At 39.3% G+C, this 144,179-nt stretch overlaps 3 protein-coding genes across 6 annotated transcripts; all 3 read left to right on the top strand.

The window, feature by feature from the left end:
• The first annotated feature begins 30,295 nt into the window (after window positions 1-30,295).
• Window positions 30,296-70,123, top strand: ANXA4 (annexin A4). Its single transcript, XM_060169477.1, has 12 exons — window positions 30,296-30,568; window positions 30,655-30,742; window positions 35,334-35,428; window positions 44,209-44,322; window positions 45,150-45,240; window positions 46,834-46,913; window positions 48,020-48,076; window positions 54,548-54,641; window positions 57,850-57,945; window positions 58,881-58,939; window positions 59,961-60,083; window positions 69,025-70,123. Exons 1-12 carry the CDS (start codon window positions 30,566-30,568, stop codon window positions 69,082-69,084), a joined length of 960 nt encoding a protein of 319 aa, XP_060025460.1. The 5' UTR covers window positions 30,296-30,565; the 3' UTR covers window positions 69,085-70,123.
• A 3,282-nt stretch (window positions 70,124-73,405) lies between these two features.
• Window positions 73,406-121,486, top strand: GMCL1 (germ cell-less 1, spermatogenesis associated). 3 transcript variants are annotated; one of them, XM_060168617.1, is made up of 14 exons: window positions 73,406-73,891; window positions 79,413-79,536; window positions 81,342-81,438; window positions 82,532-82,629; window positions 84,980-85,092; window positions 86,056-86,121; window positions 88,173-88,257; window positions 90,012-90,102; window positions 92,989-93,126; window positions 101,201-101,270; window positions 106,095-106,170; window positions 111,377-111,522; window positions 113,584-113,647; window positions 120,133-121,486. In XM_060168617.1, exons 1-14 carry the CDS (start codon window positions 73,632-73,634, stop codon window positions 120,259-120,261), a joined length of 1,557 nt encoding a protein of 518 aa, XP_060024600.1. In that variant the 5' UTR covers window positions 73,406-73,631; the 3' UTR covers window positions 120,262-121,486. The 3 variants fall into 3 exon arrangements, with proteins under 3 accessions (XP_060024600.1, XP_060024599.1, XP_060024601.1); XM_060168616.1 differs by having other exon boundaries at window positions 113,560-113,647; XM_060168618.1 differs by lacking the exon at window positions 113,584-113,647 and having other exon boundaries at window positions 120,133-120,276.
• A 4,623-nt stretch (window positions 121,487-126,109) lies between these two features.
• On the top strand, window positions 126,110-134,379 carry SNRNP27 (small nuclear ribonucleoprotein U4/U6.U5 subunit 27). 2 transcript variants are annotated; one of them, XM_060168755.1, is made up of 6 exons: window positions 126,110-126,234; window positions 127,237-127,357; window positions 128,537-128,649; window positions 129,459-129,538; window positions 132,936-133,000; window positions 133,971-134,379. In XM_060168755.1, exons 1-6 carry the CDS (start codon window positions 126,201-126,203, stop codon window positions 134,023-134,025), a joined length of 468 nt encoding a protein of 155 aa, XP_060024738.1. In that variant the 5' UTR covers window positions 126,110-126,200; the 3' UTR covers window positions 134,026-134,379. The 2 variants fall into 2 exon arrangements, with proteins under 2 accessions (XP_060024738.1, XP_060024737.1); XM_060168754.1 differs by lacking the exon at window positions 132,936-133,000.
• Window positions 134,380-144,179: the final 9,800 nt, after the last annotated feature.

Here is a 144,179-nt window from a genome sequence, read left to right as displayed (position 1 = left end):
CATTGTGCTAAGAATTGCCCTAAAATTTGGCAATGTTTCTCAGAATTTTAAAATCCATTTACTTTTGTTCCATCAATTTGAATACTAGGAATTTATCTTAAAGATATACTTGGACATGTGTGTGGAGACATGTGTACAAGGATATATACATTGCAGCATTGTCTGTAGCACCAAAGGTTTGGAGACGATTAAATATCAGTAAGGGACTGGTTAAGTTATGGAACATCCATGCAATACAATACAATGCAGCTGTTAAAAAGTGGTGCAGGGGCTTCCCTGGTGGCGCGGTGGTTGAGAGTCCGCCTGCCAATGCAGGGGACACGGGTTTGTGCCCCGGTCCGGGAAGATCCTACATGCCGCGGAGCGGCTGGGCCCCGTGAGCCATGACCGCTGAGCCTGCGCGTCCGGAGCCTGTGCTCCGCAACGGGAGAGGCCACAACAGTGAGAGGCCCGCGTACCGCAAAAAAAAAAAAAAAAAAAAAAAAAAAAGTGGTGCAGGTTGATAGGAACAGATATAGAATGATATTGAAGAGAGATATATATATATATTTAAAGCAAAATACAGTTTTACAAGATATGCTAACATTTCTGTATATAAGAATCGTGGAGGCTATTTATATTCTTAGGTACTTGTTAATGCATAAATACTTCTGAAAGGTTACACAGGAAAATTATGACTGCCACTGTAGTTGGAGGGAGGTGAAGTTCTTACAGACTTATCCACATATACTTTTTGGTACTATTTGAGTTGTTTTTTTTTATCATGTTCATGTATTGTCAGCTTTTTAAAACAGAGAGTTACAGATAGCACTTGTCCATTTAACACTGCTTGTGAAGAGGGAGAATGAAACAGAAATGAAGAATGTACAATTATCAAGTTTTCCAACCTTAAAATTAATATATGGTCATATACTTTCTTATTTGTGTACAAAGAGCTAGCATGGAATGTGCTTTGGTTTCCAATGAGATGAAGTAGAATCGCGCATACGTTTCATTTGGCTCTACTTTAACTGGTTGCAAAAATATTGTAAGGTGCCTTGACTTGCATGGTGGGGAAAGTTCTGCATTTAAATGGTCCGATGGTTCCATGTGTTTTTAGCTGCAGAAGCAGAGAGAGGAGGTAGATGGGATAAGGCACAGCTTGTAGACTAGATAGACCTGCTGGGGCAGGGCGCTCTGTCAGAGAAAGTCCTCACAGTGATATCAGGTCATGGGCACTCAGAGACCTGGCTTTAGCTTCAGAGCCTGGACCTCCTTCTGCGGCTCAGTCTGTGAGGTCTCTGCCTCTCTGTAGGCCGAAACCTAGTGTCCCCTATGAACCTGACCCTGTGCCAAACACCTGGCATGTTATTTTAAAAAAAATTTTCACCTATGTTAGGTTGGTCCTGCTAATGTCGTCTCCATTATACTGATGCAGAAACTGAGGCACAAAGGGATTAAGGAATTTGCTCAACATCACACACTAGCAAGCGGTAGAGCCAAGACTTGAACTTGGCAGTCTGATTCTATCTCCTGTGCTTACTACTCTGTTATACTATATAATGGGTTAAAAGTGGGGAATCAGCGTGAGAAGGCAGGGCTGGTAGATTAAGCTGACTACGGGGTTGGACTTTTTCAGAGGTAAAGAGGTAGAGGCTATGTCCAAACCACTGGTCCAAGATGGATTTGATGTCGCCTGGGTCATTCTAAGTGGGCAGGGAGTCCCAGCTGTTAGGTGGGGAGTGGAGCAGACATCAAACGAGGATGATGTGCTGTGTCATGATGCTGGTGGGGCATCCCTATGGGAGCAAGACTTGGGGCAGCATCTAGGGGCAAGAGAGGCAGCTCAGCACCTCAGAGAAGGGTCTTCAGGTGGTAGGCAGGATGTCAGTGGCCCCCGCCAAATGGAAAAAAGTTCATTCATTTATTATACAGTGTGACATATGCTAGCTATTCAAGGATAAAATACCCAGACCCCATCCTTAGGGAGACAAACAAGCAAATCAACAATTAAAAAATTATAGGATTGCATGCAATTTTTTTTTTTTTACAGAAGCCAAATACATTTATTAAACCTGCTCTCAGCCAGGCATTTAGATACAAAGATGTCTATAACTACAGGGGCTTCACAACCTCCAGAACCACTTAACCAGGCAATGCTGGGTAAAGGTGACTTCGATTAGCTTTAAGCAAATAAGTCCATTTTGAGCTGGTCACTTGGCCTCTGGTCAGCAGTCATCCAGTTTGAGAAGTACAGAAGATGCTGCTGCCTCCCAGAGTGTCCTGTCCCAACAAGTGGGCCCTGAGGCTGGGGCACAGGGCAGTCTGCAGAGGTTCACTCCATTACCTCACTGCATTTATCATTGCATGATAAATGATTTGATACACTATGCACAGACTGCCGTAGAGCTGAGGGGGTATACCTAACTCCATCCTGGGTGGTCAGAGGAGGCTTCCTGGAGGAGGAACCATCCTGGAGGTGGGCTAGGAGAAGAAGGGCTTATGCACAGGCATGGGGATGAGAAAGCAAGACCAGGCACAGTGGAGGAGTGGCATGTCAGCCAGAGCAGGACTAGTCCCAGTGGCCAGAGCGGGAGGGAAATTAAGGCCATTCTGTAGGCCCATGGGAGACAGGACCAATTATTGGGGGATAGGTCTTAGAGAGTCCAGGCATCCCATAGTACAAACTGCTGGCCTAGGTTATAAATCCCTGTTTCCTTTTGCATCTGCTCCAATGCTTAGCACAGTTATGTGATAAATGTTTTTAAATAAAAAGGAAGCTCTGGGTACCAGGAAGGAAGAGATTCAGCCTTGGAAAAACAAGGCTCCCTGCTTCCCTGCCCTACACTAGGCCAACTCTTTAAGGTTTGGCTTAGATATCGTCTTTACCCCGATTGGCTTAATCTGGGTGAGGGGTCTCCCCTGGGTGCTCCTGTCTCCCTGTGATTCCCCTACCACAGGAATGTTCACACTTTTGTGCCTGATTACAGGCCTGTGCCCTCCCCTCAGCTTTGAGCTCCTCTGAGGGCAGGGCCGTGTGCCCCCCGTCCTCTGGCCCAGTGCACAGTAGGTGCTCACCAAAGGGATGCTGAATGAATGTGCTCTTTTTCATGGCCTGGAAAATTCAGTCCAACCTCCAAGCCCCACAGAATGACCCATTTTTGAAAATGACTGTTCCAGCCTTTATCTCTACTCTCTTCATGTCCTTAAACCAGCCCAACTCCACACTTAATGCATTTGACCCTTGAACAACTCGGGGGTTGTTCACTTCCTGCACAGTTGAAAATCCACGTATCACTTTACAGTCCATCCGCTTATCCTTGGTTCCTCAGTATCCTTGGTTCTGCACCCGCGGATTCAACCATCTGTGGATGGCAAACTGGCGCAGTATAATTTAGTGAAAAAAGCTCAGGCATAAGTGGCTCTGGGGAAGTTCAAACCTGTATTGTTCAAGGGTCAACTATACTCTTTTCCAAATAAGTCTTACCATTCATAATCAGAGCTGAGGCTTCATTTTTACTGTCTTTGCCTACAGACCTCTTTGCTGTTTAAATGCTGTCTGTCTTTCTAAGCTTTTATCAAACGAGAGCTTTTTGACTCTCTTGGGTGGTGGTGGGACGACTTAGTCTGTAGTCTCTCGCTACCCTGAAGGTTTTATAGTAGTTGCCGAGCGCTACTTTGTCACTGGATTGGTTAGCAAGATCTTCTCCGTCTCTGTTTCTCTCACAATGCCTAGTACCTGATTGGGGCACAATAACTATTTAAGTAAAGACGATGAGTGGCTGCCCACACAGCAAGTGGCAGTTTTGGAATGGGGGGGTCTCATGCAGGGACTACCTAAATGAGAATCAGGGCCTGGAACTGGGTGTGAGGAGAATAAGCAGGGGTGCTTATTGGAACTTGATTACATAGGGTCTTTGAGCCCCACCCAAGATTTACTGACTCAAGCTCTAGAGTCTAGCATCCCCCAAATCCATTTTTCTGAACACTCTCTGAGTGATTCTGGGGCACACTAAAGTTTGAGGACTTTTCCCAGGTACCGTGCTAGGTGCTTTACCCTCTGTACTAATTAGAATCTTTTTCAAGCCATAGCTCCAGACGCTAAGTCCTGACATCATCCAAGGCCCCAAGGAAGGAGGAAGTTGGTAGGCTGACTCTATCTGTTTTAGCCTGGGGGACACTCTGTCTCCAAGCCCCTTGGCAGGCTTGCCTTTATTTCTCATTGGCCAGAGTGTGTCACATGGCCACTCATAGACCATTGTGGCGGTTGGAATGGGCTTGCCTTGGACCAGTCATTATTTCTTCCTGGGGAGTCCCACCTTCCTGGTTTACCAAACCCAGTCTGTCAACTCATGAAGGTTCTCTTAATGAGGAAGGAGGGTATGATGGGGATTGACATTATTGCTAATCCTGGCAGAAGTCCTGCACAATAGACACAACTATCTCAGATTTATGCCAGAATAAACTGGCTCTCACAGTGGGGGTGAACCTTGGAGCAGGGACTGGAGCTCCGCCCTTGTTCTGGATTCCCAGCCTCCTACCTCCAGCGCCGCATGTCCTCCTTTATAGCCTAGGCCAGCACTCACATGTAGGAAGAGACTTGAATTTGGAGTTTCACAGATCTTATAAATTAACAGCTCAGGCCTGCCAGAAGTAAAGCATGTTTGCAGTGGGTGGTTTTGAGAACTCTACTGTTTAAATAATCTTTGGCAAACATATTTCCTGAGTCATATTTAGGCCTAGCTATGCTTGTATATATTAAACGGTGTTAATGTTATGATACCCCCCTTCCATTAATAAAATTTTGCCTGTTTTTCCCCCCATTACCTTATTCTTGATGTAAGATCATGAGTTGGGAATCTACAGTTATAAAATGCCCATGGGATGGTTTGGGGACCATTTTAGGCATCAGTAGTTGGAATCTAGAATCATTACTCTAAAGCAGTGGTTCTCAAATTTGAGGATGCATCAGAATCACCTGGTGGGCTTCTTAAAAACTAAATTGCTGGACCCCAGCCCCAGAGTTTTGGATTCTGTAGGTCTGAGGTTGGGCCTGAGAATTTACACTTTTAACAAATTCTCAGTTGATGGTGACGTTCTTGGTCTGGGAACCACACTTTCACAGCCACTAGGTTGTATGAACTTCTTTTAGGTTGAAATACTGGTCTGGATTTATTGAAAAGATAAACATAGTGGGATTTTAATCATGCACATGGCGCCTTCTACCTTTTTCAGGTTCTTTTGTGCTCCCTATTAAAGCTGCCTGTGACCTCCCCACCAGAGCCATGCTTTGGGTGGACTGGATTCCCAGGGTTTTCTGTACTTCAGTGAATCTGGGGAAGGCTTATTCCTCAGAAGTGAGAAGATGAAGTGGCATCCACACGCCCTCCCTCCAGGCCAAGCATGGTTGTCTGGGCACTAAAGGTGGCCTTAAATATTGGTCTTAAACTCCTACTTTTACCTTAAGAACGAATGAATTTCTGATATGTGCTCAAACATATTGATAGGAGAACCTTGAGAACATTATGCCAGGTGAAATAATCCAGACACAAAAGAGCAAATATGATTCCACATATAGGGGATGCCTAGAAAAGCCAAATTCAAATTCATAGAGACAGGAAGTAGAATGATGGTTAGCCGAGGCTGGGGTGAGGGGGGAATATCGAGTTATTATTTAATGGGTACAGGGTTTCTGTTTGGGATGTGGTGATGGTTGCATGATATTGGGAATGTAATTAATGCCACTGAATTGTACATTTAAAAATTGCTAAAATGGTAAGTTTTGTTATGCATATTTTACCACAATTAAAAAGAAAATCATCCTTCATCTCTGTTCTCCCAGTGGTGTCCTGGAGCGTTCTTGTATCAGTCCATCAGAGATGGTTGTTAAATGTGCAGGGGTTTTGCAAGCTGATTGCTAAATATAGCCACTATTTAAAATTCAGTTAGGGCTTCCCTGGTGGCGCAGTGGTTAAGAATCCGCCTGCCAATGCAGGGGACACAGGTTCAAGTCCTGGTCCGGGAAGATCCCACATGCCATGGAGCAACTAAGCCCGTGGGCCACAACTACTGAGCCTGTGCTCCAGAGCCCGCAATCCACAACTACTGAGCCCGCGTGCCACAGCTACTGAAGCCTGCGCTCCTAGAGCCCTTGCTCTGCAAGAAGAGAAGCCACCGCAATGAGAAGCCCACGCACCGCAAGGAAGAGTAGCCCCCGCTCGCCGCAACTAGAGAAAGCCCGCGTGCAGCAACGAAGACGCAACACAGACAAAAATAAGTAAATAAAATAAATCAGTTTAAAAAAATTCAGTTAAATGAACTTAGGCGTAAATACATTACCTTAAAATAGACATATTTATAAATAAGTTTTATGTATTTATTTTTAAATAAGTTTTATTTAAAACAACCCATCACTTTCCAATTATTTTACTACATTTTACTATTATATATAGTTTCTTATATCTGTGTGGTGGAAATACTATATAATGGTGTACTACTGCCTACTTATTCCCAGCTCCAAGTTCAGTGACACCACATAAGTAAGTTGAAATTGGTCATGTTGGAAATATTTACACCAAAGAAATGGAGACAAACCAGGGTTTTCTTTCCCTGGAGAGCTCCTGTTAGATTATTAGCACACCCCTGGTCTCCTCATGTCTCACTGGTGGAGCAGGGTTGGAGTAAGCTTGTAGGGATAAAGCACCAGCTACTTGGGATCTTCCAGCCAGACTTTCTTGAATTGAATTCTAGCTGTTTCCAAATAGCCATGTCATTGGGTGTTTTCCCCATGCCTGAAAAAGAAGACGTGATGGCTAAGTTTAGTGGGTAGGAAACTGGATGAGTCATATAGTAAGTGAGTGACTTTAACCTCCTGGGCAAGAGTTTTCTCAACTGGAAGGGGTGGGAGAAAAACTAGTAGAAATAAAATAAAGCACTTATTCTAGCAATGGGGAAGAGATACTTCTTTTAAAAGTTTTCATTATGGACTTTTCCCCACATATACCCAAAGTGGGAGAACACTAAAATGAGGCCCCATATACCTGTTCCTCACCCAGCTCAACAATTATCAACATTTCACCAAAAAAGAGACTTTTCTAACCATTGAAGTAATAATAAGAGGGAAGAGTACGAAGGAAAAGACGGGAAGAGTACAAAAAGTACAAAAGTACAAAGGTATGATTTACAATTTTTCTCGTGAATTTTGACTGTACTAAAAGGAGAATATGAAATTGGAAAGATACATAATAAATTCTTGATATAAAATATTAAATTTTATAATATATTCGTAATTTCTAGAAATGTGTTAGTGAAGCACCAAGATCCCAAAAATGGGCAAAAAATGCAAACAAATAATTCACAAAGAAGGATACAAGTGGAAAAAGAGAAGAGAGTGTTCCTGCTACACGTTCAAAAAAGCAAGTTAAACCAACGGTAACGTTCAGTACTACACCTCCTAAACATTAAATTATAAATAAAGCAAGCAAACAAGCTTATGGCTGGCTGGGATTTGGATAGCCTTTTAACTTTGGAGGACAACTGGAAATGTAATTATCAGATATCACAAGGAATAGGTCAAAAGAAGAATAAAATCTACAATGCTAACTCTAAAGATTGTAGTCACAGCATAAAAAAACCTGAACAACCAATAGGAGAGGGACATTGAATAAATTATATCAATACAGTGGAAGAATATAAATTTAGTAAAATAATAAATATGATGATTGTGTAGAATTAGGAAAATTAAGAGGAGAGAGTAGAACATAAAATGATATACATACTGTGATTACAACTGTGCTAAAAGATTGGAACAAACAGTAAGTGAAAGTTGATGGTAAGTTTACATTTTTTTAAATGACCTTTTCAGTGCTTAAAGTTGACTTAATAATTTACAAAATAAAATCAAAGGGGGAAATAGATGTGATTACTTAAGACCTTATAGTCTCTAAAATTCTATGAAAGTTGATCTTTTCCATTTGTAGGAAAGATCCATAATTATTAGCACTGCACTGGAAAATTCTACCTCTGCCCACATTCTCACTGGGTTTGGGAAACAAGTTTATCAGACCATGCAGGCAACTTAAATAATAACAACTGGAGGGAAAGAGAGGTGACAAATAAAATTAATGCTAACTATCCTGGATCCATACGTCATTGTTACAATAACAAAATCCTGAGGTTGCTAAAACAGAAATAAAACAAATAATAAATTGTCTGCTATGTACATTTTATAATAAATAAAGGTTATTTTTTAAAAGCTACCCCGTATTTTCTGTTTTATCTTTTCTGTGATCTCTTAAGGTGGTTTTTTAATTTATTTTTTTTATTATTATTATTTTTGGCTTCGTTGGGTCTTAGTTGCAGCATGTGCTGGGGTGATTGTTGATGCATGCGGGATGTTTCATTGCAGCTCCGGGGCTTCTCTCTAGTTGTGGTGTGGGGGTTTTCTCTTCTCAAATTGTGGCACGTAGGCTACAGAGTGCATGGGCTCTGTAGTTTGCAGCTCGCGGGCTCTTTAGGTGAGGCGCTGTGAGCTCAGTAGTTGTGGCGCATGGGCTTAGTTGCCCCGCGGCATGTGGGATCTTAGTTCCCCGACCAGGGATCAAACCCGTGTCCCCTGCATTGTAAGGTGGATTCTTTACCACTGGACCACCAGGGAAGTCCCTCTTAAGGTGTTAATATTAGATTTTTTATGATCTCTGCAGATAGTCTCCATGTCTTTTAGAAGAACTCCTGCTGGAGGATTGATTGATTGATTTTTTTTTTTTTTTTTTTTTTTGCTGTACGCGGGCCTCTCACCGCTGTGGCCTGTCCCGCTGCGGAGCACAGGCTCCGGACGCGCAGGCTCAGCAGCCATGGCTCACGGGCCCATCCACTCCGCGGCATGTGGGATCCTCCCGGACCGGGACACGAACCCGTGTCCCCTGCATTGGCAGGCGGACTCCCAACCACTGCGCCACCAGGGAAGCCCTGGAGGATTTATTTTTATGGGGGAAAAAATAGTTGAATCCAAACAGTAGTGAAAAGAATATTATTTAGATGTGATTTGGTAAGCCCTCTTAAATACACATGAGTGTTTTAAAAATAAAATCTCTTGCCACGGGACTTCCCAGGTGGAGCAGTGGTTAAGAATCTGCCTGCCAATGCAGGGGACACGGGTTCGAGCCCTGGTCCAGGAAGATCCTACATGCCACAGAGCAACTAAGCCCATGCGCCACAACTACTGAGCCCGTGAGCCTCAACTAATGAAGCCCGCGCGCCTAGAGCCCTTGCTCTGCAACAAGAGAAGCCACTGCAATGAGAAGCCCACGCACCGCAACGACGAGTAGCCCCCGCTCGCCACAACTAGAGAAAGCCGGCGCGCAGCAACGAAGACCAAACGCAGCCAAAAAAAAAAAAGTCACTGTTTTTCAAAAGTAAATTTCTTATAAAATTAAACCAAAAAAAAAAAAAATCTCTTGCCACTCGGGAGGGAGGAAAAGGGTGATCATAGAAAATTAATCTCGGCCTTGATGTGCTGAATACAGAATATTTAAGCCAAGCTCTTTAGTCTCAAAGGATTTCTTGATGTTACTATGCTAATCATTTTCTCCTCCTATTTAGAATGTGTTCTTCTGCCAATGGTTCCCTGAATGTTTCTTATGAATAATTAAGTGAATTATTTTCAGGGATAAGCTTTGCCTTTAAATATTCTGAGGCTTTTGTTCTTTTGTCATAGACCCATTATGTGTTTTTCTTTCTTTTTTTAACAAATGGGGAAATTAACGCACCAAGAAGATAAATAATTTTCTTGGTGAGATCTAAAAGAGATAATCTGAGATAATCATTCACGTAAAGTGTTTAGAACAGTGTCTGACACATTATAAGTGCTCAAAAATACCTCTCACAATTATTACACAAGGTATGTAATAGAAATATAAAGTGAGCCACAAATGTAAGTTTGAATTATCTAGAGTCACATTTTAAAAACTAAAAAGATACAGGTGAAATTAATAATATCAATGATCTTACCCAATAGATTCAAAGTATTATCATTTCAATGTATAATCAGTGTAAGAAATGATTAATGAGGTATTTTACAGTATTCTTTTCGTACCAAGTCTTAACAAACCGGCGTGTATTTTACACTGACAGAGCATCTGAATTCTGTTGCTGAAGTTTCATCAGAAATACTTGATCTGCATTTAGATTTAATAAAATTTAGTTTTCATGTAGATTCACATACTCACATTATTTCAACCATACATAAAAGTTTTCCAAAAAACTTAAGTACCAAAAAATAATTTTCCTTTAATATTTGCATCCACATTGAAAAACCTGGTTCATCTTTTTTAGAATTGATTTGACTTTAAAATGAAAAGCACATCACTTTTATTTATTTTATTTATTTTTTATTTAAAAAATATTTATTTATTTACTTACTTATTTTGGCCGCACTGGGTTTTAGTTGTGGCATGCAGGATCTTTTCAGTTACGGCATGTGGGATCTAATTCCCCTACCAGGGATGGAACCCAGGCCCCCTGCATTGGGAGTGCAGAGTCTTCCCCACTGGACCATTAGGGAAGTCCCAGCGTATCACTTTTAAAACTGCACCTGTCCCAGTTAATTCACTAACTCTTATGCCAATTGAATCTCTTTTTCCTTACTGTGCCAGTCATAATGCTTCTGCCTCTCCACTCAATTCCACATCAGTAAGCTGCCTTCATTTAAAATTTTTAAATGTGTCCATAGCTATTTTTTCACACTAGAAAATGTTATAATTAAAATAAGTATTTAAATGTGATTACAAATTACAGTTTACATAGATATCACTGTAATTCATGCTGTCTGCAAGACATATTCAAATAAACACATTAAAAATGTTGCATCAATCCATAGATAGTATCAGCCAAAGTGAATCAATCCGTTGACACCAAGTGGATTGGCGGTGTGATTAGATGTAAAACTAGAATAGATGCAACGTGCCTGACATGCGCACTGCACAGTGCAATGGTTAAAGTGAAATGTGACCCCCACCAAAACATTGCAGCTGTGTGTTATGGAGAAATATCTTATACTGCCTCAATTTAAAACTTTAAACTTAATTAAAATTAAACAAAATTTAAAGTTATTTTCTCTGCCACACTAGCTGCATTTCAGTTACTGATAACCACTTGTGGCTTGTGGCTATGGCATTGCACGGCACAGGTATAGACTGTCTGTCAAGGATAGGGTGGATGGGACACTTTGGTCCCATCCTGTGCACCTTTTTGTGTTGGCATCAGCTTTTTTTTTTTTTAATTTATTTATTCATTTTATTTATTTATTTATTTATTTATTGGCTGCATTGTGTCTTTGCTTGCACCCAGGTTTTCTCTAGTTGCTGAGAGCGGGGGCTACTCTTTGTTGCAGTGCTCAGGCTTCTCATTGCGGTGGCTTCTCTTGTTGCGGAGCACAGGCTCTAGGCGCGCGGGCTTCAATAGTTGTGGCACACAGGTTTCATTAGTTGGGGCTCGCAGGGTCTAGAGCTCAGGCTCAGTAGTTGTGGCGCACGGGCTTAGTTGCTCCGTGGCATGTAGCATCTTCCCGGACCAGGGCTTGAACCTGTGTCCCCTGCATTGGCAGGGGGATTCTTAACCACTGCGCCACCAGGGAAGCCCGGCATCAGCTTTAAGCAGGAGAGAAGGTTGTTTGTACAGTGCCTGATCGAATTCCCACCTCTAGCTGGTTTTCTCTTTGTTTCTTTTCTGCCTCTCCGAGGTAGCATCTTTTCCTACCCCCAATGCCCGGTTCTCTGATATATAAATGATGCATTTCCACCAGGGTTTTTTTCACTGGTCACCTTTCCCTGCCTCTACTCTGCCTCTTGTCTGGTTTGGGGATGAGTAGGGTGAGTTAAGGGTCCACCTCACAGCTTCTCAACTCAGGTGGCTGGGCTGGGCTGGGCTGGGGTTTTCTGGAGGGATCCCCACATCAGACAGCTGATGGAGGTGTGTAACCCGTCTCCCCACTATCTCCCTCTCTCTCTCTCTCTCTCTCTCTCTCTCTCTGTCTCTCTCTGTCTCTCTCACACACACACACACACACACACACACACACACACACACACACTCACTCGATCTGCCTCAAGTTAGTTTCAGTTCCTCTCAGCTTCTGACATTGTCTCATGTCAGTCCTAGAGCTTTGGGTTTTGTCACGGAGTTTCTTCCATTGCCTCCCCGTGCCTTCATGAGTTTTTTTTTTTAATTTAATTTAATTTTTTTAATACAGCAGGTTCTTATTAGTTACCTCTTTTATACATATTAGTGTATATGTGTCAATCCCAATCTCCCAATTCATCCCACCACCGCCCCCGCTTCGTGAGGTTTTTAATGAAAAAACTGGGAGAGGCGGCATCAGAAATAGCAAGTTCCCTGTGTGAATCAGACATGCACTGTGGGAGAATTTTAACAGTTCTGTTTTTGTATTCTTTTTTCAGAGTCAGCTTGAACTCTGGAAAGATTTGGAAATAGAACCCTGCGCTGGCCCACTGAGGGAGTGTCTGATCCAGGGGGGATCCAGGGGGAAATAGAACCCTGCGCTGGCCCACTGAGGGAGTGTCTGATCCAGGGGGGAGTGGCACGGCCCACAGAGCTAGATCTTGCATGCTTCAGGGCGTGGAGGTGCCAGGAGAGTATGTGACATTTAAGAGAGCAGTGTTCATTCTCTGCTCGCTTCCAGATCTCCAAGGTTGAAGCAGTGTAAACCTGTGAAGGAAAACCTAGTTGCTTTTCCCGTTTGTTTAGGAAGAGCGTTTTCTTCCCTCGTGGCGAACAGAAGCGGTGGTATTGGTAAGGAAAGGCCTGGGCTGCATAATAACTGTTTTCCTACCTACAGGCAAACAAACCCTAGCAGGACAGGAGGACGCCTGGCCGCGTCAGACTTTCTCACCGCCTCTTTACCGATCACTCCCCTCCAGTACTATAGTTTCTCATTCGGCCCCGTCTGTCTCCTCCCTTCCCGCATCACAAGGATTTTGTAAAGAGCGATGGAGTGGATTTTAGTTTCTCTGGGAAAGATTATAAGAGAAAGGCCAGATGTTAGATTCAGGGTTCTTTTTTCTGATGAGGCGCTCCCCTTGTTTACCCCTAAGACTTACGATGGCTGAGACAAGACAGGAGATCAAGAGTACTGGTCAACCTTGAAATTTGGGTCTCAGAATATGCGGCCTGTTGTTTGTGATTCATAAGGAGGGGTCCAGGTAACCCAGGTGCAGATGGACATACAGAAGCTCTGGTGATAGGAGAGACAAGAACTGGAGATCAGCACCAGTAGCTTTGTGATCATCCTAGGTGAACAGCTAGTGGGGTTCCTGTCTTAGAGTCTTAACTTGCCTGGAATAGTTTACTTATGGTATTTCTGAAGGGGAACATGGAATTAAGTGACCTTTCACATTACCTTGAGGGCCTCTAATTCTAAAATAACTCGGAAAATGGATCGGGAAAACAGTGTAACCTGGGGCAAAGCTTAACTATGCCGAACAGATTTTTCTCTTTGAATAGTTGTTATCCCTGAGGAGCCATGGTTTTACCCGTGATGCTGTGCAAAAGCTGTATGGATTTTTGGATTCCACTGAGTTGGACTTTGCCTTTGAGTGGGTATTGCTAAATGAAAGAGAACAGCAGCAGGCTTCCCCTGAGAGGCCACTGTCAGCCTACAAAGCTGTATAGGTGTGTGTTATCTTAATCATATACTTTTGGCTGTAGACATGTTTATTATCTTATTGAAGTGTAATTTACATACAAAAAAATGCACAGATCTTAAGTGCTTAGTTCAAGGAGGATTTTTTTTATTTTTTAAAAAATTATTTTTTAAAAATTGTGGTAAAATGCATGTAAGATAAAGAAGATGTGGTACATATATACAATGGACTATTACAAAGCCATAAAAAGAAACGAAATTGGGTCATTTGTAGAGACGTGAATGGATCTAGAGACTGTCATACAGAGTGAAGTAAGACAGAAAGAGAAAAACAAATATCGTATATTAATGCATATATGTGGAACCTAGAAAAGTGGTACAGATGAACCGGTTTGCAGGACAGAAATAGAGACACAGACGCAGAGAATAAACGTATGGACACCAAGCGGGGAAAGCGGGGTGGGGCGGCGGTGGGATGAATTGGGAGATGGGGATTGACCTATATACACTAATACGTATAAAATAGATAACTAATAAGAACCTGCTGTATAAAAAAATAAAATAAAATTCAATTTTTTTGGAAAAAAATTATTTTAAAAAAATTGTGGTAAAATACGTAAGGTAAAATTTACCATCCTAACGATTTTTAGGGGTTCAGTTTAGTGGCGTTCAACGCATTTACATTGTTTTGCGACTATCACCACCACTCTTTTCATCTTGCGGAACTGCAACTCTGTACCTGCTAAACTGTAACTCCTTTTCCTCCCTTTCTCTCACCCCCTGGCACTACCATTCTACCTCCTGTTTTATGAGTTTGACTAAGTACCTAATATAAGTGGAATCATACAGTATTGATCTTTATGTGTCTGGCTTATTTCACTTAGTGTAATATCCTCAAGGTCCATCCATGTTGTGGCACATGTCAAATTTCCTTTCTTTTTAAGGCTGAATAGTATTCCATTGTGTGTATGTACCACATTGTGTTTATCCATTCATCTGTCAGTTGACACATGGGTTGCTTCCATCTTTTGGCTATTTCGAATAGTGCTGCTGTGAACATGGATATACAAATATCTCTTTCAGTCTCTGCTTTCAATGTTTTTGAAAGATACATACATACATATATATATATATATATATCTCCAGATTGTATATACCTAGAATACATATACCCATAAGTGGAATTGCTGGATCACATAGTAATTACTCTATTTTTAACTTTTCAAGGAACCACTATGCTGTTTTCCAAAGTGCTCTGTACTATTTTACACTCCTGCCAGCAGTACACAAGGGATCCGGTTTCTCCACATCTTCACTGACACTTGTTATTTTCTGTTTTGTTTTGTTTTTGTTTTTGTTTCTGTTTTTTGGCCGCACCATGTGGGATCTTAGTTCCCTGACAGGGATCGAACCTGTGCCCCCTGCAGTGGAAGCTCAGAGTCTTAACCATTGGACTGCCAGGGAAGTCCCATTTTGTTTTGTTTTAGTAGTAGCCATCCTACTGGGTGTGAGGTGAGTTCAATGAGTTTTGACAAATGTATACAGCTGGGTACCACTGACCCAGTCAAGATAAGGAACATTTCAGTCACCCCCTAAAGTTCCTTTCCTCATGCTCCTGGGCAGGTATATCCCCTCCGCCTCACCACCACCCGCCAACCCCTGACCCTAGGCAACCATTTTTTGCTTTCTGGCATTATACATTAGCTTTGTTTTTTCTAGAATTTCATATAAACACTTTATTTGGCTTCATTCACTCAGAACAATATTTTAGATTCATCCATGTTATCCCTATGTCAGTAGTTTACTGAATAGTATTCCATTGCATGAATATTCTGCAATTTGTTGAATATTGAGCTGTCTCCAGTTTGAGCTGTCTCCAGTTTGGAGCAGTTGTGAATAGGGCTTATGTGAACACTCTTGCCCAAGTGTTTTTGTGGATATGGGTTTTCACTTATCTTGGGTAAATAAGAGATGGAATCCTGAGTCAAAGGGTAGATTCATCTTTAACCTTATTTTAAACTGCCGAATAGTTCCCTCAAGTTCACAGTGTTTGAAAGTTTCAGTTGCTCTATATCTTCTCTAACATTTAATGATGTCCGGTTTTTGTTTTCCGTTTTTTTTTTTTTGCGGTACGCAGGCCTCCCACGGCTGTGGCCTCTCCTGTTGCGGAGCACAGGCTCCGGGCGCGCAGGCTCAGCGGCCATGGCTCACGGGCCCAGCCGCTCCGCGGCATGTGGGATCTTCCCGGACCGGGGCATGAACCCGTGTCCCCTGCACCGGCAGGCGGACTCCCAACCACCGCGCCACCAGGGAAGCCGCCCCCCCTTTTTTTTCACCATTTTAGGAGATGTGAAATGGTACCTCATTGTGGTTTTAATTTGTATTTTCTGCATAACCAATAACAAGCATGTTTTCATATACTTACTGATCATTCATATATCTTTTGTGAAGTGTCTGTTCAAGCCTTTTGCCCATTTAAAAAATTGCCTTGTTCATCCTTGTGTTATGATTTTTAGTTCTTTATATGCTCTTGATTCAAGTCCTTTGTCAGATGTATGTGCAGTGAATATTTTCCCCCAATCTATGGCTCTTCTGTTCATTTTCTTAATAGTGTCTTTTATTGAGCAAACCTTTTTTAGTTTGATTAATCTTGTCAATATTGGCTTTTATGGCTAGTACTTTTTTGTGTCCTATCTAAGAAATCTCTGCCTACTTCAGGGTGGAGAATATATTCTCCTATGTGGGTGAGAAATAAACCCCAGTTGGACTGTGGCGTTGGCTGCACCACCCTCAGATTTGGACCTTCCCATGGGTGTTTCCCATCATAAGGACGGCACGGATTCTCCTGTACTAGTGTGAACCTGTCCCACCCATGCTGCCAGCACCTGCCAGACCTTGGGTCAGTAAATGAATCCAACACGTGATTACCACGCATGTGACCCAGAGGCAAACGCACCACTTACCTGTAGACAGGGCTATCTCATGTCTACATGAAGGGGTGGGCTGGGCGCTCTCTGTAGCCTTCTCTACCCTTAAAATCCAGCACTGGTGGAAATGAGCTCTTTCTGGGGCAGGCATTTCCGCTCCATTTCTACTCCCTCTTTCTTTGTGTACTTACATCATGGCCTTGGATTGCTCTCTCACCTGTGGTTTGCTAGACGTTTTGATCTGAAATGGGGGAAAAATCAACTCTGGGAGATCAAAAGAATAGTTGTGATTTAATTCTGGAGGGGCACTGCCCCTAATAGCGTAAGTAAACTGGCATCTGGGGCTTGAGAAAACATGTCAGAGCTGCGCCAAACCCATGTTAGACTTTGAATGAAAGCCCGTGCTGTTTTCGGTTCGTAGCATAAGCCGGAAGAGCTATTTCTAGCATCCCTTCTTTCTCTCCCTACTCGTGTACACTGGAGAGTCTAAATATTGCTGACATTAGGATAAACATAACCAAATGGGTCCATTATTTTAAACCTTTGACACTGGACTCAAACTATCCCAAGGGTGTGATGCATCAGTCAGTCTGAAGCAGGCTGCACTTGGGGTACTTTCATATTGTGGTTGGAACCCCTGCACTGAGTACAGGATTCTGGGCCCTGTTATGGGGGGGAGAAGCACAGAATGCGCCTGGATGGACTCCTTATGTCCCTCTCAGCTGGAAATGGCACGACTCTGGCCACGTGTCAGCTCCAAGAGACACTGTCACAGAGCCATGTTGCCTTGTTCTCCCACTGGAAAGGCTGGACGGCTGAACTAGGGCAGGGGCGTATGGGGTTAGAAATATGGTCTCTTCAAATAGCCAACAGTCTTGTAATCAACACTGTTGACTGGGAGCTGTCTGCCAGTCAAAGTGTGGTCTAGTTTCCAATGGATAAGTCTGGGAGAGGAATGTTTTTGTTGTTGTTTTGTTTTGCATCCAGCTTGTTAAAGACATGAAGAAGAAGAAAGTATTTAGCTCAGCAAAAGAAGTGACAATTTAAAGTTTTGATCCCATTATTACTCTAAAAGCTTCTAGCATTACGCCTGCCCTAATGCATAATGGTACACGTGTGTACACATGCCTGCATTTAACGTGGTATAGTATAAAGGTCTCTAGGGTCACGGCTGTGACTGAAAACACAGCTCCTACCACCCGCTACATGAGTGACTTTGGGCATCATGCTTAACTTTTCTAAAATTTAAGTTATCATGCCCAGTTCACTGTACAATGAGAAGGCGAAAAGATAGAGTATTGATAAAGGACCCAGGCGCACAGTATAACTAAATGGTCAATAAATATTTATTTAAAAATAAAGTCCCTCCAGCTCCAGCACACATGACAAGGAATACAAGGCCAGCATTCCTGATGCTGAGCAGTGGCAGAGGCTGTCGCACGGCGGAGTGAGGCCCAGGACCAGAAGGAGGAGATTAAAGGCTAGGAGATGAGCCTTCAGAAAGGTTGTAGAGTCCTTGCAATGGGAAGGATGTTCAGCAGAGTTCTTGCCAACCACCTGCAGGATTTTTTTTTACTCATAGGCTACTCTTGAACAGACAAGGCACAGGGGATAATTTTCTTTATGAAGGGAATAGACGGGGTGATGAAGGTGTGCCTTTTAGCACCTAGCATGGTACCTAGCCTGGGGCAGGCATTCAGATCATATTTGTTGAATGAATGAGCGTGAAACATCAGTGAAACTATCCTATCAGTTCCACGATTGAGAGCAATAATTGGTGTTACCAGTGCATCAGCTTCTTGTTTCTACGGTCACTAGCCTGAGAGGACAAGGGGAAGTTTGTCCGCAGTTAAAAGGCAGAATAATTTAAAAACACCACCACCAACAAAAAAAACAGCCAACCAGAATTCCAAAGATCTCCAGTCCACAGGTAGCATTTGGAGTCACTCAGATAATGAAAGAAAATTACTTAGGAAAATTTGAAGCCTTATATTATGGAAGCTGAATACAGTACCCAGAGAAACACTTATAAAAGTTATTAGAATATGCGTTGATTTGTGCCCTGCTTGAAGCTTGTGCCTGGGGAGGGGTCACTGAGGTATTATGTGAAGTAGAAAGGACATGTAGCAAAGCAAGCATTGAACTAAGAGTGCAGGGCCCAGCCAGCTCTCCAGCAATCATTAAAGCCACCTCATTGCTCTTTTTATTTTTCTAATCTTATCTCTTGATACAATATAGAACTCACCGTAGCCCGCTTTCATTATTATATCACCCAGTTGGTTTGTAAAGTGGAGATAATATCATGATTCCAAAGGTTACTGGGTAGATTAAGATCACGTAGAGGAGTGTTTAATAAATGTTCCTTCCCTCCTTCTCCCTGCCTTTTGGACAAAGGAATCAGAGTAGAAAACTTTAATAGACTTTGGCATGATGTAGGAATGGTAGAGAAGGAGTGGGGATGTTTTAAATTATATGTAAAACCTGTGTTTTTTAATTATTTGTGGATTGAAATTATTATTACTGTTTCCAACAGTGCTATGAATAAGTGGCTAAAATTTGGACAAAAGACTGTTAATAAGTTACTTGCCAGATGATGGGTTGGAATAGATTCTTCCCCGTAATTGCTTAACAAATAGGTTTCCAACTTTCCATTCATTTAGCTTGCACACTTTGCCTTGGATTAAATGTTTGAAAATGAAAACGCCATCCCGGCAACAAAATTTCCTTTGTTTTTATTATTTATTTATTTATTTGGTTGCGCCGGGTCTCAGTTGTGGCAGGCAGGCTCCTTAGTTGCAGCACGTGTGCTCCTTAGTTGTGCCATGAGAACTCTTAGTTGCGGCATGCATGTGAGATCTAGTTCCCTGACCAGGGATCAAACCCAGGCCCCCTGCATTGGGAGCGCAGAGTCTTCTTACCCACTGTGCCACCAGGGAAGTCCATCCTTTACCTTTAGAAGAATCTGAGTTCCAAGGAAAAAGAGTTGCTTTCATGTTCCCATTTCATAGACAGTTTTAAAAACCTTTAGTGCCTGGGTGGGGCCCACTCGCACTCCACAGATCCACAGACTAAATGTTTAAATTTGTCATCCTGTGGGATGTAAAATGAAACCATGTACCAAAGAAAAATGGTGAATGACTCACTCACATGTGATCTTCCAGGGAGGAGAAGGATTCAGTAAGAATGTGTCACAAGGACATCAGATCCCTTCACAATGAAGGTGGAGGTTGCCTGTCCTGGCATGTGAGTCAATGTTATGAATCTGAATGGAGGCTGCCAAGTTATGTCGGGGTCTCGAGGAGAGCATGTGGTACTGGGGTGAATTCATCATGGTGCCGCATCCAGCAGTACCAGAGAAATTGTATTTGTTAGCACGTCAGGAAGGGGTTCACCTCTCAGGGACGGGTTCATATTTATAGGCTTATCACACATAATGCATTCACATGCTTGCACACGCTAATTTATTTATGTTGAGAAATATAACTGTTACTTAGACAAAAATCCTCAGACTCCAGTGCTTTGTAGACAGGTCCACATGGGAAGCCAAACTCTAGTCCAGAGGTTGCTTGGCACCCGAGGAATCAAAACAAAGAGTTTTAAATGGATAAAATTCATCTTCATAGTGGGGAAATGTCTGGCGCCTGAACCATTGATCGTGGGGCCAAGCCACCCTTTCTTGAGGCCAGGGTTTTGATAAATATTGCAAAGTACTCTTCTCTGATGGTTTTGGGTTGAGCTTGCATTGTTGATGGACACAATTTTTCTTTAAATATGTCTTAATACCCTTCAGCAAGCTAGCTTCATCTCGGAAGCCACTCTTTCTCCTTGAGATGAGTTTGCATATCTTTGTTTTGATGATTATTTACTGATTTTACTAGTGAGTCTAATTTGCCTGCTTTCCAAATTCTGGGTGAGTGGGGAGGAATGCACCACACTGCTGCCTATATGGCCTGCTGAAATATTACCAGGAGTCAGGGCCTTGTTCACATACCTGCAGTCTGCCATAAGGACAGGAGAAACTTTATGCTTGAGTCAGTACCTGGCTTGCCAAGTTCGGGCAGTGATACAATAGGGCAGAATGCGGGGTAGTGTAATTATTATCCTTCTGGACATACTAGAGGAAAACGGTAGGGATGTGTTCTCGACATACCTAATTTTTCTTTATGCATTCATCATAAATTATTTCTGAAAGTGTATGTAATCTTACTTGAAATAGGTTGAACTTATTTATAACTTATTATTCCCTTATGTAACTGCCATTGGGATAAGTCTCTTACATTTAGTTCCCAGCTTTCTTTCAGTTGCTCTAAAACTATGTCCTAAAATCTTCAGGAATCCTGTCCTGAGCCCTAGGTGAGGAGTTCCCACATTATAAAGAAGATGCAGTTTCCCACCCACTGCATAACCCATAGTTTTTTTTTTTTTAAAGGCATCGCAAACATATGGTCCCTTCAGCCTTCATCTTTCCATCTTGAAGTGTCCTGATGCTTTTAAGGTCATTTGAGCGACACCCAAGACTGAGTGTGTCTGCATTTCACAGATGTAAAGACTGAGGCAAGTTGCTAATTATTTGCCCCCTTGTGAGCCACAAAGGAGCTTGTACAACCCCAATACAAAGTCTGAGTCGTTGTGAACTCGATCACACTGGTCAGTTTATGTGACTGTAGGCTGGCCTTCCGAGAGAAAGAGCAAATGGATCAAGGAGGCTGAGGCAGAAGAAGATTCCTATAAAGAATCCTTGGCTCTGCAGGCCTGCGGACGTGTGGGTGGCCTTTTAGGGATGGAGTTTCAGGTAGAAGGGCCTTTCATCCTCTGCAGGCTGATTATTCTGCGCAATTAAGAAGAGGCCTACAGCAATTCTCTATTGGGAGAGGGGGGTGTTCGATTCCTTCCCCCATTCTTGCCAAGAGTTATTGAGGTACCAGATACTGTGCTAGTAAGCATGTGTGTGGGTTCACTTTACACGTATTACCTGACATCTAATGAAAGAATCAAAGGGTGCCTTTTACTGCATTCATTTCTAAAATCTATTTAGAAACTCAGTTGGTACTAGTAAATAATAAATATACAACAGCTGTCTTTATATAAATGGACTTATGCTGTGTGCTGTCCAAGTTTTAAAATAAATTGTCTGGCTAAAAGCACCCTGTGTTCAAGTGTGATACAGTTTTTTCCTTTAGTAAAACATTTCTAGCTCATTGAATAATGACTCTCAGTATTTCCAGAAAGCTTTGCTCAAGCCACCACTGAAATTTGAATTTTATATAATGTTAATGTGTCATCAAATATTATTCTTTTGATTCTTGATCAACTGTTGAAAATGTAAAAAACCATTCTTAGCTTGTAGACTGTAGAAAAATAGAATTTGGCCCCTGAGCTGAAGTTTGCCAATCCCTCTTCTATACCATTATCCTGTTATATCTTCATCTTACTGGTATCTGAAATTGTCTTACGTATTCATTTGTTTGTTTGTTGTCTGTCTTTCCTGGTACATTGTAAGCTCCATGAAGGCAGATTCTTTGTCTTATTCACTGTATTATCTCTATCAACTAGAACAGTGTCTGGGATATAGAGGTGTGTTATGAATATTTAGTGATTGAAGGAATAAATCCATATAGTTTAGGAGCCACTAAATCCAATAAAGTCTTCCTTCCAAATATCTTATGTGTATATCCTATTCCAGGGGCCACATCCTACCCAGATCTTTGCCTCTGTTTTAGTGCAGATCTTTGTTCCTGTACTAATACCTCGAGCCTTCCTGACCCCTTGTCTCTGACTCTAGTCTACCCTCTAGTATAGTAACTTGCTGAAGTATATTTTGTCTTACATCATTTCTCTGCAAAACCCAAACCTTTTCACTGTTTTCCCATTCCTACAGTATAAGTCAGACTCCTCAGGTGCACGTACAGGGCCCTTGGTAATCAGTTCCCCACCTGCTTTTCCACCCGTATCTCTGAGCCTTCCCTGTAAGGAGCCCTCTGCTCCAGCAGCCTCGTCACCTTCTTGTCCCTGAAGCCACTGCTCATTCCCACCTCTGCACCTTTGCTCCGGCTGTGCCCCAGAGCCAGTGGGCATTCCCCGTAGGAAGGGATTGACCCCTAGGTCATAGGAGATAAGTCTGTAGCGAGTGATGGGAAACAAGGAAGAATGAGCTAAGCCTCAGAAAGTGGAAGATGAAGAATGAACGTGGCCAAACATAACTCAGTTGGTGATAAAGTGGGGCAAGAAGGATGTAGTTATTCTGGGAGAACGATTGAAAAGGGCTGCCTGGCAGGGTTATCTAGGCCAGTGCTTTTCAAACCACTGTGTGGACAGATATTCAGGGAATCTTGTTAAAACGCATATTCTGGCAGTAGGTCTGGAGTGGCGGCCTGGGACTCTGCACTTTGTAAAAATTTTTTAAATTTATTTTTTAAATCTTTTTTATTTATTTATTTTTGGCTGTGTTGGGTCTTCGTTTCTGTGCGAGGACTTTCTCAGGACTTTCTCTAGTTGCGGCGAGCGGGGGCCACTCTTCATCGCGGTGCGCGGGCCTCTCGCTATCACCGCCTCTCTTGTTGCAGAGCACAGGCTCCAGACGCGCAGGCTCAGTAGTTGTGACTCACGAGCCTAGTTGCTCCGCAGCATGTGGGATCCTCCCAGACCAGGGCTCGAACCTGTGTCCCCTGCATTAGCAGGCAGATTCTCAACCACTGCGCAACCAGGGAAGCCCTGGGATTCTGCACTTTTAAGAAGCTCCCACGTGATGCCCATGCTTCTGGTTCTGGGATGATTCTTTGAGTATCAAGCATCTAACTAAATGCTCAGGAAAGGAGCCTTTTCCATAAGACCTGGATGTGGAAACAGGAAGCCAGTTGGCCTGCTCCTCAGAGGCCTGCAGTGTCTTCAATAAAGACATTTCTTGCATTCTAAACGACTGAACAAATGAGTGATGGCTCCAGGCTTCTTGCTGAAGGAGGGGGTGTTGAAGAGAACTAAGGGCCAAGCTGAGCGTGTAAGGCTGCAGCTTAAAGGGAAGAAGCACCTTTAAGTCCTGAGATGGTGGCAGTGAAAGTGGTCATTGGGAAATGAAAAGTCTAATGTTGGTTGGGCCAGTGGCCTGTCATACACAAATGCGCCCGCACGCACACACACACACTCCCTCATTTAGGGCAAAGGCTGGAGTGCAGTGCTTTCCCTGTTGCAGTCAGATTCTCTTTTCTCTCCGAGAGGCACCTCTTCTGATCCACTAGAGCTTCCAGTTCAGAATCTAGGTTTGGCTTGAGTACAAGCAAGGTACCTCACCCTAACTAAGCAAGAGTAATGATTTCTGTAATGTGTTATCTCCAAACAGAAGAGCAGGTAGGACAGTATTTTGTTGGCGTAATTAACTCGCCCCTTAGCACAGTTTCTCTCTAATGATTAGCCTGGCCCTTGTCTCTTTGGCTAATCAGTAGCTGGCCTTTTGATGAAATTGGGTGTTATTTCCCTGTGCCTTAACTTTGTGCCAATTGTACGTCATCCTGATTAATGATTTTAATGACACTTCTCTTATCACAGTAATGTCCCTTCTGCTTTTATCACAGAGAAACTTCTGCTTGGCTGACTGAACTCTGATCCTGACATAGTAAAGTCATGGTAAGTTGGAGACGTGCCTCGCCCTCCCTGGTACCAGCTGCAGACAGGTACAGGATGTGTACTCAGGACAGTTGCCTTATACAAAGCGTTGTTTGCTCATCAGAGGAGAGGGACGAGGAAATGGAAAGGCAGTTTCTTTTTTCGAAAACACCATTTTAACTTCTTTCAGGGGTGGTGAGTAACCTGACCCTGAAAATTAATTCAAAGAGGGACTCCTTTGAATCCTTCTAACATCCTGAGATACAGAAACAAGTTATAGTTTTCTCTCTGCAGAAACACTACATGTTCATTTTAGAAACTGTAGGCAAATAAAAAGGAAAAACTCAAAATCCCGCAGCTTCCTCCACTAGGAGATGACCGCTGTCCACACTTTGTGTAACCCCATCATTTCAGGCTCATCAGCTAAGAAACGCTTGTCATCTGCCTCCCGCTGTTGGCTGTGACTGGACTCCTCAGAGCTTGGTTACCTGATCTCAGGGACAGGCAGGGAATTGGATCCCTTTGAGAGTTCCATAAAGCTCACTGCTGCTGTGGAAGCTGAGCCTTTCAGCTACAAACATGGCTGTACCTGAGGCTGGCCACCTGCTCTCCTTCTCCTGCCCAAATAAAGCTTCTCAATAGGCAGGTGATGCTTGATCCCTGGTCTTCTAGGAAGAAATAATAGAAGTAGAATCTCATACTTGGAGAGGAACTAGACATTCCGCCAACTCTACACACTTCCCTTTAGGAAGATGGATGTGTAAACTATCCTGAACAAAGAGTATTATACTCTTAACATCTTTTTTTAACATTAGACATTCTAGAATTTTCTTCATCATCTCTGACAGTCAAGGGCTTACTCGTGTCTGCACCAAATCTCTTATGCTGTCCTTTAAAATCCATTTGTTCTTGATGGGTTCTCCCTGGACATGTACAACATTTATTCAGAGATGTTTACAGTGCCCCTACTTTGTGCATGGTTTTTGGCTCTGGGGACCCATAATTAATGGGACACTCTTCCTGTTCTGAACAAGCTCGCAGCCTTTCTACATGTGAAGACGGTAACCAAGTGACCCTTTAGTGAGCTTTCCACTGAGGAAAATTACCTCAGTTGCTCTCATCTTTCCTCCTAGAACCTGTTTTTCCATTATGACTGTTATTTATCGGACAGATAAAGGGCTTCTTTAAAAGAAAGGAAAACCATACAATATAATCACAATGTTGTAATTCCCAATTATTTTTCATCACTTTATTTTAGACCCTACTTGTATGACAGTGGTTTTGAAATAATAGTAATAAGAATGTAAAGAACAGTTAATGTATTCACTCTAGTCTTTGCTATGCTAACACGTTTATTTTACATCTTATAGCATATTAAAATTATTTACTCTCAATGGTGGAGTTATGGGTGTTGTATTTTTCTTCTTAATTATTTAAAAATTTTTTATTGAAGTATAGTTGATTTACAATATGTAAATTTCAGGTGTACAGCATAGCAATTCAGTTATACATATATTATGTATATATTCTTTTTCAGATTCTTTTCCCTTATAGGTTATTACATAATATTGAGTATAGTTCCCTATGCTATACATTAGGTCCTTGTTGGTTATCTATTTTATACATAGTAGTTTGTATATGTTAAACCCAGCCTCCTAATTTATCCCTCCCCCTACCCCCGAGATTTTCTTCTTAATTCTTAAAAAAATTTTTTTTCCAAATCTCTACAATGACCATATGACACATTTCTAAAAGGAAAATATGTTTTAAAAGCCATTGTATTCAAATATTTACCAAAAAATTTTAGAGGTATAATTTACATACAATGAAATGCACAGCTCTTAAGGTTACTGGTAGATGAGTTTTGACAAAGGTATGTATCGTGTGACCTACCCCTCTTATCAAGATAGAACATTTCATCGCTCCAGGAAGTTCCTCTATGCCCCTTCCAGATCAGTCCCCACCCTGCTCTCCACTCCACTCCAGAAATGGAACCATTGTTCTGATTGTTTTCACCATAGATTAGTTTTGCCTGTTCGAGAACATCCTATAAATGGAATCATAGAGCATGTGCTCTTTTATTGTCAGCATTATATTTTTTGCAATCCATCCCTGATGCTGTATCAGCAGTTTGTTCCTCTGTTCCTTTTCATTGCTAAATATTTCATCGTATCGTATTCCCATCTTTTGACATTTATCTTCATCATTATTTATTATTTTAATAACTGAATGACATTTCATTGATTGTGATGTATCACTGATTTCTAGCTATTTGTTTTCATCATTCTTCCCTACATCCTCTGCCTCTTTCCTTTGCCTGCTGCCACAAGAAGGCTTCCTGGGGTGGAATCCCCTGCCTTCCTGGAACAGATAATGATACATTATTCCCTGGAATTTAGTCGATATGGATACTTTAGAGCTAACAGGAACCAATTTTCTGGGCTTATCTTGTTCTGGAAAAAAGATGCTGATAGATAAGCTGTATTATCTTTGCACATTTCTCTATCGATTCATCTTGTTCGATATTAATTTTAATCCCATACTAGTGTCCCTCAGCAATGCAATTTGCTTTAAAAGTCAAATGCAGTGTTTAAGTACCATCCAAAATTTTTTCAACACTGGAGTTCCAGAAGAACATTGAGAGACATTTGACTCAGAAAGCTGTCTTGGTGGGGTCAAGAGCTGAGCTAGGCCATTTGAAATGCTGACAGCAAAGCACAGCTTGCTTATTACTACAGATATACAGTAGAAGAAAACAAGTAGAATGCCTGCATGAATTTCCTGAGGCTGCCGTAACAAAGCACTGCAAACTGGGTGGTTTAAAATAACAGAAATATGTTGTCTTGTATTTCTGGAGGCTAGAAATCCAAAATCAAGATGTTGGCAGGGCCATGGTCCCTCTGAAATCCGTAGGGGAATTCTTCCTTGTCTCTTTCTAGCTTCTGGTGGTTTGCTAGCAATCTTAGGCATTTTTTGACAGACATTGGAGTCAACAACACATTATCATGTGGTGTTCTCCCTGAGTGTCTTTGTCTTCACGTGCTGTTTTCTAAGAAGGACACCAGTCATGTTGAATTAGTGGCTTCCTCATCTTGCTTTAATTAATTACAATTAATTAATTCATTGTAATGACAGTATTTCCAAACAAGGGCACATTCTGAGGTACTGGGGGTTAGGACTTCAACATATCTTTCTTTGGGGATGCAATTCGGTGCGATTGATCTCTTTGCCTTTTATGGACACTGTGAATCTCATTATTGATTACAGTTCCCTCTTGTTTGGCTTCTAGACAGAGAAATCTGTGGCTCATGTCGAATAATTACACAGGCCCTTAAGGTCTCCGTTTCCGTTTCCTTTCTACCCCCTTCTTTACTGTAATTTTCTATGCTTTGTGGCCTGTCACTGAGCTTCTTCATCTATTTATCTTTTGTATTGAATTATGTTTCTCTTTGCTGCCTCACGTACATAAATAACATTAATAAATTAGTCAATAGATTAGAAATACTCAGGGCACCTCGATCTTAATCAGTATATTATCTCTAAGTCATAAGTCAACTGAATGGTACCTACTGGTTACTAACCCATGTTTTGCTTGTTGATGTTTTTAATTTGTAGTCTGTATTTGCAGAGGGTCTGATTCACTAACTTTTTTTTGTTTGGTTGGTTTGGTTTTTTGTCTTTTTGCGTTACGCGGGCCTCTCACTGTTGTGGCCTCTCCCACTGCAGAGCACAGGCTCCGGACGCGCAGGCTCAGCGGCCATGGCTCACGGGCCCAGCCGCTCCGCGGCATGTGGGATTTTCCCGGACCGGGGCATGAACCTGTGTCCCCTGCATCGGCAGGCGGACTCTCAACCACTGCGCCACCAGGGAAGCCCAGATTCACTAACTTTTTGTCCCTTGTATGCATCAGAGTATTTCTCACTTTAAGGCATGCTGGTCGTTTCCGGTGATGCTAATCCTCATCTCCAGTGTCTAGACTGCCGTCTCCTCCTTGTGACTTCCCATCCTTCCCTCTGCCACTTGGTCAGGCTTCTGTCCCCTCCATTCCACTGCAGAAGCCTTTGTCAGGATCACCAGGACCTTCCGTGTTGCCCAATCTGACCATCCCTTCTGTGTCCTCTACTCACACCTACCTTAGCAGGCACTGACATCTTCCTCCTTCCTCAGCCTCTGGACAACACACAGTCCTGGTTTTCTTTATACATCAAGGACCAGTCCTTCGTGGTTATCCATTCCGGTCCTTCTCTGCTGGAGAGGCCCAGGCTTGTCCTAGGACCCCTGTTCTTCACTTTCTCCCTAGGTCATTTCGTCCAATACCATCCAAACGCTGATGTGTCCTGAATTTATTACTCTAGACTTGCCCTCTAGATTTACATTGTATAACCAGCCATCCTTTTGACAACTCCACTTGGATGTTTAATGGACATCCCAAACTTAACATTTTGAAAATAGAACTTCTGAATCCCACTCCCCACTGCCATCCCAAATCTGGTAGTCCTCCAGCATTCCCCATCTGGGTAGAGGATGCCACTCTCTGCTTGGCTGCTCAGGGAAAAAGATTTAGAGTTACACTTACTTCTTTTCTTTCCTCACCTCCCACATCAGTCCATTGGCAAGTTCTGCCGCCTTTGCTCCAAAACATGTGCTGAGTCTGTCTGTCTCTTTCCATTTTTACTGTTTCACCCTCGTCTACCATCATATCCCTGGATCATGGCCCAGATTCTCAACTGGTCTCTGTATCTCCCTACAGCAGCCCAAGTGATCTTTTTAACGTGTAAATCAGATCATCTCGTCCATCCCTTTGCTGAAAACCTGCCAGTGCCTCCTACTGCATTTAGAATAAAACAGAAACTCCTCACTGGCTTGTGAAGGTTCTTGTTCTGCCCTTGAAACCTCTCTGATTTTCTTTCTTTTTCATTTTTAAAGTTTTTATTATGGAAAAAGGTGAACACATACAAAAGTAGACCAAATATTAAAAAGAACCCCTTTGTACCTATAATTATTATTAACTCATGGTCAGTAACTATTATATTACATAATAATAACTCAGTAATTATTAACTCATGGTCAGCCTTGTTTCTTCTTTACCTCCACTTACTTCCCCCAACCCGTTATTTTGAAGCAAATTCTAGACATCTTATCCTCTCATCTATAAACTCTTTCAGTGTGTATAAGATTCAGACTCTTAAAAAAATAAAATATAACCACAATACCATTATCATACCTAAAACCGTTAACACTAGTTGCTTAATGGCATCAAATATCAAGTCAGTGTTCAATGTCCAACTGTCTCATAAATGTCATTTTTTTTTAGTGTTTGATTCAGGATCCCAATAAGTTCACCCATTATGATTATTGATGTGCATTTTTAATCTCTTTTAAGCTATATTTCCCCTCCATCTCTCTCTCTCTCTTTTTTTTAAAAGAAATTATTTAATTTAATTTATTTATTTTTGGCTGCATTGGGTCTTCATTGCTGTGCGCGGGCTTCCTCTAGTTGCGGCGAGCGGGGGCTACTCTTCATTGCGGTGCACGGGCTTCTCATTGCAGTGGCTTCTCTTGTTGCAGAGCACGGGCTCTAGGCGTGTGGGCTTCAGTAGTTGTGGCACGTGCGCTCAGTAGTTGTGGCTCGTGGGCTCTAGAGCGCAGGCTCAGTAGTTGTGGCTCACGGGCTTAGTTGCTCCACGGCATGTAGGATCTTCCCGGACCAGGACTCGAACCCGTGTCCCCTGCATTGGCAGGCGGATTCTTAACCACTGCGCCACCAGGGAAGTCCCTCCATCTCTCTCTTTTCTAATTATCCTTGCAGTTTATTTGTTGAAGAAACTAGATCGTCCATCAAGTAGTGTTTCTCACAGTCTGGATTGTGCTGGTTACAGCCCTGTGGGGTGGGTTAACATTTTCCTCTTTCCTCTTTCTCCTATTTACCATAAATTGGTATTTGGCCTTAGAGGCTTGATTGAATTCAGGTTTGATTTTCCCCTTTCAGGGGAGACAAGATTACTTTGTAGGTAACGGTGTAACTTATCTTACCACTCCCCAGCTTGCCCACCAACTCAAGCCACACTGGCCTCTGTCCCACTCCTCCCCCAGAAGGCAGCTCCAGCCTCAGTGCCTTTGTCTCAGCTGTTTCCTCTACCTGTAACACTTTCCCCTGATCTTTGCACAGTCAGCTGTTTCCTGTCACTCAGACCTCAGCCTGAATGTCACTCCTCAGAGCAGCCCCTCCAGGACCTCTCTGTCTGCCCTGTAGCCCTTCTCACCACCGGCCGCCTGGTGGAATATTTGTTTGTTGGCTCGTTTACTGTCTGCTTCCTGCTGAACTTGAACATCAGCTCCAGGGGAGCAAGAGCCTCATCTCCCACAGTCACTGCCGTATCCCAGCACCTGGAAGAGTGTCTGGCCCATGGTGGGTGCTCAGCAAACTTGCTGTGTGAGATGGCGTCATGCTGGTGAGAAGTGCCTCTCAGTCACCATCTTCCTCTGTGCACTCAGGCAGCCAAGGGAGGCACCGTCAAAGCTGCTTCAGGCTTCAGTGCCACTGAAGATGCCCAGACCCTGAGGAAGGCCATGAAAGGTCTCGGTAAGTGTCCCACTGGAGGTAAACACCCCTCATGTGCTGTGCATGACAGAGTCACCCAGAGGGTGCTGTGTCCACAGGCAACTGTGAGTACGTCTCAGGCTAAGAAAACACAATGGGAACAAGTTGACTTTTCAAGGCAAACTAGACGGGAGGGTTTTTTACTAAGAATTTTAAATGTTATGAACTCATTCTGGACCTCCCTGATAATTTAAATCTGTTTTACATTCCGGTATTATGAATCTATATATCAGATTTGAGAAATGTATTTGTTTTCCAGTTAACCCATGTATGCATGTCGTGCCAGAAGGTTTACAAAGCACTTTGACAAACATTATCTGAACGAGTACGTGCAACAATCCTGTGATGTAGTGAAAGCAGCTGGTCCTATTGTTATTTTCGCCCCATTTTACAGATGTGAAACTGAGACTCAGAGAAGTAACATAGGAAGGCACAGAGTAAGTGGAACTGAGTCATGAGTCACACTCAGCAGAGCCTGCCAGCTCTAAGTCCATGTTCTTTCCCTTGAGTCAGCCCCCCGCCTGTTGCTGCTGTAATACGCACAGCTAGGCCAGTACCCCCGTGGAGCATGTGGGATTTTAGGTGAGAAGGCTGTGTGTACGTGACCAGAAGGGCTTGTCTTCCAGTGCACCACCCTCTGGTAGCTCCCGTGGGCAAAGGCTTCCCACTGGGTGGGCACAGCCATGCCCGGGCACTGCAGGCTATGCTGACTTAGACCCTGCCTCCAAACTTGCCTGAGTGGACATTTGGCCAGAGAAGTGCTCTCGGTTTCATAGCTGCCATTTAGAATCTCCTCAAGATTTGGATAAAAACTTTGACCATGAGGCATTATTTCCCAGTTTTTCTATCCAAGAAGAATTCATCTTAGCCCCAATGCTACTAACAGGAACAATAATAGTGAGCATTTATTAAGCTCTACTGTGTGTCAGGCACAATGTGTTACATAGATTATGTTTTAATTCTGACAGCAGCTTGTTTAACTAATGAGAAAGTTGAGGTTTAGGGAGATGAGCTAACTTGCCTGAGGTGTCTGGGGTTGTACGTGTCAGGATTCTAGGCAATTCCAGGCAGTCCGACTCCAGAGCCGGAACTCAAGCCACTGCGCTGTGCTGCTGCCCACCTCTGAACAGGACATTACCCTGAATCTATCATTTTCCCTTTTTATAAATAAAATGGAAAAGGTACTCGGCCCACCCTTTTTTTCAGGTGTATCCTAATTCTTTGGTGGATAGCAAGAACACCATAATTCAGAACGTAGACCACATGGCATTCAGAATTCTCAGAGTCAGGAGGCATTGGATACAACAAACCATTTTCAGTGCTCGCTGTGTGGGCCAGTGAAGGTTAGAGGAGACAAGGACTATAAACCTAGTCCTGTGGTTCAATCGTCCACGGATGCTAGGCAGCCAAGGCATGCGCAGAAACATGATCGGTTCATAATATGATAGCAACAGGAGGGGCACAAGTAAGATCCCATTAGGAGTCAGAGAGGTCACATGTCATTTGAGAGCATCAGGCAACACTTCTTGGAGGATGTAGAAATTGAGATGGGCCTTGGGAGAGGAGTTAAATTTATTCAGTAAGTAAGTAAATAGATAAGAGAGAATGGGTTTCAGGTGAACGGAACAGTGTGAGCAAAGGCATGGGATGAGTGTGAGCATTGCCCTGTTTTGCATTTTAGCTGAGGCACTTAGCTGCAGGCCATGTAAATACATGGCTTGCAGCAGGATGTACTTACAAAGCAGGAGTTGACTTTTTAGGTGACTTCTGGGAAGGCAGGTACCATGGGGCGGGTTCTGAGGATGCTACTGACATGGGAGGATGACCCAGAGGCATTGTCCAGGAAACAGCAAATGCCAGAATCAGGATGCTAGATGGAGGGGGTTAGGGAGACCTAAGCCCATAGACTGGTAATGAAGGAGGTCAGGAGAAAGGAGTGCAGTGTAGTTGGGTCAAGTACAGGAATTCAGGAGCTAAGTCTCTGGATTTGGCTGCCTGTAACTTTTTATGTGGATATTTACAATAGTGAATGGGCTATGGTGGAGAGTCCCAAATGTCAGACAGCAGTGCAGATAGTAAATCCAGCAAATGGTGGGGAGCCATCGTGTATCTGAGCAGGGGAGGGACACTGTGAGAGTTTGTCGTTTTAGGAAAAGGAATCTGGCAAGACGTTGGAAAGACCAATTAGGAAGTGAGACTACTACTTAGCAGACTTTAAGTTGTCTAAGAAGAAACCCTGAACTGAAGTGGTTGTCATAGGAATTAAAAAGAGGGGTCAGATACAAAAAGGGTTTTAGAGCTAGATTTTTCATGACTTGACAGGAAATCTGAATGTGAAGGAAGAGAGCAGGTAAAATAATCAAAGCTATTTTGAGGGTTCAAGCCTGACAGACCGGAAGAGTGGTGGTGCCTTTCACAGAAACTGGTTAAAAAAGCAAAAGGCAATGAACCTTCTCCCACCAGCTGAGAGTTCGCCTGGAAAAAGGATGGTTGTATCTATTACCCTCTTTCTTTTTTGTTTTTCCCCCCCAAGAGAACAGAGTAGGTCACTAAGTTATGTAAACTTAAAACTCTATAGCGGGCTTCCCTGATGGCGCAGTGGCTGGGAGTCCGCCTGCCAATGTGGGGGACACGGGTTTGAGCCCTGGTCTGGGAAGATCCCACAGGCTGCAGAGCAACTAAGCCGGCGAGCCACAACTACCGAGCCCACGTGCCATAACTGCTGAAGCCCGTGCGCCTAGAGCCCATGCTCCGTAACAAGAGAAGCCACTGCAGTGAGAAGCCCGTGCACCGCAACAAAGAGTAGCCCCTGCTTGCCACAACTAGAGAAAGCCCACACACAGCAACAAAGACCCGATGCAGCCATAAATAAAAATACCCCAAAAAACAAAAAAAACCTCTATAGCTTCCTTTGTACACCTCACATTTTTCTAGATCTCTAATTTTGCAAAGAATAACTCGTAAATCTATACATTTTTTGATTTCTTCCTGAAATATTTCAATAGATTCTCCTGTAACTCATCACATCTTCCCATACAGTATGTGGGAAAATGGAAAACTCACCCAGCATATATGAACATCCAGCTGTGAAAGTCGCCTGTAAAAGCTGCTGCAAGAAACAGGCAAACAAAATTTAAGATATTTTAAATTTGTAATTCAGGGACTTCCCTCATGGTCCAGTGGTTAAGAATCTGCCTTCCAATTCAGGGGATGCGGGTTCGATCGCTGGTCGGGGAACTAAGATCCCACATGCTGCTGGACAAATTAGCCCGCGTGCCGCAACTTCTGAGCCCATGCGCTCTAGAGCCCGCACACCACAACTAGAGAGAAGCCCATGCACCACAATGAAGAGCCTTCGCACCACAACAGTAGATCCCACATGCCTCAACAAAGATCCTGCATGCTGCAGCTAAGACCCGACACAGCCAAATAAATTTTTTAAAAAGAGCAAAGATAATCTTTTAAAAATATTTTTTTAAAAACTGTAACTCATAGTGAAAAGTTTTGGTAGGATATTGCATCATGGGAATTCATGGGCAGTTATAAAAAGTTTCCTGATCAGAGATCAGGAAAGAGAGCTTAGAAAAGAAAAACACAAATACAGATCTTAAAACGCAGTGGATACAATGAGCAGCCAATTTAAACCCTGTGAAGTGCCAAATCATGAATTAAAAGACAGGTTTGAACTGTTTTGAAACTCAGAGGAGACGATAAAGAGATAAAAGTGACGAGAGAAAGGCAAGAACATGGAAGATAAATATGGGCGATCCAAAGAGGGAAAGTACTATGATCACTCACATTCATAGATAAGGAAACTAATGCTCAGAGAAGTTAACTCTTTCGTTTAGTGGCACATATATACAATGGAATATTACTCAGCCATAAAAAGAAACGAAATTGGGTTATTTGTAGTGAGGTGGATGGACCTAGAGTCTATTATACAGAGTGAAGTAAGTCAGAAAGAGAAAAACAAATACCATATGCTAACACATATATATGGAATCTTAAAAAAAAAAAAAAGGTTCTGAAGAACCTAGGGGCAGGACAGAAATGAAGACGCAGACATAGAGAATAGACTTGAGGACATGGGGAGGGGGAAGGGTAAGCTGGGACGAAGTGAGAGAGTGGCACGGACATATATACACTACCAAATGTAAGACAGATAGCTAGTGGGAAGCAGCTGCATAGCACAGGGAGATCAGCTCGGTGCTTTGTGACAGCCTGGAGGGGTGGGATAGGGAGGGTGGGAGGGAGGCTCAAGAGGGAGGGGATATGGGGATGTATGTATATGTATAGCTGATTCACTTTGTTGTACAGCAGAAACTAACACACCATTGTAAAGCAACTATACTCCAATAAAGATGTTAAAAAAAAAAAAAGCTAATGAAAGGAGAGACCGAGACTCTAATCTAGTGTCTGTTTTCCCACCAAAATAGACAAACCCTCTGAACAAGAACTTCTTTTCTTAGAAAGCTCTCTGCGTGTGTTTGGGTTACACCAGTGTCCGCAGAGGAACCCATTGTCTCATTCCTCTCTCAAATCACACTCACTCCCTGTCTCCGCTCCTCACCAGGCACAGATGAAGACGCCATCATCAATGTCCTGGCCTATCGCAACACGGCCCAGCGCCAGGAAATCAGGACGGCCTACAAGACCACCATCGGCAGGGTAGGTGGCAGCTCTCTGGCTTGACAAGGGACCTGTCAGCAGTAAGGAAGCAGGGTCCCCTTCCTTCTTGAATCCTGAAGTAGTGGCCCTTGGTTTTTAAAAGATGGATGCTTTGCCTTGTGTAAAGATGTTCTTGGAAAAAACAAACAAAAAACACTTTCAACACGTTCAAGAGTTCCTCCACTGTCCATAGCCAGAAGTGATTTCAGGGAGCTCTTGATTCACAAAATTCAAGGCTAAGTTTAGTCTCTTCCCCCACAAGTCCTTTTAGGGACTTGGTTGCGGAATGGACTCAGCCCCCTACCCTTTGGAGCACTGGGCAGGGCTCAGATTTCAGTGTTGCTTCCCTTGGCCTTTCCTTTAGGCCACTTGCAAATGAAGATCTTCCAAACTGACTAAAATGTTTAAATCCAGTTTGTTCTAAATAGGCTCTCCGAGGATTTAGGGTCCATCCAACTCTTCTACATAAACCCATTTGTAGTATATATTCATTCCTTTGAATGATCCTTAATTGAGAGCCACCCCCTCCAGTTCTAGAATGGGGCTCTGTGTGTGTGTGTGTGTGTGTGTGTGTGTGTGTGTGTGTGTATGTATTTTAGTGGCTTATGCATTCAAAGGCGGTTCACTCACCATGTTTTCCCCTTCCTCTTTGAATTCCACACCCCTGAGCAACCCTGTCTCAGTCTCGTTTTCAACAGCTTACTTACCAGGGTCATTCACCCAATCTTTCCACATCACTGGAAGCCCATCTGTGTGATTAGAGAATCTTATTATTGAGGTAATGTTATCAATGAGTGCTTCCAGGTCTCAGAGTGCTGTTAACTCCATGATAAGTATTTCTATTCTTGGATATTTTTATAAAAGCTAGTCAGACGGGCTGCCTCTCAAAGGCAGGCATTAAGCTGCTGGGTGGGGCACGGCTGGCTCAGCTCTTCCCGGGAGCATCTACATGCAAACCTTGGCTGGGCACCAATGGGATTCCTCCCTCAGATTGCTCAGAGTACCTTCTGGGCATTTTAAGCTCTTCTCCATCCCCAAAGAAATTTAATGAACATGCATGAGATGTGTGAGCTAGAGACAAAGTGTTGCCACACATTTGGGGTTGATTATTCAGCTTCAGAACTAAGCTGATCTGACAGCAATTTGTTTAGATGACCAACCTTAATAGAGTGACTGAACGCTAATTTATTTGTTCATTCATCTATTTGATACGTGTGGATGTAACATAAAAATATGCACAATAGACTGAAATATAGTGTTGCAGACTCAAGTTTGTGAGAATCTGAGATCGGAACTTGAAACCAAATCAACTCCCTATCGGTTGATCTTAAGCAGGTTCTTAAATTCTCTGACCTGTTCTAGGAGGAAATGTGACTAAATGTCTTTAGGAATTGGTCCTTTGGACTCCCTCTTGTGAGAACACCAGAATCACAATTAGCTGCTGGACAGTCATCGACAGGAAGACACTGGAACTCAACAAAAGAAATACCCCACATCCAAAGACAAAGGAGAAGCCACAATGAAACGGTAGGAGGGGCGCAATCACAGGAAAATCAAATCCCATAACTGCTGGGGGTGACTCACCGACTGGAGAACACTTATACCCCAGAAGTCCACCCACTGGAGTGAAGGTTCTGAGCCCCACGTCACGCTTCCCAACCTGGGGGTCTGGCAACGGGTGGAGGAATTCCTAGAGAATCAGACTTTGAAGCCTAGTGGGAATTGATTGCAGGACCTCAGCAGGACTGGGGGAAACAGAGTCTCAACTCTTGGAGGGCACACACAAAGTAGTGTGCACATCAGGATCCAGGGGAAGGAGCAGTGACCCAAGGGGAGACTGAACCAGAACTACCTGCTAGTGTTGGAGGGTCTCCTGCAGAGGCCAGGGGTGGCTGTGGCTCACTGTGGGGACAAGGACACTGGCAGCAGAAGTTCTTGGAAGTACTCCCTGGCAAGAGCCCTCCCAGAGTCCGCCGTTAGCCCCAAAGAGCCCAGGTAGGCTCCAGCGTTCAGTTGCCTCAGGCCAAACAACCAAAAGGGAGGGAACCCAGCCCCACCCACCAACAGTCAAGGGGATTAAAGTTTTACTGAGCTCTGCCCACCAGAGCAACAGTCAGCTATACCCACCACCAGTCCCTCCCATCAGGAAACTTGAACAAGCCTCTTAGATAGCCTCATCCACCAGAGGGCAGACAGCAGAAGCAAGAAGAAATACAATCCTGCAACCTGTGGAACAAAAACCACATTCACAGAAAGATAGACAAGATGAAAAGGCAGAGGGCTATGTACCAGATGAAGGAACAAGATAAAACCCCAGAAAAACAACTAAATGAAGTGGAGATAGGCAGCCTTCCAGAAAAAGAATTCAGAATATTGATAGTGAAGATGATCCCAGGACCTTGGAAAAAGAATGGAGGCAAAGATCAAGAAGATGCAAGAAATGTTTAACGGAGATCTAGAAGAATTAAAGAACAAACAAACAGAGATGAACAATACAATAACTGAAATGAAAAATACACTAGAAGGAATCAATAGCATGATAACTGAGGCAGAAGAATGGATAAGTGACCTGGAAGACAGTATGGTGGAATTCACTGCTGTGGAACAGAATAAAGAAAAAAGAATTAAAGGAAATGAAGACAGCCTAAGAGACCTCTGGGACATTAAATGTAACAACATTCGCATTATAGTGGTCCCAGAAGGGGAAGAGAGAGAGAAAGGACCAGAGAAATTATTTGAAGAGATTATAGTCAAAAACTTCCCTAACATGGGAAAGGAAATAGCCACCCAAGTTCAGGAAGCGCAGCGAGTCCCATACAGGATAAACCTAAGGAGAAACACGCCGAGACACATAGTAATCAAACTGGCAAAAATTAAAGACAAAGAAAAATTATTGAAAGCAGCAAGTGAAAAATGACAAATAACATACAAGGGAACTTCCATAAGATTAACAGCTGATTTCTCAGCAAAAACCCTACAAGCCAGAAGGGAGTGGCATGATATACTTAAAGTGATGAAAGGGAAGAACCTACAACCAAAATCACTCTACCCAGCAAGGATCTCATTCAGATTTGATGGAGAAATCAAAAGCTTTACAGACAAGCAAAAGCTAAGAGAATTCAGCACCACCAAACCAGCTCTACAATAAATGCTAAAGGAACTTCTCTAAGTGGGAAACACAAGAGAAGAAAAGGACCTACAAAAACAAACCCAAAACAATTAAGAAAATGGTCATAGGAACATACATGTCGATAACTACCTTAAACGTGAATGGATTCAATGCTCCAACCAAAAGACACAGGCTTGCTGAATGGATACAAAAACAAGACCCATCTATATGCTGTCTACAAGAGACCCACTTCAGACCTAGGGACACATACAGACTGAAAGTGAGGGGATGGGAAAAGATATTCCATGCAAATGTAAATCAAAGAAAGCTGGAGGAGCTATACTCATATCAGATAAAATAGACTTTAAAATAAAGAATGTTACAAGAGACAAGGAAGGAAACTGCATAATGATCAAGGGATCAAACCAAGAAGAAGATATAACAATTATAAATATATATGCACCCAACATAGGAGCGCATCAATACATAAGGCAACTGCTAACAGCTATAAAAGAGGAAATCGACATTAACACAGTAATAGTGGGGGACTTTAACACCTCACTTACACCAATGGACAGATCATCCAAAGTGAAAATAAATAAGGAAACAGAAGCTTTAAATGACACAATAGATCAGATAGATTTAATTGATATTTATAGGACATTCCATCCCAAAACAGCAGATTACACTTTCTTCTCAAGTGCGCATGGAACATTCTCCAGGATAGATCACATCCTGGGTCACAAATCAAGCCTCAGTAAATTTAAGAAAATTGAAATCATATCAAGCATCTTTTCAGACCATAAAGCTATGAGATTAGAAATGACTTACAGGAAAAAAAACGTAAAAAACACAAACAGATGGAGGCTAAACAATACATTACTAAATAACCAAGAAATCACTGAAGAAATCAAAGAGGCAATCAAAAAATACCTAGAGACAGGGCTTCCCTGGTGGCACAGGGAAGAGTCCGCCTGCCGGTGCAGGGGACACGGGTTCGTGCCCCAGTCCGGGAGGATCCCACATGCCACGGAGCGGCTGGGCCCGTGAGCCATGGCCGCTAAGCCTGCGCGTCTGGAGCCTGTGCTCCGCAACGGGAGAGGCCGCAACAGTGAGAGGCCCGTGTACCGCAAAACAAAACAAAAAAAAGAAACGTTAAAGAACACGCACACCACACACAAGTATTAGCACTAATAAACAAATTTGGCAAATTTTCAGAGTGCAACATCGACACTCAAAAATCAGTTCTTTAAAAAAAAAAATAATACCTAGAGACAAATGACCATGAACACATGACGATCCAAAACCTATGGGATGCAGCAAAAGCAGTTCTAAGAGGGAGTTTATAGCTATACAAGCCTACCTCAAGAAACAAGAAGAATCTCGAATAAACAATCTAACCTTACACCTAAGGGAACTAGAGAAAGAAGAACAAACAAAACCCAAAGTTAGCAGAAGGAAAGAAGTCATAAAGATCAGAGCAGAAAAAAAATGATACAGAAACAAAGAAAACAATAGCAAAGATCAATAAAAGTAAGTGCTGGTTCTTTGAGAAGATAAACAAAACTGATAAACCATTAGCCAGACTCATCAAGAAAGAAAGGGAGAAGACTCAAATCAATTAAATTAGAAATTAAAAAGGAGAAGTTACAACAAACACCGCAGAAATACAACACATCCTAAGAGACTACTGCAAGTAACTCTGTGCCAATAAAATGGACAACCTGGAAGAATGGACAAATTCTTAGAAATGTATAACCTTCCAAGACTGAACCAGGAAGAAATAGAAAATATGAACAGACCAATCACAAACACTGAAACTGTGATTAAAAATCTTCCAACAAACCAAAGTCCAGGACCCGATGGCTTCACAGGTGAATTCTATCAAACATTTAGAGAAGAGCTAACACCCATCCTTCTCAAACTCTTCCAAAAAATTGCAGAGGAAGGAACACTCCCAAACTCATTCTATGAGGCCACCATCTCCCTGATACCAAAACCAGACAAAGATACTACAAAAAAAGAAAACTACAGGCCAATATCACTGATGAACATAGATGCAAAAACCTCAACAAAATACTAGTAAACAGAATCCAACAACATATTAAAAGGGTCATACACCATGATCAAGTGAGATTTATCCCAGGGATGCAAGGATTCTCCAATATATGCAGATCAATCAATGTGATACACCATATTAACAAATTGAAGAATAAAAACCATATGATCATCTCAATAGATGCAGAAAAAGCTTTTGACAAAATTCAACACCCATTTCTGATAAAAACTCTCCAGAAAGTGGGCATAGAGGGAACCTACCTCAACATAATAAAGGCCATATACAACAAACCCACAGCAAACATCATTCTCAATGGTGAAAAACTGAAAGCATTTCCACTAAGATCAGGAATGAGACAAGGATGTCGACTCTCCCCATTACTATTCAACATAGTATTGGAAGTTCTAGCCATGGCAATCAGAGAAGAAAAAGAAATAAAAGGAATACCAGTTGGAAAAGAAGAAGTAAAACAGTCACTGTTTGCAGATGACAGCATACTGTACATAGAGAATCCTAAAAATGCCACCAGAAAGCTACTAGAGCTAATCAATGATTTGGTAAAGTTGCAGGATACAATATTAATGCACAGAAATCTCTTGCATTCCTATACACTAATGGTGAAAAATCTGAAAGAGAAATTAAGGAAACACTCCCATTTACCATTGCAACAAAAAGAATAAAATACCTAGGAATAAACCTACCTAGGGAGACAAAAGACCTGTATGCAGAAAACTATATGATGCTGATGAAAGAAATTAAAGATGATACCAACAGATAGAGAGATATACCATGTTCTTGGATTGGAAGAAACCATGTTGTTAAAATGACTATACTACCCAAAGCAATCTACGGATTCAGTGCAATCCCTGTCAAATTACCAATGGGATTTTTTACGGAACTAGAACAAATAATCTTAAAATTTGTTTGTAGACACAAAAGACCCTGAATAGCCAAAGCAGTCTTGAGGGAAAAAAACAGAGCTGGAGGAATAAGACTCCCTGACCTCAGACTATAGTACAAAGCTACAGTAATCAAGACAATACGGTACTGGCACAAAAACAGAAACACAGATCAATGGAACAAGATAGAAAGCCCAGAGATAAACCCAGACACCTATGGTCAACTAATCTATAACAAAGGAGGCAAAGATATACAATGGAGAAAAGACAGTCTCTTCAATAAGTGGTGCTGGGAAAACTGGACAGCTACATGTAAAAGAATGAAATTAGAACACTCCCTAACACCATACACAAAAATAAACTCAAAATGGATTACAGACCTAAATGTAAGACCTGACACTTTAAAACTCTTAGAGGAAAACATAGGAAGAACACTCTTTGACATAAATCACAGCAAGATCTTTTTTCATCCACCTCCTAGAGTAATGAAAATAAAAACAAAAATAAACAAATGGGACCAAATGAAACTTAAAACTTTTGCACAGCAAAGGAAACCATAAACAAGACCAAAAGACAACCCTCAGAATGGGAGAAAATATTTGCAAACGAATCAACAGACAAAGGATTAATCTCCAAAATATACAAACAGCTCATGCAGCTCAATATTAAAGAAAGAAACAACCCAATCCAAAAATGGGCAGTAGATCTAAATAGACATTTCTCCAAAAAAGACATACACATGGCTAAGAAGCACATGAAAAGCTGCTCAACATCACTAATTATTAGAGGAATGCAAATCAAAACTACAATGAGGTATCACCTGACACCAGTTAGAATGGGCATCATCAGAAAATCTACAAACAACAAATGCTGGAGAGGGTGTGGAGAAAAGGGAACACTCTTGCACTGTTGGTTGGAATGTAAATTGATATAGCCACTATGGAGAACAGTATGGAGGTTCCTTAAAAGACTAAAAATAGAATTACCATATGACCCATCAATCCCACTACTGGGCATATACCCAGAGAAAACCATGATTCAGAAAGACACATGCACTCCAATGTTCATTGCAGCACTATTTACAATAGCCAGGTCATGGAAGCAACCTAAATGCCCATCGACAGATGAATGGTTAAAGAAGATGTGGTACATATATTCAATGGAATGTTAATCAGCCATTAAAAGGAACGAAACTGGGTCATTTGTAGAGACGTGGATGGATCTAGAGACTGTCATACAGAGTGAAGTAAGTCAGAAAGAAAAAACAAATATCGTATATTAACGCATGTATGTGGAACCTAGAAAAATGGTACAGATGAACCGGTTTGCAGAGTAGAATTTGAGACACAGATGTAGAGAAGAAACGTATGGACACCAATGGGGGAAAATTGTGGGGGGTTGGGGATGGTGGTGTGCTGAATTGGGCGATTGGGATTGACATGTATACACTGATGTGTATAAGATTGATGACTAATAACCTGCTGTGTAAAAAAAGAAAAATGCGGTTGATATAATTCCATTTTTGTGGGTTAAAAAAAATGTCTAGTAAAAACTCATGGAGCTGTTTACACACACACACAAAAAGAAATTGGTCCTTTGTCCAAATAATTGCATTTCTTTTTAATCATTGAGCGTTAAGAAATAATCATGAATGATCACAAGGATGCGGCTAAATGCTTGTTTAGAAGAATAGTAGAAAAATAGAACGGGGGTCTTATTAAAGAAATTATATTGCCTCTACATATGGAAATTTCTGCAGCTGTTAAAAATGTTGTAGGTAAATATTGACTTGGATATACATTCAGGGTATATTGTTAAGTGAGCGAATACACTGATGTTGGAACCCCTTTACACTCTTAAATTATTGAGGACCTTTCTGTTTTTGTGGGTTACATCTATTGATGTTAACCATTTTAAAAATTAAAACTTAAATTAAGGACATTTAAAAATAGGTATTTGTTAACTTATTTAAAAAACTGTAAAAACATATTACATGTTAACATAAATAACGATTTTAGGAAAAAATAGCTTTATATTCCAAAAGAGAAAAAATTAGTGAGAAGATTGGCATTCTTTTAATATTTTTCAAATCTCTTTAATGTCTGCTTAATGGAATACCCTGGATTCTCATATCTGCTTCTGCTTTCAACTTGTTGCGATATGTGGTTTTGGTTGAAGTAGGAAGGAAATCTGGTCTTGTACAGATAGGTAATTGGGAAAGGGAGGAATATTTTATTATTATTATTATTTTTTTTTTTTTTGCAGTACGCGGGCCTCTCACTGTTGTGGCCTCTCCCGTCGCGGAGCACAGGCTCCGGACGCGCAGGCCCAGCGGCCATGGCTTACGGGCCCAGCTGCTCCGCGGCATGTGGGATCCTCCCGGACCGGGGCACGAACCCGTATCCCCTGCATCGGCAGGCGGACTCTCAACCACTGCGCCACTAGGGAAGCCCGGGAGGAGTATTTTAATAGCCTTTTCGCATAACTGTAGATCTGTAGACGTACTGAGTAGCCTTTGGAAAGCTTCCCTGGACAACTGTGAGAGGATGAGAGTGTAAAGTCAGATCCCACGTCTTAGTGTTATTACGAAGATGGTTTTGTGCACACCAGCCCCTGAAAGGGTCTTGGAGCCCCCAGCTGTCCCTGGACCCCTCTGAGGGTGGCTGGTTTCCGTTACTGTAGCAGTTAAGCAGCGTGCTTTCTTGTGTCCCAGGACCTGATGGACGACTTGAAGTCAGAACTGAGTGGCAACTTCGAGCAGGTGATCTTGGGGATGATGACGCCCACGGTGCTGTACGACGTGCAGGAGCTGCGAAAGGCCTTGAAGGTTCATGGTCCTCCCCTCCTGCTCTGTTTGTGTAAATGCTGGCTGCTGGTGGGCTTTCTCAAGAGACAGTGATAGAGGCCTCCTGAGAGTGGGGAGGAGGAGATATAGGAGAAAGATTTTCCTGCATTTATGACAACTTGAAAACATGACATTGCATTCTAGCCACTGTAATTTAAAAGTTGTCTCTCCAGAAGTTAAGGAATCATTTGTTCTTTCCTGTGGCTCACTGGGGACTGATTAAACTTGTGCTTTTGGTGCAGCTCCAGAAGCTTTCTTGCTGTATTAGCTACTTTTGAGATATGAAGCTTCTGACTGACATCTTGGGGGCCTCTCGGTCTGCTCAGAACTGGTAAAGTGTTCTCAGCTGGATGCTAGATCCACTGTGCCCTACCCCAGGGTCTGCCGATTGTTAATGACCAAGTATGAAATTCAAATACAACTACCCTCCTCCACCATGTCAGTAAATACTCAGCCTCGTGGAAGGTTCTGGGCTAGACTCTGGAGAAACAAAGAGATAACAGCCTTTGGCAGAAGATTCTGCCCTGCAAAGAAAAGTACAGGAGAGGGCAAGGAAAGACAGCCCCCAGAGGGCAGAAACTGTCCCTAACCAGCACATAGAAACAGCCTATAAATGTATGTTATGACTAATAATGATTATAGTAGACATGTTGGAATTTGGGTCGGACAGTTAAAAAGGAGCAAATCCTGTTGCTAGAACTTGGTGAGTTGTTTTTATTCTCTGCAGATTCCTGGTTGTATTCCTCCTGTGTGTGGGACTCAACTTGGTAAACTGACTCATAGCCCTCTCCTCTGGGTTTTGCATTTAGGGCGCAGGCACGGATGAGGGCTGCCTGATTGAGATCCTGGCCTCCCGGATGCCCGAGGAGATCCGGCGCATAAACCAGACCTACCAGCTGCGTATGTAGCATCCTCAGTGGCCCTGGCTGAGGCCCTGTTCTCTGAGACCTAGAGTAACAGCAGGTGGTTACCCACTGAAACACTGACCACGAGGGATCTTCAGTTCCAAGCTCTGCCTTCAGGCAGATCCCTGTCTACACAAATGACTGTTGGCTTTTCAAGACTTCTCAGATGCACCTGCCACTCTACTTAGGCTACCCAGGGTTTTATTACCCTGAAAGCTGGAAAGGGGTTCCTTATTATCAAGCAGAGAATCAAAGGTGCTTGTTCAAAAGTGGTGGTGCCATTGAATCTTAGCATTCCAGGGAATGGCCTGGAGGAGCAGTCTTGCCCAACTTCTTACCTTCAGACTGGACTATAGGTCCTGCAGCCACCTCAGAGGGATAACCACTTGCTCCCCTCTTAAGAATCTCCAGAGGGCTTCCCTGGTGGCGCAGTGGTTGAGAGTCCGCCTGCCGATGCAGGGGACACGGGTTCGTGCCCCGGTCCGGGAGGATCCCACATGCCGCGGAGCGGCTGGGCCCGTGAGCCATGGCCGCTGAGACTGCGCATCCGGAGCCTGTGCTCCGCAACGGGAGAGGCCACAACAGTGAGAGGCCCGCGTACCACAAAAAAAAAAAAAAAAATTCTCCAGAGAACGATACATCAATACATGCCTTTAAAAGATGCCTACCTTTTTACCCTAAGAATATAATAAAAATGCACAAAGGTTTAGATCACACAGTGTTGCTTATATTAGCTTAAAATGTCCAACAGGTTGGCTAAACAAAATATGGTACACACACACAATGTATTCATCAAAACGTATATTGAAGGATATTATTAAATTACAATAAGTGGTATGGTGTATGGATAAGTGAAAAGGACAAATCATAAAATGGGATGCTATGATCCCGTTTTTCAAAGAAAGAAAAAGAATATGTGTGTATGGGGGGAAATGAGGAAGGATATTCACCACAATGTTATCAATGATTATTATTTCTGGGTGATTAGATTCATGATGAGGTTTTCTTTTCCTCCCTTCATTTTACTTAGTTGTTTTTTCCTAAGTTTTCTGTAATAAACACATACACTTTGGTAGAAAGAAAACAAAACAATAAGAGTTTTTTGGTAAGTGTTCAGATCTGGAGATTCTAAACCTCGGGAGTCTGGTTCTAGCGCTGGCTCCCCACGTCTGCCGCATACAGGACTTCTCCCTATGGACAGTCCCTGGCTTGTCCCCAAACACAGGTTCAGAAACCCCACTCTGTTTGCCTTTCCACGGGCTGCTTAGCTGCTTCTCTGCGTCACTGCCAACCATGTTCAGGACAAACCCCTGGACGGTAGGAACCACAGAGTGGGGATCACAGCCCGGCCTTCTCAACTGCCCAATTCAAGGAAAAAGAGCATCTCATTTCCCCTCTAATGACAAGCTAAACTTATCTTGACCATTTTACCAGAGTTTAGTTTTTGGAAAACTATGTGTGGGCTGAAAAACCTCACGAGGAGCTGCTTCAGTAGACAGGTCCTGAAGAGGGTGGGAGGCTCTGGGGTGTGATGTGGTGCCGGGCAGGGTTCTTTACTCTGATGTCACTGATTTTACTCTCTTGCTAGAATATGGGCGGAGCCTTGAAGATGACATTCGCTCTGACACGTCGCTTATGTTCCAGCGCGTGCTGGTGTCTCTGTCTGCTGTGAGTCGCTCCCTCCTTTTGCGGGGGAGGGTTGGGTGTTATTGAGACACTTACTCTCTACCCACTTTTCCAGCCTTTCTCATCTTTTCACCCTCCCAAGTGGGCATATTCCCCTGTGTTTTTCTTGGGTCTCTGTTATTTTATCCTCTCTCCTTTAAAGACTCTGCTAGTCATGTAGGCCCATTTGTTCTCATTTATACATACAAGCACCGGATACATGCCAGGTGCTCTTTTTTTGTTTGTTTTAAAGTTGTTTTTTGTTTTTTGATGTGGACCATTTTTAAAGTCTTTATTGAATTTGTTACAATATTGCTTCTGTTTTATGTTTCGGGTTTTTTTTTGCACGTGTGGGATCTTAGCTCCGACCAGGAATCGCACCTGCATTGGAAGGCGAAGTCTTAAGCACTGGACTGCCCCGGAAGTCCCAGGAAGAGTAATGTTATAGCGATATGTTAGATGAATTGAACCAGAGGCGGGGAGCCCAGGCAGGAAGGTTACCTCGGTATTCCAGATACCGTGAAAAAAGCAGGTCTGGGCTAGTGTGGGAGCAGGGGTGCCAGAAAAGAGAGATGGATTTGCAAGGCCTTCCCGGTGAGCTGGTGTTGGTGAGGGATGGGGCACTTTCAGGTGCTCCTCAAGCCCCCACCGTTGGCCCCAGAGTCTCTTGATTCTCCTGTCTTTCCAGCTCCTGTTTGGCAGAATTGATCAGTGTACATTTGCCAGTTAGGAAGGCATAAGTCAGCAGGGAAGACACAGGAGTGGGGGCAGGGGAGGAAGGAGTAGAGGACTGTCCCAGAGGGAGCAGTCACCAGGCCATATGTGTCCTCCTGCCCCTTCAGCTGGCAGAGACGCCCACACAACATCAGGGAGCCACACCGAGCTTGCCTTCTGATCGGTCAGCTCAGAACTGTGGGAATATCGCAAGCACGTTCAAAGACATCTGTCCTCTCTCCCTAAGCTGGACTCAGGACCCCTTCTGTCTAATTACCATGTCCTTGGGTTCCCACACACTCTGTCTTATCAGACCTCCCAAATCTTCATGGATCCTCTCTCAGTCTCTTTGGTTTGTTTTTCTCATGCTCAGGGTTTGTTTTTCTCATCCTCAGGGTGGCAGGGATGAAGGAAATTATCTGGATGATGCTCTCGTGAGACAGGATGCCCAGGTCAGTAGAACTGCAGCTTCTTTCTTCTCTTTTGCCAATAAGACAGACCCTAGTTGGTGGACACTAGTTGTGTCCTAGTTGGTGGACACACACACACACACACACACACACACACACACACACACATATATATATATATATATATATATATATATACCCACTCTCACCTTTTTGTGGGTTTACTAGGTGCTAGGCATTGTGTTAACTACTTTACATTTCTTCCTTACAACAGATCTGTGAAGTAGATGTTATTACTTCTGTTTTATAGATTAGGAGACAGATGCACAGATTTAAGTAACTTGTATAACATCACACAGCTGATGGAATTGTGCTCTTTGAATCCACGTCTGTTTGATTTTTTTAAAACCATGCAATTCATATTATAAACCTATAGTAATCAAAGCAGTACGGTATTGGCATTAAAACAGACATACAGATCAATGGAACAGAATACAAAGCTGAGAAATAAACCCATGCATTAATTTATGACAAAGGCGCCAAGAATATACAATGGGCAAAAGATAGTCTCTTCGATAAATTTTGTTGGGAAAACTGAAAAGCCATAAACAAAAGAATGAAACTGGACCACTACCTTACACCATACACAAAACTTCGCTCAAAATGAATTAAAGACTTGAAAGTAAGACCTGAAACCATAAAGCTTCTAGAAGAAAACATAGGTGATAAGCTACTTGATATGGGTCTTAGCAATAATTATTTTAATCTGACACCAAAGCAAAAGCAACAGAAGCAAAAATAAACAAGTAGGACTACATCAAACTAAAAAGCTTCTGCACAGCAAAAGAAACCATCAACAAAATGAAAAAGCAACATACTAAATGAGAGAAAGTACTTGCAAATCATATATCTAATAAAGGGTTAATATCTAAAATATGTAAAGAATTCATACAACTCAATAGGAAAACCCAAACAATGCAATTTTAAAATGGGCAGAAGATCTGAATAGACATTTTTCCAAAGACATACAGATGGCCAACAGACACATGAAAAGATGCTCAACATCACTAGACATCAAGGAAATGCAAATCAAAACCACAGTGAGATATCACCTCACTCCTGTCAGAATGGTTGTCATCAAAAAGACAACATGTAACGAGTGTTGGCGAGGATGTGAAGAAAAGGGAACCCACATGCACTGTTGGTGGGAATGTAAATTGGTGCAGCCACTATGGAAAACAGTATGGAGTTTCCTCAAAGAATATATAAAAATAGAACTACCTTGTGATCCAGCAATTTCACTTCTGGTATTTACCCCTCAAAAATGAAAACACTCAAAAAGATATATGCACTCCCTTGTTCATTGCAGTATTATTTACAATAGCCAAGATATGGAAGCAACCCAAGTGCCCATCAATAGATGAATGGATAAAGAAATTGTGGTGTATATGTACAATGGAATAATGCTAGTCAGCCATAAAAAAAGGATGAAATCTTACTATTTGCAACAATGTGAATGGAGGGCATTATGCTAAGTGAAATAAGTCAGAAAGAGAAAGACAAATACTGTATGATCTCACCTATGTGTGGAATCTAAACAGACAAACAACAACCAAAAAAACCAACCTCATAGATACAGAGAACAGATTGGTGGTTGCCAGAGGCAGGGGTGGAGGTGGGCAAAATGGGTGAAGGGGATCAAAAGGTAGACTTAGTTATAAAATAAGTAAGTCATAAGGATATAATGTATACCACAGCGACTGCAGTTAATAACACTGTATTGCATACTTGAAAGTTCCAAAGAGAAAAAGATCTTAAAAGTCCTCATCATAAGAAAAAAAATTTCGTAACTGTGTATGGTGCCAGATGATAACTAGACTCATTGTGATGATCATTTCTCAATACATACAAATATCAAATCATTATGTTTTACACTTGAAACTAAAATAACGTTATATGTCAGTTATACCTAAATTAAAAAAAAATACACACAACGAAAACCATGCAATTCAACAAATACTTGAGAGTTCTTCAAGGAGCACAGTTCTCCTTGGAAGTGACCAGATGAAAAGGTGCTTCCAAACAAATTTGGGCTGGGAGAAGTTGGAAGGAGTAGAAGCAGTAGAACTCAGAATAGGGTTTTTCTGGATCCTCCAAGTCTTACAGAGAGGCAAGGAATTTAAGAACAACTCCAGTCAAGGCTTCAGCTCTTCTTCCAAGATGAGACAGTAGGAAAACCTGGTCAACCTTCGCTCTTTAACATACGTCAGCAGTAACGGATATATGCAAACTTTGGGTATTATAGCTGAATTTTGATGTAGGAAAGTAAATGAGTTTGAGATGAAAAGAATTATCAGAACAAGTGGAATTAGCTAGTAATTTATTATCAAAGGCAGAAATTTTAAAGTATAGAGAGGCTATTATCTAAAAGTCCAATTTTATCTATTCTTGGTATGAAAACTGCATTGAAGGAAATAGCAGGCAGTATTCAGAATTCCTACTTTAAAAAGAAATTTGTAGGATATTAATGCCACATTAAAATGCCCCTTGGAGCTTTTGTTAGAAGATGGCACATGTTTGATTCCCTTCTGAAAAACAAACAAACCAGGAAATACAAAAATAGAGAAAAATCTGCATCAACACTGGAAACTGTGGAGGAGGGCCATTAAAATGCCAGATGGGCAGCAAAGCTGGGCCAGGGATGCAGGAGAGCCATTCCTGCCCCAGAAAAGATGCTAACACACACACACACACACACACACACACACACACACACGCCCTGCCCCCACTAGAAATAGACACAGCGGCTTCCTGCAAATGGGGAAACCCCTCAGGGAAGACTTGGGCTGTGTCTTAGGTGCCTCCACTGGACCAGCAGCATGTCCTCCTGTTTGAAATTCATCCAAATGAAAAGTGAGGAGCTCAAAGGAGAATCCACTTCACCTCGTTCTGGAGGAAAAACCAGGTCTGGATATACTGTTCATCATTTCAAGATCAAAGAGCATGAACATCACCAAATCCCAACTCAAACACTTTGTGGTCTGTGAACAAACTGGGCCACAAAGGGAGGCAAACATGGGCTCACTGTATGGAAGAGACAGATTTCAGATCGCTTTGGATCCTGACACAAATGAGAGAACGACAGATTTTAATTAAACAAGAGCCAAAAATAAAAAAGATGCAATGAGAAAATAATGGAGATGAAAATGGAGCTGGATGAAGGGCAAGCAGAGATAAAGAGAGAGCTACATGAGTGGAGGAGAGGTGTTCTTAGGAACAAGGAAAGACAGAATCTAAATGTTTATTAGAAGCAGAAGTGATCAGAAATGACATTGCAGAAAACAATCATTGTGGAAGGCAGTACTAAAAAATCTCCAGGGTTCGGAAGAAAAGGACAAAGCAATCAGAGAAGAGGAAGAATATAGAGGAGACACTGTGGAGATTAGAATCTCAACAAGAAGGGTGTGGACAAATTTGCCCTAAAATATATTTCAATATATAATAAATGTACAAATAAATTAAAGCATCTGGTCCTGGTGTAAGAATAGGGAGAAATCAATGGAATGATTAGAAAGTCTAAGAGCAGAACCAAGCCTATGTGAGAATATTCAGGAATACATACAGAATAGATGCATTTCAAGTCAGTGAAGAAAACACAGATTACTCAGTGGAGTTGGGACAATTGGCTAACCATTTGGGAAACAATAAAGTTAGATCCCAACTTTCACCTGACATTGTAATAAACTCCAAATAGATTGAAATTTTTAACATAAATAAAGCAAGCCATAAAGGTACTATAAAAAAGTATAGTTAAATATTCTTTTTTAAATCTGGAGCTGGGAAAGGATTTTGTATGCATTTTCTTTTAAGGCAGAAACCATAAAGGAAAAGGGTTGATAGTTTGGCTAAAAAAAAAAAAAAAAAAAAATGCACTGTCTTAGCAAACAATACCACAAACAAAATTACAAGATCAAATGATAGAATGGGAAGAAATTTCACCTTATGTATAATAAGCTTAATATATAAAGTACATAAGTAAACTACAGTTTTGATACTATGAATAAGAATGCCCCATTTCTCAAAAAAAAATGGTCCATGTGTATTAACAGGCAACTCAAAAAAAGGAAAAATAGAAATGGCAAATACACCAAAAGATGACCAACCTCACTAGTTATTTTTTTTTTAATTAACACAGAAAGATACCATCTTCTACCCATTACTAAAACTTTACTCAACTTCATTCTTATGGTATTTTACAAAAGTATCGTTCTGTGACAGATTGAAAGTTCATTCCTTGCCCACATGTTCTAGTTACTATTGCTGTATAACAAACCACCTCAAACTCAGTGACATAAAACGGCTACCATTTTAGTACGACCGTGGATTCTGTGGGCCAATAATCCACACAAGGCACAGGTGAGATGGCTTGTCTCCTCTCTGCAATGTCAGAGGTCTTAGCTGGGAAGACTTGAGTAGCTGGAGGTGACTCAAATGGCTGGGGTTGAAGGCTCCATCACTCATGTGTCTGGTGTCTGGGCTGCAGTGACTCAAAGGCTGGGCTCATCTGGGGCTTTGAAAGGATCTCTTATATGTGGCCTCTCCAGGTGGCGTGGGCTTCCCAGATCATGGCGGCTGCATTTCAAGAGGGACCATCTGGAAAGGCAGCATTCCACGAGAACCAAAGCTGCCTGACCTTTATGACCTAGCCTCAGAAATCAGTGTCACTGCCACCATGCTTTAGTGATTGAAGCAGTCACAAGCCTGCTGAGATTCAAGTTTGAAAAACACTGAATTAGATGAACCTTTTGTGCCCTCCCAGCTTTAAAATTCCACGGTCCTATGAACTGACTCTTTAATAGTGTGGGAATTAGAGAAGGAAGTGAAGAAACAGCTGAGTAAATGGAGGTAAGCCCAAGGAATGACACAATGTATCAAGGTAGGGAATTTTGAGAAAATGAACAAGCCAGCTGCTGATTGTAAATGAACAGTAGGGTTTAAAAAATTTTTTTTAATAAAATACATATAAAATTTACCATCTTAACCATTTTTAAGCATACAGTTCAGTAGTGTTAAATATATGCACATTGCTGTGCAGCCAATCTTCAGAACTTTTTCTGAACTTGCACAACTGAAACGCTATGCCTGTTAAACAACTCATTTCCCCCTCGCCCCAGTCACTGGCAACCATCATTCTACTTTTGGGCTCCATGATTTTGATGCATCTAGGTACCTCATATAAGTAGAATTATGCAGTATTTGTCTTCTTGTGACTGATTTATTTCACTTAACATAATGTCCTCAAGCCTCATCTCTGCTGTAGCATGTGTCAGAATTTCCTTCCTTTTTGAGACTGCCTTGTATTCTATTGTGTGTGTATATACCATGTTTTATTAATCCATTCATGTGTCAATGGACATTTGGGTTGCTTCCACCTTTTGGCTATTGTGAATAATGCTGCTTTGAATATGGGTATACAAATAACTCTTTAAAATCCTAACTTCAAGTCTTTTGGAGATATACCAAGAAGTAGTATTGCCAGATCATATGGTAATTTCATTTTACTTTTTTTGAGGAAAAGCCATGCTGTCTTCTATAGTAGCTGCATCATTTTACATTCTCACCGACATAGCACAAGGGTTCCAATTTCTCCACATACTCATTAACACTTGTTATTTTCTGTTTGTTTGTTTTAAATAGCAGCCATTGTAACGGGTGTGAGGTGTTATGAACAGTAGTTTTGATTTATCGATAATACCGTATAGTTAAAGGGAATTCCCTGGCGGTCCAGTGGTTAGGACTCCACGCTTTCACTGCTTAGGGAGTGGGTTTAATCCCTTGTCGGGGAACTAAGACCCCACAAGCTTCACAGCACAACCAAAAAAAAAAAAAAGTAATAATATAGTTAAAGTAACCAGAATCAATTTCTTATATTTCTACCAGGTTGGAATATAAGCAATTACTAATGGGGTCCTGGTTCTACTGTGAGACCTTCTGTAGTCTCAAGCAAATCACAGATCATTCCAGAGTGGTGTTGTCCAATAGACTTTTCTGTGATGTTGAAAATGTTCTACATCTGCACTGTCTAGTATGGGTAGCCACTAGCCACAAGTAGCCACTGAGCACTTGAAATGTGGCCAGTATGACTGGGGAGTTGAATTTTTAATTTTATTTAATTAATTAAAATTCAAATAGCCACATGTAGTTAGTGGCTACTGTATAGGACAGCCCAAGTCTAGGGCATTCCTTTCGGGTCTTAAGACAGAAACATGTAGTCTGCATGTAGGGAGCTGCTGGTGTTTGCCCTGACTCTCAGGGAGATATTATAGAGTCCCATTAGTTTTATACCTAAGGAAAAATCCTGAGTCATTTCCACTCACTGCCAACACCACTTCCACTGCCATCATCAACAAAATAAAACTAAGCTAACTCTGCTCTCTGAAGTTCTGGAAATATTTACATATGTCCTGGCACCTGCTCCATTGTGTTTTAAGCTTGTACTTTGTTTGGCTTCAGGACCTGTATGAGGCTGGAGAGAAGAAATGGGGGACAGATGAGGTGAAATTTCTAAGTGTTCTCTGTTCCCGGAATCAAAACCATCTGTTGCATGGTAAGGCACTTGCCTCATTGTCTAAAGAAACTATTTGAAAGATAGTGAAAACTATATCACCTGTAATTGATAACCTTTTTCCCTTTACTTGGTACAAAGATCTAATTTTACTGAACTTAGATGTCTTACCTTGGAAATTTATGGGTGCAACAATGTGCATGAGGACCAATTGCTGAAAGATCAATTATGAATAATTAGCAGATATATTCATAGAAGTTTGGAATTCCTGTTGGTAGGAAACTGACCTCCATAGTCAGTCCTTTTTCTAAAGCAGCTCCATTTAAATTTAGTTACATAAGACAAAATCTTTAGTACATCAGCAAGCAATAAAATAGAAATGTTGGTTGACATTTATTCCTATTTAACATCCAAGTTGTAAAAGCTAATAGAGGGTTTCCCTGGTGGCGCAGTGGTTGGGAGTCCGCCTGCCGATGCAGGGGACACGGGTTCGTGCCCCAGTCCGGGAAGATCCCATATGCCGCGGAGCGGCTGGGCCCGTGAGCCATGGCCACTGAGCCTGCGCATGCGCATCCGGAGCCTGTGCTCTGCAACGGGAAAGGCCGCAACAGTGAGAGGCCCGCGTATCGCAAAAAAAAAAAAAAAAAAAAAAAAAAGTGATTTTTTTAGGGGGTATGTTGCATAAGATGAATAGTGGATGATTTCAGATTTTATTTCCTATGTGTAAAGTTTCTAATTTGCTTCTGATAATGCTAGTCTTTTTAATGTGATTTTAACTTCTTTGGGAAAAAGGTACTATACGATTGTAGAATATTTATTGTCAGGTTTATTTTCTTCTTGTAAACAGCAATAAAGGTTTAATAAAATATTTCATCTTTTATATAAGCTTTTGAGGTCTTTATGCTATATCCTAATTTTATAAACTCATCACGCCCTTATAATCACTCACAATTTACAAAACTTGTGGGAAATTTGAGAAGAATGAGTTTGCTAAATTGAAAACGTGAAAAAAATGGAAAATTACAACACATTTGGAAGTTGCAATTATTTCAGATATTCCACAGTGACAGTAGGTGATTACTCCAGTTAATAAATGTCATGGGCAGTCATCAGATGCACCAACTTCTGACTCAGATCCTTATTTTTTTTGCCTTCCCTTGCCTGATTACTAGTAAGGCAAATCTCTCCCTGGTGTTATTTTCCAAGAACTGCAGGTCCTCAGAAGCCAATTTAATGCAAATATATTTGTAACAATTTTCGCTTCGAGGCATAAGTCAATAGTTGGGCAGTTATGAAACATTTGCTTGTAAGCCACTGGAAGAAAATCTTTTCAGCATTATTTGAATAAAGAAAACGTCATAATTTTCTTACCAACCAACAATAATAGTGAGGATTCATAATAACTAAGATTTTGTTAATTATCTTCTAGGTGCAGTGCTAAGCATATTATAAGCATCCCAGTGAAGCAGCCATTATTTTCCCCATCTTACAGTGGAGAACACTGAGTCTTAGAAAATGTGTCAATTAGATTTTTAAATTCCAAGAAATAGGCACTGAATAATTACATAGGAAAAGAGAAAATCATATAGAAGGGGACAAGAGGGAAAATGGAAAATACTAGAGGTCCATTGAATTGAAGGGAGAGCTGAACAGCTCCAGAAAGACTAGAAATCAAGGCAGTTCTGAGGATCTCAGTAGAAGGGAGTCATGGATTTATTTCTAAGGCAGAGTTTCCTAAAATCTCGTCTCCATTAAAAATGCTGATTCTTGGACCCCCTACTTCAGACTGGCTAACTTAGGATTTCTGAGAGTGACACGCAAGGAGTTTAACAGGTTTCCCAGGTGATTCTTATGTTCTCTGAAGTTAAAGATGACTCAGTGCTTTTGGCTATCCTCATCATATCTGCTCAGTTAAAAAATTCCCAGGAGAGTAAGACTGATTGGCCCTGGTTGGATGAACTGCTCACTCATTTGTTAGAGCTTGTCATGTATGTTGGGGGGTAGGGGTGTTCCTGGATTGACAGCCCTGTGAGAATCACTCTGATGGGGGTGGAGTAGCATCCCAAAGAAGGCAGTGTTAAAAAGATAAACAGCAGATATCCACTCTAAGAAGGCTCCAGAAGGAGGCAGCAAGAGAGAAAAATACGTTCATAATATTCAAAAATACTTGGTAGAAAAGGGGAGAAATTTTAATTATGTTAAAGTCTATTAAAAGATGCAAGCAACTGTTACCAAATGTGACCAAGTTTTGAAAAGGTTGAATTGCTCTAGTTATTTTTTTAATTGACGTATAGCTGATTAACAATGTTGTGTTTGTTTCTGGTGTACAGCAAAGTGATTCAGTTATATGTATATGTATATACATATATATATTCTTTTTCAGGTTCTTTTCCATTATAGGTTATTACAAGATATTGAATATAGTTCCCTGTGTTATAGAGTAGGACCTTGTTGTTTATCTATCTTATATATAATAGTTTGTATCTGCTAATCCCAAACTCCTAATTTTTCCCTCCCCCACCTTTCCCCTTTGGTAACTATAAGTTTGTTTTCTATGTCTTTGAGTCTGTATCTGTTGTGTAAGTTCATTTTTATCATTTTTTAGATTCCACATATAAGTGATATCATGTAAAATTTGTCATTCTCTGTCTGACTTACTTCACTTAGTATGATAAACTCTAGGTCCATCCATGTTGCTGCAAATGGCATTAGTTCATTCTTTTTTGTGGCTGAGTAATATTCCATTGTGTGTGTGTGTGTGTGTGTGTGTGTGTGTGTGTGTGTGTGTGTATACACACACCACATCTTCTTTATCCATTCACCTGTTGATGGACATTTAGGTCGCTTCCATGTCTTGGCTCTTGTAAACAGGAATTGCTCTAGTTTTGATGTGCTGAAAGGAAGATGAACATACAGGTGATTGCCAAGCTTATTAAGGAAACAAGGAGAAAAAAAAGCAAATCTCTCCAGAGGTTATCTCCACTTTATGTAGTGAAAACAGGGTCCCACATAAGGGAAATTACTTGCCTGATGTCCTCCAAGATTCACAATATTCCTTCCTCCTCTCCTCTGTTCCATTCCACTTGCCATATGCATCCTGGTTCTCACCCACATTGCTAATTAGTTTCCTCTTGAAATATGCCAAAGAATAATAGTATAGTCTAGTTAAAAGATGCTCATTCTCTCTGTACAGTTTAGTTTCCTCTATTCTTTTTTTATTATTTATAATTTCATTTTGTTATTTTTGTAGTGTTCGATGAATATAAAAGGATATCACAGAAGGATATTGAACAGAGTATTCAATCTGAAACATCTGGTAGCTTCGAAGAAGCTCTGCTGGCCATAGGTAAGCTGGTAGGGGGTGGGGAGTGGAGAAACAAATATTTATAGACTTTCCTCGTTATTATCAATTTGTTGTCATGGGTTGTAGAAATTTTTTTTCAGGGATAAAAAAATTGTTTAAATCATTCATGACGCGTGATCCAGGAATTTTTTTTTTAATTGGTTTATTTTGGGTTGCACTGGGTCTTCGTTGCTGTGCACGGGCTTTCTCTACTTGAGTCGAGCAGGGGCTACTCTTGGTTGCTGTGTGCGGGCTTCTCATTGCGGTGGCTTCTCTTGTTGCAGAGCATGGCCTCTAGGTGTGTGGGCTTCAGTAATTGTGGAATGCGGGCTCACCAGTTGTGGCTTGCAGGCTGTAGAGCACAGGCTCAGTAGTTGTGGCACACAGGCTTAGTTGCTCCACAGCATGTGGGATCTTCCTGGACCAGGGCTTGAATCCGTGTCTCCTGCATTGGCAGGTGGATTCTTAACCACTGTGCCACCAGGGAAGTCCCGTGTGACCCAGAATTTTAAGCGAGAAATATTATATATAACCTGATTGTTATTGTACCATGTGGCTTTATCTATTTTATATCCTCTGTGCACGTGGAAAGGTTAATCCTATACTAGCTGCATCTTGCAAGTCTGTGAATGGTTAGAACTAATAACTGTTTCATATGGTACAGATAGCAATAATCTTTTTGAAATTTTATGCTGCCTTTTGCTTTAATGGCCTTTATTAATTATTTGTCTAGGAACTTGACAATAAATTGAGGGTACTTTCCATCTGTGAAAATGCTTTTATCATAGCCTATGCTCATAAAACATTGGCTAAATTTTTCGACAAAGCAATCAAAAGATACTACTTCACACCTTGTAGAAACAATGGGAACAACTGTCTCTTCTTGTTTTGCAGATTTTATCTGTAATCTTTTCATTTCTCTTTTTATCTCTTGACAGTAAAGTGCATGAGGAACAAATCTGCATATTTTGCTGAAAGGCTTTATAAATCTATGAAGGTAAGTGGCCTCATTGTTAGCATCTGAATGGCTCTGAGGGTCTTGTGTCCACCTTCATATGCTTACTTATATCCCCCATGCAAATTAGCCAAAATCAGCTTGAGCTATTCAGTTCAATTCTTCAAATACTTCACTGAGTGCTTGCTAATAATAATGCTAGGTAATATTTATTGAGTACTTATAATGTGTGATCACTGTTCCTAATACTTTATATGTATAATTTTATCCCCACAACAGCTCTGTGGGGCAGGTACTGTTATCATCTTCCATTTTACAGATGAGAAAACTGAGGCATAAAGAGGAGAGGCAATTTGCCCAGGGTCCTCAGTGAGGAAAGGAATGGAGCAGGGATGCAAACACTGGTAGTCCAACTTCAGAGCCCCAGCTCCTAACCATGCATTGTACTCCGTGCAAGCACCCTTGCTGAGAGCCATGGGAGGGGCAAGAGAGATCAAAATGCAATCCCTGGTCTCAAAGAACTTCTAGCTCTGAGAGGAAGGCAGCTATGTGCAAAACACCAGTAAGAACAAAATAGAATGTAAGACGGTAGTTGAGGATCCAAATATTATAGGAACACAGAGGAAAGGGTGTTTAAAAAAATATTTGTTTGGGGGTGAGCATCAGAAAAGGACATATAAAGAAATTGGTATATTTGAGCAGGACCTTAAAGGAAGTTTTACATCAGAGGGTTTTACATGGTAGGAAGGATGGTAAAGCTGGGAAGGGAGGATGACATGGTGGGTGGATCACTGTATGTGAGGCAGGAGGGCTGGAGAACACAGGGTATGTCCCTAGAAGGGCAGAGAGCTATCTCCTCTGGTCAGAACACTGAGTGTTGAAAAGATAAGTTGGGGAAACCCTTGAGCTCCGTGGTAAGGAACCAGACTCCACAGGCCTCTAAGGTTAGAGTACAAGGGATGTCATCGGGAGACTGATACATAGTTTACCTTGATAGACTAACAAAGAGCACTGTCTGAAAACTAGCTCAGCTTTGCATGCAGGGATCTTGTTTCTTCCTTAGGGCTTGGGCACTGATGACAACACCCTTATCAGAGTGATGGTTTCTCGAGCGGAGATTGACATGTTGGACATCCGGGCAAACTTCAAGAGGCTCTACGGAAAGTCTCTGTACTCCTTCATCAAGGTGGGTCACAGCAGCCTTGCCTTGGCCCAGAGGAAAGTGCTGATGAAAGGAGGGGGTTCTGACCTAGGTTTTTAGACACTTCTTATCCTCTCTTTGGCAGAGAGGATTCCATTCCATTTAAGGATGGTACTCTAATACAGATATTTCCAGTCTCTCTCCTTTCCCACAGATGTTTAAATGTCTGCCTGGTTAGAAGCTGGAAATGTTTGCTTTCTAAATAGAGTTAATTATTTCATGTTGACCCCAGACAAAGAAAGATTATATATATATTTTTTTTTGGAGTGTCCGTATTTTTTTTTAATTTTTGAATTTTATTTTATTTTTTTTTTTATACAGCGGTTCTTATTAGTCATCAGTTTTATACACATTAGTGTATACATGTCAATCCCAATCTCCCAATTCATCCCACCACCACCCCCACACCCCCTGCCGCTTTCCCCCTTGGGGTCCATACGTTTGTTCTCTACATCCGTGTCTCAATTTCTGCCCTGCAAACTGGTTCATCTGTACCATTTTTCTAGGTTCCACATACATGCGTTAATATACGATATTTGTTTTTCTCTTTCTGACTTACTTCACTCTGTATGACAGTCTCTAGATCCATCCACGTCTGTACAAATGACCCAATTTCGTTCCTTTTAATGGCTGAGTAATATTCCATTGTATATATGTACCACATCTTCATTATCCATTCATCTGTCGATGGGCACTTAGGTTGCTTCCATGACCTGGCTATTGTAAATAGTGCTGCAATGAACATTGGGGTGCATGTGTCTTTTTGAATCATGATTTTCTTTGGGTATATGCCCAGTAGTGGGATTGCTGGGTCATATGGTAATTCTATTTTTAGTTTTTTAAGGAATCTCCATACTATTCTCTATAGTGGCTGTATCAATTTACATTCCCACCAGCAGTGCAAGAGTGTTCCCTTTTCTCCACACCCTCTCCAGCATTTCTTGTTTGTAGATTTTCTGGTGATGCCCATTCTAACTGGTGTGAGGTGATACCTCATTGTAGTCTTGATTTGCATTCCTCTAATAATTAGTGATGTTGAGCAGCTTTTCATGTACTTCTTGCCCATCTGTATGTCTTCTTTGGAGAAATGTCTATTTAGGTCTTATGCCCATTTTTGGATTGGGTTGTTTGTTTTTTTAATATTGAGCTGCATGAGCTGTTTATATATTTTGGAGATTAATCCTTTGTCCATTGATTTGTTTGCAAATATTTTCTCCCATTCTGAGGGTTGTCTTTTGGTCTTGTTTATGGTTTCCTTTGCTGTGCAAAAGCTTTTAAGTTTCATTTGGTCCCATTTGCTTATTTTTGTTTTTATTTCCATTACTCTAGGAAGTGGATGAAAAAAATCTTGCTGTGATTTATGTCAAAGAGTGTTCTTCCTATGCTTTCCTTTAAGAGTTTTATAGTGTCCGGACTTACATTTAGGTCTGTAATCCATTTTGAGTTTATTTTTGTGTATGGTGATAGGGAATGTTCTAATTTCATTCTTTTACATGTAGCTATCCAGTTTTCCCAGCACCACTTATTGAAGAGACTGTCTTTTCTCCATTGTATATCCTTGCCTCCTTTGTCATAGATTAGTTGACCATAGGTGTCTGGGTTTATCTCTGGGCTTTCTATCCTGTTCCATTGATCTATGTTTCTGTTTTTGTGCCAGTATCATATTGTCTTGATTACTGTAGCTTTGTAGTATAGTCTGAAGCCGGGGAGTCTGATACCTCCAGCTCTGTTTTTTTCCCCCGAGACTACTTTGGATACTTGGGGTCTTTTGTGTCCCCATTCAAATTTTAAGATTTTTGTTCAAGTTCTGTAAAAAATGCCATTGGTAATTTGAATCTGTACATTGTTTTGGGTAGTACAGTCATTTTCACAATACGGATTCTTCCAATCCAAGGACATGGTATATCTCTCTATCTGTTGGTATCATCTTTAATTTCTTTCATAAGCGTCTTATAGTTTTCTGCATACAGGTCTTTTGTCTCCCTAGGTAGGTTTATTCCTAGGTATTTTATTCTTTTTGCAATGGTAAATGAGAGTGTTTCCTTAATTTCTCTTTCAGATTTTTCATCATTAGTGTATAGGAATGCAAGAGATTTCTGTGCATTAATATTGTACCCTGCAACTTTACCAAGTTCATTGTTTAGCTCTAGTAGTTTTCTGGTGGCATCTTTAGGATTCTCTATGTATAGTATCATGTCATCTGCAAACAGTGACTGTTTCACTTCTTCTTTTCCAATTGGTATTCCTTTTATTTCTTTTTCTTCTCTGATTGCCATGGCTAGGACTTCCAAAACTATGTTGAATAATAGTGGGGAGAGTGGACATCCTTGTCTCATCATTCCTGATCTTAGAAGAAGTGCTTTCAGTTTTTCACCACCGAGAATGATGTTTGCTGTGGGTTTATCATATAAGGCCTTTATTATGTTGAGGTAGGTTCCCTCTATGCCCACTTTCTGGAGAGTTTTTATCAGAAATGGGTGTTGAATTTTGTCAAAAGCTTTTTCTGCATCTATTGAGATGATCATATGGTTTTTATTCTTCAATTTGTTAATATGGTGTATCACATTGATTGATTTGCATATATTGAGGAATCCTTGCATCCTTTGGATAAATCCCACTTGATCATGGTGTATGACCCTTTTAATGTGTTGTTGGATTCTGTTTACTAGTATTTTGTTGAGGATTTTTGCATCTATATTCATCAGTGATATTCGTCTGTAATTTTCTTTTTTTGTAGTATCTTTGTCTGGTTTTGGTATCAGGCTGATGGTTGCCTCATAGAATGAGTTTGGGAGTGTTCCTTCCTCTGCAATTTTTTGGAAGAGTTTGAGAAGGATGGGTGTTAGCTCTTCTCTAAATGTTTGACAGAATTCACCTGTGAAGCCATCTGGTCCTGGACTTTTGTTTGTTGGAAGACTTTTAATCACAGTTTCAACTTCATTACATGTGATTGGTCTGTTTATATTTTCTATTTCTTCCTGGTTCAGTCTTGGAAGGTTATACCTTTCTAAGAATTTATCCATTTCTTCCAGGTTGTCCATTTTATTGGCATAGAGTTGCTTATAGTAATCTCTTAGGATGCTTTGTATTTTTGTGGTGTTTATTGTAACTTCTTCTTTTTCATTTCTAAGTTTATTGATTTGAGTCCTCTCCCTCTTTTTCTTGATGAGTCTGGCTAATGGTTTATCGGTTTTGTTTATCTTCTCAAAGAACCAGCTTTTAGTTTTATTGATCTTTGCTATTGTTTTCTTTGTTTCTGTTTCATTTATTACTGCTCTGATCTATATGATTTCTTTCCTTCTGCTAACTTTGGGTTTTGTTTGTTCTTCTTTCTCTAGTTCCTTTAGGTGTAAAGTTAGATTGTTTATTTGAGATTTTTCTTGTTTCTTGAGGTAGGCTTGTATAGCTATAAACTTCCCTCTTAGAACTGCTTTTGCTGCATCCCATAGGTTTTGGATTGTCATGTTTTCATTGTCACTTGTCTCTAGGTATTTTTTGATTTCCCCTTTGATTTCTTCAGTGATTTCTTGGTTATTTAGTAACGTATTGTTTAGCTTCCATGTGTTTGTGTTTTTTATGTTTTTTTCCATGTAATTGATTTCTAATCTCATAGCATTGTGGTCAGAAAAGATGTTTGATATGATTTCAATTTTCTTAAATTTACTGAGGCTTGATTTGTGACCCAAGATGTGATCTATCCTGGAGAATGTTCCGTGCGCACTTGAGAAGAAAGTGTAATCTGCTGTTTTGGGATGGAATGTCCTATAAATATCAATTAAATCTATCTGGTCTATTGTGTCATTTAAAGCTTCTGTTTCCTTATTTATTTTCATTTTGGATGATCTGTCCATTGGTATAAGTGAGGTGTTAAAGTCCCCCACTATTACTGTGTTAATGTCGATTTCCTCTTTTATAGCTGTTAGCAGTTGCCTTATGTATTGTGGTGCTCCTATGTTGGGTGCATATATATTTATAATTGTTATATCTTCTTCTTGGTTTGATCCCTTGATCATTATGCAGTTTCCTTCCTTGTCTCTTGTAACATTCTTTATTTTAAAGTCTATTTTATCTAATATGAGTATTGCTACTACAGATTTCTTTTGATTGCCATTTGCATGGAATATCTTTTCCCATCCCCTCATTTTCAGTCTTTATGTGTCCCTAGGTCTGAAGTGGGTCTTTTGTAGACAGCATATAGATGGGTCTTGTTGTATCCATTCAGCAAGCCTGTGTCTTTTGGTTGGAGCATTGAATCCATTTACGTTTAAGGTAATTATTGATATGTATGTTCCTATGACCGTTTTCTTAATTGTTTTGGGTTTGTTTTTGTAGGTCCTTTTCTTCTCTTGTGTTTCCCACTTAGAGAAGTTCCTTTAACATTTGTTGTAGAGCTGGTTTGGTGGTGCTACATTCTCTCAGCTTTTGCTTGTCTTTAAAGCCTTTGATTTCTCCATCGAATCTGGATGAGATCCTTGCTGAGTAGAGTGATCTTGGTTGTAGGTTCTTCCCTTTCATCACTTTAATTATACCATGCCACTCCCTTCTGGCTTGTAGGGTTTTTGCTGAGAAATCAGCTGTTAACCTTTTGGGAGTTCCCTTGTATGTTATTTGTCATTTTTTCCCTGCTTCTTTCAATAATTTTTCTTTGTCTTTGATTTTTGCCAATTTGATTACTATGTGCCTCTCCTTAGGTTTATCCTGTATGGGACTCTCTGCACTTCTAGACTTGGGTGGCTATTTCCTTTCCCATGTTAGGGAAGTTTTCGACTATAATCTCTTCAAATAATTTCTCTGGTCCTTTCTCTCTCTCTTCTCCTTCTGGGACCACTATAATGCGAATGTGTTGCGTTTAATGTTGTCCCAGACGTCTCTTAGGCTGTCTTCATTTCTTTTCATTCTTTTTTCTTTATTCTGTTCCATGGCAGTGATTTCCACCATTCTGTCTTCCAGGTCACTTATCCGTTCCTCTGCCTCAGTTATTCTGCTATTGATTCCTTCTAGTGTATTTTTCATTTCAGTTATTGTATTGTTCATCTCTGTTTGTTTGTTCTTTAATTCTTCTAGATCTCTGTTAAACATTTCTTGCATCCTCTCGATCTTTGCCTCCATTCTTTTTCCGAGGTCCTGGATCATCTTCCCTATCATTATTCTGAATTCTTTTTCTGGAAGGCTGCCTATCTCCACTTCATTTAGTTGTTTTTCTGGGGTTTTATCTTGTTCCTTCATCTGGTACATAGCCCTCTGCCTTTTCATCTTGTCTATCTTTCTGTGAATGTGGTTTTTGTTCCACAGGCTGCAGGATTGTATTTCTTCTTGCTTCTGCTGTCTGCCCTCTGGTGGATGAGGCTATCTAAGAGTTTTGTGCAAGTTTCCTGATGGGAGGGACTGGTGGTGGGTAGAGCTGGATGTTGCTCTGGTAGGCAGAGCTCAGTAAAACTTCAATCCGCTTGATGGTTGGTGGGTGGGGCTGGGTTCCCTCCTTGTTTGGCCTGAGGTGACCCAACACTAGAACCTACCTGGGCTCTTTGGTGGGGGTAATGGCGGACTCTGGGAGGGCTTATGCCAAGGAGTACTTCCTAGAACTTCTGCTGCCAGTGTCCTTGTCCTCACGGTGAGACACAGCCACCCTCCACCTCTCAAGAAAGATTATATTTTAATGAATGGTTTTAAGAGCACAATTTCCATTTCTACCTGCTTACAATAAAAGAGAAGCAACTGAATCAGTCATCCAGAACCACATCCAGGGCCAGCTGTGGTCTGCTGAAAATATGGGAAAACATGGTAGTCATCCTGGATTGCTATTCTTTACCTGGCACCAGACTTCTAGGAGTCCTAACATGGCATGGGAGTGATGCGAAATGATTCACGTCTCTCAAAACCCCTCATTACTGGGACTTTGCTTCTTGAGGATGCCAGAAGTGCCTCAGGAATATGAAGCCAAACCCATTTCCCTAGAAGCTGGTGTTGCCAGCACAGATCAGGATTTGATCTGTGAATTAAACATTCTGATCCTACTCATAGCTTGGAGAGGTTTAACTACTAGGTGATTTGAGCTGCAGAGTTTATGACTATGTCTACAAGGCATTTAGGAACTTGTTTCTATTTCTGTACAGTCTGTGAGGTCACTGTTTTTTGCAGAGCTGAAATATAGCTAGGTGTAAGCAAAACAATTTTAAGATTCAAGGATGACCATAAATGAAGCTATGGGAAAATATATTTGTAACATATACTTATAATGTAGGGTTAATATCCCTATATGAGGAACTTGTACAAATTACTAAGAACAAGGAGAAAAATCCTAAAAGAAAGCTGGACAGAAAGAAAACATGAGCTTCATGAAAGATGAGACACAAATGGACAATAAATATGTACAATGTTTAATCTCACTAATATACAATGGATTGCAAATAAAAGCAAATCATCATTTTTCACCTAATACCTTAACAAAGTTTAAAGAGGTCATAACCAGCATTGAGAAAGGCTTGGGAAAATCTCGCCGTCTCTTATGGAAGCACTATAAACTAGTCTAACTTTCCGGGGAGGCAACTTGCCAATAAATGTTTAAAAAATAAACTATACCTCTTACTTAGTTATTATATATTTAAGAATATCTTTAGGCAAAATAATAAGATAAAAGTGCGCTAATCCACAGAATGGGAGAAAATAATATCTAGTAAGGGTTTACTATCCAGAATATATAAAGAACTCCTAAAACTCAATAACAAAAAGACAAACAACCCAATTAAAAAATGACAAGGGATTTAAATATCGTCATTTCTCCAAGGGAGATATACAAATGGGCAATAAGCACGTGAAAAGCTGTTCAACATCATTATGAAAACCACAGTGAAATACCACGTCGTACCTACTAAGATGGCTATAATTTTTAAAACATGGAAAATAACAAATGTAGGAGAGGATGTGGAGAAATTAGAACCTTGTGTATTGCTGGTGTGAATGTAAAATGGTGCAGCCGTTGTGGAAAACAGTTTGGCGCTTCCTCAAAAATTTAAACATAGAATTACCATGTTACCCCGCAATTCCACTTCCAGGTGTATACTCAAAAGAAATGAAAAAGGGGACTTAAACAGGTATTTGGACACCAATGTTAACATTATTTATAATAGCCAAAAGGTGGAAACAACCTAAGGGTCCATGAACAGGTGAATGGATAAACAAAACGTGATATATACACACATAATGTGAATGAAGTTTCCGATACATGGATGAACTTTGGAAACATGCTAAGTGACCTAAACTAGACACAAAAGGACAAATACTGTATATGATTCTACTTACATGAAATATTTAGACTAGGTAAATTCATAGAGACAGAAGGTAGATTAGAGTTTACCAGGGGCTGGAGGATAAGGGGAATAGGAAGTTCTTGCTTAGTGGTTACAGAGTTTATTACACATTATTTTAATTTTTATTAACCAGTAGAGAATGACTCAAATTATGGGAAATCTATCCAGTGGAATACTATACAGACACTAAAATGATGGGGTAAAAAATATTGATTGACTAGGGGAAACAGCACAATAAATACATTTACATTATATGTTTGTATATATATAAATATGTTAATATGTGTATACACACACTCACACAACACTGGAAGAAATTTAAAATAAAGAATACATTGCCCATTCAATAAAAATTGTCAAAAGAAACAGAATAGAAATAGAAAATATGTAAATAATAGAAAAAAGACAGGAGTAAGGTTACAAATGTAAGTTATAATAATAAATAAACTCTCAGGTTAGGTAAAAATATAAAATCCTACTCCATGCTGTTTATAAGGAACAATTGAAATACAGTGATATGTAAGAAGCTTTAAAAAGAAAAGGCCAGGGAAAAGAACATTTGACAAAAAGAAAGCAGGGATTATACTATAAGTAAAAAGAAGAATTTAAGGGGAAAATGCATTAAATAGGACAAAGTAATAGATCACTTTATATTGATAAAAGCAACAATTTACAACAAAGATTAAATTACCATAAAACGTTAGTTGCCAAATAGTATTGCATTCAAATATATAAATAAGAAACTTGAGGCTCCAAAAGAAGACGTTGATGGAAATACTATGCTAGATAGACTTTAACACATCCTTCTCTTTTGGCAGATCAATGAGATAAAGTATAAACAAGGGTGTATTAAGATTGATTTTAATAGATATACATTAAACTTTGAATCCCATCCCATCTTTTCTAGTGCCCATGAAGCACTAGCAAAAATTAATCTATTATTTAGGCCATGAAAAATTCTATGTAGAAATTATAGCACCTTTCTGGAAGGCTATTTTGCAACCCATATTCAAAGAAAATACATGATCATTAATCTGGTAATTCCCACTTTATGAACATTTATCCTGAATACATCATTCAAAAAATGCACAAAAATTTATAGTATGTTTATTGCAGCAGTGTTTATAATAGTGAAAAATTGGAAAAAAAACATAAATATCCAATGGGGCGTAATCAAATAAATTATTTTACCTATGTACAATAGAATACTCTGTAACCATTAAGGAATGATACTGTGGAAGAGTATTTAATAAGTTAAAATAGGGAAATAGGTATAGAAGTTTAAATAAGTAGAATATGGAAGAATGCTACAATCCCATCATGTAGGAATCTATATCCATAGAAAAAAGTCTGGAAGGATATGCAAAAAACAAAATGTTAGGCAGAGTAATCTCTAGATGTTAGAATTATAGATGATGTTTTTATATTCTTTTATGTCTATTTTCTACATTGAACAGGTGTTCTTTTTATAATAAAAAATAACAAATGTCATTTAAAAAAAAAACCTCTCTAAGAATGATCCTGGCAAGACTGAAAAAGTTAACCTAGATGACTTTCAGCTGTGTATTCTATTTTTAAACCCATTTATCTGATTGTAACTCTGCTTTCCTTGTCCCCAGGGTGATACATCTGGAGACTATAAGAAGGTATTGCTCATTCTCTGTGGAGGAGATGATTAAAATAAAATCCAGAAAGGATAGGAGGATTCCCTACACTTCGCATTTTTTTTAACTTCATTTTTCTACACTGCTACTAGCATTACCTCAGAATGGTTATTTCCAATTAAAATGCCTACAGATGCCTCCTAAGATATAGACTGCATTATTATTCATCTGTAATTACTCACTATGATGCTTTAAAGCTGTACTTGCTTTTCAAAGCTTATAAAACCTAAAAGGAGATTTTAAATTAGAAATAAGAATGTGCTCCATGTTTTCAACAGATTTCTTCCTTGTTTGTGTTTCACAGAAATTGGAATATATTAAATTATTTCATATTTTCTTTTTGGTGAAAACTGTTGAAATGGAAGACTGTTCTAAAATCACTTTTCTTCCCTAATTCTATTTTTAGAGTGGCTAGTAATTTCTTGGTTTGAAATTGTGAGCATCTAGTTAGTAAGAAAATCTATCCAATTTGCTATTTTACATGTCATAGTTTGAAAGCATCCACAGATCTCCTTTGTTTAGGTTTTTGTCTAAAGCGTTAGTTGAACTTTACTAAGTTTGGCATTAGAGACTTCCTCCATCACATCTTATGTTACCATCTCAGTCTCTCCAGGTTAAAGTATACCAAACTCACCAACTCTTCTGAACGAATTCAATTCTAAATGTGGTTATACAGATCATATATGTCTGGTTACCAAACATAAATGCTGAACATTCCACAATATTATGGTTAATAATAACAATATAATAAAATAATAATAATGGTATTGATCCAGCTTGAAGATGAATGTGAAAGAATTGTGTCAAACTGCGTATTCTGGTGATGGTGTAGTGCTCTGAATTTATTTTTACTTAAAGAAAAATTTTTGTGCCCAAAATTTTTAAAATCATTTTCAGTTTTGTTGATTTGTAGTAATTTATACTTGCACTGTGCCTTTCAACTCTATAATTACTGTAAAGGTGTACTTGGATTTAATTTAAAAGTTCACTTTGTATACAACATGGAAAAATAATTTCAATAAAACACAGTGCCTTTCAAATGACGTGTATGCTTTCTCTGACTGACTTTTCTGCTTGTGAGTTTTTTCATCCTGGACTCTGAAAGTAGATATTTTTGAAGGATTTGTGTTACTCAATTTCTATTAGAAAGTACAACATTAGGCAAAATAACATATTTAATCTTATGTACCTCTGCTGCTGTAAAACTAATGTTCATATATACCAAACACTACTTAATGATATAAAATAGTATATTTAAGTTATCTCTGGAAATGAGTGATGCTCTCGGTTCTAAGGAGAACATTCATATTAAATAAGAATATTTGTCTTCTTCATTCTATAGTTATTTGCTGTATTTTGATGGGTGAAATATAAGGATTTGTTTCTACTTGCCTATTACAAGTGCTTGACTACTGGTGAAAGCTATTTACATGAATACTTAGTCATTCCAGTTAATTATAGGAAATAGTACTGCTTCAATACCTACCCAGAAGAGCATGGAATTTCCAAATTAACGTTATTTGGCTTTGGAAGCATTACAAATTTGGGGGGGGGTTATCTTTAAATTATATATGGCTTAGCCAGAATTTTAAAACAAATTACATATGTTGATGGGAAGCTTTCTACAGAGTAGGTTAAAGCCACCCTGGAGGAATGATTGATTTACTGAACAAGCATGACTTTGTAATATAACTAGGAAGCAACTTTGTTTTTTTTCTCCCACTGTCCATTTACATTTATTCATTGGGTCCAGTTCTTCTCCTGTCTTTAGATGAAAATTCAGATAGAGGATAGGGTCGTGACTTTTCTGGTCATTCTTTGGCTTTAAAAAGTCCTACTATAGAACTGTGTCATTTCAGCAATTAATGTTTTCATTCAAAATTCCAAACTTCATTTACAGTTGAGGCTTCTCCCCTCATTCAGATCTGGCTTATTGCCAGCAGGAAGCTGGAGTTTGGGGAGGGTGATATGGTGGGCTTCTTTTCTTTCTTCACCTAGTCTTCTTTCTAGACCCTACCTTCCCCTCCCCTACCTAGCAGAAGGGAGGAGAGTAAATGGGAGCAGGAAAGTTCTTATCTGTTAGTGCTGTGGTGGTAGATGATCAATGCTGTGTGACCCTGTCAGATGTTTTTTGTTTTTTAGTTCTGTCAGAAGTTTAAAGCTGATTCTTGTTGGCATTCTCCTGAGTTCCTTTACAACTCCATCACCAGTAAAATACTCATCTTTAGTTCCTTTGGCAAAGCAAATGCAGTTCTCCTTTTTCAGCCCCTAGGAATTCAAGCTCTTTGTGCTGAAGTCTGTTTGTCTTTCCACCCAGGCCTTTTAGACAGGATCTAAGATGATTCCATGCTGGCTGTCTTATAGTGGCCCACATTTGTTCCAAGCGTATCCTTTGTGCTGACAAATTCTGGGCATGCAGGCTGATCCCCTAGCAGCAATCATTTTCTGCTCCTCCCCTACCCCCTACCTCCACCAAGCTGCCTCTGCTAGCCTCTCTCAGTTCAGACTTCTCAGAGTGAGTACACTGGGATGTCCAAATTACACATACCGCTGATGGGAGTATAAACTGGTGCAGTCATTTCAGAGAGCAATTTGGCAACAGATAATAAAGTTGAAAAGTTCCCAGCAAATTCACTTCTGGGGATCTATTTGGTGACTCTCTTGCACATGGTGTTTAATGCTGCTCTATAAGATCAGTAAAGTAGAAACAACCTAACTCACATGGTGTTCAATGCTGCTCTATTAAGAGCAGTAAAGTAGAAACAACCTAACTCCCGCAGTGAGGGAAAGGATAAATTTTGGGTGTCACACAAGAGCAGTGAAAATTAACTATAGATTTGTTAATTGAATAAGTCTCAAAAGTATAATTTTGAGAGAGAAGAAAGGTGCAAAATGATAGGTATGAATGATTCCATTTAATTTACATGTCTAAACGTGCAAAAGAAAACGTATTGCTATGGGTACACGTATAAGAACGCGCATGGGAATAATGATATACACCATTCTGAGGATAGTGGTCACTAGAGTGGAGGGAGAGAAACAGACTGAGATGGAGAGGGAGCTTCTGCCTATCTGTATTGTTCTACTTAAAAGAATTAATCAAAACAAGTACAATACATTGAAGTTTTTATTAAAATTTAAGTTATTATACTTGTGGTGATAGGTATTTATCATATTACTCGATCTGAGTAATTCATTATAAATATTTCATTTATGGTATTTCATTATAAATATTTTCATTATAAACATTTTATTTAGAAAGTAGCCGAAGGGTGATGAACCTAGGGGCAGGACAGGAATAAAGACACAGATGTAGAGAATGGACTTGAGGACGCAGGGAGGGGGGAAGGGTAAGCTGGGACCAAGTGAGAGAGTAGCATTGACATATATACACTACCAAAAGTAAAATAGATAGCTAGTGGGAAGCAGCTGCATCACCCGGGGAGATCGGCTCGGTGCTTTGTGACCACCTAGAAGTGTGGGATAGGGAGGGTGGGAGGGAGACGCAAGAGGTAGGGGATATGGGGATATATGTATACATATAGCTGATTCACTTTGTTATACAGCAGAAACACAACGTTGTAAAACAATTACACTCCAATAAAAATGCTAAAAAAAAAAAAAAAGTAGCCGAAGGGAATCAGGGAATGAAAGCTGACTGTCCAGGGTCCATAGCAATGGCTGCAAACTCCAGGCATACACCTGTAATTTTTGCTCAGACACCTGTAAATTTTGCTTGGGTCTCCAGAAGGCACTTTAAAACCTGACAGTCCCGGTTCAGACCCTATTCAGACATCCCACTGCCGCTGGGAGGGAAGGAAAAGAGAGCATGGAACGGTTGCCATAATCAGTTAAGGGCAGCGGAGAGGTGCTGCTTAAGAAACCCGAGGGCCTAGCAAAGTTCCACATTCTAGGTCCTCCTCTGTTGGAAAGCCTGCGCAGGGCGTGACCCTAGCACATGGTGAACTCCTCCAAAGATGACCCCAAACAGCAATGTCTTTTTTGCCCCTTGCCTAACACAAGGCCCGGTAGACATCTGGAGCTTAAGGAACCTTCGCAGAAAGAACAAACGAGGTGGAATTGCCGGTCTTGCTAACACAAAGGGTTGTATAAAGTAATTCTAAAAGCTAGCCCGGCCCCCAATTCAGGATTGCAGGTGGGCCTAGCTGACCTCACGGCAGAAAGCGCCAATCTGGCCACGCACGTCCGCGCTCCCGCCCTCATCCCATTCTGCGCAGGCTCCATCCGTGACGTACACGCACCTCCCCCCGCCCCTTCCGGAGGCTCGCCGTGCGCATGCGCTCTACGGCTCGCGCTTTATTGCGAAAGTCTGGGGGCAAGGTCCTGAGGTCCGCGCGCGCTGCGCGGCGAGACGCGGTGGGCGTGGCGGAGGATGGAGGCGGTAGCGTCCAACGCAACGGTCGGGGTTGCGCGTGAGAAGGTGGCGGTGTAGGCACGCGCGCTACGTGGAGGCCGGCGGTGGTGGTCGGGCCATGGCGGGAGACCGTTTTCGTTGGACTCCCTGAGGTGCGCTCCCTGAAAGTGTCGGCGAGCCGTGACCCATGGGCTCGTTGAGCAGCCGAGTGCTACGCCAGCCGGGGCGAGCCCGAGGCCAGCAGGAGCCGGGTTCTGGGGCTGGGGGCTCGGCCCGGAGGCTGGAGAGTGGTGGCGACGCGGCCGCCCACGGCTTCTGTTACTGTCCGGGCAGCCGTAAGCGCAAGCGGAGCGGAGAGGCCTTCTGCTCCTGTCACCCCGATTCCGAGACAGACGAGGATGAGGAGGAAGGGGACGAGCAGCAGCGACTCCTCAACACCCCTCGAAGGTACGTGGGGGGACGCGCCCGCACCTGTTGGGCGGCTGCCGCGGTCCGGCCTGGGGATGAGCCCGGTGCCCGGGGGGCTTCGGGGGCTGCGGCGCTCCCCAGCCTGTGAAGAGCGGACGTGCCCTTGATGGGGTAGACCTGGGAGCCGGTCCGAGGCAGGGCGGATGGGGAGCACCTGGGGAGACGCTCGGTATTCTGGTTTGTAAACCACAGACGCCGCCAGGGTGGTGCTACAGCCCCAAGACGAGACTGAGAAACGCCAAGCTAGAGCTTGCGCCTCATTAAACCTTAGACAGGGCCGGCCGGCTGGCCCTTCGTAATACACCTTGGTCTTCTCTGAGCGGGTGGCAGTAGAATAAGATGTTTTGCATCCGGCTGCCTTCTATGGGCCAAGACACGTAAATTTAGGCTCTGAAGTGGGCACCCCTGTTGTCGGTCCACAGTGGAAGGGAAATGATTACAAACAGGAACTCTCGCTGTACAGGTGAAATTTATCAGTACTGTGTACATTTGTTCCTCACTAGGAACAGAGTCTTTCAACGTCTCTAGTACTCGAAGTCGTTGACCGTGGATATATGTAAGGCAGCTTGCTTAACCTTTTTTAGAAGAGGTGAAAAACGGAATATTTACTTGTGAACTGAAATGTAGTTTATAAGTGGAATAAATTTTCACATAAAAAATCCGGTTGCTCCTCTTTTTTTAATGGCCATCAGTGGGTCACATAGATGTAATTTTTTAAACGAAACTTTGAAAGATTCTAAAATTTTATGCTACACGTGTTACTTATTTATTGTCAAATAAGAGTATCATAAACAATCTCTGTTAGTAGTTTGATTTATAAATCCCTTCATACAGTTTTATGTATGAATGTTTATATTTACAAAAATGGACCCCCACTTCCAAATTGTGCAGTTACCTTTTTGGAGAATTAGTATTTTAAGAGCTCAGATTCTGAGTTCTAGTCTGTACTTTGCACTTAATAGCCTTATTTCCTCATATGTAAAATGGAGATACTAATACTTGCCTTATAGGACTTGACAAATATTAGAATGCATGCGACGCACAGTGCCAGGTATGGAAGCACTCAGTAAATATTAGGACTCCTTGATGAATTGGCTCCCCTTATCTTTACAAAATGTAAAGACATTTACATTCCTGATACTATAGCCACTGCCACTTTCTTTTGATAAGTGTTTAAATGTTACATCTTTTCCCACTCTTTCCCTTTAAACCTGTGTCTTTGAGTATCTTGTAGACAGCATTTAGTGGGGTCTTGATTTTTTAAAAATCCAATAGGATAATCTCTGTCTTTTAATTAGTATTTAGACCACTTGCATTCAGTGTCACTATAGAAATATATATGTCCGGGGTCCATTTCAAAGAAATCACACAGTAATTTGAACAGGGAAAGTTTAATATAACCATTATTAGGAAGTAACAAGCGATTAACTACTAAAGGTAAGTTACTAAGGTAAAGAGATCTCTAAAAAATGCAGGAATAGAGGACATAGGGAGCTGTCACTACTTCTAGGACTGAGACAGAATACCCAAGGAAGGAACAAATTTGGGCTAGGACCACCTTTCCCAAGCTGAGATTCAGATGTTGGAGGAGTTGTGGCCCACTGGATGGTAATGGAGTTTGCTAAGATGTGGAAGGCTGAGACTGGCAAGCGAGAAACTGCCCGCTGGCGTGCCAGCAAAACTAGCTTGGAGGCTGTCTGGTCCACGAAGCTGAAAATATTAACTGTCTAGACCTTTACAGAAAAAGTTTGCCAACCGCTGAACTACATGAGTGGAGTGGAATGGAAAGCTTCTAAAGCAAATTTTTGTTGGAAAATGCATGTCCGAGTCTAGTATGTGTTGTATCAGTACAAGATGCCTAGTTTATTCAGCTCAGCATGGATGAAGGCTGTAAGAAAATCTTGTATGTTGGCACTAATATGCTTCCTGAGGTTGTCTCATGTGCACTTCCACCTCAACTAACAACTCCATGAAAAGCCTTGGCCTCCAGGCCCACCTTCTCTACCTTATACCTTTTGTCAAGTGCGTGTTTTACTTTTACGTTAACAAGACTTAAAACTCAACTGTTCAGCAACCAGATCCTTAGTTTTTCGTTCATAGGTTGTCTCTAAACATTGAAATCTAGTAAACAGTTAGTTGTTGTTATAGCTATGTAAATATTGTTCACTGCAGAGTCAAGTAGTGTGCTGGGATTATAAATCATACTTCTTGGGTCCAATGTCACAACCCCTTGTTTTTCTCTTGGGAGAAATTTTCTAACCTCATAATTAAATGGATTTTTTTTTTTACATTCCATCATGTTGGACCCTATTTTCGTTTGTAGCTTATTAGAACAATACTTTTTCGTATTGCTTTTTTATTTTCTTAGACTTTCTGACTGCCTTCCCTCCCACCCCCGCCATTGACAAAATAATAATATTCCTTCATCATATCTTCAGATTTTTCTCTTTCCTAACACACTTGCATGGAGTCCTTCTTCTCTAAACCCAAGACCTCCCTCCTGGGTCCCTGCATCTTCTTGTTCCAATCTGGATCCATTGCTCTCTAGGTCTACATTTATCCTGGGACTTACTTTGACTCTGTCTCTAGGATCGGATCCACTGTTTTCTGTAGCCTGTATCTTTTGTTTCTAAACTCATTTGAGGGAACTACATCCTCAAATATTTTCCTAAGAAAGGTGCAAAAGAAGGTAATTTGTGCTTATCTAGTTGTAAATTTAATCTCTCACTTTAGTCATCTTTTGATTGGGTGCAGAAATCTAAAATAACTTTTGATATCTTTGATGGTATTAATTCATTGTCTTCTAGCCTACCATACTGATGAGAAAATGTGATGCTGGTCTAATTCTCTTTTCTTTTTAGGTGACTTTTTTTCTCTCTGGAACTTTTGGAATTTTTTCTTTAGTGTTTTGGGATTTAACTAGAAGGTGCTTAACTGTAGGTCTTTTAATGGCCTTGGTAGTTGGTGGATCCTTACAATCTGGAGACTAGTTTGGGGAAACATTCTTCTGTAATTCTCTTTCTCCTGTTATCTTTGTTTTCTCTTTCTTGGACCCCTCTTAACTGGATTTTGGATTTCTTGGATTGTACCTCTTTTCTCTTTTCTTTTTTTCCTTTCTAGGTCTTTTTTGCTTTGTGTTCTGGGAAATTTCCTTAACTTTCCCTTTTGTTTTTTTGAATTTCAGCAACTGTGGTTTTGCTCCCAAATATCTCTTTTTTATTTCCCCCTTGTTCTGAGTAATACTTTAGCTTAGCATCCTATTATTTTATAAATGTAGTAATCTTAACTCTCTAGATGTACTAGTTATAATTAGAGTGTTAGAGTTTTTTTTTTTAAGTTCTGTTTTCCCTGAATTATATGTTTCCTCTGATGCCAATTTTTCTCTTTTTTAAAATAGTCTTTAATGCTGTTAATTTTCCTCATGTTGAGAGATCTTTGATTGTCTGCTTCAGAATGAGTCACTGGGTGTGTGTGTGTGTGTGTGTGTGTGTGTGTGTGTGTGTGTGTGTGTGTGTGTGTGTGTGTGTGTGTGTCTTGAGTAAATAGATCTGTTTCTGCTGGGCCTTCCCTTTGAGTAGGTAGACTGACTACTAAGTTGGATATGGGTGGGGCATGCTTTGTTTTAGAGCAGAGATTCGCAAGCCTTATTGGTTCACAGTGCCCTTAGTGTCTCAGTAATTTTTTTCATGGCACCTCTGGTCCTAAAGAAATATCTCATAGTTAGATCCAAACAACTTAATAGCGTAGATTGCGTGGTATCTGAAAGATGTTTCTGTGATTTCCTTTAATTTTGGAATATTCCACATGCATCCCTGAATTTGCTGTGGTGCTCTAGGTGCTTTGGCACACAGTTTGGGAACCATGATTTAGGGTGAATAGGGTGGGAGCTAACAGGCTACAGATTCCTCAAATGCCAGAATGAGGATTGCTTTGTGTGGGGCACCAGCACCTACACCAAAGTCTTAGATCTTCCTGATAGATTTGTTCTGTTTCTTTCTAGAAAAACCTTGGAATCTGTTTGTATAAGTTATCTGTACTCTGTGTTCATAGAGCGTGGGGGAGGCCATTAGGGGAACAAGTTTCCCCATTTTTTGCCTCACTCCTCACTTCTGCCTTCTGTTTCCCTTGAGACCTCATCCTCCCAGCCCCATCCCTACCCCCACGGTTCTGAAGGGCAGATGGGCTTCAACGTCCATCCTAGACCGTGATATCTTTTGGGCTGTGGTTGTCACTGCTCTTTTCCATTCCAGTTTATTTTCTAACTTCCAGATCCATGGAATTCTCTCATCATGTGATAAGCCCACCATCACCTTTTTCCTGTTGTGGGTTTATTCCTTTCTGTACTTTTAATCTTTTCATATAATTTGGGGAGAGTGCTGTCAGGAACTGGAAACTACATTGTCTCATTTATTTCTTACAGTAACCCAATGAAGTGGGTAGTAATATCCTCTTTTCACATCTAAGGTAACTGAGCTGTGGTAGTAGAGCTGGGACTCAAACCCAAGTCTGTCTGCACTGAAGCATGTACATTTTTTACCGTCTGTTGGGAAGGGGTGTTCAATACACTGATTTAAGACACCATCTGAAACAATTACTTCATTTTTTAAAAAGATTTAAAAATTTTACTAGGAAAGCTATCAGGATTGGCCAGGAATATAAAAGATATTGATCAGTCTCTGCATAGGGCTTTGCTTACTTACTGAACCATCTTGAGCAATGATTGTCAAAACAAAAATAACAGTTCTAAAAAAAAAAAATAACAGTTCTTCCTTTAAATTAAATCTTATGCACAAATCCAAGATGTTTACAAATATAATATATGATGCTGCTCTGGTTGAAGTTAGATGGGATGCCCAGAGTTCACACCTCGGCTCTCCCTGGTGGCCCCTAAGACACTTCTCCATTGAGCATAATTTTGAAAACCTTTGGTCTAAGGCTGCAAACCATTTGTCCAGTGTGGGGAAAAAGACATTTTAAGGAGTTTAAGAATAGTTCGATACTAAAATAAGATTAAATGTAAATTATTTTTAAAATTACTTGTGTAGGGTGAAATTTTTATTCTTGTTCTTCATTTTGTAATTGCATAGCAGTATTATTGCAGCTGTATTACATCATCCATAGTGCTGGTTACTAAATAAGGAAATACGCAAAAATCACCATGCTGACTTTTCTTTATTGAATAGGTAATTCTCTTAGTTCAAAAATCAGAAATTGCAAAAAGCTGTATAGTGAAAGGTCTCTCTTCCACACTGCCCCCATCTATCCACTATTCCCCCTCTTGGGAATAGAGTACCCCACAGGTAACCACTATTATTAGTTTCTTATGTACCCTTTCATACATGAGCACGTTTGAATATATAATATCCCTCTATCTTTTTATACAGTGGACAAATTGGTTCTATTTAATAGAAATTGAGCAAAAGGAGTATTTTGAGTTACATGCAAAATCAGTAAAACATTCAGTTTTACATATATGTAACGTTTGCCTTTCTTTTAACAGGAAAAAATTGAAGAGTACATCCAAATATATTTATCAAACATTATTTTTAAATGGTGAAAACAGTGACATTAAGATTTGTGCTCTAGGAGAGGAGTGGAGCTTACACAAAATATATTTATGTCAAGTAAGTATTTTATTTTTCTATATATTTGAGTAACCAAGGTAGTCACTTAAAACAACTCACACTCTTATAAGTCTTGTTCTTTCTCATTGCATTTCACAGTAATCTTTTGCATGAACATTTGTTGTTTAAGTCCTGTCTGATGAAAAGTCTTGTTTTGTAAGAGATATGGTGAACATTGTTAGTGAAAACTTAGTTTGGTCTAGAAAACAGATTTTGAGTTTTCATTGTCATACCAGCCTTTTTGTCATTACTCCAATAAGGTACTTATTTTGGTGCCTTCTGTTGACAAAAAGGGAAAAACCATTCAACGTTTAAGTTAGGATTGCTGAATTTGTTTATTTTGTATATGATTATTTCAGTTGGATAAATTCAGCTGAAATGTTGCTTTGTAGTTAAGACTGAATGTAAATGGAAAGTTCTTGGCACTTACTCTTCCCTCTCTCCTGGAAAAGGCCAAAACCAAAAAAGTATATGGACTAAGTCATTTAGCTGATATACCTTTTTGATTTCTGTGAAAATATTATTATCAGCCACCCCATTTTAAAGATTCAAGACTTTCAAAATAAAAGAAAATGTTGTTCTAATGGCTCAAATATTTTAATCATTTATTCCTTCATCAAATCTGTTTTCAAGTCATTGGTCTAGGCAGTGGGAATAGAACAGTGAACAATTCACTTTTTATCCTATGGAGCTTATATGTTCCCTCTCCTCTTCATGATATGACAGTAATTACGGGTAAGACGGTATAGTATAAGATTTTTCAGTAGAAGCATTTGAAAGGAATTTTTTTCTCTTACACTTTAATCATGTTTTTTATTTAATTTTTTTGAACAAGTTTACTTTGGCTTGCATTATATACCCCAGAGACTATATCAGAATGCTGGTCTTAACTTGAGGACATGGTCCATATCTTTCTTTTTGATCTCTGAAAGCAGTTTTGTGAATTCAAGGGTGAAAATGCCTCTGTTAAGGCTTTCCCTCTCAAGAGAAACTGGATTGATCATAGTGCAAGACACATGCTAAATTATAAGTCCCCTGAGGACAGAAACGTCTGTTTTGTTTTCTGCTATATTCACAGTGCCTTAAACTACATACTCAGTAAATTTTAAAAAATTAGTAGTTAGTATTTGATCCGTTCCAAAGTAATTCTAGTTATGGGAGGTGCTACCTAGAAGGTAACTAAAGACTTCATCCATTCTGGTGTCTTTCCAATAATTCAGATTCATTCTGGAATTTTTTTTATAAGATAAAACTAAACTTTGGATTTTCCCTAATTCCTTGGGGATCATCCTATTAGTGTTGACTTGGGACTGGTCTGGACCCTTTATAGCCACTGAGATAGAGTAAGGACTCAACAGCTTTTAGTTTTCTCTTCTCTCTTCCTCAGTACATTATTTTGTATCCACGTTATGTGTTGTTATTTGTTTATGAGAGATACTTAAATATATGATATAATTTCTAAGCTTGAATTTAGAATGCTATTGAAAAGGAAAACATATTCATGTAATATACTCAGAAATTGTTCAACTAAGTAAAAAGCTTAGTTGGTTCAAATAGTAACATAGGAAGTCAGTTCAGATAGTAATACGAGAATTTGGTTTGGTTTTCAATAATTAAAGTATTTTGATAAGCCTAATGAGTGTCCTTATCTTAATTTCTTTTCTCCTGTCTGGCAGTTTGTTTTCTCTTGAAACAATATGATGCGTTAGTTTTGATAGAATAGTTGCTTAGAGTTAGAAATGGGAAAATAATTTGGAAGACACAGAAAGTACTGCATAAGTGTGTTTTTTGTTTTTGTTTTTAAGTCTGGCTACTTTTCTAGTATGTTCAGTGGTTCATGGAAGGAGTCCAGCATGAATATTATTGAACTGGAGATTCCAGACCAGAATATTGATATAGAAGGTAACCGCCACCATGATTACTATTATGCAAAAATCATAAAAACATAAACTTTGTATTCTTTTCACAGAAAATAAATATTTTCTTCTAACTTTGTTGGCTAGAGAAAAGCTCCATTTAACACCCTAAGGTGACAACTTTACATTAATTTACTCCAGAGTTTATCAGTTCTGTTCTAGTATCTTTAATCTATTTAGTCATGTCAGCCTTATCAATCTGTTTACTTCATGTTTGTAAATATATCTGCCTGGGATATAGAGGATGTAGAGTGAAGGAAGGAGAAGTATGACCAATAAACAATAAGCCAATAAACATTATTCATTGATTATTCCCTATATATGAAGACCTTTTCTGGGAATAAGTATATGAATCATGTAGTCAGTATTGTTTTAGAGCTGTAAGGACCTTAGATGAGGAAGCTGAGGTCCAGAGGATTTAAGAGACTTACTGTAGGTCTCAGAGCGGTTTAGTGAGCCTACATCAGACTGTAGGTCTCCTAACTCCTGTCCTAGTGCTCCTGCTCCTGTCTTTGATAGCTGAAGTGGAAGTACCCAGCACTCACCTCATAGGCAAACAGAAAGGAACATTTATAAAGCAAACCATGTAGGACATGCATGAGAATGGCAGTAGAGAAAAGGGTGGACAGACTTAAATAGCTGTGGCAGCTGGGTGAGAGTGTGGCATGCATAGGACCAGGAGCTTTTCCACACTCCCCAGTGGTAAAGCACTGAAAGCACCAGGGTTAAGATTATCATTGGGTCTGTGTAGTTGTACTTAATGATTGGTTTACTCAGGGATATCTTTATAAAACTTTTTCCAAGGGTGTCTTAATTCTGACCACTAACTAATGTCAAGATTAGATGTAGAAAAATCCAGCATGATTTGGTAGAACAGATGGAAATGTATAACATTGTTATTAAATTAGCACCATCAATCCATAACCATTACTAATAGTTAATGATACTAATCTTATCCTTTTCTGTACCTACTAGATTTAGACATATGTCTTAGTGTATGAAGACTGTCATTGTTATTTTTGTAATACTCTTACAGCTATAACTGTTATTTCATTCTACCTGTGTACTTTTGCTTTAAGCACTGCAGGTGGCATTTGGGTCATTGTATCGAGATGATGTCTTAATAAAGCCCAGTCGAGTTATTGCCATTTTGGCAGCAGCTAGTATGCTGCAGTTGGTAAGTATGCATAGTACTGAAAAAAAGGATCACACTTGTATTTTTGTTGCAAGGTATCTGTTCCAAAAACCATAATAAAACTTAGCTTTTTTATAACTTTTAAATGAAATGTATAAATATTCCATTCATGATAAGTCATTTAAAATGTTTAATGAAAAGCAGTTTATTACAAATGAGACGGTCTCGATGCCATGTAAAATGAATGCAAGCTATTTCTGTGTGGATATCTTAGAATGACTATAATGTGGAAGGAAGGTACTTGTCTTAAATCCATTTACAGATTTCTATTCGTTAATAACTTATCTTGACTGTTTTAAGCAGGTGGCTTATTACTAATTCATATAGTTCATGGGTTTGGGAAACATTGAGTGCTTACTATGTAAATGTTTTCTTAATTATGAAATAATTATGTGTAAACCACCTAAACGTATATAATCTATTGGTAGAATGACAGATTTGTTCATTCATCGGAAGTGTATTGAGCAGTGTGTCAAGCTAGGCATAGAGATACAAAGGTAAATAAAGATATAATCCCCACCTTTAAGAAGCTCACAATATAACGAGTGTGTAGAGTGGGGGAGGGAGGGTTGATATACAGACTCAAAGGTAAAGTAAGTGCTGTCCAATATTATAGATGTGATGGTAAACTTTCTGTAGGATTTAGTGGATGCACAAAGTGGTTGGTTTAACCTGTTGGTGTCAAAGAAAGAAGTTGTGTTTGAGGTTGAGCCTTAAAAACTGAAAATGTATTTATCTTGTGAAGTAAGAAGAGAGGGGAAGAAAGAACATTTCAGACGGAAAACTAAGACCTAGAAATATGAAACAATGGAGGATTAGAGAATCTGAGTGGAACATAGATCTAGCACAGACTATAAGAAGGGTTCGAGAGAGGGAGGCAGAGACCAGATCACGAAAGCCCCTCAATCAATACCTTTTAAGAAGTTGAGACTTTACATATAAGTACTTCTGGAAAGTTTTAATCAGGGGAAAGACGAAGTTATATTTCAGAATGCTTTGGGAACAGTGTGAAGGATGAACTGAAGGAAAGATGAGTATAAAACCTATTACATTCCCACCAACAGCTGATTCACTTTGATGTACACTTGAAACTAACACAACATTGTAAATCAACTATACTCCAATAAAAATTATAAAATAAATAAATAAATTAGAAAAATAATGATGAGAAAAAAACTCAAGGTATATTAACATTAAAAATTTGTTGCCACATCTAGGAGAATTATACTAGATATATTAAAATTACTGTACATTCCATTAAATATGAAGAAAATGAAAAAAAACCTATTGCAGTAATCCATGGGAGGGTCTAAATGAGGGTAGTAGCAAAAAGCATGGAGAGGAAAACTGGTTACTGGAGAGGTTAAGCAGGGATAATCCACTGGACTTGGTGACAGATGAGATATTAAAAGGAAAGGGAAGGAGTCTAGAATGGCTTCCAGGTAAGTGTAAAATCACAGTGGAGTCAACATTTTATTTTGATCATTTTAAAAAGTTGTTTCTTTTTATGTGACTTTTGTATACTGATTTATTTTAAGTATTAGTTAATAACTTGCTAAATATCCTTGGCTGAGGTAATTTGATTTTTTATAAATGTTTTGATCCTTTCAATACTTATTTCCAATAATTATACTTTATTTTTTAACTTTTAATCCTTTTTTGGTTTCGTTCTTAACTCACTTTCTGCATTATCTTTATGATTTAACTACTTAACAATAATACACTTGCATGATGAATATATCTCAGAAATTTGAGTAAAAAATGACGGGGTCCTTTCCATATATTAAATAAAGTTAGCTATTTGAAATCTTCCATATAAACATTTTAGATTAAAAATTCATTGTAAGTTTTAAACAATAATATATTTGTTTTAGGTGTATTTCTTAGGTATTGATAGGTGTTTTAAATTAATAAAAACTTTCTGATGATTCATATTGTTTACTTACCTAGCCCATCACCTGGTCATCTGACTATATAAAGAGGTCTTAGTTTTAAAAGAACAGGCAAAACAGACAGAATGCTGCTTAAATTTGCAAAGGTCCCAGAGAGGGGAAGGACAGAAAAGAGAGAATAGCAATGTTCACCTCTGTCTTACTGCTTTTACTTCCTCCCTTCCATTTTCACTTCCAAGTATTTAGTTTAATACTTGCTGGATTTTTTTAGGTATTTTTACTGGACTTATAAAAAGACTTAGGTTTGCTGCACTTATGAGTTTTCTTTCTTTCTTCCTTTTTTTTTTTTTTTTTTTACTTTTTAATATGTAAAAGCACATATTCAGAGCTTATTTTTCCCATGTGAAATGGGCCTTTCCAGTGCTTATTTATATTTACAGGATGGTTTAATACAGCAGTGTGGTGAGACAATGAAGGAAACAGTTAATGTGAAAACCGTATGTGGCTATTACACATCAGCAGGGACCTATGGACTGGATTCTGTAAAGAAAAAGTGAGTTACCTTTCTTGTTTTTCCTTTTATCCTGCTTTAGGGAATTTGGCTGCTTTGGTTTCTTAAGAGAATGTATAGCTATAAAAAGAAAGAAAAAAAAGGGAGGATAGAATTTGTTATAAAAGGTCTGTTTTTACATTTGGACTATTTAGTAAATTCCTCAAAAGTGTGGTCTTTGTGATTGTGGGTGGGTTATACATGCTTATAAAAACTATGGCCACTCTTTACAGCACATCTCTGTTAAATTTTTTTAAGCAGTAGGCATAAGAGTCATTACAGTCGTCCCTCACTATCCGCAGGGGATTGGTTCCAGGACCTGGGTGGATACCAAAATCTGCGGATGCTCAAGTCCCTTATTTAATGGTGTAGTATTTGCAAATAACCATCCTCCTGTATACTTTAAATCATCTCTGGATTACTTATAAATACCTAATACAATGTGAATGCTATGTAAATAGTTACAAATACAACGTAAATGCTTTGTAGATAGTTGCTGGCTTGCGGCATATTTAAGTTTTGCTTTTTGGAACATTCTGGAATTATTTTTTTTTTCTCCAATATTTCCAATTCTCGGTTGGTTGAATCCATGGATACAGAACCCGCGGATACCGAGGGCTGACTGTATATCAGTGCAACTACTGGCAATGTTTTTAATTCTTGAGAATTGCAGTACCCATTTTCAAATTATAAAGAAGGTAATAGAAGTATGTAAACCCCTTCATAAACCATTTAACACAAACTTGAAAATGAGGTTTTCTTAATTAGAAATGCTCTTTTTAATATAAAGGGAATATTCCCTTACTAACTGCTGACAAAAACAATACTAACTTTCCAATTGTTAAATTTAAAAATTTGCGCATGTCCTAGAAAGATTAATATTCTTTTTAAATTTTAACTGTAAGTACTACTTAATAAATCATAGATACATGATATATAATGTAATAATTCCATGTTTAATTTCAGGTGCCTTGAATGGCTTCTAAACAATCTGATGACTCACCAGAATGTTGAACTTTTTAAAGAACTCAGGTACTTGAATTTTAAATAACTTTATTATCATTTGTTAAAGTATGCAAGACATTTTTGTATAAAGTAAAAATATATTGCTTATGAAAAAGTGAACAATTTAATGAAAGGTATCTTGACTACATCATGAATTGAAAAAATGCTACACAAATTTCTTTTCTTTGTTGTAAATGATACAATGTGTATTATGAATACTCCTTTAACCAATTTTAATGTAAAAATTCATTGCTGCTATAAAACTATAGAAAAAGGGTTACCTCACTTTTGCTGGGCTCTTAGAGAATCTAAAAGTTTATTTTAAAAACCATCTTTTCCCACTGAGAAATTACATTTGAGGAAATTGCTTTAAACTTTTTGCTAAGCTTAGTGAAATTAAATTCACAATTAAGTTGGTCTTTTGAATTAAGTTTGCTTATTATTCCTTCTTTCAACAAATAATTTCTGAATGTCTACTGTGTGTAAAGGTACTATGTTAAGGGCTGTGAAGGAGGCAGAGGTGATTATGTCATTGAGGTCTCTGCCCTCTAGGAGCTTATTTGTAATAATGGAGATGACTTATCTGCCCTGGGTCTGAGAAATTCAGAGTGGGAATGAACTTTTAAAGGCCAGTAGACTATGCAGTCACTTTCAGGCTTGCAGTTCCTTGACAGTGATGCTTCTGAGACAAGGGTACAAATGTCCCTAGGAATGTGTGGCATTCTGATGGAAATATGCAAAACCAAAGCCTTAACATTGCATAGCTTACTGGGATGTCAATTTTAATGATTTTTGGGGGGAGGTGTGGGGAGGAGTAGGAGAGAAGTAAACACTTTTATGTTTAAGTACATTGTGGAATAGAGAGAATTAAGTTTCTTTGGATTTACAAGATGAAATACAAAAATTAATAGAAATGTTATTCTTATGGCTAGCCTACTCCTGGATTCCTGGGTCCTTTCCTTTCCTCTGCCCTTAAGAGGTACTTTGGTAGAAAAGTTTGAGAAGCATTATTCTACCAAAAAATCATCACCTAATGATATCAAGGCATAAACAAAGCTCTGCAGTATGTTTGGTTTAAAAGTCATTAGGGGACTTCCCTGGTGCTGCAGTGGTTGGGAGACCGCCTGCCAATGCAGGGGACGCGGGTTCGAGCCCTGGTCCGGGAAGATCCCACATGCCGCAGAGTGGCTAGGCCTGTGTGCCACAACTACTGAGCCTGCGCTCTGGAGCCCATGAGCCACAACTACTGGGCCCGTGTGCCACAACTACTGAAGCCTGCGTGCCTGGAGCCCGTGCTCTGCAACAAGAGAAGCCACCACAATGAGAAGCCCGTGCGCTGCAACTAGAGAAAGCCCACGCACAGCAACAAAGACCCAAAGCAGCCAAAAATAAATAAATAAATTTATTTAAAAAAAAAAAAAGTCATTAGAAACACTTTTTCTCTTTTATAATTTCTCGTTGAGTTTTTTCAAAAGAAAGATAAATCATAGTGGTCATCTTAAAGCCCCAGATGCTCTTCTGGCTTTTTGTGGCTTAAAGGAAAAAAGAAAAGAAAACAGCTAGTGATATTATTTCCATTCTAAATTTAAACTAACACATATTTCTTGATTTTAATCTCCTTAACAGTAATAAAAACATGTTTTATGACTAAGCAATTCTCTTAAGCCTAGAGGTGAAAGATAGACTTTGAAGATATATCTCTTTCAGTGAATTTTGACAAGTGTCTTTTTTTTTTTTTTTTTTAAATTGAATGAGGGGGAAAGAAAAAAGAGGAAGGCTGCCACTTTATCAGAGCATACTAAAACTTATCTTACTGGGACCTTGCTTTAACTTGATTAATTAGCACAGCAAAGCTCTTTGTTTCCTTGTCAGTGCAAGAAAAGACCTTTCACAGCATACTGCCTGAATTAAAAGTATCCTTATGTTCGGATAGATTCTTTGTCTTGGGCAAAAAGACTGATGTAATTTTTAATTCCACAGTCTCTTTTGATAAAAAAGACTTAAAGTTTTCAGTTCCACCAGGGTCTTTTAGCTTGTGCATGAAGAGAGGCTCACTACTTCTATTTTATCTTTTCTAGTATAAATGTCATGAAACAACTCATTGGTTCATCTAACTTATTTGTGATGCAAGTGGAGATGGATGTATACACAGCCCTTAAAAAGGTATTGCCATAATATGATGTGTGTAAAGATATCCCCACTGCATTGCTTATAATATTGAAAAGCTGGAAACAGCTAGTGTCCAGTGGTAAGGGAATGGTTATAAATGTGAGAAAAGGAAATATGCCAAAATGTTAAGAAGTCTTTGTGTTTAGGGAGTTGATATCATGATTGATTTCAGTGGTATTCTTTATAGTTTCCTCTCCTAAGAATACATTTCTGTTTTTTCCCAGATTTTTTTTCAACAGTTAACATGTTGTTATTTACATAATCAGAAATGTTAAATGTTTTATATGTTTTTCAGAAATGTTTGCAAAATTGAGCTTTAGTTGAATTAATAACTTTATGATGAAGTTTTCACATGTTTTTCTAGAGAATGTTGAAATTCTTTTAAAGGTCTTTTGTACTTCAGGCATATATTTCAGTTCATCCTTTTGAAAGGTTTCAACATTTTTAATATAATTTTGTTTTCACAACTCTCTGAAGAGACAGATTGGCTATTACTCTTGATCTGTAGATGGTAAAACTTGGAATTCTTATAATTCTTAAGTGGCAGGCTTGAGGCAGAACCCAGGCCTGTGAATTCCAGTCCATTGCTTTTCCCACTGCATAATTTTGCCTTTAGCCTTTGTCCCTAGCTAACATGGGACAAAAATGTAGTTGAGTGGCTTCCCTGGTGGCGCATGTGGAAGATCCCACATGCCTCAGAGTGGCTGGGCCTGTGAGCCATGGACACTGAGCCTGCGCGTCCGGAGCCTGTGTTCCTCAGCGGGAGAGGCCACAGCAGTGAGAGGCCCACGTACCGTCAAAAAAAATGTGGTTGAGTCTACACTCACAGTGTAGTTGAGTCTATACTAACGCGGCCGTGAAATCTGGGAATAGTCACCTTCTAGGTTATATCATTGGGATTGTTTGTCTTATGATAGAGATGAGACTCTATTACTATTTTTCCTCAGGGAAGTTTAATAACTGTGTTAACCAGTCATTAAAGGAGGGTAGAGAGTCCATTTCTATCTCTGAGCCACTGGTAGTATTCATTCTTTCCCGTAATTATTGATGAATGCTTACTATGTGCCAGGCACTGCTCTAAGTATGTTACACATATTAATTCTTTTAATGTCCTGTGACATTGACATATTATCATGCTCATCTTACAAATGAAGAAATTAAGGCCCAGATTACAGAATGATGTAAGTTCCCTAGCTATTAAATGACAGGGCTAGGATTTAAAAAACAGTAATGCTCTTCATTACTCTGCATACTGTCTCAACAGCAATTAAGACATAAGAAACTCCTTTTTCCCATATTTAATTTCTTTCTTTTATAATCTCACATAGTATGTAGTGAAACTGAATTAATTGGTGAGTAGAATAAATTAGTATATTTTATATATATATAGTATATTATAATATACATAATAGTGTGTGTATATTATATATATATACACACAGACACACACATAGAACATTTACCTTTTTAATACTATAATTACAGTGTGTTTGAGACCATAAGTACTTTTCAGGGATTAGCTTATTCCTTATCATATACTCATCTAGTTTTTATCTTTGGACCATGATTAATGCCATGATGAATTTAAGAATTCTGAGCATATCCTGTGATAGTTCTACTTCTTTCAATTGCTTGTAAAATGGAAATTAAATTTTTTAGATATTATGTTTTAAGGAAGCAGTTTGAAAATGTAAAATCATAAACTAAATGAAGTCTTGTAATTTTTTTAATTTATTTTTTTAACCTAGTGGATGTTCCTTCAACTTGTGCCTTCTTGGAATGGATCTTTAAAACAGCTTTTGACTGAAACAGATGTCTGGTTTTCTAACAGGAGAAAAGGTATGCCTGAAATTTTTATTGAGAACTTGTCTTTTTTGTTTTAAATTGAAATTTAATTAAAATCAGGCCCTGATAAACCTAGGGGATTTTAGAGCTGGAGAGGACCTTAGCAATGATCTAATTCAACGCCGCATTTACACTGAGAAAATTGAGACTGGATAAAACAGACATAGAAAAAACAAAATTTTAATGGCCCTCAGATGCAAAGAAGTGGATAAAAATCGTAATCCTTAGCTCACGATTTTCATAGTTTACTGTCATTTTTGGTCCGTGCACGGCCACCTTTTTCATTTTTTTAAATAATGTATTGAACCTCAGTGAACTAATCTTCAAGTACTAGAACATTAGTAACTTCAGTCTGCTCATGTGCTTCTTTCCTATTGTGTCCCTCTGAATTTGCTTTTAAAAAATGTTTAATGTTATGGCATTTTGCACTTCGTAACATGAATGCGTTACATAGTGATGTGCTGGTAAGCTGCCTCTCTGAAAAAATAATCACTTATTTGTAGCATTTTTTAAAATTTTCATGATACAAATTCTCCCAGCATGGCTAATTTCAGGCTACTAATGTGACACCGCTGAATGTGGAGTTGGGAAGAAATGCATACCGTCAGCTCCTGTGAGCCAGCACAAGCCAGATCCAGCACACCACTGGACAATATATCATCCTGTTTTTTTTGTTATTGAACTGTTTCATATTGTGGTATTGATTTTCATTTCCTTGAAAACTAAGGAGACTGAACACCTGTTTGTGTGTTTATTGGCCATATGTTTCTTCTTCTGTGAAATGTCTGTTCAGGTTTTTTTCCTATTTTAATATTGTATTTGTCTTTTCTTACTGATTTGTCGGCATTCTTTATATATTCTTGATTCTTTGTCATAAGTGTGTGTTGCATTTATCTTTCAGTTTGTAGTGTTTTTTTTACTTTTCTGAAGGTGTCTTTTGATGAATAGAGGTTCTTATCTTAAAATTTAGTGCTCTTTTTGTCTTGTTTAAATAAATTTTGGGAATTATTTTATGTAGTGAGATTGACTAGCTAATTATTTTTCCTTCAAGCTCATGAACCAAAAATGTGTAAATGACCATATCAATAAAATCTAACTTGATTTGCTTGAAGAACAAAATGCTAAACTTCTATCTTAAATTACACTTTAGAGCTACATTATGGCATTTAAAGAGGGATTTGAGAAATTATAAAGGAAAAAAGTAGAGGAGAAAATTTAACTTAAAAAACAGAGATAAAAGCTGAAAAAGATAAGGACCGTGGAGAAGCTAAAAAGGCAAAGGGGGTCTTCCCTGGTGGTCTAGTGGGTAAGACTCCATGCTCCCAGTGCAGGGGGGGCCTGGATTAGATCCCTGGTCGGGGAACTAGATCCCGCATGAACGCCACAGTGAAGATCCCACATGCCGCAACTAAGACCCAGCAAAGCCAAAATAAATAAATAAATATTTGTGGGGGTGGGGAGCAAAGGGACTCAATGGAAACAATAGATGTTAGGTAAATGTTGACATAAATTTATGCTCATTTGAGCTCCAGTTGGATTAACTGCAGCAGTCCATCAAGAGAGAAATTATTCTGTAGCCTAAGTGCAGAAACTAGAATAAGAAGCTGTGGTCCCCTTCTGGTTTTCCCACTCCAGGCTCTCCATCCCAGCCTCAGTAGTGTAAAAGTATACATTTTAAGATAACTTTTCAGGGAAACATTTATTGCATAAGGCAAAATGTATGTCTGATGCCCTTGTTTTTCAGTGAGGACTTTATAAGTTGTTTATCAGTGAGGACTTTATAGGTTTATTTCATACAGTTTTTAAATTATAAAAGTGATGAATACTCAGGAAATAAGACCAAAAAATCACTCATGGTCCCCTCACCCTCTATATTTTAGTATATTTCTCTTAGGTTTTCTTAATTATTTGACTTTGCAGATATATATGGGTCAGGACCATCAGAACAATAGAAATTTTTCTGCACAATTATATGTAGGGATTGCTTCTTTTATTTACTATCCTTAACAGCAGCAAGGCTGAGTACACTGCCATGGGTATACCTTGTAATAGAGAACAGGCTAGGGATTATGTACAAGTCTCTGCTTGATAGCAGTAACTCCAGATCTTTCCTTCCCACTCATGAAAGCATATTAGAATGCAACTGAGAGTATTTTTAGAAATAATCTTAAATTATCCCTATAAGAAAAAATTGATAAACTTGAATTATTTTAACAATAAATACTACCCTTGTGTTGCAAATCCATGGCTACAATGTCTTTGTATCTTATTTTGTATTTTAATAGAGAATTAATATATTAACTAGTGTTCATCACATGTAACTAAAGCATAAATTAGAAAGATTCCAAGAAATGTTCCATGTCCTGTGTATCTTGTGAAGACCCTTGAGTGAGGCATCTGGGCTCTAGAGTTCCACTGAAGTGGTGGGATTCTGGAAAGATACCTGAACCCTAACCACCATTCTCAAGCCTTCTTTTCCCACCTTGCTGCACTGTAAGCTCCAAATTCCAGAAAGGTGTCAATTGAATTCCCAGCCCAAGGGTCTAATTAGGACCAAAGTTAATTTCCTGGGGCTTTTTTCTAAATCTCCCCAAGTTTTTTATCCACACACCCAAAGTTTATAAAATCCTTGAAAACTTTGAAACTAGCTTATTTGTATTCTAGTAGACGTGTGTGTGTGTGTGTGTGTGTGTGTGTGTGTGTGTGTGTGTGTGTGTGTGTGTGTGTGTGTGTGTGTGTGTGTGTGTGTGTGTGTGTGTGTGTGTGTGTGTGTGTGTGTGTGTGTGTGTGTCCCTGCCCATAAAAACATGTAGGAATAAATAAATTGATTTGAAAAGAATGGCTATTTAATTTAATCTCTTTTTTTGTTTTCTTTTACAGATTTTGAAGGTATGACCTTCCTTGAAACTGAGCAAGGAAAACCATTTATGTCAGTATTCAGACATTTAAGGTTACAGTATATTATCAGTGATTTGGCCTCCGCGAGAATTATTGAACAAGACTCTCTAGTACCTTCAGGTAAGAATGTGATGAAATTATGATTTTAAGTAATATCTTTCTGATTATAATAGTAATATCATAGAAAAAAATAATGAGGAAAATAGAAATTATCCTTAATTCCAATAAGGTATACATTTTTATACCAAAGCAGAATCATACCATATAGATAATTTTGTGTCCACATTATATATTGTATTTTCCCATATCATTAAATACTCTTCAGAACATTTAAATGGCTATATAATATTCTATAATGTGTGTGTTCTTTAATTTGCTTAACCAGCATACTATTTTGGACTAGACTTTCAAAAGACTTTTGAAAAAAAATAAATTAATTAAATAAAATAAAAAAGACTTTTGAAGCACTATTTAGAGGTCAACTGCTTTTTCTATTAATACTCCTTAAATTTGTTATTTTCTGTTTTTTTTCTTACCCTAATTAAGACTTTATGTCAAAGTAAATGTAATATCTTTGCCAATTAAAATTTTGAAACAATTACTGGTTTAGTTTTTTAAGTTAACTATCTAGTGCTTGTGTAGGATTAAGTTTAGTACTATATTTGCATTTAAGAAACAGAAAATAGAATTTGTTTGAAGATTGACTTGTAAATTTGTATAGATTTGTCTGAAAGTTGTAAGTTTTTTGACACCTCGGTTTTTAATATAGCTGTGTGTTTATAGATTTAAATTGTTAACTGAAATCTGTAATTTATTTACAAAAGTATTGAATGGAAAACAAACCCAGAGTTAACATTTCTGGTAGTTTTAAAATAATGCATTTTTTGTAAAATCACTCTAGGCAGGTTTATAGACAGTGTTTTTTTTGGTTAATTTTGTATAAATCATTTGTATTACGTTTGTGTGGGTCGTGGATCTGGGGTTTTTTTGTTGTTTGTTTGTTTTTTAAGCCACACTTTCTCTTGAAGGTTATGTTCCCTTATAGTATAGCAGTTCTGTAATGGTTTTAGTTTGTGTATACACCAGACCCTAGCAATGGTGTAATATTAGATGCCAAGGCCTATTACATACTCCCACTCTAATCATACTTGCTTTTAAGGCTCTCTAGAAATGAATTTTGAAAGAGGTTAAAAGATAAAGTCTGTTGTAAAGTAGTTTAATTTAGGCGTTTCTGTGACGCAAGTGGATAAGCTTTGTATTTTTGGAATGCAAATGGGTACAAGTATTTCTAGTCTGAAATATTTTATTTATTATAAAATTAAAAAGAATTTGTACCCTAAATTTCTGACCAGATTTCAGCCATTTTTTTTCCTGACCTAAAATTACAATAAAGGGCATTATTTTTTCATTTTAGAATATAAATGGACAAATAGTTTTTCCTATATATCCAAATAAAAGTTATCATTTCAAAAGCAGAGTCTAAATTAAAATTATATCCCATGCTGTTTGCGAGAGGGCAGAAAGTGGCCACATAGCTCACATTTTTAAGGTACATTGGTAAATGCTGTCAATAGCAATGTATCCTAGGTTTGAAATAAATGAAAATAATTTCAATTACTTAGCTAAAATTGACTGCTCATTTTTCAGAAATAGTGCCAAACACGTGTTAACATTATTCAAAGTTATGCATTCAGTAATCTGGGGAATTTTAATGCATACATTTTGATCATCTTTAGGTCAGAATTAAATTCAAATAGAAATTAAAATAGAAAAAATTAAATTTAAATTAAAATTTTAATAGAAATATGTTTAATTCCAAATTAAATCAGGATTTTGTATAGAAGCATTGTAGTTTAGGATTTAACTGTGTCAAGCACAGTTGAATTCCATTATATCATGGAATTAGATTTACCTTAGGTCAGATCATTATGTGTGTTTCATTCCATGCTTCCATTGTCATACTTCCCTTCCCTTTGATACCTCTGACCTCTCTTGTTGCCATTCCTCCCTGACCTTTCTCTTATGTCTTCTCATGTCTTCCATCTCTTCTCTCCATTTATTTAGCTCTCCCAGAAGAGACTATTTTCCCTCTGTAGAGGACATTCTGTCTCTTAAGACACCCTGCTAATAAAGGGTTAGGAGGCCAGATAGTAATGGGCCAGCCCCCTCAGTGCCCTTTCCAAATCATTGTTGCATATGATCCAGCTCACCCTCTATTCTTTCTCTTCTGATCCCTAGGCATTCTTCCACATTCAGTTAAGATTTGGGCACTTAATTTCTGTCTGCCTCTCTACACCTGTTCAGTAACATAATGTGTCCATATTATCATTCCATTTAGTACCCTAACCTCCTAGTAATTTGACCTCAACTCCTGTAACATCTATCTTTGCTGATCGTTAAGCACTTGCCACCTATGAACCTTGTTGTAACCCAGAATTTCTCAGCATGAGAAATCCAGTAGTTTGCAAGCTGTAACCTTCTAGCATGTTCATAGCCTCATTCCTTTTACACTGTTGTTTGCTTTCCAGTCCGTTTTTTAAAAATAAATTTATTTCTTTATTTATTTTTGGCTGAGTTGGGTCTTTGTTGCTGTGTGCGGGCTTTCTCTAGTTGCTGTAAGCGGGGGATACTCTTCGTTGCAGTGCTTGGGCTTCTCATTGCTGTGGCTTCTCTTGTAGAGCACAGGCTCTAGGTGCGTGGTCTTCAGTAGTTGTGTTGCGCAGGCTCTAGAGTGCAGGCTCAGTAGTTGTGGCGCGCAGGCTCAGTAGTTGTGGCGCACAGGCTTAGTTGCTCCGCTGCATGTGGGATCTTCCCAGACCAGGGCTCAAAGCCGTGTCCCCTGCGTTGGCAGGCGGATTCTTAACCACTACGCTACCAGGGAAACCCTCCAATCCGTTTTAAGCCCCCCATTTTCTGCCAGTCTTTCAAACCTCCTGCCTTTTCTTCCTTTCAGGCCTGGATTTCATGTTAGATCATCTGAACCACTCTCTTTCACAGTTGCTTTCAACTCTTTGTCCTTCTACTTTACAAAATTCTAAAACTACATTAAACCTTCTTTGTTTCTATACCCTCTACTCTGTGCTGAGTACTGCTCCAGAGCATTCTATAACTTTTGTATTGGTGCCACTGCAAACTCATATTTCAGTGCTAAGCCTGGACCTTGGGACTCCTTATATACTACTTTTACTTGGTCATTCCTCATTTTCATTTGCTTCAGCAATTATATATCAAACCTCTGCCACTCTGTTCAAGCTTCCTCTCCAGTAACCTTGCTGTCAGTATGGAGTATGGGAACTCTCCTTCTATTTTTTTATATAAATTCTCCTTTAAATTTTTATATAAATTTTATATAAAATTTTGCAAGGTTATCAGGCAAAAATTTGTTTAGATTCCTGGGCTTCTTCACCTGTCCTTCCTGTCTTGTCCCAGAGGTTGAGGTGCTCCCTCCCTGTTCAAGCCAACCTTCTACTGTGTTCATAATCCTATCACTTCCTGTTTATTATGGAATTTTGCACTGTCATTTAATAATCTGTATCTTCAACCCCCTCCTGTTCTCCCTCAGCTTATAAGTGTGGTCAAATCTCTTATTAAAAAACAAAACAAATGCCTCCCTCCCCCCCCCCCGCCCCCGGTCTTGACCCTGAGTCCGCTTCATGGTAACTGCTCTTGTCCTTATAATCACTTTCTTCAGAGTTGCTGTCTCTATCTCCTTACCTTTCAGTCATTCCTCAGCCCATTTCAGTCTGTCTTTGGCCCCGCTATTTCACTGAAACTTTCTAGCGAAAGTTAGGTTTGTCCTGTTTGTAAAATCTAGTGGCCTCATGTTAGTCTTACTTTAACTTCTCTAGCATTTTATATCATGGTTTGTTAGTTTTTTTCTTGAAATTCTTACAGTACTACCTTAGTTTAGAAATACTGTACTCTCCTGATTCTTTTCCGGTCTCTTTGACCATTCCTTCTCTTTTTCTTTTGTAAGCTTCTCTTACTCTGCCCACCTCTTAACTTCCTGAGGGCGCCCTTAGCGCATCATTGATATTTTCATTCTATATAGTGTCCCAGAGTGATTTCCTTCATTCATATGACTCACTGCAAGATTCTAGTTCTGACCTCTCCTCTGAGTTTCATACTTGAATATCCAACTGTTACTAGCCATGTGTAAATTGCTTCAGTTCATCTATTCAAAACAGTACTTACGGGCCTGCCTGGTAACGTAGTGGTTAAGAAGCCGCCTGCCAATGCAGGAGACACGGGATCGAGCCCTGGTCCGGGAAAACCCTGCATGCCGTGGAGCAACTAAGCCTGTGCACCACAACTACTGAGCCTGAGCTCTAGAGCCCATGTGCCACAACTACTGAAGCCTGCGTGCCTCGAGCCTGTGCTTCGCAGCAAGAGAAGCCACCGCAATGAGAAGCCCACACACCGCAACGAAGAGTAGCCCCCGCTCGCTGCAACTAGAGAAAGCCCGCTCGCAGCAACAAAGACCCAACACAGCCAAAAATAAATAATAAATAAATAAGTAAATACATAAATTATTTAAAAAAAAAAACAAAACGTACTTATATCTTTCCCCTCCAGCTCTAGTCCCTGGTTTTCTCTTCCCATGTTCGCTTATCAGTCATCAACATTAAAAACCCACCCAGCGGGATTCCCTGGTGGCGCAGTGGTTGAGAGTCCGTCTGCCGATACAGGGGACACGGGTTCGTGCCCCAGTCCGGGAGGATCCCACATGCCATAGAGCGGCTGGGCCCGTGAGCCATGGCTGCTGAGCCTGCGCGTCCGGAGCCTGTGCTCCGCAACGGGAGAGGCCACAACAGTGAGAGGCCCGCGTACCGGGGGAAAAAGAAAAAAAAAACAAACCACCCAGCCTCACAGAAAATGGCAGAATCCTGCAAGTCATCCTGTCCTCCTCAAACTGTCTTCCTCCACATCCATTCACTATGTCCTATAGATTTTTTCCCTAGATAATTCTCAAACTCACCTCCTTTTTTTGCCTGCTACCACTTCCTTGTTAAGACATCGTCATCTCTTGCTAGATTACTGTAGTACAGAATATATCTGTGTCCTGGTTGGACTGTATGTTTTTCATCTTTTTCTCTCAGGTACATAGTACAGTGCTTGACAGGTAGTAGGCACTCAGTTTGTGTGAACTAAAATCATTTTCTGAAACATACTAACTTACATATGGCCTAATACTGTATTTACTCTATCAGATAAGTTTAGGTTCTAGCTCCTAATCTAAGAACCTTAAAGGGGAGGAGGAAAAGTAAACAAATATGTGTAGATTCTTCAGTGTCCCAGGTAATATGCCAGATTATACATTTAACACCTATCATGTAACTAATCTTTGAAATTATCAAGGTAGTTCCCATTTTATAGATGAAGTATTACTATCCTGTCATACAGCTAGTGAGAAGCAGAGCTCAAATGCAACCCCAAGTCTTTCCTGTTCTAAAGCCCATATTGCTTTTGGCTCCATCTTACTTAGAAGAAGTCCGCTATGTTTAATCTCTTTAAGTTTGCATATCCAGTTGCAGAAACTTAAGCAAACTTAACTTTGAATTCAAACTTAACTTTGAATCACCATTCTTTTGAGTATGTTTAATTTTTTGGCTTTTGATAACAAAGTAATGCAATAGATTTATTCCCTTACTTTGCATTGTGGGCAAGAAAATAGGTATTCTTGTAACTTTTTATATCAGGAATTACTGTTGTGGGAATAATTGGGGAAACTTAATGCTTAATATTTTCGTAAATTCAATAGAGATGATAATTGTTAAAGCAGTATGAATTTTATGAAAATAAGTTGCTTAAAATGAAAAGGTATATAAATTCATGTAATTAGTTTTATTGAGAAATACTGTACTCAGTAGAGTAAATTTGTCATCTTTTGGAACTAGATTTTTAGGTTATTATACATGAAGATCTTTGAGATGAACTTCTCCATAATTTTATACTAATATACCTATAGATGCTCTGTACAAAATATTCTTTTATCCAGATAGGAATTTTTTATTATGTAGACTTCCTTCACCTTCATGATCTAATTCTGACTTAACGTGTTTCATATAACATTCAACCTGTAGGCTGTTTTTTGCTATATGCTTTACTGGTTGTGAGTAGATTTTTGTATGTGTATATACCTGAATATACACTGTTTCTTTGATTTAAACAATAAAACTAGGCAAATTCAGGGCGTATCTTATCTTTCTGTTTGTGTTTTAAAGTTTTGTAAATCTAAGACATTTAGATTTTCAAATAGTATACTTTTGGAGACCCCCTTCCCCATATCCTTTGTATAAGACAAGAGAAATGATCTAAATAAATTCATTCTGACTTATCTCATTTATTCTATTAGAAAAGTACTGTGTTTACATTCAAAACTGCTGTCGATTAGATCTGCAGCTGCTGATTTATAGCACTGTCAAATGCCACTTTGATGTGCCCGTTTTGAGTTTTTGTTTTGTATTTTGGTCTGATAAAGTTTAAAAGTGCTTTAATTTGTTTTCACTGAGTGGAAGTTTCTTGAAGGCACTTTTTCAGAATCTTTCCACTGAACACTAACTCTGCCAAAAAGGATTCTGGGAAACTCTGCCTAGCGTATCTGCGTTTTGGGAGATATGTCTGCATATAATCGTATTAAAAACTCTGTATAAGGCAAATTGTTTCACTTATTTTTATCCCATGTTTTTCAATCTCATTTTATCAGAGATTTCCCCCTGTGTATCAACTGTCAACATTTCATTTGAACTAGTGGTTCTAGTGACATATTTTGGGGCTGCTGCTACTGGATGAACTACCTGTGACCAAAAAGATATCCAGTTTGACTTTTTACTCTTTTAGATTAAGGCAAGAAAGGAGGGACAAAAATGTGTACCCACATTTTTAACTTGTTAAAAATGCTTTCAGGGAATTCCCTGGCAGTCCAACGGTTAGGATTCGGTGCTTTCACTACCGAGGCCTGGGTTCAATCTCTGGTCAGGAAACTAAGATCCCGCAAGCCAGGTGGCGCAGCCAAAAAAAAAAATGCTTTTAGTTTTAAAGGAGTTTATTCAAACTACAGGCATAACCTGTAGTGAGTTGAGAAATCATTTTAATGGGAAGGGATCAGCTTTTTTTTTTTTTAATAAAATACAGTAAAACAGAATTTTAAAATCCAAATACCTTGCAAATAAGATGAACAATATGTGTGTAGGTATACAGAGTCACATAAATTTTGCTGTTAGTCTTTACCTACTGAAAATGAATTGTTTGTGGCCTAGATATTCAGCAGTTATTCCTTATAATAGCAACAATATTATTTTAGGGAAAGAAGCACTCATAAGTGTATTTATAGAGAATTTTAAGGAAGGACACCAATAAATCAGTGCAAGTCATCTGGATACCTTTTATTAGGTAGAGAATTATGACGTGAAAACCCAGATTTTAATTGCACTAGGGTTTTTCCCCTGCCTTTCGGTAGAAGTAGAGAAATCATTTAACTTAAAAATTAGAAAAACTACCCTTTTAGTTGGGAATAAATAAGAGCAAAAAATAAATATGGTGCTAAGCCAGTTCTGCTTATATTTTTAATAAATCCATGTTTTATGTAAAATAATTAAAATTTCAGCTTCCACAGTCTCATTTTGTGGAAAAATTATATGCTTATTATTAAAGGGAAGAATATCTATAATTATTATATTCCATTTGCAATAATTTAAATTATAATAGTTATCTAAATCGTGTCAAAATTATTTCTTGAGTTGCATAATGCATCTAATAATTTAGAGATGGTATATTTCTCATTAATTGTTTTTAGATAATTTAATTTAGGAACAATCCATTATTCAGTTTTCTATTAAAGCTTTTGTTAAAACTGAAAATATTACTTTTGGTATGTTTCTCACAAATGAAAAATAGTATCAGCTATGAAAAGGAAATTATTAAATACAAGAATATACTTTTAACTAAAGTTTTAAATGTATGTGATCTAAGTAGAGTCTATCCTAAAGCAAAGGAAGATAACATTTACCACTTTAAAAATCATTAAGCTGTATCGTTATAGCATATTTATAAAATACAAATTACCAGCTTTACTTATTGCTGTTTTAAACTTGAATTTTAAAATGGTAAAAATTTTATCAGCTTCTTAAAATTTTTAAATCCTTTATGTTTTTCCATATTTCTTATTATTCTTATATGTATTTTTACATTTTAGAATGGCTATCTTCTGTGTATAAACAGCAGTGGTTTGCTATGCTCCGGGCAGAACAAGACAGTGAGGTGGGGTAAGTATGGTACATCATAGCATTGTTCATTAAAAAAGAAAAATTTTTTTTTTTTACTGAAATATAGTTAATTTACAATATTGTGTTAGTTTCAGGTATACAGCTAAGAGATTCAGTTGTATAATATATATTTTTCAGATTATTTTCAATTATAGGTTACTATAAGATACTGAATATAGTTCCCTTTGCTATACAGTAAATCCTTGTTGCTTATCTATTTTATGTATAGTAGTTTGTATCTGTTAATCTCATACTCCTAATTTATCCTGCCACCCCTCCCTTTCCCCTTTGGTAACCATAAGTTTGTTTTGTCTGTGAGTTCTTCTGTTTTTTATATAGATTCATTTGTATTATTTTTTTAGATTCCACATATAAGTGATACCTTATAATTGTCTTTCTCTGTTTGACTTACTTCACTTAGTATGATATTCTCTAGGTCCATCCATGTTGCTGCAAATGGTAATATTTCATTCTTTTTTATGACTGAGTAATACATATTCCATTGTATATAAATATACCACATCTTCCTAAGTCAATCATCTGTTGATGGGCCCTTGGGCTGCTTCGATGTCTTGGCTCTTGTAAATAGTGCTGCTATGAACATTGTGGTGCGTGTATCTTTTTGAATTAGAGTTTTCATCTTTTTAGGATATATGCCAAGTAGTGGAATTGCTAGGTATGGTAGCTCTAATTTTAGTTTTTTAAGGAATCTCCACACTGTTTTCCATAGGAGCCGCACCAATTTACATTCCCACCAACAGTGTAGGAGGGTTCCCTTTTCCCCACACCCTCTCCAGATTTATTATTTGTAGACTTTCTGATGATACCCATTTTGACTGGTGTGAGGTGACATCTCATTGTAGTTTTGATTTGCATTTCTCTAATAATTATTGATGTTGAGCATCTTTCCATGTGCCTGTTGGCCATCTGTATGTCATCTTTGGAGAAATGTCTATTTAGGTCTTCTGCCCATTTTTTGATTGGGTGGTTTGTTTTTTTGAGTTGTATGAACTCTTTGTATATTTTGGATATTAACCCCTTGTAGGTCACATCATTTGCAAATATTTTCTCCCATTCCCTAGGTTGTCTTTTCATTTTGTTTATGGTTTCCTTTGCTGTGCAAAAGCTTTTAAGTTTGATTAGGTCAGGTCCCATTTGTTCATTTTTGCTTATATTTCTTTTGCCTTGGGAGACTAATCTAAGAAAATATTGCTGCAGTTTATATCTGAGAATGTTTTGCTGATGTTCTTTTCTAGGAGTTTTATGGTGTCATGTCTTATACTTAGGTATTCAAAGTATTTTGAAGTTTTTTTGTATATAGTGTGAGGGAGTGTTCATATTGATTTGCATGTAGCTGTCCAGCTTTCCCACCACCACTTGTTGAAGAGGCTGTCTTTTCTCCATTGTATTAATATATTATTGCCTCCATTGTTGTCGATTAATTGACCACAGGTATATGGATTTTGCTATGAATTTTTAAATGTATTCATTATGTTGAAAAACCAGTAACAGTATTAAAGTCAAGAGCTGTTAGAGAAAAAGATCATGTAATCAGCTTTTATTCTTATATTTCTATAACTATCAATATTATAAATATTTATCTTTTTGGTCAATTAGTATAACAATGTATTGTCACTTGCTATATATTAGTAAAATTGAATAATTGATATACTTTGTTTCACTTAGTGTTATGATATTCTTTTAAGCTATTGAAATATTACCTGGAATAATGCTTTCATAAAGCATGATCTTCATATATATGTATAGGTAAAGCCAATTTTCTTATTTGTGGAAGTATTGTCAAATTCTCACTAATATAATAGGGGTTGTTTTGTTTTTTTAAGTTCTTTTTTTAAAAATATTTATTTATTTATTTATTTATTTATTTATTTGACTGCACCAGATCTTAGTTGCGGCACGTGGGATCTTTAGGTGCAGCACACGGGATCTTTTAGTTGCAGCACGTGGGATCTTTTAGTTGCGGCATGCGGGCTCTAGTTCCCTGACCAGGGATGAACCCGGTCCCCCTGCATTGGGAGCGTGGAGTCTTAGACACTGGACCACCAGGGAAGTCCCCTGTAATAGTTTTTTTGAAGACTTGAGCGTAAGGTGAATTAACCCATCTGGTTACACAGGTGCCTTCATCAAAAGCATATGACCCCTCTAGAAAATATTTATGTACTGTCTTCATTTTAAGAGAAAGCATATTATCTGTTCTTTCAATGTGTAGTGCTTTGCAGTTCAGTGAAGTACTTCCACATTTATTGTTTGATCTTTATACTAGCTCCTTGGTATAGGCAGCGTGAAGAGACAGTCCACCTGTGAGTACATAAAAAGATTTTACATTTAAATTTTTTTCTGCCCTGATCTCTTTTAATTTATTTTTATACACTAAAGAACTTCCTAAAATAATAGCCTAGTTGTGTTTATAGCTAAACAGTGAGTGTGTGAAAGGGTTCTATAAACTTAAGATAATGATTGCAAGATTATTATCCAGGGTTCTTAGTTTCTACTTTACTTGTAACTTATATCCCATCTTTTCCCAACTATATTCATAGCATACTTATCTTGCACAAATACAGTAAGATTGTTGAAATAGGAGACCCCTCCAAAAAATGAGAGTTAATTATTTACTGGAATTCAGATTTGAAGCATTTTGTAATGTATGAAATGTTTTATAAACCATCCTACCTACTTCTTTTGTATATTCAGTTTTTAAGTGTTGGATGTTCTCTATTATTCAAGACTTTTCTCATCTGTATCCTTTTTGAGTTTAATATAGAGTCTCACCGAAGAGACTGAGTTAGAATAAGTGGCTTTCTTGCATTCTTATTATGTATGTGACTGTATTGCCCCTAATGAAGCACTCTCTTCCACACATACTGAGTATCTGCTCGCTACTGTAGGGCTGCTAAAGTGAGAAAGACAGTGTACTCCATTGACTCTAGGTTATAGTCTAGTAAAGTCTCCCTCCAGGGTTCTCCTCTTCCAAACGCTTTTCCACATTGCCAACAGGATTAGCCTCCTAAGTAGAAATATAATTTCACTTCCCTGCTTAAATAAGACCAGGGACATTAGATGATAGTTAGGGATTATTGCTTTATGTGTGATATATATTTACAGATTAAAGGATATGATGTCTCAATAATAATCAGTTGGGAGGGATGTGGGGAGAAATGGGAGTAAAACTAAAACAGGATTATTGAACCTATATGGTGAGAAAATTTGGCTCATTGTACTATTTACTTTTTTTTTAAGCAAAGCTTTTATTTATTTATTATTTTTTAAATTTATTTATTTTTGGCTGCGTTGGGTCTTCATTGCCGTGCATGGGCTTTCTCTAGTTGCGGCGAGTGGGGGCTCCTCTTCCTTGCGGTGCACAGGGTTCTCACTGCGGTAGCTTCTCTTGTTGCGGAGCACAAGCTTTAGGTGTGTGGGCTTCAGTAGTTGTGGCGCATAGGCTCAGTGGTTGTGGCTCACGGGCTCTAGAGTGCAGGCTCAGTAGTTACGGTGCACGGGATTAGTTGCTCCACAGCTTGTGGGATCTTCCTGGACCAGGGTTTGAACCCGTGTCCCCTGCATTGGCAGGTGGATTCTTAAACACTGTGCCACCAGGGAAGTCCCTATTTACTTTTATATGTTTGAAAGTTTTCGTAAGAAAAAATTTTAAAGTAACAGAACAAATACATGGGAACTCTCTCTTATCTACAGGAAAATTTGAAACTCCTGTGAACGTAGCCTGTGGGGCCCTTCAACAGTCTGTCCCAAATGCCTGTCGCTTTATGTCCTCTCATGCTCATTTTAGGCTCCAGCTGCACTAAGTTCTTCATACATTTAGTACCCTTTCATGCTCCGGTCCTTTTTTGCTAGTCCTTCTACCTGGAATGCCCTTCCTCTGCATAGAGTTCACCCCTGACGTCTACCCCAACAAACTCCCTCTCAGGCACAAATAATACTTCCTCTGTTATTATCCCCACTCTTAATCCCAGGCAATAAATCTGTGCCTTCTTCATGCTGTTAACATCAGTTCTCTCCACGTTATTATCTTATTACTTATGTCTAGTTCCCTGCTAGACTGAGCTCTTGGATGTCAAGGATATGTTTTATTAGTTTTATTTCCATTTCATTATTTTTTATGTATTGTATTTGTTTCAATATATTTATTAGATAATGATGATGAAGATGGCCCCGGTATCTAGGTACTTAATAAATGCTGTATATGAATGAATGTATTTTATCATTTGGAATTCTAAGCTAATAATAATGTCATTTTATTATTACATCTTGAAATAACAGTGTTTCTCTTAGTTGATTAAGGTTTTTAAAGTAAGAGGGCCAAGTAAAGATTAACTGATAAAATTCTACAGCTGTTTTCTATTAAATACTGAGTTTGTATAGTTGTACTACTTTAAAAAATGGTTTGTGTGCGAAACAATAATATCAAATGGTAGGTGATACCAAGTCACGTCTTAAATAATAGATTTTAATTTAATTTTACTTAGTAGTTAGACTTTTAAGTGTTTTATTTTCTCGGTAAGCAGAATTTCTCATAGATTATTTCCCCCTCTTCTCTGGTTTCACTGGGCCCTAGTAAAAGTATTCTAGAAGTCAAGGCAATAAATGAAACACTAAAGATTTAAATTTTTTTTTATTTAGCAGAGGTAATGGGCTAGATTTAATTATTGCATTTTGATTTTTATCTGTACTACAAAATTTTATTTTTAAATCTAGTAGAAAGTTTTTCTCTTGTTGTAACTCACAGTTATTTTTCAAATATTAGTTGCTGATTTTCTGTGAGATTTCATGTTTTATATATATTTCTAGGCCTCAAGAAATCAATAAAGAAGAGCTAGAGGGAAATAGCATGAGGTGTGGTAGAAAGCTTGCCAAAGATGGTGAAGTAAGTATGGGTTGTGACTCTTAATAGTCTTATACAAATTGTTGTACTGTTAGTGCAAAATATACTTTCAATAACAATCGTGATACATATTATACCTCAGAAGAGCTTTTTTGTGGATTAGTTTCTGTAGCATGATCTCCTGGGCAAGGAGTTACATACTCAGTGGTGATTGATTATTCAGCCTTCCCTGAGACTGTTGAACTTTCTGGGTCTAGATATGAGATATGAGAAGATCCCTCAGCAAACCAGAAATAAAGATAAATAAGACGTTAAATGGGAGCTGTTACATAGTCTTAAAAGTAATTCTTTCTATTTTACAGTTACCCTAGATCAAAGACATTCAAACGCTTTAATTGCTACCCACATTAAAAATTATGTATTTCATTAACACCCAGTACAAATGCATATAAGTGAAACAAAAGTATTACAAAACAGTGCTTACAGCTACTTTGTCCTATAGATGTATTTCTACTTAATTTTTTTAAAAAGCTGATTGTGACTCATTAAATTGACTTTACAGCCACTAAAGAGACATGAACTACATTTTTTTAAAAACTCTACCCTAATTGTAATTTTCATCTTTGAAAACAGTTCAGCCTAATTTAGATAACCATTTGGTTATTTTTCTCCCAGATTTTCCCTAAATTTAACTTTAATTTTGAAAGTTTCATTATTTTATGTTTGCATTCATAATTTCAGAGTATGAAAGAGGAATAGCATCTTATTTATTCCTTAGTCCTCCTTATTGTCGCTCCCAGACCTTGTTCCACCCTCATCGTCATTGAATCACAGCTCCTTTGAAGTGCATACTTCTGCACCACTCACTACTCTGTGGCCATCATTCGCTCGGCTTGCTGGCTTTCTTTCTCCCTACTCTTCTTATCAGTCTTGGTGATTTTAGCATCTGTTCCCTGACCTTCCTTCCCTCCATGATCTTGTGCTCTACCCTACCTCAGGAACCAATGTCTTATAAGCATATCCTCAATTTTTGTATCACTAATTCATGTACCCTCTTCAAAATTTCCATTTTAAGCATACCACTTGCAGACTCCACCTCGTGTTATCTTTCTAGCACTCTCCCTCTAGTACCTGGACTCCCAACAACTTTTTAACCCCACTAGTATGTACAATACATTGTTCTTACTATCTTTTCCCCATTACCCTCTCACCACATCCCTACTTCTTTCTTTACTTGACTTATATTTTATGTTCCATCTTAAAATTGGTCCCTGGCTGGGGTGGGATGAATTGGGAGATTGGGATTGACATATATACACTATTGACACTATGTATAAAATAGATAACTAATGAGAACCTACTGTATAGCTCAGGGAACTCTACTGAATGCTCTGTGCTGACCTAAATGGGAGGGAAATCCAAAAAAGAGGGGATATATGTATATATGTATAGCTGACTCACTTTGCTGTGCAGTAGAAACCAACACAACACTGTAAAGCAACTATACTCCAATAAAAATTAACTTTAAAAAGTTATTGACCAGGGCTTCCCTGATGGCACAGTGGTTAAGAATCCACCTACCAATGCAGGGGACATGGGTTCGAGCCCTGGTCCGGGAAGATCCCACACACCACAGTGCAACTAAGCCCGTGCACCACAACTACTGAGCCTGTGCTCTAGAGCCTGCGAACCACAACTACTGAGCCTGCACATGCCACAACTACTGAAGCCCGTGCACCTAGAGCCCGTGCTCCGCAACAAGAGAAGCCACCGCAGTGAGAAGCCCGCGCACTGCAGCGAAGAGTAGTCCCTGCTTGCCACAACTAGAGAAAGCTGGTGCGCAGCAACGAAGACCCATTGCAGCCATAAAATAAATAAATAAATACATAAATTTATTTTTAAAAAGTTATTGAGCAAAATTAAGGCTGGGAACTTTTGTAGGTAACAATTAATTAAAAACAATATACAAGGTGAAAAAAAAATTGGTCCCTGGCTTATACTCTTAACTTCCTTTTTCCCTTTTTCACTCAGTCAGATTCACCAGGCTAAACCCCAGTTCTTGTTAAATCCCACCTTTCCATGCATTCCATGCCTGCTTCCATACAAATGAATGTGACTAAAGAAAAACACCATACAAACCCCAGCAGGTTTCACTTGAATGTTGTAACTGTAAACTTCAAGCAGGTTTTTAGTGCTAAATGGTGATCCTCCTACATTTCCCTAGTGAATTTATCCTCCTACTCCTGGAGTAACTCATACCTTCTCAAAAGGGCAATGCTACCACCCTTATTCTTTCCATTGGCCTTGCTTCTTTCTTTATTCAGAAAATAAAAGCAGTAGGAAGAGAATCTGTGCATCCTCCTACCAACAATACTACCAGTCTCCTTGCATCTGCAGCCGTGTGCTGTGCTTTTCCTTTTACTAGAATGGATGAACTGTCTGCTTCTATCCTAGTCCACCTCCTCTTATAATGGACCCCATCCCTTCTCACTTGTTCAAAAAGTTTGCTCCTACAGTCATCACCTCGCTCTCCTGCATCATCAGTTTTTCTCTTCTGTATCATTCTCATTTAGCATATTAACATGCTACAGCATCCCCCATCTTAAACCATTCCCTGACTCACATTCCCCTCTAGCTTCCACTCCATTTCTCTGCACCCTTTTTAAGCAAAATTCATTGAAAAAAGTTGCCTGTATCCACTCCAATTCATTTACTCCAGTAAAGTCAAGTGAAACGCTGTGCCATTGTCACCAGTGATTCCTACATTACCAAGTCGAGTAGTTTTTAGTCTTCCGAAAGTTCTTGGCAACAAGTGAGTTCTTCACTCACTCCACGGAGATTTTCTCCATTTGACTTCCAGGACAGCATACTGTGCTGGTTTTCCTCCTGCTTCGTTGGCTGCTCCCTCTAAGTCTTTGCTAGATCCTTCTCTTTCTCAACAAATGTTGGTGTGCCTGGAGGCTCAGTACTTGGACTTCTTCCATATCTGTACTCTATGCTGACTCCTAAGTGATCTCTTATAGTCCCATGACTTTACACCAATTCCTAACTCCTGTATCCAGCTACTCACTTGATATCTTTCTTAGAATTCTAATAGCCTCTCAAATATAATGGTTCCAGCTGAACTCTTTGATTTTCATTCCCAAACTCCTCCTTCCCAAGTATTCTCCAGCCCATAGATAACCCCTCTGTTCATCCACTGCATAAGCTCCACACTTCAGGTTCTTCTTTCTTTTGTTCCATATCTGTTGTCCATAAGAAGTTCCTTTGAATATATATCTTCCAAATATATATATATATATATATATATAATTTTTTTTTTTTTTTTTTTGGCTGCATTGAGTCTTCGTTGCCATGCATGGGCTTTCTCTAGTTGTGGCGAGCGGGGGCTGCTCTTCCTTGCGGGGCACGGGATTCTCATTGCAGTAGCTTCTCTTGTTGCGGAGCACAGGCTATAGGTGCATGGGCTTCAGTAGTCGTGGCGCACGGGCTCAGTAGTTGTGGCACATGGGCTCTAGAGCACAGGCTCAGTAATTATGGCGCTCGGGCTTAGTTGCTCTGCAGCATGTGGGATCTTCCCAGACCAGGGATCAAACCCATGTCCCCTGCATTGGCAGGTGGATTCTTAACCACTGTGCCACCAGGGAAGTCCCCCAAATATATTCTTACCACATATACCACTACGACCCAAGTCCAAGCCACCATTATCTCTTGCCTGGACTGTTGTAGTTTCATAACTGCCCTCCCTGTTTTTACTCTTGTTCTTATACATTCTGTTTTCCACACAGCAGCCAAAATCATCTTTTTAAAATGCAAGTTAGATCATGTTACATCCTTCCCTAAAGTTTTCCGTTAGCCTCTTACCACAATTAGAAGAAATCCAAACTCTTTCCTACTGTGGACTCTAGGCCATATGTTTTCTGGCCCCTGACTGAGTCTCTGAACTAATCTCCAGCCTCCATCCCCCTCAGTTACTGCCCTAGCCACGTAGCCTTTTTGCTGTTCCTCAGATATGCCAAGCATGTTTTTACCTCCAGAACTTTGTACTTGTTTTCTTTGTCTAAGTCACTTTTCCCCAGATAGCTACCCCGTCCACTCCTTAGTTGACTCAGGACCCTAGTCTCATAGCACCTCCTTAGAGAGATGTTCCCTGACCACCTGCCTGAACCAACAGGCTCCCCAGCTGCCAGCCCACCTCCCCTACCCTGTCACTCTCTCCTGGCATTCTATTCTGTCCTCTTCCATCCCATTTCATGTTTGTTGTTCATCTCCTCCTCCACACAAACACACACGTATTAAAATATACATTTACTAGGGCAGAAACTTCTTTACTGCCATTTCTTTAATGGCTAGAGCAGTACCTGGCACAAAATATGTGCTCAATAAATATCAGTGAACTCTTGATTTAATGTTGTAATTCAGAGGGTCAACCAAACACTTGAAGTCCTAACTTTACTTCATTATACAATGCCACTTTACTTAATAGTCTCTCATTAACTATTAGGTGATAGAATAAACAAACTTGTGAACCTCATGATGGTATTTAAAATAACTCAGTTGTGTATCTGTTGGTTAGTTACTTAAGGTATTTTAGGGTATTTTTAAAATTTATTTAAACTAAAAAAAACAGTTCACTCATTTCTCCCGCTCCCCACCCCTCGCCTCTGGCACCCACCAAGCTGTTCTCTGTATCAGTAAGCTTAGGGTTTGTTTTTTTTTAGTACATATTTTTTTTTAGATTTTACATATAAGAGAGATCACACAAGGTATCACTTAAGGTATTTCAGAGTATTTTTAAAGCAGGAAAAATTTTAGCGGATTCTTACTACCTCTATCTAGACTCCTAGTCCCCTAAACTATACCTACTTAGAGTTGGTATAGCTTATAACTATCAACTAAGCCATATTAGTTATGATAAACTAATTAGTTTAACATATTAGTTATGATAAAATGTGGAGAGTTGATGAAACAGATCATGAAGAGACAATATTAGGAAAGTACCTGAAGGAATAATGATCATAGAGGCTGCTTTTGCTGGCTTTGATATATACTATGTCTATGTGGTAAACCTTGTATATATATCACAGATATATTGTGTGTGCTAAGCCTTAAGGCACTGACAAAAAGTAGGGACCCATAAGACAGACATACTTGAAATGAATTAGAAAAAGAAAAGACAGTTTGAACTTTTTATTTTTGACTTGCTAATATGATAAACTGAAGTAAATCTTTCTCCTTTGTATTTTAGTACTGCTGGCGGTGGACAGGTTTTAACTTCGGCTTTGACCTGCTTGTAACTTACACCAATCGATACATCATTTTCAAACGCAATACACTGAATCAGCCATGTAGTGGATCTGTCAGTTTACAACCTCGAAGGAGCATAGCATTTAGGTAGGATGAGATTTTCCCACCCCACTCTTCCTCACTCTAAAAGAACTATAAGAAATGAAATAAAACCATAATTTACACCAACAATAGTAGAACTTTGGTAAGATACAATATATATGAAACTGCAAGGAAATGATAAAGCTCCATTCCTACAAAATGTATTAATAATCAAAATTATAAGACCCAGATCTAGTATGTCAGGAAGAAAGAATGGGCTGGAATATGAATGGTGTAGGATTGATACTGGGCTTGAAGCTGTTGCCTTGCTGCTATTCCTAGAAAATAAAAGGTCTAAACTGGAAATACAACAAGGTGTTCTTAGAGGAAAACATGTCTGGTATTTTCCTTAACTTTCTATAGGATTTCAGATGTCCAACTTTGCCTAATAGTTGAGCTGGCAATATTTTTCTGGAGAGGATGCTGACAAAATGGAAAATAGCTTAATGAATGGATTATTTAAAAGTCATATATTTACCTTATACCATACACAAAAATTAACTCAAAATGGATCAAAGACCTAAACATAAGAGCTAAAACCATAAAAGAAGTCTTGGAAGAAAACAGGGGAAAAGTTTTATGACATTGAATTTGACAATGATTTCTTCAGTATGATACCAAAGCACAGGCAGCAACAACCACAAAAAAAGTTGAACTTCATCAAAATTAAATTGTGTGTCAAAGGACACTTAACAAAGTGAAAAAACAACCCATGGAATGGGAAAAAATATTTGCTAACTGTATATCTGATAAGACTATATAGAGAACTCCTAACATTCCCCAACAAAAAAACAACCTGATTCAAAAATGGGCAAAGGACTTAAATAAACATTTCTCCAAAGAAAATATACAAATGACCAATAAGCACATGAAAAGATGTTCAACATTACTAACCATAAGGGAAATGCAAATCAAAACCACAGTGAGATACCACCTCACACCCGTTAGGATGGCTAATATCAAAAACAAAACAAAAGTGTTGGTGCAGATGAGGAGGAATTAGACCCTTGTACATTGCTAGTAGGAATGTAAAATGGTGCTTAGTTTGTGGAAAATGGTGTGGCAGCTCCTCAAAAAATTAAATAGAATTACCAAAATGATCTAGGAATTCCTCTTCTGGTTATTTACCCAAGAGAATTGAAAGCAAGGACTCAAACATATTTGTACACATAGCGACATTATTCACAACAGTTAAAAGGTGGAAGCAACCCAGGTATTGACAGATGAACGGAAAAACAAAATGTGATGTATACCTACAATGGAATACTATTCAGCCTTAAAATGGGAGGAAATTCTGACATGTGCTATAACATGTCAGCTTGAAACTTGAAGACATTACACTAAGTGAAATAAGCCAGTTACAAAAGAACAAAAATACTGTATGATTCCACTTACATGAGGTACATACAGTAGACAAGTTTATAGAGACAGAAAGTAGGATGGTGATTGTCAGGGGCTGAGGTAAGGGGAAATGGGGAATTCATGTTTACTGGGTATGGAGTATCAGCTGGGGAAGAAGAACAGGTTCTAGAGATGAATGGAGGTGATGACTACAGAACAGTGTGAAATGTGTTGAATGCCAAGAACTATACATTTAAAAATGGTTAAAATGGTAAATTTTATGTATATTTTATCACAATAAAAAAGGCATACTTGGGGACTTCCCTGGCGGCGCAGTGGCTAAGACTCCATGCTCCCAATGCAAGGGGCCTGGGTTCGATCCCTGGTCAGGGAACTAGATCCCACATGCATGCTGCAACTAAGACCTGCTGTAACCTAATTAATTAATTTTTAAAGGCATACTTATAAATTATTTTTATATCTCAGATATGTATAATAGCACAAGCTTGTAAATCTAAATGGAATCAGTTTATAGTTTGAAAAGACTTTAAATTCTTAACAAATAAAAGACTTAAAGATTTTAAAAAATTAAAAGAATATGGAAGAAAAAAGTAATTATTAAAGTAAGGTAGGGCTTATTTAAATTGATATGTGCTTTAAAAAATCATTAGTTTTTGTGTGTGTGTGTGTTTTTAATTCTAGATTACGTTTGGCTTCTTTTGATAGTAGTGGAAAACTAATATGTAGTAGAACAACTGGCTATCAAATACTTACACTTGAAAAGGACCAGGTATGTTTGATTACTTTTCTGTTAATTTTTTCATTATAGTATTTGCCTTTTGACTCCTCTTTTGAAAATTCTTAAGTAGATTTAATGTTTGATTTAAAGATTGGTTTGAGAATTTTTTGAAGGTAAGTATGTAAGTACCATGTTCACTTTTGCATAATTTACTCCATTCTACCAGAAGTGTAACTAAGACCAAAAACAATAATAATAAAAAGAAAACAGGGCTTCCCTGGTGGCGCAGTGGTTGAGGGTCCGCCTGCCGATGCAGGGGACACGGGTTCGTGCCCCGGTCCGGGAGGATCCCACATGCCGCGGAGCAGCTGGGCCCGTGAGCCATGGCCGCTGAGCCTGCACGTCCAGAGCCTGTGCTCCGCAAGGGGAGAGGCCACAACAGTGAGAGGCCCGCATACCAAAAAAAAAAAAAAAAAAAAGAAAACCAATTTGATTTGAGGGGCAGAGCTGACAATAAGGAAATAATTATTCATCCTGAACATGATCTTCACAAAGTTATGAATCTTAATTGTTTTCTCCATGTGTTCATTTATTTATACAGTAATAACGTATCTTAAAGACAATCCAGTATATCTCCATAGCTCCTAGATATTAAGTGAACATTATCCTCTAGCACAGTAGGTTTCTAAAATGACAGATGTCTGTAATGTTCCCAAAATTATCTCTAAAGCCATTTGTTTTTTCATAAATCACATGCATGTAGAAGTTTCAAAATGTCATGATGAAAAAGTAAACCAGTTTCAAAAAGTAAAACGAGAGCTGTTAAAAATCAAGGATGTTTATTTCTAGTAAAGCTAACCACCATTCCAAAGGACATACTGTTTTAATAAAGGGTTTGGAGCCTATGGTTCACATAAATTATTAGAAGTTAGCAGTTTTCCTCAGACTGAAGAGACTCTCATAAAACATCAAAATTTAGCACTGCAAGGAACCTTGAAGTGATAGTTCTGACCTCACCTACCCTGTATGAGAACTCCTTTAACAGCATTCTTACAGAGGCTCCTCAACCATTGTTGGAACTCTTAGTGAGAGGGAGCTCTGTCATGTGGTAGGTGTAAGTGAGAGGGTAGATACATAAGAAGATTCAAATCTGCCTCCATTGGAATTCTCTGTTGGTCCCTCTCACCCTCTTGAGCTGCATGGACAATATCTATGTTTACCTTCAACTTGGAACTTCATTAAAAAACATTGTCGGGGCTTCCCTGGTGGTGCAGTGGTTGAGAGTCCGCCTGCCGATGCAGGGGACACGGGTTCGTGCCCCGGTCTGGGAAGATCCCACATGCCGTGGAGCGGCTGGGCCCGTGAGCCATGGCCACTGAGCGCGCGTCCAGAGCCTGTGCTCCACAGTGGGAGAGGCCACAACAGTGAGAGGCCCGCATACTGGAAAAAAAAAAAAAAAGAATTGTCATGGCTCAAAGCAGCCAGAGACTTAATTAAAAAGCACCAGGCCAAGATAGTAGTTGTATTCCTAGTGTTCCTTGATTTGTTCATTCAGCAAACATTTGTGTCCCTACTACTTCATGCTAGGTTCTATGCTAGGAGTGGAGGAAATAAAGAGGAGCTTATATAGCTAAGTAGAAGGAGAGGGATGGGCTCAAAGAGTGTGTAACGTTGAGGGAGACATCTCTAACCTTTACTGTGGGGTTGGGGACAGGTGTGGTTATTGGGGGAGGGGCAGAGACACAGTTCAGGGAAAACCTCTTCTGGACAAGTTGAAAAGTGAATGGATACCTGAACCAAGCCTCAGATGATGAGTAAGATAGAGGCAAGGGGGCTTCCCTAGTGGCGCAGTGGTTAAGAATCCACCTGCCAATGCAGGGGACACAGGTTCAAGCCCTGGTCCAGGAAGATCCCACATGCCATGGAGCAACTAAACCCACGTGCCACAACTACTGAAGCCCGTGCGCCTAGACCCTGTGCTCCGCAACAAGAGAAGCCACCTCAATGAGAAGCCCGTGCACCTCAACGAAGATTAGCTCCCACTCACTGCAACTAGAGAAAGCCCGCGCGCAGCAACGAAGACCCAATGCAGCCAAAATTAAATAAATAAATAAATTTAAAAAGATAGAGGCAAGGCAGCACATGGGTCATTCAAGGAATGGAGAGGTTTGGAAGAGGAAGGGTTCAGTAGGTGTAGAGCCAGGGCATGATGGGCTATGGATGGAGTTTGGACTTTTTCCTGAGCTCTGTTAGAGAGCTATGGAAGGATTTTAGTTGGGGGGGTTGCATATGTGTTTTATGTAGCTTATAGGCGTTTGTTATAGAAAAATAGAAAATAAAAATAAGCAGAAAAAAAATCATACATTGTCCACTGAGAGATGACACCGCTGATATTTTTTTCATCGCCTATATCTTTTTTCCAAAATTTTATCTTACTGTTAACTATGTTGTAGCCTGCTCTTTTTCCACTTTGTTGTATATAGATAGCTTTTGTTGTCAATAAATATATATCCACAACATCATTTTTATTACTGCATAAGAGTTATTTTAGATATACCATAATTTAAATAATGCTTTTTTGGATAAAGTTGATTTTTTTTCACTATTATAAAAAATGTACATGTATCTTTATATGTTTTTCTGATTTTTTAGAAGATGAATTCCACAAAGTGGAGTTCTTGTCAAATAAATGGTGTATATATTTTCTTTTTTTTTTTTTTCTTGCGGTACGCGGGCCTCTCACTGTTATGGCCTCTCCCGTTGCGGAGCCCAGGCTCAGCAGCCATGGCTCACGGGCCCAGCCGCTCTGCGGCATGTGGGATCTTCCCGGACCGGGGCACGAACCTGTGTCCCGTGCATCGGCAGGCGGACTCTCAACCACTGCGCCACCAGGGAAGCCCGGTGTATATATTTTCTAATGGCCAAATTGCCCTCCAAAACTACTGTCAACTTACATTCCCTCCAGTAGTACAGGAGAGCATACGCAACAAAGTGTATCATTCTTTCTAGTCCTTCTCCCAATATAATAAGTGGAAACAAATCATTTATTTTAGTTTTCATTTGTTTGGTTTCTGATATTTTTTTTTACTTATTGAACATATTGTGTAAATTGACAGTTTATGTTTGTTTTTTTTAATTAAGGTGTTTGTTTTCTTGTTAATTTTAACACCTTTTATATATTAAGAATAATAACTGATATGCTATACTTTTTCCATTTTTGTAATTTATCTTTCACCCTTCATGAAACAGTCTATCAATCTCTTCCTTTAATGAGTTCTTCTTTCGATGTGCTATTTAGGCCTTCTAACTGGGATTATATAGTCATCTGGGTTTTTTTCCTATTCCTTTTATTTTTTCATTGGAGTATTTTGATACATCTAAAGTGTATCAGATGTGTCAATGTGTTTGAAATGCCATTTTTATCATATACTGTAAGGCCTTATATACTTGGTTTCATTTCTGAGATTTCTGTTTTACTGATTTTATTGTGGAGACAATAATGCTTTGTTTTAATTAGACTCAACTTAAAAAGAATTTTATTACCAGTAATGCAAATTCACCTTCACCCTTCTCTTTTCAAAAATCCCTGGGTTCTTTGTGCATGATTATTCTTCTGTATGGGGTATAGAATCATTTTGTCCAGTTTCCTCTCAAAAAATCCTATGAGGGTTTTGCTATATACTGTTAAATATAAAGTAATTTGTGAGAAATTGATATCTTCCCTTCTGGAATATGGTATTTTCTACATTTAATCAGGTCTTCCCTTACATCTCTAAAATTTAGTTTTCCCCCGTATTTATTCTTATATGTTTCCTGGAAGTATAATGCTAGGTATTTTATATTTTAATTACTAACATGAAATGAATCCTTTATAAATAGTTTTTGATGACTATAGGAAAGCTAGTGATTTTTATATATTTATTTTAAAACTATCCCTCTTACAGGACTATGCTAACTTTAATCCTTGCACTATAGAAGGATCTCTCAGAAATGTGTAAGAAGGACTAGAAACATGATAGTGGCAGAAGACAATTTAGAAGCTATTGCTATAATCCAGGTCAGAAATGGTGAGAACCTTATGGAAGGTAGCAATGAAGATGAAGAAATGTTGATGGGTTCTAGAAATAAAGGGGTGCAATTGATAAAATTTGGTGCTTAAGTATGTGTGAGGGTGAGGACAAAGAAGTCAAAGATAGTACCTGGTTTTGTGACTTGGGCAACTTAATTATAGTGGTAATAATAATCTGTCCTATAATTACCGATATTTGAATTATAGGAAGGAAAATGAACATGACTTAAAGTGAGGGTGAAGAGATGATGAATTCAGTTTAAAGCATATTTAATTTGAAGGCATTGAGGTGAGAATTTGATAGACCAGTGGATAAATGGGTCTGGAGTTTATAAGCAACGCCTGGGCTAGAAATAATGATTGGATGAGATAAGCTACAGGAAAATATGTCAAGAATATGACAGGAGGGAAACCTAGGGAACACTGGTCTTTAAGGGGTGGGCAAAAAAAGTAATCTGGTGAGACATGTAAGAGCTGGGATGGGGAATCAAAGCCAATTGCAAGGGTGAAAGTATAGATGGCACAGAAAGAAAGGAAAGAATAGGTAGTATTCAGTAGCTGATGATTTGAATTTGAGCTGCTTTATGTCTAAGTGAAGATTTCTAGTAGGGAATTGGATGTATGGCTCCTGGAATTTAGACCTATAAATAGAATGTAGGGCAGTAATAGAGCTATAGTACAGGTAAGTAGCATGAGCCTCAGAAAAGCAGAGAAGATAGAAATAACGGTCTGGAAACAGATGAAAACCCAGGAAGATACCACCACTCTGATGCTGTGATGTGTAGACTTCACTGCTTCCACTGCATAGTGGAAGAAGGAAAATGGAGCTTTTCTATAAAGATGCTTCAATGCAAATGTAGGTGTAAATTGAGCCCTCAGGTGGAGTTAAAGGTTTGATGAAGCTAGAATTAGATCTGTCTAGTTTGGGGAGGGGAAATGGGGATTAATACAGTTCAATATTCAGAAATTGGTATGTCCATTCAGCCCCCAAGTGATGTCCGCATGGATCCCTTCTTTTCCCAGAGTTGGCCCTTTGATCTACTCTCCCCCACCAACCTTAACTATATTCAGATACCAGAATGCTAATCTTCCTTGGAGTCTTTGTTTGGTCGTGGTAGAGAATCTTGCTTTTGTCATCAGATACACATATTGTCAAAGCATATGTCCTCAACAAACTTAGTACATGTGCCTTCACTCAGGTTATTGCTACAAATGTTGACTAGTCCAGGGTGACTCAAGCATCTAAAGATCAACTATGATTTGACATAATTGCTCTCTGCTTAACCCTGTTAGCACCATCAGCCCAGGTGATTGCTTTGATTGCTTCACCTGACCTATCATCGTATCCATTTTGTTCACTAACTTAAAAAAAAAAACACACCACTTTGCCCATTTTGGAGAACATAGAGATTGTGTGTGTGTGTGTGTGTGTGTCACATTTCTATTCCCTACCTTCTTTATCCAAATTTATCTTGCTGCTCCCCCAACACAAGCTGTGTCCAGTTGAGCCTTTGTCAATCACTCAAATGTTGCAGTTTTAGTCCCTCTTCATTGCAGGAGCACATGCTTCAGTTAAAAATTTTAAATTCTAGATTTAAACAGTATTTTAATAGTATATTCTTCAAAATGTATAAAGGTGAAACTAATGCATATTATTTCAGTATCCAAGTATTTAAAAAGTAGGAGTTCTCATGTCAGTGCTACGGCTTATATTCTGAGGATTTATTCTGTTCACCAAATACTGCTGGTAAAGGGTTCCAGAGATCTGTAGCATTGAGTGAGTGAGGGTTCCATTCGTCACTCTCAGGTGTAGTATCAACTCCTGTCTCTGTGGAATTTCAGGTCATTCTCATGTGTATTCATGTAACTGAACCTGAAACTGATTTTACATGATAATGTATTTTAGGTTCCAAGAGACAAATAACGTGTTTGCATTAGAGACAGTGGGAAATCTTAGACAAGAGTGGGAACCATGCTTATTGGTGATAATAATGACTCCCCACCTTCATCCCAAGTATTTGCTATACATAAAGACCATCAGACGTTGAAGCCAAATGAGAAGTGTGTGTATTTGTGCACTGTGTCTGTTCATAAAATATGTAGTTACTTGATTAGAAATTTTTCAGTAATGAAAATTACTACCGTTATTTATTACTTAATATATAGCTGGCTTTGTGAGCCCTCTATGTGCATTGTCTCATTTAATCCTCAGTGTAATCATATGAGGTAGGTATTCTTATTGTCCCCTTTTACAGTAAGGAAGCTGTAGTTGATAAGGTCAGTGACTTGCCAAAGGTCACACAGCTAGTGGGTGGGAGTTTTGAGATTTGAGCAGTGACTCTCAGACTCCAGATGCATACTTTTAACCACCATACTAACCTTCAGTTTACTCAATTCAATAGTTTGGTTCTCTGTTTTATTTTGATAATATTACTATTATTATTAAAGCAACAAATTTGTTTTATAGGAACAAGTAGTGATGAACTTGGACAGCAGGCTTCTGATCTTCCCTTTATATATCTGCTGTAACTTCCTATATATATCGCCAGAAAAAAGAACTGAAAATAATCACCATCCAGAAAATCCAGAAAACTGAGGATCTCATCAGCTGGAAACAGTAGCACTTTGTAAACTTTTTTGGCCAGATTTAATTTAATGGCCCTGCAGATATTCACATCTAAGGTGACTAACAGTGACAAAGGCCTTATGAACTGTTCAGATAATACAGAAGACTATTCTTATCCTCATTATATTTCTATGCATATTTAAAAAAACATTTTAAAGCCAAGAAAATATCTGTCAAACCGTTTGTTATAAAGATGTCGACTCATGCTTTTTAATTTGGCATCAGTAGAAAATTGCCGTAGGTAAATTTCACATTTCTCTGCAACCAAATATAGAGTTAATTTTTAGCTTGAACTTTGATCCTACCTAATGTTAGTGAACCTCGATTATCCATCTGTAAGTTTTATTTTTATTTGGCTAAAAGAATGCTAAAGGAATAATTTGGCCAAATTATAAATGCTGTTTCAGTTGGTGTGTTTAAAGCTGTCCTTTAATTTTTTCAACTGCTCTTTATGATTCCTCCTCCTAGTCGAATATTCTTCCAATCTATATATGTTTTTAATCATTAAATTTTTTTTCATGGTTTTGAAGACTGAGGAACTTTTTCTTTAACTTAAACATTTTCATGCTATTTTATTTTGCTTTTTATTGATATTTAGCTTTACTAAGACTTTAACAACAAAAAAATCAGGTTCAGACTTTCAAATGAACTTGGATGGGGGAGAAAATCAGTTGGATTCTGAGGATATTCCTTTGCCTTACATGGTCTTTTCTTTGACATTCTGTACAACTCTATTATTAGGTCACAGATTATTTATGTACCAAATATTACACTTTAAACATTCTCATATTCTGTGATCTTTTTATTTATGTTCAAATTTTTTAAATTGGGAATCCTATTTCCTACTTAAGCTCAGGACTTTATAACCTCTGAATTGAGTGCCTTTGAGTTACACATGCTATTAGAAATCTCATAGTAAATGTAAATAAGGTCGGAGGATATCATATAGAAGCTGATAATAAAACATTAATATACAAATAGAACTTATTTTTGTCAAAAATGAGATGTACATTTGTCATGATTTATATATGTTGGTTTCTTGTGTTTACTGCTGTTTTGAAAATAGCCATGCTCATTGTCTTTCCAGTCAAAGTGAGTACTTTTTGTGGTTAATGTATATTTTTAGTATGTTTTAAGAAAAATGGGAATTACTTTTGTGTATCTGTACAAATAAATACTCATTTGGAAAAAAGAATCAGCTATTATATAAAATGACCAAAATAAAAAAATGAGTTGAAACCAGAATTTTTTTTCCAAGTTAGATTTTTTCCAATTAGATTTAACTTTTAGAATTTATTGCTAGTTTTTCTTCCCTAGTGATATGTCCATAGATTCATAAATCACTTTTGTCCTTTCAAAATTCATCCTCATGGTAAATTTAAAGGAAGCTTTTAAATGCCTTCCCTATCTCTACCCCTAGAACTGTAGTAAAAAATCCAATAATTTGGCTGTATTGAGGCTTCATTTCTTGTTTTTGTATTTGGCTATAACTATATATCTCTTCCATGAGATGCTTTTGTTTTTTTCCTATCTATGGTAACATCAGAGGTTCCTCACCCTTACATATTAAAAAATATAAATAAATACCAAACAAATTGAATTCTTTGAATAATTGAATTTTTCCAAATCTTGGGAGTAAAGATACTTAAAATTTGAGTATAATAGTGAGTAAAATTATTTCATTTCACTTATATGAATTAATCAAATTGGAATTACATATGGTTCCTGTCCATTCTTTGTTTCCTGGCCAAATTGCTTATGTCATTCACAGATAAAATAAATATTTGTTCAGTCATAAGTAGGTTGTGTTCTCATTGGAGGAACTGGTAATTGTCAGCTAGTACTTCACATTGATAGTAAAGATCTGCTTTTGTTTTCTTACCAAATACTTTAATGTTTGCATACTTTTCATTCTTTATAATTGGAATATTTTCAATAAAGTATTAAAAGTGTCAGCTGAAGTATCATATAAACTATTATATATGAAGGTGTTTGTCAGCTTTTGCCTTATAACCTTTGCCAAGTCTTTTTTTAAGCTGCAAGGGCTAGAAAACAATATTTACCCACTAATAATTATTTTTACTTGGCTATCAGTAAAGAAGAGGTCCTTAAGAGAAAATGTTCTAGAGTTCCATGCTAAATTATTAAAGAGAGATATGAGTGTACCTTTCCTTTTTTTTTTTCTTAAATAAATTTGGCTTGAAACTTAGCAAGGTAGGCAAAATTAAATGAATGTTGTAGTCATTAGCTTTTTAACCAAGTGTTTAGCAGCCAACATTTTATCGCATTTCAAGTCTTTAAATAGGATTCATTGCCATCATTAATGAGCAGATTTCAACATCAAATGCAAAATTAGGGTTACCAAGAGTCAATTTGGCTTTCTAAATTTAAGTTAATTAAAATTAAATAAAACTTATTAAAATTTACTTCCTCAATCACACTAGACCCATTGTAAGTGCTTAGTTAACCACATGTAACTAGTGTCTACTGTATTGGACAGTGCAGATATAGAATATTTCCATCATTGCAGAAAGTTCTGTCCAACAAAGGTGATCTAGAATATTGGACTGTTAACGCTGAAACTATGTCAGGAGTTACAGTCACTTAAAGATGAACCCATGTAAAGAATAGAAAGGATAATAGAGCCAGGGGTGCAAATGGTAGATAACTTGTCAATCACCTAGAACGATGTGTTGAATCATAATTTCAAGCAATGTGTACCTAAATCACTTGACTACATTCAAAAACAAAAGTCATTGTACAGTTTCATCCCAACCACAGAGTTTGCAGTTCTTCCCAAAGTCCACGGTACAGGGATACAAAAGCAAAAAAACCTCAAACATCATCAATCACTGTTAACTAGTGGTCAGACGGCATCTAAATTAGGGGGGGAAATTACTGACTCAACAACGTGCATCCTTTTGTAATGATCAAGTAGGATACTTTTGAAAAGGCTGGTGATTTTACATAAAATAGGACTAGAAGAGGTAAAACAAAGTTTAACCAAGGCTAAAAATAGTACATTTGCCGGAATCACAGATGGTTAATGTTGATTCTTATGTAGAGTACATACATACTTTACAGCTTGCCTTTACTGAAAAATTGCTGTCTGGTTGGGGAGGGAAGTTATAAGCCAGTGTGATTACAAGTGTTGACAGTACCCCAGCCCTACTCCACTCAAAACCCATTAAAATGGCCATTAGAATGAGAGAAACTCAGGTATTGAAAACAGGATTTTTCTTCCAGATACAGTGCTGGATAATCTGCATTCTGAGAGCGGGCAACTTGATCAGTAAATAAGGAAGCCCTAGCAGAATACAGTTTCTATCCCACATCTTAAAGGGGGAGGAGCCACTTAGAGACATACCACTTCTTTTCCTGCCTATGGTTAATCTCAGGGCTGTCCCTTTAGGAAACTTACTCCTTTGGTTTTTTTCTTTCTCTTCTGTACTTTGCTTTTTTTCCCTCTATACTCACACCAATATTTTAAATATGCTTAAGTTTCTCCCATCTTTGAAAAACCTTCTACATTTACCTCCACCCACTGCCATATTTTGCCCTGCATAAGCCAAACTTCTCAAGAGGGTTTTATGCAGGGAATTCCCTGGTGGTCCAGTGGTTAAGACTCTGCTTTCACTGCCTTTCACTGCCATGGACCTGGGTTCGATCCCTGGTGGCAGAGCTAAGGTCCCACAAGTCGTGTGGTGCAGCCAAAAAAAAAAACAAAAGGTTATACAAGTTCTCTCTCCACTGCAAAAGCCATTCACAACCCAACTCCACTAAAACTGAGTCAGCAAAGACTTTGTTGCTAAATCCTTTAGGTTAGATGTGGGTTTTTTTCCCCATTCCTTTTAATATTTAAAATTAACCGCTTTGTTCTCCTTAAAAACAGCAGCCTTCTCTTAAAACTTCTCTGACCTCACACTCAATGGGTTTTCCTTCTCTTTCTCTGGCTTCCCCTTAGTCTCATTTTGGGGTTCTTCCTCTAGCTGTCTCCAGGCCCTTTTCTCTCAGCCTCTCCGGGGTGGTTTCATGCACTCTCATGGCTTCAAATGAACATCTATGTTCTGACGATTCCTTTTTTTGGAATCAAAAAATCAGCCTAGATCTCTCTTCCAAGCTCCAGATAACACATCTAGTTGGCATCTCCTTTTGGATGTTCAGAATGGCACCTCAGATTAGTATGTCCAAGATCTGAACATATGGTCTTTACCCAAAACTTACATTATGTACCTTAGCAAATGATGCTACCATCTACCCAGTTGCACAAACCAGAAACCTGGATGTCATTGTTGAATCTAAAATTCTATCAGTCTCTGCCTCCCAAAATCAAGTTTTTCCAGTTTTATCAATTACTTCTCAAATTCAGCCACTTTTCACCTTACCTACTGGTAACATTCTAGTACAGGCCACTGGAGTTTCCAATCTAGATTATTGTACCATCCTCCCTAGGTGTTCTCCCCCTGTAGTCAAGTCTCCAGTTACCCAAAGTGTTCTCTGAATAAACGCAAATGTGATTCCCTCCGGTCCTCAAAGCCCTTCAAAGGCTATTGCTTTTGCCTCAGGATAACTCTACCATAGCTTACAAGGTTTCTAGTCTTGTCTGTACATTTCATGCCTTGCTGCCTAGGTGGCTGCCATACTTCTTTAGTTCTCTACTTTTAGCCTGTCTGCTCCCTTGCCTCTTGCCCTGGCATATGCAGTCTCCTTTGCCCAGACAATCTCTTCCACCTGTCCACACCACAGAAATCACCCCATTTGACCTGGCTAATTTCTACTCATCCCTAAGGTCTCGTTTGGACATCATTTCCTCCTGGAAACTTTTCTTGAGAAGCTTTCCCCTCAACCAGTTAGGTACCCACTTTATGTGCACTCATAATATCTTGTCCTGCCCCTCTCAGTGCATCTTGACACTGTATCCCTCACTGGACTGCAAGCTACTCAAGAGCAGAGTTGTTTTTTTCATTGATTAAATCCTCTGGCACATAGGTGTGCAATAAACATTTGTGTGAATAATTGTATTAATCATGCCTTTATTTCTTTCATTTTCTGCTGTTTTGACATCTGGGGCCTTGCTGAGACTGCCCTTCCCAGGGCTAGCTAATTTCTAGAGATAGCAAAAGACTCCCCTTCTGAGTGTGCCTTTCATATGCAAACCAGCCAGGGGAAAGCCCGTACTCTCCAACCACCTCCTTTATCAAGCTCACAAGCCAAGGCATTTTTCCTCTGCTATAATGACCCCAGGGCCAGGTAACAACAGCTCTGGACAGCCCCTAAATCCCAAGGCCCGCTGTAATTATTCAAACTAGTCAGTCTTAAACCTACTTAGCCTGCTTCCCAGCCTCTGCTATTCCCTCCCACAAAACTCAATAAAAGCTCTCAACCATACTTTATTTCCCCTTTCCCCCTCTGCCTCCTGACCCACCCTAGTTCTTCCCCGGGTGGACTTAAGACTATTTGCGTATGCTGTGTTTACAATTGGTTTGGTATGAAATATTTTATGCATGTGGACAAGACAGTCGGAAAGAAAAATGGGGGGTGGGGAGGAATGAGAACTGTATTAGGGTGGTTTATATATGGCTTTTCCAGACATTTCTATAATAACATCAGGCAACACATTTTAACGCCCACCGTGGACAAAGAAGATGGGGAAGCCACCTCGAAAAGGGGGTTGAAAGAGCAGACAGGATAACTGCTCTCAGCGAAAACTCCAGACTCGGAAGAGGGGGCATCGGGACGGGGCCGCGTGATTCTGCGCAAGCGCATCACCGCCCGCCTTCCTTAGAAGCCGGAACCCTGGCGACTCGTTTCGACGCTTCCCAGGCTGCAGGGAAAGCTCAGTTCCCCGCCCTCCCGGAAGTTGTTGCACAGTCGTTTCCGGGGCGGCGTGAGGTTGGGGAGGACTCCGAATGGGTCGCAGCCGCAGCCGGTCCCCGCGAAGGGGTGAGTCCAGAAGCAGTTCTGAGGGTCTGGGGCTCGGTCGAAGACCCGTCCCCCATTTTATTCCCAGTCCTAGGGCCGCGGAGAGGGGGGACCTTTTCTCAGGAGGAGAAGAGAGGGGGTGGATGGGGAACGAAGACCTGGGCCCTACACGTTTCAGCCCTCGGATTTGAAGGCAATTTTTTTCCGAAGTTGGGGTTTCGCCGACCCTTTGTCACCCTCATACAGTAACTTTTGTTGTACTTGTGGCTGGGGAATGTAGAGTCAGGCCACGGTTCCCTTCATTTCTGGGTGACCGATTGCAAGTCATTCAGCCTTCCTGCGTCCGAGTTCCCGTAATTAGACATTGGGGGTAATATTGCTTACCTTTAAAAACTGAAGTGAGAATTGATGCCACACTGCGTAACACTCAGCATGTGATACCGCCAGGTTCTTAAATGCTCAGGGTTTCCTTCCCAGTTTATAGTAGGGAAATCGATGGTTAGGAGTTTGCGTGCAGGGAGCTCACCTTGTAAGCTCACCTCGTAATGTCTTCTGGCCCATGAAGTGGGCAGTGAGAGGTAGAGAAGCCAGGACTTGGATCGGGAGATGTCAGGTAGTCCCTCGATTCTGCCCCCTCGTTAGTTTTTATCACCTTCAGCTAATCAGGGTTGATCTTAAAAGTTAAATGAGCCCTCGAGCCACAAAGGGCTATTGAGCACTTAACATGTTCTCAATCGGAATTGAGAGCTGCTGTTGAAGTCGAATACACACCGGATTTCTTTGATTTAATGCGGAAAAAAGAAAGAATAAAGTGTCCATTTTTTTATAATGAGCACATGTTGAAATGCTAATAGTTTGGATATATTGGGTTAAATCTATACTGTTAAAATTAATTTCATGCGTCTTTTTTACTTTTTTAATGTGACATCTAGAAATGGCGCGCATTATATTATTATTGGTCGGCGCAGCATCCAGTAGATGTTGGAGGTAATTTTCGGCTCTACAATTTTGTATTTATATTAGAGCGTAGACGGTCCCGGTCCACCTCCCGAGAGAGAGAACGCAGGCGCCGAGAAAGGTCCCGGTCCCGAGAGCGAGACCGGAGAAGAAGCCGCTCTCGATCCCCGCACAGAAGACGTTCCAGGTAAGTGCAGAAAATAACCAGAAGTTTTACCACAGCTTTGTAGTCGCTGCGCTTGACTCTGTTGTTATCACTTACAAAGGCACTTATGATTTCATGAAATGAGGGGAACTTTATCCCACTTTATTCTAAACCTAACATTCCCATTGATAAAATGGCGTTGATAACATTCCACATAGTAGAGTTGCCGTGAGGAGTAAATGAGAAATAATACATGAAAAGCACTTAGCAAGAGTAAGAAATAAGTGTTTTGTATTTTTGTCTTGCTTTTTTATTTACTTTTGGTGATAATAATTTATTCAAGTATATAATCAAGAATGCGAGGGCTTCCCTGATGGCGCAGTAGTTGAGAGTCCGCCGGCCGATGCAGGGGACACAGGTTCGTGCCCCGGTCCGGGAAGATCCCACATGCTGCACAGCGGCTGGGCCCGTGGGCCATGGCCGCTGAGCCTGCGCGTCCGGAGCCTGTGCTCCGCAACGGGAGAGGCCACAACAGTGAGAGGCCCGCGTACCGCAAAAAAAAAAACAAACAAAAAAAACAGAATGTGAGATCTTGGAAGAATCTTAGAAGTGGACTCTGATTCTTTTTTTTTTTTTTAATAAATTTATGTATTTATTTTTGGCCGCGTTTGGTCTTTGTTGCTGCATGCAGGCTTCTTGTTGTGATGGCTTCTCTTGTTGCGGAGCACCGGCTCTAGGCACGCAGGTGTCAGTAGTTGTGGCTCACGGACTCTAGAGCGCAGGCTCAGTAGTTGTGGCGCACGGGCTTAGTTGCTCCATGGCATGTGGGATCTTCCTGGCCCAGGGATCGATCCCGTGCCCCCTGCATTGGCAGGTGGATTCTTAACCAATGCGCCGCCAGGGAAGTCCTTGGACTCTGATTCTTAATAAGCATCAGACACATTTGTTTGTTTCATTGCTTTTTTCTGCCTTACAGAAAATTTTTTTGCCCTAGCTGTACTGAGTGTAACTGATGATTAAACAATAAATAATTTTTTGCTAACAGTCAGGGCCTAGGCAGAACCTTCTTCCTCATTCTGCTTTGGGGAACAAATTCCTGGTGCTCTAGAGCCTGGCTTTTGTTCAGCCTTTACCTTGCAGGCACTCATGTATATCTGTGCTCATCAGCACAAGTGGCCAGGTATGTCTCTGTTTCTGACATTTTTACTTATTAAATTTTAGATCCCCAAGACGACATAGATCCACATCTCCTTCCCCTTCTCGACTAAAAGAAAGAAGAGATGAGGAGAAGAAAGAAACAAAAGAAACAAAGAGCAAAGAACGTCAGATAACTGGTAATGTTATTAGATAAATAACTGTAGGAAAAGTACAGCCATGTTTAGATAACTACAGTTATGATAAAATTATAAAAGTATAATTTTTGAACATTTAACTATTAAGTTTTTAATAGTGTTCATTGCATGTAGTTTTGAGATGTTGTTTTAGTTGTACCTTAGTTGCTGGTTATCTGGTGCTCTAGATACAAGGACAGTTAAAAACATGAGAATATTATATTTTGGAAGTATCGTCAAAACTTGTGTTCTGTCTGATATTAAAGGTGGTCCTTCCTAAAGGCTCCAAGCATGTCATTTTAAAAACACTTATTTATTTATTTTTTGCTGCGTTGGGTCTTCGTTGCCGAGTGGGGGCCACCCTTCATTGCAGTGCGTGGGCTTCTTATTATGGTGGCCTCTCTTGTTGCGGAGCACGGGCTCCAGGCACGTGGGCTTCAGTAGTTGTGGCTCGTGGGCTCTAGAGTGCCGGATCAGCAGTTGTGGTGCACGGGCTTAGTTGCTCCGCGGCATGTCGGATCCTCCTGGACCAGGGATCGAACCTGTGTCCCCTGCATTGGCAGGCAGATTCCTATCCCCTGTGCCACCAGGGAAGCCCCCAAGCGTGTCCTTTTAAGCAGTCTCTTACAATGGAGGAAGGAGAGCACAATCCTTCCTTGCCCCTTAAGTTATATGCTATCCAAATTGAGGAATTTTTATCATTAAACTCAAGTCTTTAGCTAATTGTTTAGTGTATTCTCTGCTGGTAAGCCACCTCTCTTTTTATATGTATAGAATGATAGAGTTTAAAATTTTGTCATTTATTTTTGTAGAGGAAGACTTGGAGGGCAAAACAGAGGAAGAAATAGAAATGATGAAGTTAATGGGATTTGCCTCCTTTGACTCCACAAAAGTAAGTAAAACATGTAGCCAGTTAAGTATTCTTATTTGAACTGATCTGTCCCATTTTTCCATATTCTTTTACTATCACTTGTAATTTCTTTCATTGATACAAGTTTTTTGTTAGAAGACAGTAACTATCTGTGTGAAGGGATTTGAAAGCAAAGAGAAGGAAGTGGTGAGCTGCCATTGGAATTCAGGGAGTATTTGCCTGGGATATTTGAGTTAGATCTTAAAGGGCCAGTAGAGGTGATCAGACAAAGAAGAGGAGGATGATGATTTGAAGCAGGGGGAAAAGCTCATGACAATGCCATATAGGCATTAAAGAGCATAGAGTATTGTGGGAATTTCAAATTCAGTGACTAGTGAAAGCATGTTGGTGGGCTGGTGGCTATGAATGAGGCTAGAAATAGAGGTGGGAGGCAAATCGCAGAAGGCTTGTGATATCCTTAGCCATGCTGAGGAGCTTAGAGTTGATTCTTTAGGTGATGAGAGGAAGCAGTGGTTTTTAAGCAAGGGAGTAACATACGTGTGTTTTAGAATGATGATCTGGGGCTTCATGGAGGACAAATGGGAGGCTGAGAGAACTGCCGTTGTGCAGTGAAAGATGATGAAGGCCTGAACTGAGAAGAGGGGCTGGAATATGGAGAACGATTCAGGAACCAGAGTTAGTGGTGGTGGGATGGAGGTGAGTAGTCAGTGATGACTCTGAAGTGTCAGGCTGATAGGGTTAACCAAAGAAAGGATTATAGGAAGGGGAAATGCTGTGAAACAGAACGAAGCGCAACTGCCCGATAAAGATGGCATTGCGTAGTTGCATGCATATCTCATAGCTCAGAAGAGGGGTTGACAGGAGTTTGAATGCTCTCTAGCCCTGACCATAATCCTGGAGAGAATAAGGAAGTAGGGGAGGCAAAAGCGGGAGGGATTGTGGAGTGGGAGATGAAGAGAGGGAGGGGGGAGAGAGATAGGGAGATAGGGAAGTACGGCAAAGGGGAGATGAAGGGAGAGAGGAAATTGAATGAAGAGAGAAGGGAGGATAGAGAGAGGAAGCTAGTAAGGATAGGCAGGGAGAGTGTGTGTGGAGAGAGAGAAAATATATTTTAAAAACTTTCTTTTATAGAATTTTAAGTCCTTTTAATTTTGCAAATTGAAGTTGGAATTTTTGAGGAGAGTTGTCAAAAATAATCCACTTCCCCTAATCTTGTGTTCCATTGAGTTGTGAACGGACTGGGGTAATCTCAGGTGCTGTAAGAGTTTCTTTCTAACTGATGTGATTATGTGGGGCTCCCATGTATTTTTTTTAAATGACAGTGTATGACCTAAGAGGAGTACCAGAGGCATGACTGTTATGAGGTGAGAAAATTAAGAATGCGCTCTTGTTCTCACAAATGGTTATGTGAACCCCATTTTAGAATTTAATGCAGTTTATGTCTCAGGTTTTTTTCCTGAATATACCAAATCCTTGTTATTCAAAAGAACATTTTATGAGTGAACTGGTTTATTAATACATATATTGGGTAAATATATGGATAAAAATATCTCCAAAATGAGACAACTAAATTTTATTGTTTTTAGAATAGTGAAGGACCTTCACTATTAGAATTCTTTTCTCTTTTGGTTTTACTGTTGCCGGATATTATGTTTGAAATTCCTGAGAATCAGATGTAAAGATGGAGCCACTACTTTTAAATGTAGTCTTTTAAATGTTTGTGTATAAAGGAGAAATTAAGTGAGAATTTATAGATCCCATAAAAATTATGGAGTACCACAAGAACAAATGATGTCAGTTGTTTTTTTAATGACATCTACAAGGATGTTAATTTAATTCATATGCAGTTGGCTTCATGACTATCAGTTACAAAGTCTCTCAGCTCATTGGTATTTTTCAGTAATGTGTATCTTGTGATATTTCATCATTAATCTATGGTGGAACCTCTTCATATGCCAATGTAGTCACTTATTTTCCCTTCCATTTTAGCATTCTAGAAAGTTTCAAAGTTTGGCTATGCTTATTAATGGATAATTTTCTATTCCAGCATGTAAATGAGAGGAGAGCTAATAATATACAACTCTGCAAATAGTTTTCAAAAATCAGAAAGCCTTTAGTAATTGAACTTAGTAAAAAGGTTAACATCATTTACTTTTTTTTCCAAGTCATGCCTACCTCCTATTCTTGGGAGGTTAGAATAATACACCTTAAGTAATTTACTCAGTATTCCCCTGGCCCCCAAAATGCAGTGAAAACAGGAATAGAAAAGGAAGACCAAATATACTTGTTTTAGCTCAACTTCAAATATATACCTCACCTGTGCATGCCAGTGGATAGGAATCCTTTTTTTTGGCCTAACACAGATATCTAATAAGTATGCTAAACAGGGTACACGCCCATGTGTAATAATAGGGGAGGGAGGTTATGTGTGTGTTCCTGCACATGCACTCATGGTGGCATTAACTGGCAGTGTTCATACATTTAACAGTCATTTTCTGAGTACCTGCAAGTGCAGTAGCCTAGGATGTGACAGTTGCAAAGGTCACTCACAGCCATATCCCTCCATCAAGCTCCATATGAGCTTGCAGTCTGATGGGAAATAACATCCTGTATATGATGTTATACATCATGATCATGCAGAGTAGAAAATGCAGGGTATTGTGAGGAAAGCACAGTTAACATTCTATGGGAGTTAGAGAAGAGGGTGCTTCCTGGCAGCTGGATCATTTGAATTGGGCCTTGAAGGATGCATAAGAACCAGATGGTTGAAGATTGGATGGGGGTCAGGAAGACAATTCAGGCATGAGGAACAGAAAGGGGAACAGGTTGAATCAAAAGACCCATAAAGGAATTACTGAAAAAAAAAGTCTGAGATACAAGTGATACAACATTAGCATCTGTTATTCTGATTCTTGATTTAAAAATCAAAACTTCAAGGCCTATGTAAGAAATGGGATTTAGATAGGAATGGTGACTGATTTGAGAATGCCATCAGTTAAGGTCATAAGTTAAATTTTTGTGAATGGATTTTTCTAGAGAAAATATCCATAACTTGTATTTGGTTTTGAAGAATTCTTTGACCAGAAAAGGTGAGGCTCTGCTACCCAATTTCCCTGTATGTCTTGCATATAATACATATACCATGAGTGTTTGTTGGTCTGAATATTGGTTTATTTGCTTATGTGTGACTATAAAAAATGTGAACAGAGAGTTATAACGCTTGGGAGATCATGGGATATCATCAGGATCTGAAAATTCTTTCACTCATTGGACTACCTCATGCTTAAATGAATCTTGCCATTTAAGAGGGTCTGTGGGATGCAGCTCTTTGATCAAGGCATATAATATGTTCTTTCTCTGGTGTGTTGTTTGCTCGTTTGTGTGTGTGTTTTGTTTTTTGTTTCTTGCTTTTCTCCAGGGGAAAAAGGTGGATGGCTCTGTAAATGCCTATGCCATAAATGTGTCTCAGAAGAGGAAGTATAGGTATGCATAGCTGCCATTATTATGTTTGAACTAATATAAATTATATGCTTGGAAAAGAATTTTTTATGGGATAATGATGTTTGTAGGAAATGTAGCAGTTTTCCAAACAGTCCCTTACTTTAATAGTTTCCATATTGTCCCTTGTTTTAATCTTCCTTGTTTATATTCTTGTATGTTAAAATAGTTTCCCATTTACATGTGAACTGGTAACTATTATAAAGAAGGGTAGTTGGCTTAAATATTTTAGGGCTCTAAGTAGTTCTTTCTTCAAAATAACATAGTCTTAAGTCTTTAGGCTTTAATTTCATTATAATTATAGGTTTTAAAATAGATTCCTCTTGAATTATTTACCTAACTTGATTGTATAAGGATTTCAACTGTAAATATCCTTCTGTTAAATATAGGTATATTTTATTAATACCACAGAACAAACCAATCCATACTTGAAATCTCATTGAATGAATGGAAAAGTGAATGGAAAAGACATCTTAAAACATTGCCTTTCTGTCTACATTTATCACTGATAAAAGACTAATATTCCAATTAATTTAGAATATGAATAGTGTGATTTGAGACTGCTGTGAGTTAAAGTACCAGAATCAACAGTCCATTGTAAAATTACCTTCAATTAAGGTCTTATGGGGAGAACTAGTACAGTGTGAAATCAGATTTGCTTGATGGGTATGTATTTTGAAACTCTTTTCTATTTCCTTAAACTAGCTAGGTGTTTAGTGTTACCTAAAATAAATATGGATTTTCAGTTGATTTTTTTAAAGTCTGTAGAATCTTCCCAAATAATATTGAAAGTATATTTCCGTACCTCTATTTGGATTTTAACTTTGAATACTTCTTGCCCTAGACTCTGCCATTTTAAAAATCGTTTATAGGTTTAATTTCTGAAGCAAGTGATTAGTTCTTTTATAAGACGAATCCAGAATTTTTTTAATGACAATAAATTTTCTCATCATAGGCAGTACATGAATCGAAAAGGTGGATTCAACAGACCTTTGGATTTCATTGCATGAGAATTGAAATATTGAAGAATGATTTTTTTCCCCTCATCTTGATAAGAACAGTGGATTTTGTATTTTGTATTTAATATGCATCAAAAACAGGATCACAGTCCCTCCTCCTTGTAAAGTAAGAAAATTTTATTTATGATGTGTGTAGTTCACTTACCCTGCCTCAAAAAAAGGTTAAATATTACATTTTTTTCCTTTAGGAAATTTCATTTGGGGCAATCATCAACCCCATTTTTTTTTCCTTATTCCTATGGAAACTGTATATGTCTTCTTCTTGGATGCTCTTTATGACTTTTTAAAACACATAAGAGTAATTTGGAAGTAAGTTTCTCAAATAAAGCAATATTTTTACCCTTTTGTATTTGATACTTTTATTACTAGGTAAAAGAATCTCCCTACACGTTTTCTTTTTTCATACATAGATTTAGATATCATGATTCTTTATAGTTTAAAAATTAGAAGAATGAAAAAGTATAACTGGATTTTTGTATCTTCTGTGTTTTTTGCCCCCCAAATACCATTTTTTCCCCAATAGAAAAGTAATACATGCTTATTATTTTAAAAATTAAAAAAAAAAAACTTGGAAGAAATCAGAAAGTAGGGGGGAAAAGCCAAAAATCAGCCAATAATCTACCACCAGAATATTAATATTTTGGTATATGTGTTTCCAGGCTCCTATGGGTATGTATTTCTTGCCCCTACCCAAAGAGATCAGAATGTTTATGCCGCTCTCTTTTACTAATCCTTATACTCCCGTGTACTGTGAACTTTTTTTTTTGGCTGCATTGGGTTTTTGTTGCTGCACTTGGGCTATCTCCAGTTGCGGCGAGCTGGGGCTACTCTCTGTTGCAGTGCGCGGGCTTCTTATTGCGGTGGCTTCTCTTGTTGCAGAGCACGGGCTCTAGGCGTGCAGGCTTCAGTAGTCGTGGCTTGCGGGCTCTAGAGCGCAGGCTCAGTAGTTGTGGTGCACGGGCTTAGCTGCTCCGCGGCATGTGGGATCTTCCCAGACCAGGGCTCAAACCCGTGTCCCCTGCATTGGCAGGTGGGTTCTTAACCACTGCGCCACCAGGGAAGCCCATACTGTGAACATTTTTTTAAATGCTCTTATAAATTCTTTGAAAACTTACCTTTTAAGAGCTAGTTGGTTATAGTGATATCATAATTTATTAATTAATCCTTTATTGGTGAACATTGCCTTCCCTCCCATGATTTGCTATTAGAATTAAAGCTGTGAGTAGATTATTTAGGGGTTAAAAAAAAAAACCAAAATACATCACCAGGACATCCCCAGCAGTCCAGTGGTTAAGACCCTGCCTTCTAATGCAGGAGGCGCAGGTTGCATCCCTAGTCGGGGAACTAAGATCCCACATGCCCATGCCATGCAGTGTGGCCAAAAAAAAAACCAAACCAAAACAAAACACAACACCTGTGAGTAGTATCCCTGTTACACGTATCTTTTTGTACTTGTTGCCTTATTTCCTCATGTTTCATTCTTGGAGGTGGCATTGCTGGGTGAGATAAAGGGTGCATGTTTTACCCTTTGTGTGCATGTTTTAAGGCTTTTTTTTTAATATTTATTTTTATTTTTTGGCTGCATCTGGTCTTAGTTGTGGCACGCAGGATCTTTCGTTGCAGTGCACAGGCTGGTCTCTAGTTGTGGTGCGTGGGCTTCTCTCTAGTTGTGGCTCACCGGCTCCAGAGCATGTGGGCTCTGTAGTTGTGGCATGCAGGCTTAGTTGCCCCGCGGCCCTCACCAGTGAAGTATGAGCATTTCCATTTCATATACATGTACCAGTATTGAGTGTAGTTTTTTCTTAAGTTTCCACTCTGAAGGTTAAAATAATGGCATTTGGTTTTGTTTAATTTCTGAGGAAGGTGAACATTTTAAGAATGTGTTAGCCATGTATATTTCTTTTGTTTAATACTAATTCCAGACCTTGGCTCCATTTGTCTTTTGACAAGCTTTTCTTTTTCTTATTTGAAGGAAGCTCTTTTTATATTGAAGATAATGACTATTACCTATTCTGTTTCTATCTCAGTGATATTTGAGGCTTTGTGGCTAGATTTTAAATTTTGTGTTGTATTTTTTTGAGTAAGTAATATAAACACATGGAACACAATTTAGACAGCACAAAGGGTATATAGTGATGAGGTAATTGTGTATCCTTTCAGAGATATTCCATGTATACACAAGCATATAATATATATGTATATTATTACTCAAATTTGAGCAAACTCTACACACTATTTTGCACCTGTTGCTTTTTCATTTACTACTACATCTTAAGATTGTTTCTTATATTGCCCCTTATTTTTTAAGGGCAGCAATTATAGTTCATTGTAGGATGGACTATAATTGGACATTCAAGTTGTTTCTTATCTTTTGGTATTAAAAAAAATAATGTGGGGACTTCCCTGGTGGCACAGTGGTTAAGAATCTGCCTGCTAGTGCAGGGGACACGGGTTTGAGCCCTGGTCCTGGAGGATCCCACATGCCTCAGAGCAACTAAGCCCATGCACCACAACTACTGTGCCTGCGCTCTAGAGCCCATGAGCCACAACTACTGAGCCCGCATGCCACAACTACTGAAACCTGTGTGCCTAGAGCCTGTGCTCCACGCCAAGAGAAGCCACCACAAGGAGAAGCCCGCGCACCGCAACAAAGACCCTATGCAGACAAAAATAAACGAATAAATAAATTTATTTTTTTTAATGATGTAATTACTATTCTTATATGTCCATGATTTTACAAGTGTCTAGCTGGAGTTTAAATCCATACTGCATCTGAAATTTGACCACCTATTGTAGGTCTCTAAAAGCTTTCCTGGCAAATGAGTTCCCTGTAAAGAAAATAATAGTAGTATGACTGCTTTGCATAATACAGTGTACAGAGCACCTTGGTTCATTTAATCCTTATCAGATAGAGCAGGTACTATTATCTCCATTCCCAGATGAGAAACCTGAGGCTATTCAGACCTAGAGGCAGAAATGATTAATGTTTACACTACCTACTGGCTTCAGTACTTAAATATTTAAATGTGCTGCATCAGCTGCACAACTTGTAGTACCCATTGCACAAGTGTCACTACCCCGAGCAGGTGGATTATTCTGCTTAGACTTTTTGCCAGGTAAGCTAAATAGATTCTCATACCCCCACCCTCCAAAATACTGTCTATCTGTAAATTATCTATGACAAGGACTTTCTGACCACGTTTTTGCACATCTAAAGAAATGAGACCCAATTGTTGTCTTATTGGGAAGCTAAAACTTCTGGGATGAAATAATATGCCCAAAATCAGATGATAGGTTTTTGGGTTGTCATGTTAGTGTGGTTTTAATAGAGATTTGACTTGAGATCCTCAAGGCAGCATACTTTGTAAAGAAATAATCTGAGAATAGCCGGTAGGTCAATAGGTTCACTCTCCGTAAGCTAACACCAAAGAAATGGAACAGGAGGAAATCTTTAAAGATCCAGAGATAAGACACCTCTGATCTTAATAGAAGTCTTGGTTTGAAGGAACTTTTATCCATCAGATCATCTGATGCTGTAAGAATAAGAAAAATGGAGCATCCTTGTCTTCCTCTAACAGGCTACTGCCTCTCGGAAGACATAAGTTTTGCCAAATCTTCTAAGTATCTAAATGCTAAGAGTGTTCTAGGGCCCAATCCATGGACTCTCCAATCTCCCTCTGGTGAGTCGTCCATCCACATAGCTTCAAACGTCTTCTGCCATGGCTCTCAAATTTATATTTCTAGCCTGACCATTTTACTGAATTCCAGGCTTGTATATGCACTTGGATTATTAGGCAGCTCAAATTTAAGATGAATTGAATTCTCATTTCCCTGCCCAGTCTTCTTCTCTGAGGCTTCCCCATCTCAGCAAGTGGCCTCTCCATTTACACCTTTGCTCAGAGCAAAATCCTTAGGGGGTCATCCTTGACTCCGCTCTTTCTCCTGTGCCCCGCATCTGATTCATTAGAAATCCTTTTGGCTCTAACATCAGAGTGTATTTTGAATCCAACCACTGTTTTCCCCAGATTTACTGTGATATAATTGACACACAATTTTAAGATATTGAAAGTGTATGTTGTGATTTGATGTACACTGAATCTGACTACTATTCACCATCTGTACTAACAGAAGCCATCTCTCTTGCCTGGACTACTACAGTAACCCCCTAATAGGTTTCCTTCCCTCTTCAGCCTCAGTTTATTCTCCACCTAGCAGCAGAGTGAACCTTTTAAAATGTACATCTGGTCACATTGCTTCTGGCTCTGGTGGTTTTCTATCATTTAGAGTGAAGACCAATCCTTACTGTGCTCTACACGTCTGTATAGTTTGGAACCTGGCTTCCTGCAGCCTCACCCTTGCTATTGCACTCAGCCACGCTGCTAGCCTCCTTGCTGTTCCTTGAGAACAGGTATGCATCTACCTGAAGAGTCTTCCAACTTGCTTTTCTTCCCGGAATGTTCCTCCTCCCCCTCCCCCACCTCTCAGATTTACATGGTTAGTAGATTTACGTGGTTATGTTGTTCAGGTCACTGCTCAAAATAAGTTCATTCCTAACCACCTTGTCCAAAGTAGTAGCTTCCCCTTCCCTCTCTATCCCTTTGCCCTGTTTTACTCTTTTTTTTTAGCGTTTTAAAAATTGAGATAAAATTCACCCTTTAAAAGTATATCATTTCAGGGAATTCCCTGGCGGTCCAGTGATTAGGACTCCGTGCTTCCACTGCAGGGGGCATGGGTTCCATCCCTGGTCAAGGAACTAAGATCCTGCAAGCGGTGTGTGGCACAGCCAAAAATAAATAAAGTACACCATTTCAGTGGTTTTAGTATATTTACAGAGTTAAGTATTTATTACCACTATCTAATTCTAAAATATTTTTATCATCCTAAAAAGAAACCCCATACTCATTAAAGTCACTCCTCATCCCTCCCTATCCACCTCTACCCTCCACCCCAGAAACCACGAAATGTACTTTCTGTCTCTAAAGGTGTGCCTATTCTGGACGTTTTCATTTAAATGGATATTTCAAATGGATGGAATCACAAAATACGTGACCTTTTGTGTCTAGCACCTCTTGTGCTGCTTTTACATAGCATAATGTTTTCAAGGTTCATTTATGTTGTAGCATATATCAGTACTTCATCCCTTTTTATGGCTTATAATATTCTGTTCTGGGGATATACCATATTTTTTAAAGAATTATTTTATTTATTTTGGCTGCGTTGGGTCTTCATTGCTGCGTGCAGGCTTTCTCTAGTTGTGGAGAGTGGGTGCTACTCTTTGTTGTGGTACACCGGCTTCTCATTGCGGTGGCTTCTCTTGTTGCAGAGCACGGGCTCTAGGTGCGCCAGCTCCATAGTTGTGGCACGCGCGCTCTAGAGCGCAGGCTCAGTAGTTGTGGCGCATGGGCTTAGTTGCTCCGCGGCATATGGGATCTTCCCGGACCAGGGCTTGAACCCGTGACCCCTACATTGGCAGGCGGATTCTTAACCACTGCGCCACAGGGAAGTCCCCACATTTTTTTTTTTTAAATAAATTTATTTATTTATTTTTGGCTGTGTTGGGTCTTCGTTTCTGTGCGAGGGCTTTCTCCAGTTGCGGAGAGCGGGGGCCGCTCTTCATTGCAGTGCGCGGGCCTCTCACTGTCACGGCCTCTCCCATTGCGGAGCACAGGCTCCAGACGCACAGGCTCAGTAGTTGTGGCTCACGGGCTTAGTTGCTCCGTGGCATGTGGGATCTTCCCAGACCAGGGCTCGAATCCGTGTCCCCTGCATTGGCAGGCGGATTCTCAACCACTGCGCCACCAGGGAAGCCCCCCACATTTTTATTTATAAGTCATCAGTTGATGGGCATTTGGGTTGTTCCACTTCTTGGCTATTACGAATAGTGCCACTATGAACATTCATATACAAGTTTTTGTATGAACATATGTTTTCAACTCTTGGGTATATAACTAGGAGAGGCACTACTGGGTCATACAGTAACTCTATGTTTAACTTTTTGAGGCACTGTCAAAACTGTTTTCCAAAGCAACCGCATTATTTTACATTCCCACCAGCAATGTATGAGGGTTCCAGTTTCTCCACATGCTCTGCAAAGTTTCCTTTTCCTTATAGCTTATCACGGCCTGACACACTCTATATTCACCTGTTACTGTCTGGTTCTTCCACTAGACTTTGAACTTTCAGGAGTAGCGCTTCTGTCTTGTTTGCTGCTGTAGCCCCGGCACCACACAGTGCCTGGCACACAGCAAAGCACTCAATAAATATCTGTTGAATTCATGAATATAGTTCAGTAAACTTTTTTCACTTAACCACTTCCCTTGGTGTTTTTTTTAAATTAATTTTTATTGGAGTATAGTTGATTTACAATGTTGTGTTAGTTTCTGCTGTACTGATACAGCAAAGTGAATCAGTTATACATATACAAATATCCACTCTTTTAGATTCTATTCCCATATAGGTCATTACAGAGTACTGAGTAGAGTTCCCTGGGCTATACAGTAGGTTCTTATTAGTTATCTGTTTTATATATAGTAGTATGTATACGTCAATCCCAATCTCCCAGTTTATCCCTCCCCGCTTTCCCCCTTGGTAACCGTAAGTGTGTTTTCTACATCTGTGACTCTATTTCTGTTTTATAAATAGGTTCATTTGATTCCACATATAAGCGATACCATATGATATTTGTCTTTCTCTGTCTGACTTACTTCACTCCACTTCCCTTGGTTTCTAAGTTAACCTTTAGTTCCCCAACTCATAAATGAATACATTTTTCCTATAAAAATTTTAAAACATTATGACAGCTAAATCTGTTTTGCACAGCCCTGGTTCACTGTGAATCCTTTGTGGTGTTTACTTCCAGATCTTATGCATGTATGTATGTAACGGAGTTAGTGTTGGAAATGAGGAAAATACACAGTTTGGCCTTCTTTTTTTTTTTTTTAACACAAATAATATGCTTTAGGGATCATTTTACAACTTATTTACTCAGCACTGCCTTGGGGATGTTTCCATACCAACGTATGTACCTCTACCTTTTTTTTTTTAACTGCTACATAGTGTTCAGTGTAATGTATGTACCCCTGTCTAGCCATTGCTCTATTTTTAAAGTAGCAAATATTTGTGGAATAACTAACTTTTGCAAAGCAGTGTTTTTAAAGGTTTTTAAATTTTAATTTTCTGATATTGGGTATCATGATATTTGAGTGTCCAACGTAGCCACAAAGAAAGGGACTGATATTAAAGCAGAAAATTACAGTTCTGATTTTTACACTTAGAAGAATAAAATCAATTCCTCAAAAACTTATAAAACAATTCATTTTAATGTCATAGTGGTTAACTATGTCAAACTCAGTTATAAATAGTGTTTTTTAATTCAGCAGTTTTGGAACTTTTTAGACAGTTATATAATATCAACAGTTGTCTTCCCTGCCACTCTGAGGTACTCACTGAAAAGCACCTCTCTGGCAGAGCTCCTGTTGCATTTAATGAACCTTCCCCTCAGCACCGGCATTTACATACTGTCCTATACCCACCTGGAGTATAAACCCCTCAGAGGAAGGAAACTGGGGCTTTCTAAAATATGTAGTAAAGATTATCTGACAGGTATAATCTTTTGTGGTTCCCATTTTCAATTTTTTCTTTTACTCCCCAGTTCTATTAGTTTAGCTTGATGCCTGATCAAAGATATAAACCATTGTCAGCCTACGTTTATCTTATTACAGATAGCTTTTTATTTAAAATTCTGGTCATAAAATTCAGGTTCAAACATTCTGGAATTTCGAATTCTTATTTTGGGGGTTGTGCCTATCTGTCAGTGCTTATGTAATGCCTTTGAAGTGCTAGATGCTGGGAGTCACCACTTCTACTTTGTTTTAGGATTTCATTTCTTTTTTCAAAATGTGTACTTTCAGATTATCTTATTTAACTGGTCATTGTAATGTATTTGTGTAAAATAATTTCCAGAAAAACAAGAAAAAACCCTTTGTTTTATACTTACTGCTTGATGTCCAGTAGATGGCACCAAATGCCCTTTGGAGTTCTTCATGATACTAATTCCTGGTTGGTATTGCTGGCTTACTGATCTTGTCTTCCACCACTGCCAAGGAACAGAAAGGGGTCCATTCTTTAGTCTAATTCTCTGATTGTTATATAACTTAGTATTTTTGTTTGGAGTTTAAGATAGACCTGTTGGTGTTTAAATGGTTCCTTGCCGTATCTCAGATTTCAAACTTTTTTCCTTTTTTAATTTTGTATAAGTGTGATTTTCAGTCAGGGCAATTCTAGGGGAAGGATCATGACTTTGAAATAAGACTGGGTTTAAAAAAAAGAGTTGAGGGTAAGGGAAAGAGTAAAGAGATTCTGAGTGTTCATAATAAAATCAAAGAGAAAATATAGAAGTATACAAAATCCAAAATTAAGGTAATGAAATCAAAGTGTTTTTACTGTCAGTTTGGGCACTTTAGAATTGTATTCATTTCACTATGATTTTCAAATTTGTTTTACAGATAACTTGCAGTTAAAACATACTCTTTAAAACTTATACCCCATTCTTCTAGCTTTTTTGTGCTTTCTTGAAAACCTTTATCTTCAGTGGTAAAGGTGAATATTTATTAGTTTTCATAAAGAATCACCTTTTAGGTCCAATTAACCATTAAAACCAGAAAATATGTGTTCTGTATGTCAGGCCTGGTTTACTGCGTATTAATTCTGTTGAGTTTATTTAATTTTAATGGATTTGTCAACCATTAAAAAGGACACATTTAAAAACTTACCATCGTAATGTGTTTCTTTGTTTTTCCCCAGTGTTTGAGTGTCATTGTTTGTGACTCATATGGAAATCCGTCTCTTAGTTGTCTTGTTTTTAGAACAGCTACCAACTGGAGCATTGACACCATGGGCTCTGAGTGAAACAGATCTAGGTTCAGTTTCCATTTCTGGCTGAATGGATGTCTAGGAAAGTCATTTAGCTTCTTGGGCATCAGTTTCCTCATGTGCAAAATGTAGATAATTAACCTATCTAATGGGGTTATATTGAGGATTAGCAATAATGTAGGTAAGTTACCTGACAGGCTATTGTTTTCACATATTGGCAACAATAAACTTTTCTAAAAAGCTTTGTTAAATATGTACATGCTTTACTCATTTCTATATTCAGGACTCTCAATTTACGAAGAGTTTTATTTCCGTTTCTTAAAATGAAGATGTCAGTATATTAACAGTAACTTGGGTCTTGAGATAGCTTAGGGAACAATTCCTAAATAAAGTTTTTAGTTCTGTCTATGTACATTTATATTGGTACCACACAAACACCATTCATAGCCGTCTTGAAAAGGAAGGATTCTTTTTGAGTGTTCTCCTCTAGAATTAAAAGGGAAGGAAAGACCCCGAAAGAGATTTATGTCAAAGAATCTCAGAATTCAACGCCAATCTGTAGGTACAGGAAGTTTCTGAGCTTTTAAAACCCAGTCGCGTGAGGGAGTAATTAGCCAGCACTTGGGGCGGGGGTAGTGCCTAGTGCCTTTGGAGAGCTCAGCTCTGTATACAGCCTCCCTACTCCAGCGCTTTCTGAGGAGAGAAAAAAACGCTGGGCGGCGAACACTGGACGGGAGACAGGCTTTTCCCCCGAGCCCCTCAGCCACGTGGCGCTCGGCGGAGCCCCAGGCCCACCGCCCTACCGTCGGGCTGTCTGCCGCTCTCCCTTCGGAGAGATTTCGCGGCTGGGCCCTCGACCTCGGGAAGCCTGTAACCTCCGGGTCTCGGCCGGCAGGCCCAGGGATCCAGCCCCGAACCTGAGCGGGGCAGAGCGCCCAGGTGACGCGCGGTGCCAGCTTCCACTCGAGGGACGCCCAGCAGGTCCCCGGAACTTTTCCCCAGAGACAGGTCCCGGCAACAGGTCCGAGGTGGGGTCGGGTGGAGCCGAGCCCGGCGGCAGCCGGTGAATCAGCGCCGGTCTGCGCCCGGGTCAGCCCTGACGGCCCATGCCAGATCCCGCGAGGAGTAGCCGAGCCGCTGACCACCAGCCAGCCATTCAGGGCTCGCTGGCTTGGGGAAAGGTGACGTCATTGTAGCTGGGCGGTGTAGGAAGGTTCCACCAATGGGATACAGGCAGAGTGGCTTGCTTTCTGTAGCTCTTGGCCAATACTAAC

This window comes from Lagenorhynchus albirostris, chromosome 13 (assembly GCF_949774975.1).
Source record: "Lagenorhynchus albirostris chromosome 13, mLagAlb1.1, whole genome shotgun sequence".
In the NCBI taxonomy this organism is placed as follows: domain Eukaryota; kingdom Metazoa; phylum Chordata; class Mammalia; order Artiodactyla; family Delphinidae; genus Lagenorhynchus; species Lagenorhynchus albirostris.
The sequence above is the reverse complement of the archived record's forward strand: the minus strand, read 5'-3'. Positions and strand labels throughout refer to the sequence as shown.

Excerpts from the sequence above, each read along its gene's own strand:
- GMCL1 (XM_060168616.1), top strand. The coding sequence starts at position 73,632 with ATGGGCTCGTTGAGCAGCCGAGTGCTACGCCAGCCGGGGCGAGCCCGA. Across the intron at positions 85,093-86,055 it reads CTGGATTCTGTAAAGAAAAA|GTGCCTTGAATGGCTTCTAA; the intron begins GTGAGTTACCTT and ends GTTTAATTTCAG. Across the intron at positions 93,127-101,200 it reads AGACTCTCTAGTACCTTCAG|AATGGCTATCTTCTGTGTAT; the intron begins GTAAGAATGTGA and ends TTTACATTTTAG.
- SNRNP27 (XM_060168754.1), top strand. The coding sequence starts at position 126,201 with ATGGGTCGCAGCCGCAGCCGGTCCCCGCGAAGGG. Across the intron at positions 126,235-127,236 it reads CAGCCGGTCCCCGCGAAGGG|AGCGTAGACGGTCCCGGTCC; the intron begins GTGAGTCCAGAA and ends TATTTATATTAG. Across the intron at positions 127,358-128,536 it reads CCGCACAGAAGACGTTCCAG|ATCCCCAAGACGACATAGAT; the intron begins GTAAGTGCAGAA and ends ATTAAATTTTAG.
- ANXA4 (XM_060169477.1), top strand. Across the intron at positions 35,429-44,208 it reads ACAAGACCACCATCGGCAGG|GACCTGATGGACGACTTGAA; the intron begins GTAGGTGGCAGC and ends CTTGTGTCCCAG. Across the intron at positions 57,946-58,880 it reads AGAAGCTCTGCTGGCCATAG|TAAAGTGCATGAGGAACAAA; the intron begins GTAAGCTGGTAG and ends ATCTCTTGACAG.